At 44.5% G+C, this 132,676-nt stretch overlaps 4 protein-coding genes across 8 annotated transcripts; 3 read left to right on the forward strand and 1 right to left on the reverse strand.

Annotated features, from left to right (window-relative positions):
* Positions 1 to 5,492: 5,492 nt before the first annotated feature.
* On the forward strand, positions 5,493 to 29,111 carry LMAN1 (lectin, mannose binding 1). 3 transcript variants are annotated; one of them, XM_083402989.1, is made up of 14 exons: positions 5,493 to 5,901; positions 10,555 to 10,709; positions 10,792 to 10,899; positions 12,923 to 12,984; positions 13,699 to 13,798; positions 14,706 to 14,829; positions 15,478 to 15,536; positions 16,861 to 16,993; positions 17,693 to 17,886; positions 17,987 to 18,057; positions 22,401 to 22,554; positions 23,885 to 24,006; positions 26,300 to 26,357; positions 28,798 to 29,111. In XM_083402989.1, exons 1-13 carry the CDS (start codon positions 5,673 to 5,675, stop codon positions 26,334 to 26,336), a joined length of 1,548 nt encoding a protein of 515 aa, XP_083259115.1. In that variant the 5' UTR covers positions 5,493 to 5,672; the 3' UTR covers positions 26,337 to 26,357; positions 28,798 to 29,111. The 3 variants fall into 3 exon arrangements, with proteins under 3 accessions (XP_083259115.1, XP_083259114.1, XP_083259116.1); XM_083402988.1 differs by having other exon boundaries at positions 26,300 to 29,111; XM_083402990.1 differs by having other exon boundaries at positions 5,648 to 7,327; positions 7,704 to 10,709; positions 26,300 to 29,111.
* Positions 29,112 to 35,264: 6,153 nt separating this feature from the next.
* On the forward strand, positions 35,265 to 65,267 carry CPLX4 (complexin 4). Its single transcript, XM_083403247.1, has 3 exons — positions 35,265 to 36,037; positions 43,647 to 43,734; positions 64,781 to 65,267. The coding sequence occupies exons 1-3, from the start codon at positions 35,871 to 35,873 to the stop codon at positions 65,006 to 65,008; spliced, it is 483 nt and encodes a 160-aa protein (XP_083259373.1). The 5' UTR covers positions 35,265 to 35,870; the 3' UTR covers positions 65,009 to 65,267.
* Positions 65,268 to 80,463: 15,196 nt separating this feature from the next.
* RAX (retina and anterior neural fold homeobox) lies at positions 80,464 to 92,656 on the forward strand. Of its 3 annotated transcripts, none has more exons than XM_083403160.1 (3): positions 80,464 to 81,286; positions 84,354 to 84,595; positions 91,762 to 92,656. In XM_083403160.1, exons 1-3 carry the CDS (start codon positions 80,995 to 80,997, stop codon positions 92,212 to 92,214), a joined length of 987 nt encoding a protein of 328 aa, XP_083259286.1. In that variant the 5' UTR covers positions 80,464 to 80,994; the 3' UTR covers positions 92,215 to 92,656. The 3 variants fall into 3 exon arrangements, with proteins under 3 accessions (XP_083259286.1, XP_083259287.1, XP_083259288.1); XM_083403161.1 differs by having other exon boundaries at positions 80,813 to 81,286; positions 84,354 to 84,583; XM_083403162.1 differs by having other exon boundaries at positions 80,813 to 81,286; positions 84,378 to 84,595.
* Positions 92,657 to 109,782: 17,126 nt separating this feature from the next.
* GRP (gastrin releasing peptide) lies at positions 109,783 to 118,734 on the reverse strand. The gene is made up of 3 exons (XM_083403246.1): positions 118,363 to 118,734; positions 114,187 to 114,437; positions 109,783 to 110,304 (listed from the first exon to the last, which is right to left on the reverse strand). Exons 1-3 carry the CDS (start codon positions 118,538 to 118,540, stop codon positions 110,251 to 110,253), a joined length of 483 nt encoding a protein of 160 aa, XP_083259372.1. The 5' UTR covers positions 118,541 to 118,734; the 3' UTR covers positions 109,783 to 110,250.
* Positions 118,735 to 132,676: the final 13,942 nt, after the last annotated feature.

The following is a 132,676-nucleotide window of genomic DNA, read 5'->3' on the forward strand; positions in this document are numbered from 1 at the left end:
ATTCTTCTTCTTCAACTTCTTCTGCAAATGTTTTGTATTATGAGCCAGCAGAAATCACACAGGCTTCAAGAGAAACGTGCCTTGGACCATTTTATTTCTATCCCCTGTTTTGTTAAATGTTATTTTTGGAAATATATCAGGGGCTGTCCATTCAAAAGTAAGCAGGCTAATCCTACAATTAAATGTTAAGAGCTAAGGATCGCCAACTTTGAATGTGGAAAGCTAATTTGCCTTGGAATTTCAAAAAGCCTACTAGTGATCTAACAACAGAAGTGAAAATATTTCTAGCCACTAGGTCTTAAAAGTGAAGTGGCCAACTACCCTTTTAATGAGCAGAGGCTCCGTGAATAAATGCTGCACAAGGTTCAAAAAAGATGTGCTAAGGCAAGGATGGAGGACCTCTGTCCCTCCAGATGTTCTTGGACTGCAGCTTCCTTCATTCCTGACCACTGACCATGCTGGCTGGGGCTGATGGAGTCCCAACAACCTCAGTGCATCAGGTTCTGCAACCCTGACCTAGAGTTTCTAGGGACAAACTGAATGACTCCCATTCCTTTAGGTGGTGCAGAAATGGGACAGTTCCTAGCCAGATCTTCCCCTGCGCCACTAGTGATGGCAAAGGGTACTCCTTCCCCCATCCCTGAAACATGAGAGCTTCACCTACTGAAATTCCTTCTTCAGGGGAATTATTCACCCATTTTAAAATCAGCCCCACAGGACTTCCGGGTTGGCGCCATCGCCGAATGGCGGACTCCCTCCGAGCTCCGGAGGGAGTCTGCTCGGCAGGGGCTGGGTCCTACCGCAACGGCGATGCGGGGACCCTTAGAAACCACGGCCACGGAGGCCGTGGACATGGAGACTCGGCTTGCACCGTTAGCGCCCTCCCGACTCGTGAAGGAGCCTTTTTAAAGGCTACGGATCGGGTGCCGGGGAGAAGCGTGGTGCCTTGAGTCCTCTGCTTCCCCTGCTGAGCGCAGCCGCATGCCATCCGGCGGAGAGCGCTGACTTCTTCCATTGAAAATTCGGACTTTTCAACAATAACCCGTGAGTAAATCTGGAAATCGGGTTCAAAAGGAGGAAAAAAGAAATTTTTTTTTCGAATTGGATACGAGCGGGGGGGATTCAAAAAGGAAGTCAGTCCCCTCCCTACTGTAAATTGTCTAAAACAAAGACGGGGAAACCAAGACCCAAAAAGGCTTGCATTGCTGATAAAAATTACAATTCCACGATGGGGAACTACAAGAACTGTGCTGGAGGAGGAACTGGAGAAGGGAAACACAACCCCCCCCCCTGGGAACCGGGGCGATTGAAGAGAGAGCCTGGTGAAAGGAGTCGGAGAGTTCGACAGTTTTCAAAATAGCTGTCAAAGTCGGAAAGTGGAGTGGATTTTATTATGAGAACTTGGCTGGTTAAATTTGCTTCAATTTGCTACAATTTGTTAAAATCTGGATACAAAATGGCGAATATGGATAACAACTTGACTTTTGGACTAGAGGAAACAAAGTTATAACAATCCCCCTCGAGGAGCTTCGGGACATTACAAGGACTGGGAAAGTGGAAAAACACCAATGGAATTTTACAGAACTGGTTACCTTCTGGGAAAGCTGCAAAACGGAAACAACATCTCGTCTGCAGGGTGTTTTCTGTAGACAATAGACTTTTCTATTGAAGAAAGGAAGGGACTGAACGTAAGGTTTTGCCCCTGAACAACAACCATCCCTGCAGACTTACCAAACTTGCGAATTACAACGTTTAAGCAGCGGAACAAAAGGAAATTAGACTACAAACCGGAAAGAACAACGGAGGGAGTTTTACTACAGTTTTCTTAAAGACTGAAGTTAAAGCTTTGGAGAATAATAATAATAATAATAATTTTGATTATCAAAAAATTTATTTCTAATTTTAAAAAAAAAAAAGGGAAAGCCAGCTGGAGTTGGGGAAAAGTTGTGATTTATGGCCTTAAGAATTCCAGGCAGATACTAGGGGTTGATGGTCAGGGGGAAATTAAACCGGGGACAGGGGGGGGAGAACTAAAACTCCAAAGGCTTGCCAACTTTGTTCTTTTTTGTTGAATTGGTCTTTCTTTTTTATTATTCATTATATCTCTTATTTTTTACCTTTTCTATTGTTATTATCTGGGGTGCTTTTTTTTATCAAAAATGGAAATTGTGGAATGAAAGGGGGTGGGTCCTGGGGAAAGAACATCGGGTTGTTTATTATTATTAAGGGTAAAACAAATTAAGCTTTAATTTGAAAGGGGAATTTGTGTGGCCAACAATGTGAAATGGGAATATGGTGGGGGTGGGGGAAGGGGGGAGTCCCATAAGTGATTATGTATTTTTTGAAAAATTTTAATAAATATTATTTAAAAAAAAAAAAAAAAAAAATAAAATCAGCCCCACATTTACAAGCCCACAGTACCCTTCCAGTGCCAGCTACTTTCTCTTTATTGTTTGCTCTGACATTGGGCCATGGCTGGCTCGCCTTTGTTGCTTTCCATCACTCTTGATCCTTGTACCTTCAAGGGGTTTGTCTGTCTCTTTCTCTTTCTCTCTCTCTCTCTCTCTCTCTCTCTCTCTCTCTCTCTCTCTCTGTGTGTGTGTGTAGGCTGACTTCCAGCCTTAATTTGATTAGTCAGCTGCAGAATTAGAAACAAGGTAAATTTCTCTTTCTTTCTTTCTTTCTTTCTTTCTTTCTTTCTTTCTTTCTTTCTTTCTTGTCTTAGGGTTGCCATGTGTCCTCTTTTTCCAGGACACATGCTCTTTTTCAGGGGTAAAATTTGAGACAAATTGCACTTAGTGTGTCATTGTGGCAAAACCTGCACTTTGGAACTCCTTGCCTATTGAGATCAAGCAGGTGTCTTCCCTGTACTCTTTTTGGTGCCTGCTAAAAAGCATTCTTGTTTAGGCAAGTTTACCCAGTTGCTTAGAAACTTGAGGTAATTTTAATCTGTTTTAGTATTTTAACTTGTGTCAGTGTTTTAAGGTATGGTTATGATTTTTTCTGGATTTATCTTTTTGTAAAGCGTTTTGAGGTTTTGTATATTCAAGCGGTATATAAATTTAAAGAAATAAGTGACATAAGTATAAATGTAGTTACATAGCCACACACACACACAAATAACACTGAACTGTATGGACCATTGGACGCGGGTGGCGCTGTGGGTTAAACCACAGAGCCTAGGACTTGCCGGTCAGAAGGTTGGCGGTTCAAATCCCTATGACGGGGTGAGCTCCTGTTGCTCGGTCCCTGCTCCTGCCAACCTAGCAGTTCGAAAGCACGTCAAAGTGCAAGTAGATAAATAGGTACCGCTCCGGCAGTAAGGTATACGCCGTTTCCGTGCACTGCTCTGGTTCACCAGAAGCAGCTTAGTCATGCTGGCCACATGACCTGGAAGCTGTACGCCGGCTCCCTCGGCCAATAAAGCGAGATGAGCGCCACAACCCCAGAGTCGACTGGACCTAATGGTCAGGGGTCCCTTTACCTTTACCTATATGGACTATTGATCTGAGCTTTTCTTATATATAGACACATAAACCTGACACAACATTTATTTATTTATTTTGTCTCATGCCTTCTTGAGGAAACTCAAGGTCCCTCTAATAATATTTTCACAACAAATCTGTGGGGTAGGCTGGGCTGAGGAATAGGTAACTGAACTGTTATTACCCAGTGAGCTTCATGTAGCCTGACAATAGATAATATCAGCTCTTAACATGCAAGGTAATGACAGCACAGAAAACACATTCCATGACAACAATGTTTGGAGAGAAAAAACACACCCAAATAAAGTGCTACAAATATTAATGGAAATCGCGCAAGATATCTTTCAACTAGATTATTGCTTGTCTGGGAAACATGGTGGTTCAAAGATATCTTGCATTGTGTGTCATGTTCAATTGAAGGATCACAATTTATCTGCTTTGCTTTCTCTGGACCTCAATATGCCCAGAGGCTACTAATGAATTTCCCCTGGGAATAGTATCAAAAGCGTTTGGTGTGTAATAAACACAGCATCGCAGCGGGAGGCTGCCATCCCTCCCACCCACCACCCACATGTCAGATTGCATTTTGGGATCTTCCCTTTTGTTGTCTGACAGAAGGCAGCCCTTGATTAAAACCTACTTGATCAGGATTAAAACAATTCCTAAAAGAAAGTCTGGGATTTATTTTCTAGAATTGGAGCCAGCAGCTACAGAGATGACCTTCAGGTTCAGAACAGGAAGTTTTTATTTCTGCGAATATGTCCCATTTTTCAAGAAATCTTAATTCTATAACAGATTGTGGGAGGGCGGAGAACGAGAACATTGTGGTAGACAATAGCACTTCAATGATGAGCTTAATGTTGCAATCCTATACCCACTTAACTGGGAATAAATAATAATAATAATAATAATAATAATAATAATAATAAAAAATAACCCATGTTTCACCCTGATAGGACTCCAGGCAGCTTACTACTAAGTAGACAGGTATAGGATTGCCCTGTTAGATACTTTTCTCTCCTTGCCCTTATACCTGGGTGAATTTAGATTTCATGTTGCCAACGACCCTTTCAACCAATGTTTCTTCAAACATTTCCTAAAATGATATGCTAATATCACTCATTTTCTGAGTGCTGATCCTTGTGTAGCCAAAATGGCAAGATCCATGCACAAGAAGGAGGTATTTCCAGGTTTGGGGAAACTCCCAAGGTTTGCAGAAGTATAAAAAAGATATTGAGATGAAAACATCCTTAAAAGGAGTGGTGGGTTAGGGCTGGCTGGAACTCTGACAAGGAATACTGCCCTCCATGCTGCAACGTTTTGCTGCAGATCACGCTTGTTACAGTATTCCTAATGTGCAGGGAAACGTTCAATCCTTTGGTGTTGAAACCTTTTTCTTTCTTTCTTTTGCAAAGGTGAGCCATAGCAGGACGAGACATGGAATTGGGTGGCTGAGCTCCTGAGATAGTTGAAAGAATTGACTTCAGGCCTTGGCGAGAATTTTGGAGATAACTTTCCTTCGGGTTGGGGGGAAGCAAAATATTAACCACATAGATTTTGCAGACAAGCGATGTGTCATTTTACAATCAATTTATACGCGCTTCACTATGAACTCCTCACGTCATCAATTCGGATAGCAAAACGCTATGTTGCTTGCGTTAACTGCTCACCCCTTAATTTCTTTTTATTTAGGATCGATTCTAAGGCATCGTGAAAAAGTGAAAGGCAATGGACTGCCATGTACTGTATATAATAGAGTGATTATGTTATGTTAGGATCAGGGTTAGACCCTTCCTTAAGTTGCTTCTGCCACAAATAGGAGATGTCACAAATACTGTAGGGCGGGGGAGACAGAGAACAAGACCTGCGTAAGCGAAAAGCGCGCGCCACAAAATAATGAGGCGTTGATGGTTGCTGGACTTTTAAAGCGAGGGTAGCGAGTGGGCGGGGACTCTGCTCAAACCACGTGGGCCCACAACGCCCTCGCACCCCCCTCCTCGTCTTGTGGGCGGGGCTGGCTGGGTTACTACGCAGGAGGGGCGGGGCGATAAAACGAGGCGCCGCCCACCCGGCCGCGGCGCTCTTCGCCTCGCTGGCCGCGCTTTGGCCCCGCCCACCCCCGGGAGCCTCGGCCAATCAGGTAGCGCCCTGTTGGCCGAGCCGGGTCTGCGCGCAGCTGGGGCCAAGATGGCGGCGGTATGGGTGCAGAAGGGGAGCCTGGCTGAGAGGTTTCTTGTAGCAGTCCTGCTCTGCCTCGTCGGCAGCCTCCTCCCCGCCACAGACGCCACCGGCCAGATAGACGCCGGAGCTGCCGGCCCCGCGCCGCCTCACCGGCGCTTCGAGTACAAATACAGTTTCAAGGGGCCGCACTTGGTGCAGGGGGACGGGTCGGTGCCTTTCTGGGTGCACACGGGCAGTAAGTACCGGCGGGCAGGGCTCCGCGGGTGGAGGGGAGGGAGCGCCAGGGGTCCCACGGCTTCACGTCAGGCCCGGGGCTTCGGCTCCGTGAAGCGCCGCAAGCAAACACCAAAGTGGAGGGTGCCCCTGAGCCTGTGCAGAGCGCGGCTGCCTCGCTCTCCGAGCATGCGCGGTTTGTCTACGCGCGCCTGGGGTTCGCATGTCCAGCAGATTCTCCGCCCTCACGAAAAATAAAAATTGTACTTGGGGGAGCTGCAAACCTACAGAGGCCTCCCAGGCATTGAGGTCTGCTTCCTGACCTCCTTATCTGTAAGGTCTGCCACGTGGACCTTCTGGACTTTCTCCCCTCGCCCTTAATAGTACAGGTAGGAGAAGCTTCCACATGCGCACGATGGGGAAAGCGAGGCATATGGCTGGAGGTTGTGTGTTGTTCTCCCTTCATCCCAGGTATTTTGGGGTTTTCCCCTGTGTTGCTGCTGCTTCCTTATCAGCAGTAGGTAAAGTGGGCCAAAGGTTGACGGTGGTCTCCTACCTTTGGTGCTGAGATAGTTGCACAAAATGCTGAAAGGTAGATGAAAACGTAGTCTGTGGCCAAGGCACTACTTAGCAGGAGCGCATATTTGGGAGAAAATTGGGGGGGGGGGGATACAGATCACTTGTAAAGCCTTAGCTGAGTGCTCCTAAGTGCTTGGTTAAGTCTTGCTGTACGCACACGCACTCTTTCTGTAGAGCTTATAACGAAAGCAATGCTTGCTGCTCAGAGCGATTATGATATTTATTGGCCTTCTGTGTGGGTCTTGTAATTATGCCCATCCAAATTTACTAACATATATAAATATATAGTAGCATGTTAAGTGCTGACAGAAGTGGGACTCCAGAAACAATGATGCCTCTAAACACCAGTTGCTCTGGAGTCAGAGCATACCCACCATGGCTCTAGCCATTGATAGCCTTATCCTCTGTGAGTTTGTCCAGTTGTCCTTTGCAGCTAGCTAAGTTGGTGCCCATTGCTGTCTCCTGTAGGAAAAAGTTCCATAGTTCCAACTATGCATCGCGTAAAGAAGTACATTTTTTTAACCTGTCCTTTCCAACATTCACCTTCAGTGGGTTTCTAAAAGTTCTTGTGCCATTTGAGAATGAGGGGGGAAAACGTCTGTCAAGCTTTCCCCATGCCATGGCTAATTTCATAAACTTTTGCCATGCATCAGGTCTTCTATGATGTGAATGCAATGAGGATAAAAGGTCTGGCGCCACTGTTTTCAAACCTGTTGCATATTGGAGTGGATGCAGGGAACCTGTGGCCCTCCAGACGTTGTTGGACTACAACTCTTTCCATCTTCAGGCAGCATGGCCAATGGTCAGGAAAATTAGTTGAGATCCAGCAACATCTGGCTGCAGCTTCCTCGCTCCTGCCTTACATAGTAGTATTCATAGAATCATAGAGTTGGAAGAGACCACAAGGGCCATCGAGTCCAACCCCCTGCCAAGCAGGAAACACCATCAGAGCACTCCTGACATATGGTTGTCAAGCCTCTGCTTAAAGACCTCCAAAGAAGGAGACTCCACCACACTCCTTGGCAGCAAATTCCACTGTCGAACAGCTCTTACTGTCAGGAAGTTCTTCCTAATGTTTAGGTGGAATCTTCTTTCTTGTAGTTTGGATCCATTGCTCCGTGTCCGCTTCTCTGGAGCAGCAGAAAACAACCTTTCTCCCTCCTCTATGTGACATCCTTTTATATATTTGAACATGGCTATCATATCACCCCTTAACCTCCTCTTCTCCAGGCTAAACATGCCCAGCTCCACTCTAGATGCGTGCCTTTTCTCCTTCCTGCACCATGCACACACTTCTGCCTGTTGCTACTGCTATTGCTCATTTATATAGCAACACTACCGTGCTACACAGAAGTGATTTGGCTTCTCTTTAAAGGAATTGCAGGGAGTCGTGGCTTTATTAGCACAGACACACCGTTGCCACCTCATCTTTCAGTTGGTGAATACCTGTCACCTACGGTGCTCCTTTTGTTTTATATTATTGGCTTATTGGTACAGGCCTTTCCTCACCCCTTCTCCCAGTCCTTTGTAACCAAGAGTAAAGACTTGTTGAATGTGACTTGAGCAGAAACTCCATTCTAACTTTCCTCAAGAAAACCACAAGCCTTTATTTCCTGCACTCCTTCATACTGTGACATTATTTTATTAACCTCTGTCCCAATTTTATAGCATGTAGGCACAGGCTGTAATACTTTATTGTCTCTGAATGCTATTACTGTATGTGCTCATTCTACTTAAAAAACTTCAGCGTATATAGCTTGCTGATGGAGCAGCGTATTTCTTTTACAGAAGTGTTTACACTGTCATGCTGTTTTTCCACGGTAGGTGATTAGTAGCATCTTTCAGTCCCATGAGGTAAACCACACCATATGGTGCTTAGGTAAGCCATGAAGATGTCTCTGTAATAGGTTTCTTTAAATGTGTTCTGACAAGCCAAGTGCTCTTTCTGTTGCTTGTTTGTTCAGGTCATTACCCCCTGTGCCACTTGATTGCAGTGAGATACCTACAGTTTAAATGATTTTCCTCATATAAGTTTGGACAGAAATAATTTTTATTCATGCTGGTAATAGTGACTACTGATTGGAAGGCGGCAGCTATTCCTTACTAGGTCCTAATTAACATATTAGGATCTTGCAGCCTGCTTTAGCAACTTGATCCCACTCAGGGACTTTCCGTAGCTAACGTGTTTGGTCTTGAGGTTGTAAATTCAGATTTCAATATGTGACTTGTCATTAGTTTGCTAACTCAGTACATGATGCAGGTGCCAAAAGGATGGTCTAAATATACTTTTTAGGAATGAATATGTTATTTTTATTGAATATGTGAAATTACTTTAAACTGAAATTTCGCATGCGGTTACCTGCTTTCTTTGTTTTAGTCAAAGCATTTATAGAAATGCCATATGGGAAACCATTGTGTAGTTATGGTGATGTGTCACAAGTGACAGAAATGAGAGACCTGCTTATAACTTTTTCTGTGTCCAGCAGCATCTGTTTCTCTGACCCCCCTCTGACAATTATTTCATTTTAATAAAATAAAAAATTTAGTCTGATAAGATTTTTGATTAATTTGGTCTTAATCCATGTATTATGCTGCGACTTCTTTTTGTCTTTATTTCTAATGTACCAGCCTCACTGCCTGCAATTTGTTCTAATGTTGACTGCTCTGTCATTGATTAAACCAGCACTTGAAACACGAAGCAAATAACTTCTGATACTGCAACCATTTGATTGAATAAGCAATAAAGAAACACTCACACTTAACACAATAGCCTTGTTACTAATGAATTGGGGAAAACAAACAAAATATCTGCACACTGTTTCCTTGAAACCTTCTTGGGCGGAACGGGACATGGTTCTACAGCTAATACGAGCTGCTTAGTGTATTGCAATATATTTTGCAAAGTACTTATTTCTATAGTGGAATATAATATTGGAAGGGATGTTTGAGCATGTTGTATTTTTACAGAGCACGACTGTGATCATGTGTGCTGTGATTTTGTTTTATTTTTCAATACTCAGTGCCCCAAATGCCCTCATTTAGGATCTTCACAGCACTTTTCTGAGTCACCACATGCTGAAACCTTTCTAGTTTGCTTTGCATTGGGGGTCTAGATTCCCTTGGCTTATGTGACTTTGGGCCACAAGCATTGAAACAAAATGATGGGTCTCCACAGTGGAAGTAAACTGGCCATGTTTCTTTTGTCTGCCAGATGTTGCCTCAGTGACAGATAAGAAATGAATCTGCTGTTTCTAAAGTTCTGTAGAGATCATTTGCTCTGACACAGTGTTAAGCTGTTTCATGAGGTTTTCTAAATGTTCTTAGTCAATGGTGTAGCATAGAGGTTGAAGGGTTATTAGGGCGAACAAATATGTGACTCCTATTCCCTTCTCCCTAAAAAAAAATCTCACTTTTCTATATACATGTGGATGTGCATGGTTTATGCACAGAGTTATCATCATCAACCAACCTAACTTGTAATTCCACTTCATTCCCACTTCATAATTCTAAAACTTGCCCAATATCCTAGATTTTCACATATGGCCCAGATTCTGGATATTGAGGCCAGAGTCTTGCAGTATGTGTGCCTGACTTCAAACTAGGTGTTCTCAGATTTTCTGTAAAAACCTTCCACGTCTTAAATTTGCAACATGTGAAGACAGCATCCATGAGAATCACAGTTCTTTAGTTTATTCACTACTACAAGCATCAGCTGAGTTTACACTTTGATATTGGCATTGTGTTGAGGGAGCACAATGTTTAAGTATTCATTTTCTTGTTCCACTGCAACACTGTGGTGTTGACTTGATCATTCACCATTAAATATTATCAGTGTCATAGTTCTCCATTTCAATCTTGGCTTGGTCATAGTTATCTCAGTCTAACCAGGTGGTTGTGAGGATAAACTATGGGCAGTGGTGGTGCACCATGTAGGCTGCCCTTCGCTCTTTGGAATATGAGTGGGGTAGAACACATGTAATTTTCAGTTGTCAAAAATAAATTCTGCAAATTGAGCCAATGGTGTGTGTTTTTCTGCAGCAGTTCTTCTTTGAAACACTTGATGATTTTAAAAATCTGTTTCTTTCTTTCCGTTCAGATGCTATACCCAGCGCTGATCAGATAAGAATAACTCCATCATTAAAAAGTCAGAGGGGATCAGTATGGACAAAAAGCAAATCTATATTTGAATACTGGGAAATTGAAGTGACTTTCCGAGTAACAGGGAGAGGACGAGTAGGAGCTGATGGACTGGTAGGTAGAATGGTTGCATTTGCAGACAAATCGGTTGTATGAACCCGAGGCCTAAAATTTAGATTTGAATTTCTCTAAATAGGCAGTCTGGTTTACAGAAGAACAAGGCTTAGACGGTCCTGTTTTTGGAGCAGCAGATAACTGGAATGGAGTTGGCATCTTCTTTGACTCATTTGACAATGACGCAAAGGTTAGTGGAAAGCCATACAAAATATGCACAGCAAATAAAGTTCTCTAATAGTGTGTGTAGTAGCCCTGTTTTGTATGAGGTTCAGTAGACTCTTGATGCCCATTTCTTAAGATAGTTGATGCAGAACATGTGAATGTACAGCCAGTTCGCACTTAGAAGCAAGTCTACTGAATTTAATGACTTGCCATAGAATTGCCACCTAAAATATATTTTGCAGAGCAGGTGCATAAACTGTCTCTTGTTGCCAGTAGTAGAATCTTAGCACAGGATCCTATGAACATCTGTATCAGTACAGTTGTTCAAAGGATTGGGAGGTAATAAATGCTTGGGTTCCTTGAAGATCATTTAACTACCGGTATTTACATGGTATCCCATCATATATTGTTAGAGTGGGTAGCATTATGGGGCAAACATAAAATGATTTATTCATTTATTTTGTAATTGCATTGTTGTGTTTTTAAAACAAAACCTGCATTAGGCAGAAGGGTTCTTCTCATCTCTCTTTGCTTTCTACATTGGTCACCAGATAGTTCTGATAAGCCCATAGATGGGGGAAAGGCAGTAGCTTTCTTTCACTGTTGCTTTTCAGGCACTGATACTCAGAGGTATGCTGCCTTTGAAATACAGAGGTTCCATATAGCCCTCATGACAAGCTAGATCATGTTGCTTAGACCTGTTCACAAGTTTGACTTCTTCCCTTCCATGTCTTATGTGAAAATGCAGTAACACTGAAGTGGTTGGTAAAAATCAAAATCAAACATAACTGTAAATAATGAAGTGGTGGGGGTAGAGAAGGAAGATCCGCTTCTCTTAATCTCTGAATTAGCACCCCTTTTGCATGAAGTCTAGAGACTTTTGTGTAAAAATCAGTTGCTTTTTCTTAAAAGTTTAAGGGCCTCATTCAGCCACCCAAAGTTCTTCATGTTGGCAAGTCTTGCTGAACAGGTGTGGCCCAATATAAAGAGCTATTTCATTGGTAGGTTTGGTTGGGTTTTTTTGACTGCTTCTCTAACATTTCAGTTATTTTGTTAGAGATAGTGGTATCGCACCAAGTCTTAAAAGTCCTTGGCTTTGATTTTTCCTGTGGTGTGTTAAGCTGTCCAGCTTTACTTAGCTCTTTGCATACTTCTGAACAATGCCTTTTACTGTTAATCTTCTTACTCGTGAATACTAATGCTTCAAGCTGGCATTGTTTATTTTCTGATAAGATATGAATAGCCTGTATCAAGTGTTATTATTTAATAAATTTCTGTATTATAGGAAGAGCATGGGGCAGTTTACAGTATAAAACACAAAAATACATACAATAATAACAAACAAAATCAATACCCCCCTCCATACAGTTGAAAAGTTGTGTCAGCTGGCTCTCTGAACACTTCATAGGTCCCTCACTGGCGCTGCTTCACACCCCAAGTGCTTTTTGCCTGGCTGCAATGTGTTCTTGAACTCTGATACAGTGGTGCCTCGCAAGACAAAAAGAATCCATTCCGCGAGTCTCTTCGTCTTGCGGTTTTTTTCGTCTTGCGAAGCAAGCCCATTAGCGGATTAGCGCTATTAGCGGTTTAGCGGCTATTAGCGGCTATTAAAGGCTTAAGGGATTAGTGGATTAGCTGCTAAAAGGCTATTAGCAGCTTAGATCAGCTGATAAGCGGCTTAGATCAGCTGTTAAGCGGCTTAGGGGCTTGGGGAAAAGGGGGGGGGAACCCCAGGAATCGCAAGACATGCGAAGACATGCGAAACAAGCCCATAGCAAATTCGTTTTGCGAAGCACCTCCAAAACGGAAAACCCTTTCGTCTGGCGGGTTTTCCGTCTTGCGAGGCATTCGTCTTGCGGGGCACCACTGTAATGCCTCAGATTACTACTAGTGCATGATCCAGGACCACAAACCACAAAACATTGTACTAGGTTTTTTTTATTATACATTGCTAAGCAGCATCACCTTTCAAATTAGATGAGTTCCAGATTAGACTTAAAAACCACTTTTGAGAGAGACTTTTATCTTGATATGTGTTTCCCCCTCAGAAAAATAACCCATCGGTGATCGTTGTTGGCAACAATGGCAAGCTCCATTATGACCATCAAAAGTAAGTTCTTTGTGGAAAGATATTTGGAAGGCTTATAAACCAGGGTGAAAATTCTTTAAATTATGTTTGTTTGCTTTCATTTTGATTTCATCCTGTGCAATGACAGCATGTTCTAAAATGAGCGAAAGCTGGGTGTATATTTGGGATTCCCCAAATATAGTTGTTTCTTTTTAAGCGTGTTACATGTGCGCTGATGCAGATATCAACATTTTTTATTATTACTATTAATGAGTAGGAAAAATGAACTCAAAGCAACTGAGAAACATTAAAAACAGATATGAAAGCAAGGGTAAAAACAACCTAAAAGACAATGATAATAATAAAGGAGCAAATCGAATTCAACTCCACCCCACTAAAAATATGCAGAGTTGAGCTCCAAAGGCATTGGTGAATAGAACTATTTTTTTCACTTCATGCCTAAAAACAGATCAAGATGATGCCAGGTTTCATATCATGGCTAACAGTAGTTAGGCTTCCCTGAGTCTTTGCCAGGAACTGGCAAGTGGTTTTTTTAAACCACTTGCAGTTCCTGGCAAAGGGGATTTTTGCTGCATGTGGTTTTTTCTTAGAGTTTACGTTAATGGAAATTATGATAAGTATTTCATTTCTTGATTAGATCGCTTGAACTTTATTCCAGTCATGGTGTCAACTCTGCACACCTGTGTGTATTCTACCATATTTCTGGTTTTAAGGTTTGTCTGTTTCCTCTTAAAGTGATGGATCCACACAAGCACTGGCGTCGTGTCAAAGAGACTTTCGTAACAAACCTTACCCTGTTCGAGCAAAGATCACATACTACCAAAAGACGCTGACTGTATGTACTCTTAATTCTCATTATATTCCTCTCACTATACTTTTCTGTGTGTGCATATTTTAATGTTGCCGTCTCTGAGCAGGCATACTTCCTTAGGGATTTAAAAGCTGGGAAAGATTATTAATGAAAGCAAGATATGTGTGTCTTTGTTAGGAGAGCCCAGGTAGTTTGTACAATCAGAGTTTGTATTCCATTTGTTTATAGTTTAGCCTCTTGCATCTTGCAGAACAACATTTCCCCCCTCAAAGCTAAACCGAACTTGGGTGGAGCATGGAAAAACGTGGCATTTTATTGATTGCATTCATAGTAAGGACTGCAGGGTAACTAGGGATTATTATCATTCATTGTGCCTTTAGGTATAAAGAACGGAATTCTCAATAAATAGGCTGCACTACAGGCTTGAAGTAACACATTAGATGGTGCCCCTAAATAATGGAAAGTTAAATAGTGTTTTAAATTACAATTTTATTGCATAATTTACACAGATTAAGGCTGCATTTTAATGTTTTGATGTTGTATTTTAATCTTGTTTTTAAGTTGTATTCATTCAACTTGTTTTTATTATTGGTTGTTAGCCGGCCTGAGCCCGGCCTTGGCTGGGGAAGGCGGGGTATAAATAATTTTTATTATTATTATTATTATTTACACAGATTAAGATGTAGGAGCAAGCTAGTTGGCCTTGGGCATCACAATGAATTCCTCACCATATGTTTGAGGGTGGGTACAGAGGACTTCCACTGTAATTGACATACATTTAGCATCTCTACTAAATCTCAGGTGGCAGAATGGCAGGAAACCCTCAGAATGTTTCTGCCAGTTGAAATAGACCTATATGGGCTAGACAGGGAATTCGCCAAACACTGTATGAGGCAACTTCCTATCTTTACATCTCTTCTCTCTTTAAAAGATATTGATCAACAATGGATTTACTCCAGACAAAGAAGACTATGAGTTTTGTGCCAAAGTGGAAAACATGGTGCTTCCTTCAAATGGATACTTTGGGATCTCTGCAGCAACTGGTGGCCTTGCAGGTGATTTTTAGTACTCAAAACATACCTTCTCTCCTTCCTTTTTAGCAAAGACTTCCCCTCTCCCTTGGGTAAAGGAATTAGACAAGGATGTAGAAGTTCAAGGCGTTTTCCTAGATGTGTTCCTTTTTGTTAAATCGCTTCTGGTTCGTGGCACTTGTACATAACAGTGCTATTGGTGGGTGGGGTTGGGCAGAGACTCCTTTGTGAGTTTCTCTTCCGATGGAGAGAAACAGAATCAAGAGCAATGGCTCCAGTAAGAACGCTTCTGTATAGCACTGTTCCCAGTCTAGGAGAGTGCTGGTTTTAACTTCATGGAGGCTCACACTGATGTCCTTTAAGATCTTCGCCACCAAGAGCTTCAGGAGCAGGGAGATTGTTGTTTGAGGAAATACAGGCCCAAAGTTCTCTTAGAAAGTGCCATGATGCTGGAGTCTGCCACAGTCATCTCTCTGGGGCCCCAGATGCTGACGGTCAGCTTTGCTATGCATATCTGTTGATGCATCTCAGCAATCTTAATGTGTGGTACTGCTGGTCACGCAGTGGACCAGGTGCAGAGACGAACTTTCTTTTATACTGATGTCATTCTACTGTGTTGGAACAATCAGCTAATCACTTGCTGTGTTTGGGATTTTTTTTTTTTTAACCTAGATGACCATGATGTCTTGTCCTTCCTGACTTTCCAGTTGACGGAGCCTAGCAAAGTCGCGGTAGGCATCCTTGGGCAATAAAAATTACTTCCCTCGATATATTTGTGTGACAGGGGCTTTGTGAGAAAAGAGATTTTCCCCGTTCATGTCAGCACTGGAGAATACAGTGGTGCCCCGCAAGACGAATGCCTCGCAAGACGGAAAACCCGCTAGACGAAAGGGTTTTCTGTTTTTCAATGCGCTTCGCAGGATGAATTTCTCTATGGGCTTGCTTCGCAAGACGAAAATGTCTTGCGATTCTTGCAATTTTTTTTCGCTCCCCACCCCCTTTTTCTAAGGCACTAAGCTGCTAATAGCCTTTTAGCAGCTAATCCGCTAATCCCTTAAGCCTTTAATAGCCGCTAAACCGCTAATAGCGCTAATCCGCTAATAGGGTTGCTTTGCAAGACGAAAAAAACCGCTAGACAAAGAGACTCGCGGAACGGATTCTTTTCGTCTTGCGAGGCACCACTGTACTTCACTCTCACAGTTTGAAGAGTGTTTAAATGAAACAAAAGATGAATGTTTGGCTTGCAACTGGGGGAACTTCCTTCTTTTTATATATAATGGTGTTTTGGCAGCCATCACTCTTCTGCAAACTACCTGCCAATTTGTGCTTCAGTTCTAATGTATTACCTTAAATTCTACTTTCAGTCAATGATACCTAGCCTTTGGATAAGGAGAAAAGAATTGCTGTAGAGTTATTTAGCTGAACGTCGCTTCCACATAGGTTCTTTAAGGTGAACGCCCTGAAGCCTTAATGATTGAGGAGCTGTCATGGACATCAATATTTGAATATTGCGTTCATGAATTTGATGGGCTCCAGGTAGTAGGTGATGGCACGCTGGTTATGAAGTCCTTTCCTTAAACTTTGCAGTGTCTTGATTTGGCCTAGCCAAAAACACACATTGGGATGCCAGAAAACCACGATTGCTTGAATTCAGCAGCTGTAATGCATGTACAAGGTCCTGTGTGGTTGGGATGAAATTGCTTGCCCAGAGCAATGTGGGTGAGAATGCAATGCAGAACTGGATGCGGCTGTTGCTTTGAACTGATTGGATGCAGGTTAGAGGGGCGTGGTCTTCTTATTGTACCATCTGTCAACATGGTCAACATGATCTAAAAAATATTGGTCCATGCTTGATTGTTAGTGTGTGAGAACAGGCCAGAGGGAAGTGGTATATTAGCGTTTTATTAGTTCATTAGGAGAAAGTCATGTGAACAAATGCTAACTTTTCTGGCTGCTAATGGTAGGGGTAGGTCTGGATGCAGAATACCAAAGATATTTGCTGGAGACATTCAGAATAGCCTCCTAAACACATTTCTCTTAAAATTGGTTTTATAGCCTCCCCCTGATACAGAAATTCCTGAAAAGGACAAAGAGAAATATCAAGAAGAGTTTCAGCATTTCCAGCAAGAGCTGGACAAAAAGAAGGAGGAATTTCAGAAGGAGCACCCTGACATGCAAGGGCAGCCTAGTAAGTGGCCAGGTGACTGGGAAGAGGGATGACTCGGTTTCAAATTTTTGCCTTCTTGTGATGCATTCATCTTGATTTGCTGTTAGACATCTGCTATGGTAACATCTCCTTAAACAATAATAAAAATAAGCTATGATTTTTAATGATTGAGTGGTATGGTTGCTTCACTAATGGTTGCTACACTAATGGTTGCTTCATTTGCACAGTGCTTCTGCCAGGAAGCAAGCAAGTGTAGCTTCAGTCATTCAAACCTGGGTTCATGACTTCCTTCTCTCCAAGCCAAAAACGAGTGGAAACCAAGAACAAACTGCGTTCTGCTGATGGTTTGGAGGGAAGCAAACCATGAGCCGGGTTTGGACAAATCAAGCTAAATGAGGCTCATTTCCTGGCATCATTTCATTGACATTCATTTCATTGACATTATTTACATATAAACACACACGGAGCACTGCAACATGGCTCCCTCTCTCTCTAGCATCAGACAGCAAAGAGAAAAGGAACAAAGGACAATAGTCCCCCTTCACGGAACACAGTAACACAAACATCCTGTCTCCATCACTTCCGACTTTGTGGAGTCAAAACATACACCTTCATGTGAAAGCCAACAATCCCATGACTGCAACCACGGAGCAGGAATTCTAACATTGATAACGTATACCTAGAAGGTCCTTTCAGTTTGTTTCTTATTTGTTTTTTAAGCGGATGATCTCTACGAGACTGTGAGTGATCGTGAGCTTAGGCAAATCTTTGAAGGCCAGAATCGAATTCATCTTGAAATAAAGCAGCTCAACAGGCAGTTGGACATGATTCTGGATGAGCAGAGGAGATACGTCTCTACAGTGGCAGAAGAGATTTCCAAAAGAGGAAGTGGTGGCCCAGCACAGCCAGGCCAGGCAAGCAAAACACGCAGTTCATGCATGTCTCTCAGGTCCCCTTCTTTGCTGTTCTTCACTAACTGTATTGGGTTTGTGTCTCTTCCTGTGTTTCCTTAAGGTCCCCCAACAGGAGCTTGATAATGTTGTAAGAACTCAAGAGGAGGTCCTGAGACAAGTCATCGAAATGAAGTAAGAGTGCATGCACAAAAGAGGATGTAACCCACCCCCACTTTGTTTCTGAGTTGTGTTTCATGTTGCCTGGTGCATATACAGAAGTGTTGGGAGTTGGGATTTCCTTGCTCTTTATAATGCGCTTGAGAAAAGTGTTATCTTTGCTCACTTAGCCTTTATCATTGCAACCATGAATGGTAGCGGAACAAAGAAAATCAGCAATTACAACAAAACAAAATATGCACAATCATAGTTTAACTTACTTATCACACTACCAAGAAGGTAGAAAATTGGCTCTAACTTTAGAAGCCGCCAAGGCAAACCCTACCTCCACCGATCCATTATTGCAATATTATTTTGCAATAATATTGCAATACACATTATTGCAATATTATTTTGCAATATAATGCTTTTGCCACATTATTGCAAGAAGCCAACAGAAAAAAGAATTTCTGCCATTCAGACCTGCTTGTCGTCCCCCCCCCCCCAGCTGAATTGAGAAATTTTGAACCAATTGCAGAAAAGCAAGGCAATATAAACATCTTCTATATAACCATTGCATTCTCTTAGAGGGTTTAGAATGCTTTTCTAGGCTTCCTTTTTTTTATTTAAAGGAGTAGCAGCCAACCTGATGCCCTCCAGATGTTTTGTGGGCTACAGCTCCCATCACCCCTGGCCATTGGCCATGCTGACGGGGGCTGATGGGAGTTGTAGTTTAACATCATTTGGAGGGCACTATACTGGGCAAGCTGCCTAATAGGAAGCCTCGTTACCTTCTGTTTATTTGTGTAGGGTTCCTTTCTATTCATATTTCCCTCTGTTCACTGCTTAAGCATTTTACACTGTGCAGCACCCAATGTATTTACAGACTTCTAGGGAGCTCTGAAATGTGAGCAAATATGTTTCAGTAAGGTTGTAGAGTTTCCCTCTAAAATAGCATGTGTTTGGGTAAACTGAGGTCGCTTTGTGATGATAAAATGGGAGAGGGTTCCAGGTGGCAGGCCTGGCAGTGCAGTTTTGAGTAGCTGTGTGGCAAGGTTCGTTGGCGAGAGAGGAGAGCGAGAGAGGGCTGATAGTTGAGAGGATCGTGTGAATGAGTGCAGGACAAAGTGTGGCCTTTGTGCCCTCTATGAAGTCCCACCTATGGAGCACTCTAAAGCAGCGGTAGCATGGCTAATGGTCAAGGATGATGGGAGTTAGTAGTTTAGAACAGTGTTCCCCAACCTTGGGTCTCCAGCTGTTTTCGGACTACAATTCCCATCATCCCTGACCACTGGTCTTGGTAGTGAGGGATGATGGGAGTTGTAGTCCAAAAACAGCTGAAGACCCAAGGTTGGGGAACACTGGTTTAGAACACCCTAGAGGACTCCCCATTGGCTACCCATCTTCTAAAGCTTTTGCCAGGAAGCTGGCACTTGCCTCTCACTCCCAGAGGGAGATGTACCAAGCGTCAACACATGTTCTTGTACACAGAGTAAGCACCCGCCCAAACAGTTGTTTCCTGACAAATGCATTGCTGGGCTCTGCCCATCAGAATGCCTGTGAGCTTGTGTCGCCCCTGTGTTCAGTTTGAAAACAAGAGAGGGATATACCTTGTAGGAAATGTTCTCGCAATCTTCGCACAGCGGCTTTGAACCGTTAACGTTGATCACTGTTAATGGTTCAAGGACTGCTCCTTCAGTGTGCCTAAGTAGGTCAGCTTTTATAGAATAAAGATTATAGAATGTACTTCCATTTTCACCCTTGTTTCTTGGGGACGGCTTTTATTTTAATATTCTTGGCAAATCTTTATGCCGGACAAGTAAATTAGATTTCCTTGTTAACATCAGAAGCCTGCCCTTTTAGTGACTACTTATTAAGAAAGCTTTTGCGTAACATCATCTTAATATTTTCAGCTTGAGATTAAAGAATGTCTTGCGGATACAAAACACAAACAAATCAGTATCCCCAACCCCCAGCTTCCTGGCCTTTGTGGCCATCGCCAGAGGGGGAAAGACTTACTGTCCTTGTAATTTTCATGTCAAGATTTGTATGTTTCCTAATCGCTTCATTAGAAAAGACTTCTAGCTTACGTAGAAGAAATTGGTCCGCTTCCCTTTTTGACCAGAGCATTGTTGAAATAAAGTGCTCTGTGTCGAGTGTTTACTGGGATTTTTGATCCATAACATTTGCATTTCTGGTAACTTGACAAGTAGATGAGTTACTTGATTATAATCTTTTTTTAAAAAAAACCAACCAACCTTACTTAAGCCTGGGAATTCCCTGCTAAACATGTAACGGTCTATATTTTTCTGGAACAATATACACATGTGGCACGTAAACAGTTCTCTTTTAAACAATTGTTGGGGGTAAATGAGGCCAAGAGATACGTTTCATCCAGTGATTTTGATGGCTTTGAGCCTTGGTTTCCCAAAACAGTATTCTAATCCTGAACTAATGTTGAGGAACCTTTGGCCCTTGACTATGTCGTCTGGGGCTAATAGGAATTGTGATTCCGGCAACACCTGATGGGTGAGTTCCCAACTCCTGTCTTAAACAAGGTTCTGGGATCCAGGAGGCAGTTCAGTTCCATGTTTTGCAAATTTAAATCATATGCAACTGGTAACCAATGAATCATTCATATCTGTGAATGTTGCATCTTAACAATGCCTGCTTAAAACACGAAGCGTTTATGCTTAACTTCAGCGCATAGCAACACTTAAATGAAGATGAGCTTTCCAGTGTGTTTGAATGTTTACGAAGCAGTGATTTGAATCGGTTCTTTTAAGTAAAGTTGCAATCACTGTTATTATATGGCTGAATAAAGAGCTTTACTAAAGGCTACAGGGTAAGTCTCTGAACAAAGAGTTGCTATGAAATCATCTTTTGTCCAAGCAAATGTGAAGTTTCAAGTAAATTAATGGAAGCAAATTTGGGGCATAGACCTTGATTATTCTGTTAACAATGAAAGGGATTATCATTCATATGATGATATGTCGCTGTAGATGCTAATCCTCTTTGCAACTGGAAAGAGGCATCACAACAAGAAACTTATATGAACATATTGATTAAGAAACAGGCCTGCCTCCCTTATCCAATCAGTTTAGATGTCTAATATCACCAGTTACAGCATCTGCACTTTTTGTGGCTTTAATTTTCTTTTCTGTAAGAGCAGGAAATGAATTTATTCCAAGATAATTCTGTGTATTGCATTGATGCATGCGGGAAATGAAATTTGTCGCATAAAAGGTAATCATGGGCCATGTCTTTAAATCTTTGCTTATCCCTAAAGCATATTCTGCTGCTTGAAACAGATTTTAGCTTCCTTAGAGTTTTGACATCATTTAAAGCTTTGGGAGACTTGGATTCAGATCAGTCTTTGGAACAAAGTTGTAAGCTTTGCGACAGCCACAAAGTATTTTATTGCACACAGCTAGGTTGCCGAAGTCTGACACTGAAACACTGCGTAGCTGCATCATCATCTGCAGAGTAGAATAATATAATTTTTTTAAAGAATGGTGGGTTTTCTTACTTTATTTTTCCTTTAAAAAAAAATTATTTCACTTTACTTCTACTTTACTTGGGCACTTTTATACCATCCAGTCAACTGTGCTGCTGATCAAGGCTGTAGTCTACTTACCTAGGAGTAAGTGCCATTTAACTCAGTGGGACTTAATTCTGGGCAGATGTGTATAGGACTACACCTGAGGAGAGCAGATATAATTTTGGGGTGCAGGGAGCTGGACTCTAAACAACATCTGGATACGTACAGGATCTCCACCCCTTATAAAATGCATATAACTGTTGGGCTAGTGTAAGGGCTTTCCTGGTGCCTATTCTAAAATGCCTTGATTTGGGGCACGTGTCCGATTGGCTCTCCACACCCAGACAACGCACAAGGCTAGCTAGGTGTGCAGCCCTGGACAGCAGCAAACACTCAAACTGCAGCTTGACTTGGGCAATCTTGAGCAGCCAGTGAGGTGTGCTGTCTTATGTGAAACACAGCCCAAGCAAAAGGGACCTTTAACCCCGCCTTCCTTGGACTGGGCAGCAGCAATGGTCGTGGTAGAATCTCACCCTTGGCTGCTCACTCCCATCTGCTGCATCTTGGCTCCATACTTGGGAATAAGCAGTTGAGGTACACAAAGGGACTGTTTGAATAGAGTGCTTGCTCTTAGCTTGTCTCTCTTTTCCTTGGCCCTCACAAGTAGTGGACCAAACAAACTGTGCTAAGAGAGTTGTTTGCCTCTGTTAGCTTTGCAGCTGTAGGGAGGCTAGAGAAGCTTTTGATCCTCTCTTACGGCTGCTTGCTTTGGGAAGGAGGGCGAACCTCTGTTTGGGAGGGAAAATATCACTATTGGTTTTTTTTTGTCTCTTTCCAGGAACTCTGTGGGAGAAACACTGAGGCTAGTCAGTGGTAGTCAACATGCTGCCTCTGCTGGTGGAATCTATGAAACAACCCAGCACTTCAACGACATCAAGGAGCATCTCCATGTAGTAAAGAGGGACATCGAACATCTAGTCCAGAGGAACATGGTACTGCAGCCTCTTGTCAAATGCGGAAGCGGTTTGCTGCACTGTGTCTGCTTGCATGCTACCAAGGGAGTGTTTTAAGGCCTGGCAAGGTGCAGGGTTGGGCATTTGACTTGGGCAAGGATCACTACCTCATAGGTGCTTGGATCCTAGATTGTCTGTGACAATGCTGATTGGCCCCAAAGCTTCAGAGCCGCTCAGAAGCCCCCCAAGGCTCCAGAGGAGGCTGTCAGACCAGGGTTGTGCATGTAAAATTCTGCACACACTTCCTTCCCATTGACATTCAGTTAGGTTTCCAAGTAAGCATGTTTGGGATGGTGATGCAGATTTGCTTTTTTTCACCTGGTGCCTGTCCAGTCATTTTTGCATGCTTCTTGGGTGGATCTGTGTGTGTGTGTGTGTGTGTGTGTGTGAGAGAGAGAGAGAGAGAGAGAGAGAGAATGAATATGCATAGCATGAGAGACTTGAGGCGTCACTGGTTTCATTGCTAAACTTTTATTCTGAAGTAATTTTGAGGTATTTATTGTTTTCTGGTAGTAGGGCTGTCTTGAGTCATTTTGAGATTAAAGACTAAAATCCAAATGTCAACATTTGCCTGTAAAAACCTATACAGTGGTACCTCAGGTTACAGATGCTTCAGGTTACAGACTCCACTAACCCAGAAATAGTACCTTGGGTTAAGAACTTTGCTTCAGGATGAGAACAGAAATCGCGCAGCGGCGGCAACGGGAGGGCCCATTAGCTAAAGTGGTGCTTCAGATTAAGAACAGTTTCAGGTTAAGATTGGACCTCCAGAATGAATTAAGTACTTAACCCGAGGTACCACTGTATTGCCACTCTTTTGGATGGAGTTGGCATGATAAAGCATCTACCAAGGCTCACCCGTCTTCAGGAGACCCACTGCCAAGAAGCCCTAGCCCCTGTTGCTGCTGCTCGTGGTTGCCTCTCTGCCTGCTTTTTTGCCCTTTCCCCCGGCCCAGAGGGAAGTGACAGCAGCAATGAGCAGGAGGATTATCAATCACCCACCTGCTCACTTGACTATTGGGTCTCTTTCATGACCAGCAAGGACGTAACAGTGATGAAGGGAAAGCAGCAACACTGAAGAGGTGGTGAGAAAATTGTCTTGCCAAAGGGCCCTCCGGAACCTGAAGTTCTGGAGTGATGCCCAAAATCTCTGCCTGTCGGTAGGCTTGGTTACCTCCTCTGAATATACCAACACGCTGGTACATTCACAAGTATGCCTTGCACTCTCTTACACGGAAGCATAAGGGAACCCTTCCCTACTGCATATTGCATTTGCTGAGAAATTGTTCTCTTCCCTCTTGCTTTCTAGCCATCAAACGAAAAACCTAAATGTCCAGAGTTGCCACAGTTCCCATCGTGTTTATCAACAACACACTTCTTTATATTTGTAGCAGTCCAGACTTTACTGTTCATTGGTTACATCATGTATAGGTAAGTTGGAATGCGTTTTGCCTGCATCGTGCAGGAATAGAATTGATTCAATGGCTCGAAAGTGCAAAACAGTCCCTCCTAAGCAGGCATGAGTAACTGCAGAGAGGGAGGTGTAAACACCTTCTCTTGTCTGAACAAAATGAAATAAATGGTAGGCTTTGCCCTGTCATTGGTGCCAGGGTGACTTGGTAGCTAGCCAAAACTTCCAAGGTCTTCCATGCAGTGTCAGAGTTTCAGAGGTGCTTGGAATTTCTCAGGTCCCCTGCCCAACCGCAGGGAGCCACCCTCTCTTGTCCTCCCAGTTCTGAGCTCAGTAAGAACCACCCTGAAGCTGTGTTGAGTCTCAGTGAAACTCTGAAAGTGAAGAACCTCTGGCTGCTTTTCAGATCTCTGAAGCTCACTCTGAAGTACCCAGTTCTTCTCCAGAGTTTGAGTTTAAAGGCACACTCTGGTGGATTTCTGACTTAAAACAGTTTTTCTTAACCAGTTCCAGTTCTCAGAATCGCACACAAATCTGCAGAGATGAAATCTGAGTGGGACTCCTGAGAAGGAGTCTCTTCTTTGTTCGTTCATAGATCCTCCCTCTCTTTTGTGACCATCATTTCCAGGATCTTAACCACTTCATTATTTCTTCCATATTTCAGGAGTCTGGGCTATTTTTCCTCAGCCAGTCTGTATCCTAAAGCATGATGATGGTGATGATAACATATTATTTATACCCCGCAATACAATAATCTATTAAACATTAAAAGCTTCCCTAATCAGGGCTGTCCTCAGCTGTCTTCTAAGAGTCTGGTAATTGTTTAGCATAAGATAATTGTGCCACCCCACCTTAAATTCCGCAGTAGGAAAGCTATGCACCCATTGAGTCCAGTATTGAGTCTGTTAGGTTAAACATCTCATTAGCAACAGAAGCCTGGCAACTCCCAATAACGTACCTCTCTAATCAAGGGTTCCCAAAAGTTCAGAGTACACTTCCGCAGGACAAAAAAGCAATTGCATCGCCCTTTCTCTCATGTCAGCTTTTAAGATTAGCACGGCCTACACCTTTTCATTGCCCTAGGGCAGGGCTGGCTTCCCCCGCCCACCAGCCTGAGTGTTGCATTCACCATAATGCATGGCAGCAGTGATGCAGGGCCACGTAGCCACAGAACCTGTAGTTCCTTCCTGTGCACACCACACTCAGCCACACATAGTCACCATGCATACCTGTGTGGAGGTGGAAGAAGGCTGCAGCCCCCAAATCAATGGGGTGGGGTGGGATGGAGAAGCCCACACCCCATCAAGAACCCTAATGGGATTCTTGCTGGGGAAGGGCAGGATTTCCTTCTCACCTGCTGTTTCTGAGGTGGGCGTGTCCTCCTTCCCATCTGCTCCCCATGCAAGTTAATGGCAAGTGTGATCTCTCTGCTAATTTGGATATGGAGGAAAAATGAGACACTCCTCCTGGCTGGCGGCAGCAATGGGGAGGAGGCTGGCAAGCCACTTCAAATGGCTTTGCGGGCCTGATTCTGGGGGCAAGTGACAGATAGAGATTATGTTTGCTAGAAGTGCCAAGTTCTGTAGAACACAAGTGGACAAGATTTTGCAGGCTAGACGACACACTGCACAGCAGCTGTGTTAACAATAGTCTTGTTGTCTCCTCTATTTGTGCAGCATGCCCTTGGGGAATAGTTGCTTTGCAATGCATAAGAGCAACTTTTGGGAGCCATTTCTCCAGCCACCCACAGTTCCAAACTGGTGGAGGACGGAGAGTTTCAGGAGGGAAATGACTTGCACAGGAAGAGTTAAATGCCATTCTCCTCCCTCACCCACCCACCCATACCTTCTTTGCTTCAAGTTCCTACTTTCAAGGGTGTTCTCCAACAGAATCACTACATACAGGTGTAGCTAGATTGTCCCTAAAAGGGCCAAAAAGTTAGTGCAAAATAAAGTAGGTTAAAATGGCCACACTTCCACAAAGCTTTTTTTATTATTATTTGAGAGAACCTGAAACAGTTTTGAAAACTCAGCTTGGCCCTACCCACACTTGGGCCTGCATGTCTGAAGAGTTGACTCAGTTGGTTCAGGTTCATCTGCAGGGGTGGTTCACACCTGTTCTGCTTCTAGTCTTACCCCATAAAAGAAGGAGCCCAGACTAGTGCTGTACCACTCTGGCTGATGTTTGCACCCTTGCTCTGAATTCTAGATCTGACGTTCCTAGATCTGAAAGAGGTACTGCCTTGCTGAAATGAGCTAAAGGCTTCCTGTGTTTGGTTTTGCTAATTGCTCTCCCCCTTTTGTTTGTGTGCAGGACTCAACAAGAAGCTGCAGCCAAGAAGTTCTTTTGATGGCCAGTCTGTGTGCATCTGGTGTGTGCATGCAGAGCGTTACAGGAGTTGCAGATGAGGGAAACTTTAGTCTTTAAAATGCTTCAATATTTTAAATTATTGAGTGTTTACTGAATACGCTGAATTCCAGATAAAATGTAAAATTGACAATGACGCTGAGGAAGCAAATGAGACCAGTTCTGTCCTTGCGTTTCCAGGAGATGTTGGAATATGCCCCTTAATTCTACTGTCAAGATACTTCCCAGGCACAGAACTGGGACTGTGGTCCTGCTCGCGCTGATTATTACATTATCTGATTTTGGGTGGGCAGAGGGCGGGAAGAGCTGCTGTAAAACATTTGTTACATATCAGAATTATTTGGGGTTGGGAAACCTTAAAATTGCATTCCCCTTCTGTTTTATGGAAAGAGGTTGCAAAACTAGCGTTCATACCTTGGGCAAGATCAGTCTGGTATGTTGCAAGCCCACCTTCAAAAATATGCACAAAAACAGTGATCAGCAGAGACGTTTAATCAAAAGGTCTTTAGAGCAACGATTCAGTGGACCAACACAAGGTGGAATTTTCTTGTGTGGCGACAACGGAAGAAAACAAGTCTGCCAATACTGTAGTCCTTTCAAGCATGTTTTGGTATAGTTCTTCTGAAACTGACCATACTTTTGTAAAAGTGTTCTTTAACCTCTCTTCAAGGAAGAGACCTTAGCTTGCATGACTTTTTAAAATTAATCTGAGTTCAGAGTATATGATATAGTGGTGGTCCTCTTTAAAAAAAAGTCACTGAGCAGCGTTGAAAACCATGCCGATCCTGCAGTGAACTCTTTAGAATGTCCTCCAAAACGTTGAATACCTTCACCTGGGAACATTGTAAGTGCACATTAACCGTTTTCTTACAAACTGGCCCATTGTTGATCATCCCTGCTTTTGCTGTACAGGTGTTGTTTATAATCCGTTTAAAGTTTTTGGTGCCTCTCCGCCTTATCATGTAAACACATTATATGGGAATTCCCACGCCCCAACTGAAAATACAGATTTACTCTTGCCTCGTTTACATCTTGCAATTCGCTCTTGTTGCCTTCCAAGTTGTATTCAAATGGCTGTGGAAATTGTAGGCCTTTAATAGAATTTAAATCAGGATTTCTAACAACGTTTGACTTTTAAGAATTGTATCCAGTGCTGTTCTTTTGCTTGTGGAAAGGTTTTTGACCCTGTGAACGGAGGAGTGAGGGGAGTGAGTTTTGCCAAATGCCCCTTTCCATTTGTCCTGTGACCCATCACACCATCTCTGACTTTGCTGGAGGATTTGACAACCATCTGGGGCGGGGCGGGGGGAGGAGGCAAAGGGGATTGGAGAGGAAATACACAATCAGCAAAAACTCACTTCTGTTCACAGGAGTTCTGAAAACGGAAGGACAGTATTGGAATCCACCCTGAACATTTTTCAAAAGGCAGCAACATTCTACCACGTTCAGTATTACGTACATTGAAGGCATATTGCCCTTGTCAGCTTGGGAAAATTGAGCAAATCTATGCAATAGTTTTCTCCTTCTCAAATGTGGTCTCCCCCCTTCCCTCCCTGCCATGACACCAGTAGCATTATGTGCTGAATTGTAGATGTTTCTCATTTACTGTTAGTTGAAGGACCTGCTGCTCAAAACTTCAATTCATAATATGCAAATAAGGACAAATAAAACAGCAGCAGCAGCATTTTTAACTAACCAAAATCATACAAGAGGGCAAATTAGCCTGCTCAGACTCACACCAGCAAGTATTTTTACAGGTGCCTTGGACTAAATGAAATACGTAAAAGCTGCTGTTTTTTTTTTTTTTAAATTAAAAAAAGGAACATCTGCTCAAGTTTTCCTCCCACCAGCACCAAAGAAAGATACAGCTTCTACTGCAGAAAGACTTTTCAGTGCTTTTTATGCTGAACTGATTTCAGTGAGATGTTTCTTTCTGAAATATCGTTGGAGAAACGAGAATCTGCTTGTAGACGACATCTCTTATCTTCTTTCAACAAAATGTGAATCTTCCCAGCTGTGATGCATTCAATTTGAGAATTAAAATATTGAAGCAACCAGTGGTATTGTTATCTTGTGTCCGGGTGGGATAAAACTGGGTCTTGAAGTAACCTGTAGCCTGGGAATTAATACCAGAGCAATGCTTTTCTGAAAACTGCAGCATTTTGACCTATGTCTTGAATGGGAGTAGAAGGCTGCCAAAACACAGCCCTTTCCAAACTGGTGCATCTTGACTTGGTGCTAGCAAAAAGAAGTGATTTGCTATGTGACCCCTGCCAATTCTACACACCTACTTGGCATGTTTGCTTCTAAACCGATCTACTCCCACTTTTTCATAATTCTCAGCTATACTCCTCTTTGTTCTGGCATGTGGTCAAATGTAAGCACATTTTCCCAAAGGCTACTTGTGTTAGCATTTCTAATTGGTGTAAATACTATTCCTTTAGACTGCAAGAGAACAACGTAGGAATCCAGTTTTAGAAGCACTTTGCATCATACCGGTGCTGTGTTATTCACTGTTACACGTGATCGTGCTGATGATGGGTAAAATTCAAACGAACAAGTGCAGAATGTTCTTAACTATGTACAGACCACCTTCTATGGGTGAAATCTACTATTTAATGGAAAAACACTGCTGAAGATAACTTTGTATCGTCAACTCCTGTATGCTTAAAAGAAAAAGCTGTCCTGTTGTCCTCAAAATCCAAGCACTTAAAGGAAATTGGAAATGAATTTGAATAAAAGTACCTATTTTTAGCAACGATTTGTTGACATTTGTAATTTGGCAAAGCTGCGCTGGTAGTGGGAAAGAGGAACAAGATGCTTAAGGTGATTGTTTTAAAGTAGTTCAACCTATAATACGAAGACTTACCTGTATACAAAGTAAAATATCCCAGGTTTCCCCCCAGTATTACTCAGTCCGGGTGAGTGGGGATGGCAATCTTCAGCCTTTGGACTGAATGCAGCCTCCATACCTTATATCTTAGCAACTCTTCCCAGCCCCTGCTTCTCACTGCCTGGCCTTGACTGCTTCTGCATGGCTGGGATGCCTTTGGAATTCTGACCACAACTGTGTCCATGCTCCCATTTAGTCTGCAACCACCACTGGTTTGAGAAGCGATGTGCACACAACATTAGCCCCAATCCATATCCATCCTTTTCATTTCTTATAAATTTTGATGTGTCTTCCCCTTTCCCTCCCTCCAAGGGTTCCATATTTAAGATGAAATTTTCTGCATCTTTTTCCTTAAGCCATAAATAGTTGCCATAAATAATTCCACATTGCAAGTGATTACATCCCTGCCAATGATTTTAACTGTTTACAGTGGTCTTTTAAGAATTTACTCCAGTCTTTTAAAAAATACTTGAACTTCCTGGTTTCTGATCTTCCCCGTCAGTTTCACCATCTCAGTGTCCTCCATCAGTTTTGTCTGCCATTCTTCTCTTGTTGGTACTTCCTTCCATCTCTGGGCTACTAGCATTCTCGCTGCCGACGTTGCTTACATAAAAGGTCTTTTGTCTATTATTATTATTATTATTTTATTTATACTCCGCCCACCTCGGCCATCTCTTCACCTATTGTACCTAACAGAAAAGCTGCTGGGGTTTTTTTGACAAATGTGTTTTTAAACATTTTCTTTAATTCATTATATATCATTTCCCAGAAAGCTTTTACCTGCGCACAAGTCCACCACATGTGGTTAAAAAGTACCCTCCTTCCCTTTGCATTTCCAACACAGATTCGAACTAGTTTTATACATTTTCGCAATTTTACTCGGTGTTAGATACGAACCACACATCATTTCCAACTTCAGTGCATTTCTAAGCCTTTAATGTGTACAAAGCCAATGTCTCTTGACTGCGTGGAGAGACGTTGCGGTGCGTGAGAGGAAATACGATGGCCATCTTCAAATATCTTAAGGGTTGTCACATGGAAGATGGAGCAAGCCTGTTCTGGACCCGTACCAAAGGTTTCAAGTTACAAGAAAGGAGATTTCGACTCTGCATTAGGAAGCACTTTTTGACAGGAAGAGCTTTTCAGCAGTGGAATGGACTCCCTCAGGAAGTTGTGGACTATCCTTCCTTTGAGGGTTTTTTAGCAGAGGTTGGATGGCCGTCTGTCATGGATGCTTTAGTTGAGGTTTTTGCATTGTAGGGCTTGGACTAGACCCTTGGGGTCCCTTCCAATTCCTTGATTGTATGACTGTGAGGGAGAGAGAGAGCACAGAAAACTGTCTTTCTCCTGTCTGGGATGTGGCCTAGTGCTTAAAGATAAACCTATTCATCTGCTCACATCTGCTTCCAGCCCTGCCAGTCATAGTTTTCCAGGGGGTGATATTCCAGTCATTTTCAAAATAATGACTGGCAAATTAACAGTGCCCTTCCTCAGTGGCAGCATTCAGAGCTGCAAAGAGCTATAAACGTGGAAAAAATAATATACATTTAAAATTGCTTTGGGCTAGTGTGTCTAGCTCAGTATTATTTTACATGCCAACCTCTCCAGGCAAAGCTTATTGGGCTAGTGGGTTGTTTTTTTTGAAAGAATATATGAAAGCCATATCAGTCTTCTTTAATTTCCTATAAAGCAAATCAAAATCATATTGGACAACCTTGCCCAAGATGCTATCTTATTTCAAAAGGAAAGTTCATGTCTGCTGATTAACAAGTGATAAGCTTGGCTTACTGAACATCCTGTACTATTTTTAAGGAGTAGGGTGTCCTTTAATTAGAAAGGTACTAAGGTGGATTAAGGGATTAGCCAAGAATGACTCCTCCCATATGTCCAACAAAATGGGTGGCTCTGTTCGGAGGCCCACTCACATGGAAATAACGCAAACAGTTATTAAAGCTATACCCGAAAACGGTTGACATGGTTCTGTACTACTACTCAAAAAGAGCATGTTACAGCAAAACCACACCTCTCCTCCAAGCTATGTGGACTGTGCTGCAAAACCTTTAAGAGAAATCCCTGTTAGACATGCATTAAAATGTGACTCAAATCATGGGTATCCAACCCCTTAAAGATGTACAGATTGAAAGAAGCAGTGTTTTGAGTATAGTAGTACAGTGGTACCTCAGGTTAAGTACTTAATTCGTTCTGGAGGTCCGAACTTAAGCTGAAACTGTTCATAACCTGAAGCACCACTTTAGCTAATGGGGCCTCCTGCTTGCCGCCGCACCACTGGAGCATAATTTCTGTTCTTATCCTGAAGCAAAGTTCTTAACCTGAAGCACTATTTCTGGGTTAGCGGAGTCTGTAACCTGAAGCGTATGTAACCTGAAGCATTTGTAACCCAAGGTACCACTGTAGTATTACCGTGCTGGCCCCCCAAAACCCGCACTCCCCCCCCAAAAAAATTTCTGACTGTGAAAAGTTAAAATGCGGCTTATATTTGCAACCTTACAAAATTCCAGTATTCCAAATTCCAGGACCACCAGAAGCATGACAAAGCAGCACCCATCCCATGCATAGTCCCCTGTCCTGTCCCCCCCAAGGCCGGGAAGGAAGAAAGCGAGGGGCTTATATTCAGGTATTGTCTTTTTTCCTTTACCCCCCTTGACTTTTAAATGTGCGGCTTATATTCTGGCCAATATGGTAATTACTTCCAGTGCTTCCAAATCTTTCTCTTTATTTGGTCGGCTTGTCTCTTTTATATCAGGGATAGGGAACCAGAGGTCATCCAGATGTTGCTTACTACATCTCTCATAATCCCTGATCACTGGCCATCCTGGTTGTGGCTGATGGTAGTTAAGAGTCCCGCAGCCTCCCCCTTTCCCTGTCTTATACAATTTCACTTCTTCCTTGTTTCTTTCATTCTGCATTATCAAAAATGTTTCCTTCCCGGCTTGCCCTTTTCCTTTCGCACCACCAACCTGTTGTCAGTGCACAGATCTGGGTCTTGTGGTGACCAGCAACTGTCATGGCCTCAGGGGAGGGAGAGAGACTGGGTTGATTTGCCAGTTGATTTGTTCTCAACAAAACTCTGCTATTTATTTTTGCCTATTTCCCCCATGCACCTGTTGTAAACAAAATCTGCCCTTTTTCCCTTATGGGGTATCCAAGAGCCCGTATAGAGTCCTTACGTGGGTTCCCTATTGGTAGGAGAAAATAACAGAGGCCAACTAGAGAATATTGAGAAGCAAAGCAGCTAGTAAGCCTGTTCCTTATTGATCTGTTGCAACAGAGTGCTCCCCTCACATGCAGGAAAGTAGGAAGACCCAGAACCAAGGTGTGCCTGCCCTTATATAGACATTTTAAATTCCCTGCCCTGGAGCTGAAGACCACCCCCCAGATACATCATACCTACATCACAGAAAAGGTGGTCTACAACAGAAATTTGAATGTTGTTGTTTTTCCTGTCTGCCAGGTTATCTGATAATGCTTTATCTGATTGCCTTTCCTGGTAGTCTGGCCATTCCTTTGAGATGGTGATTTCCCAATTCCTGAGACAATGGGAAGGTTCCCTCACCCCCTCCCTCCTTGCAGAGAAAACATTTGGTCAGTTTGGGAGTCAAAATGGTTTCAGGTCGGTCTTCCTGCGCTGATCTATGTACATGCTTGGTTGGTACACTTATGAACATTTATTATATATATAAGACCTTAAATTTTATTATTACACACCACACACAAATTTGCTGTGAATTAGACTCCAATGCTCCAAAGCGTTTCCAAACACCATTAAGTTACTGTCATTTGCTTGATTCAGAAGTCCTCCATCAAAGACATTGGGGCCTAAAAATAGGACAGTCTATTGAGCCCTCCTTGTGACACTAATCCAAGTAAATGCTAAACTATTTGCAGCTTCTGCGTGACTTTGGCTCTCCAGCTACTTATGTATATTTGAGTATAAATTTGAGAGAGGTTTAGTTCTGGCTGAAGGGATAAAGTTGTGTCTGGACTATACCACTTCAGACTACCTTTTCACATTTATTTTTTTTACTTCAGACTATAAAGGGGGAGTCCTTGAATGAAAGACTGAATACTCCAATAAATAACATTTGCTCCTCCGTGACATCCCGTTTTTTGTGTTCTGGGCAGGATTTTGTGATTTTAAAAATTAGGGCCCAATCACATGAGCTGCAAACCATAGTCTTAAATTAGTGGAGCTCAGAGGTTTACCACCTCAGTGATATACACTTGCTAATCTCTACATATTGTTTTATTTTATTATTTATTGTCAACATTTATATATCACCATCCCTGCCTTGCAGGCCATTTCCACCAGGCCTGAGAGGGCGGAGCCCTGACTGACTCCAGCTACAAAAGTTGTTGGGGGAGTTGTTGCTGTTGTTCTTTTGTGTGTCTTCATTTTAGATCTTCTGATTAGAAATTGTTAGGTTTGGTTGTGTATTTTATGATGTTTATAACTACTTTTGTTAGATTGCGGTTATGTGTTTTTTCATGTTGTAAGCTGCCTTGAGCATGGTTTGAACTGTGGAAAGGTGGCGTAGAAATAAAATTATATATGTGTTAAGTTGTGGGTGAACATATCAGACGACACAGCAATTCTTCAAACAGCTCTTGTTTATTCACAGGCCAGAACAGAACTGAACTGAAGGGTTCAGTCAGCCTGCTTATATAGAGCTCCAGTACAATGTAACTGTAACAATTTTCTAAAACTATCCAATCACTGAACGTCACTTTCGATCCCTTATTTGCATTACTATCTACAGTATCCCCCTGCTGGCCCAGGGTGAGAACTTCAGTACATAACAATATGCATGTACCACCCTTCGTCCAAAGATCACTGGGCAATTTACAACATAGAACTTAATAAATATAATATACAGTATTTCAAGGCATAACCCAATAGCCAGGCAATACGAAAAAGTAAAACAGTTGTTGTTCTCTCATTCTTTACATTTTTTTGGTAAAAAAAACCATGAAGTGTTGGTACTGGTATCTTGATAAAAATACTGTGAGTGTTAGGACAAAATGGCTGCCACAGGCAGCAAAAAAAGAGGTAGCATGACCATACTAGTGAGTATTATAAAAAAAAACAAAACCCACTGGTTATATAACTACAATTCATAACAATAAGCAATAAATAATACACACTAGTACATAATGCATAATGAAAACATCAGGAAGAACTTTCTGACATTAAGAGCTTTTTGACAGTGGAGTGGTCTCCCTCTGGAGGTTGTGAACTCTCCATCCTTGGAGGTTTTTAAGCAGAGGTTGGGTGGCCATCTGTCATGGATGCTTTAGCTGAGATTCCTCCATTGCACGGGGTTGGACTAGATGACCCTCGGGATCCCTTCCAGCTCTGAAATTCTATGATTCTATGGTTCTATACTAAGCAACAATGTCAAAGTATACACAATACCAGCATCCCAGCAATAAATTCCCTTGCCCCTGCTAAATATACTAGTAAGATACTCCCACTTATCTCAGATGCAACTATAAAACATAATAGACATAATAGAGCCAGTGTGGTGTAGTGGTTAAGAGCAGTGGACTCGTAATCTGGTGAACCGGGTTTGATTCCCCGCTCCTCCACATGCAGCTGCTGGATGACCTTGGGCCAGTCAGACTTCTCTGAAGTCTCTCAGCCCCACTCACCTCACAGAGTGTTTGTTGTGGGGGAGGAAGGGGAAAGGAGAATGTTAGCCGCTTTGAGACTCCTTAAGGCGAGTGAAAGGCAGGATATCAAATCCAAACTACTACTCCTCCTCCTCCTCCTCCTCCTCTTCTTCTTCTTCTTCTTCTTCTTCTTCTTCTTCTTCTTCTTCTTCTTCTTCTTCTTCTAATATAATGCACATCTAATTATATGTGTCATTAATTTCCCTCATAAACTTGATTCTACATAAACTTGATGCCGGAGTATGAATGACTGGCAGGCAGAGAAAGGTTTGGCACAATGTTCCAATGGCGGACCACAAACCAGTCAGGAATCTGAAAGAGCAGACCAGGCTGAAATCCAGTGCCCAATGGGATAAAACAATATTAATGGATAAAAGGATTGATTCTCGTTTAATGACGAATCCTATTCCCCCCTCCCTCCCTCTCTGCAAATCTCTCTGGTCCATGGTTTGCTGACCCGTATCGCAGGATGCTCATGCAATCAACCAGGTTCCGCCATTTAAACTAAGCATCTCCCATTAATCACAGGCATCCCTTGCGCTCAAAGGTCTTGAAACAACGGGCATCTTCCCATTGTCTCAATGTCGGCAAATTTTTGGGTGTTTTTTCTTTTTTAAAATGACAATTGGCTTAAGGTATTAATATAAAAAGTAGGTGGCTGCATCTAATGATTTTTTCCTCCGAGTAATCTGAACCATCTGCCTCTAGATACTAAGGAGTTCACTGCGCTAATCCAGATTATGGCTGACAAACTGTTTTCGGCATAGAGTTTCCTCTTGCTCCGTGCCCTTCAAGATCTGTGTGCAAGGCTGTAGAAATTCCATTTGCCGAATAGTTTATTCTTTTTTTCTTTCGAGGTCGCGTCTCTCTGCTCTTGGCTGGTTTTTCAAATTTCGGAAGGGAGCTGTTTTTGGGGCGAAAGAAAAGAAGAACATGGCTTTCCTAATGAAAAGCATGTTGAGCAACCAAGTGAAAAATTTGGGACTTGGTGGAGGGGGTGACGAAGCCAAGGAAGAGGCAGCACCCGCTGACCCGGCAGCGGCCGCAGGGATGACCCGGGAAGAATATGAGGAATATCAAAAGCAAGTGATAGAAGAAAAGTGAGTATAGATTCCTGTATTATCAGCTTGTAACTGATCCACTCTGTCTCAGTCTGCGCACAAGATAATAAAACCACAGGGGACGTATATGGGTAAAGTCTTTGTGCTACTTACTCTCAAGAAGTTCCTGTTGATTTTTCATGCCACTATCTCCTTGAGAATTACACCAGGGCATTTTAATTCCCTTCCTCCAGATTACTAAGAGAGGGGGGAAGAGAAACATCTTGAGACGTCCCATATGTTTTCTCCAGAATGATAGCTGTATGAACAGAACCATATTTTTTTGTGGTTAGTGCGTCACAATGTCCCTCAATCCGCTGAAACATTTTGACCAGTTCAACAGAATGCCTCATTCGGTTGGTTAGTTTTGATTTTATTTCTGTAGAGTAAATGAATGGGAGGGGAAGTTGTATTCCCCCCCCCCGACCTAAAAATAAATGAATACATGGGGAATTAATGCTCAGTGTTATGTGAGCCTTCCTTTGAAAGTGCTATATAATGTGCTTAAAATAATCCCTGGCTTTTTTTCCTGCGATGAGTCATTACAATTATGAAAAAAAAAAAAAGTATAGTCTGTTGTAATTTAATTCTCTTTACCTAGAGGAGAATCTACTGATTTTAAAATCATAAGCCTTTTTATTTGCCCTTCCTCTGCCCAAACTTTCAAATATACAGTACACACGAGTAACTGTTCTCACTTGTTAAAATGAAGCTGGGTATTTTTAAAGTTGTAGAAAAGCTCTGTGAAATGTTAACACTGGCAAATATACCAGTGATATCAATAATCTGCCTGTACGCTCATGTGAAGGAAAATGAAAGGGGTTCAGTAATAGAAGCATTAAAGCCAAGCACAATTGCAACTCCAAAAACAATTGAATTTCAAATCCCTAGTGCATCATTTCGCTAATGATCAATTACATAATGGTTGTCTAAATCCCAGATCTAAGATGATTAAAGGTGAAAGGTTAATGATCTATGGAATTTAAGGCAGACCAGGTTATATTTAGAAGTTGCCATTTCTGTGAGGTGGACTTCTAAACGTATGGAATCTTAAATGCAACTTCTTTATGCTAACAAAAAAAGAAGTGTACAGGAGGGAGCGGTCAACCTCCTTCCCTCCTTTAACACCTGGAACAAATAGAAGCTTTGCATAGGTGAAAGACACCTTTCAATACTGCTCTTTAAGCCAAATTGCATCAAATGCTAAAAGGTGTTTCTTGGTCAAGAATAGAATTTGCATGTATTTCAAGACTGGAATGAAACTTTTTACACAGAGAAGGAGGAAAAGCTGTGTGATTAAGGTCACTTCTGGATTGTCACCATTCCCAGGTGGGATTCAATAACATACCTGCAAATTCAGGTAGTGCCATGGAAGTTGTTTTGGAGCTCTTGCGCAACAAACCCGTCCACCATCCCCGCCAATCAGACTTTTGGGGGTAAGCAAAGTGATGGGGATACGCCCAGCAAAGTGTGGGATGACGCTTGCTTGATCCAACATGGTATAACCTCCCCGCAAACAAATCGGAATGAATGCTGAATAAGCAGCTGGCATCATCGCCCGCAAACCTTGTGCAAGCAAATCAGGATGAGTGCTCAATAACCAGGTCATCTGGAAGAGGCCCTACTCATCAAGAGAACTTGGTAATGGGCGCAACGTTCCCCCCCTTGTAATATCTCGGTTTTACAGCTGAATAGGCCGAAGTTCACAGAGGTTAAATGACTTGCCAAAGGTCACACACTGAATCAGTGGATCAGGCTGGATTAAATGCCTTGTGACCCTACGGTTTTCCCTCTCCAGTTTTCCCTCTTTCCCTTTATTTGCGACTTCATCAGCAGTGCTGCCAAACTGTAAATTCTAGAAGTCTGCAAAGGACAAATGTGAGATAAAGCCCACAACCAAATAACCATGAACGTTATTCAGCCATGAAAGTGACAGCACTGGGGACAGGGAATCAAACTGATGATGATCTACAGCAGGCTTCCTCAACCTCGGCCCTCCAGATGTTTTTGGCCTACAACTCCCATGATCCCTAGCTAGCAGGACCAGTGGTCAAGGATGCTGGGAATTGTAATCTCAAAACATCTGGAGGGCCGAGGTTGAGGAAGCCTGATGTACACCATACCTTGAAAACACACAGCTCCAGCCCACCCCCCAAGAATCGTGGGAATTATGGTTTAGCCCCATACAGAGCTATAATTCCCAGCATCCTCAAAAAAACTACAGTTCCCAGAATTCTTTGAGGGAATCATAGAGTTGTAGAGTTTGAAGGGACCCTGAGGGTCATCAAGTACAACCCCCTGCAATGCAGGAATCTCAACTAAAGCGTCCATGACAGATGGCCATCCAATCTCCGCTTAAAAACCTCCAAGAAAAGAGAGTCCACCAGCTTCCGAGGGAGTCTGTTTCACTGTTGAGCAGCTCCTACTGTCAGAAAGTAATTCCTTATGTTTAGTCGGAATCTCCTTTCTTGTAACTTGTAAGCCATTGGTTTGGATCCTACCCTTTGAATTAGGAAAAAACAAGCTTGCTCCATGGGATAGCCCTTTAGATATTTGAAAATCGCCTTCATATCTCCTCTCAGTCTTCTCTTATCAATGCTAAACATACCCAACTCCCTCAACCGTTCCTCACATGTCTTGTTTCCTGGACCCTTGATCATCTTTGTTGGCCTCCTCCGCACAGGTTCCAGCTTGTCAGTAAGCTTCTGAGCTTTGGTCTGCCTGACCTTCTCCCTGCAGCTGTTGACCACACTTGTATACTCTTCCTTTGCCATTTCCCCTTTCTTCCATTTCTTATACATGCCCTTCTTAAATCTCCGTTCATCTGTAAGCTCTTTATGCAGCCACACTGGTTTCTTAGAGGCTTCCCACTTTTCTTCCTTGTGGGAATGGTCTGCATTTGTGCTTTCTTTCTCATATATATATATAATTAGTTTTTTAACATATCATTTTCAACAATTATTAAACATACTTTTTTATCTTATAAAATTTTTTTGACTTCCATCAATCACATCTGAAAATTTTCCAATCTTTTCACTTAATTTACATTTCCTACTTTCACTGTTACATTTAAATATCATAACTAATGTCTCCCTTCTTTCTCTTTGCAATATTTCATATATTTCTCCTTACAAAACTTACTGTAGTCCTACTAGCGTAATTTGTTGATTGCAGTTGCTCTTCAAATAGTTCGTATATTTCTTCCAATCTTCTGTAAATCTCTGGTCCCACAGGTTTCAAATCCTTCCTGTCATTTTATCCACTTCTGCGTAGTCCATTAATTTTGTCTGCCATTCTTCTTTTGTCGGTATTTCCTCTTGCTTCCATTTCTGGGCCAACAGTACTCTTGCCGCTGTTGTTGCATATAAAAACAGGTCTGCATTTGTGCTTTCAGTACTTCACCTTTAAGAAACTTCCATCTATCTCGGACTCTCTTCTCTTTGAGTATTTCTGACTATGGGATGTTGTTGTTGTTGTTTAGTCGTTCACACTGGAATTATCACCTGTCAGTCGCCTTGAAATGCAGGCAGACCTTTGCAGGGGACACCTGCCCACACAGAAGACCAGCAGGGAAGAGGAATGGAAAGGAGGAACTCTAACCAGCCTTGAACAGCAGCACTCCATGCAGCAACATTTTGTTGCAGGCCTACCCTCGGAACAAATTCCAGCTTTTAAATCCATCATTCAGTCTGACTCCTATGGGGAAGAACTGTCACTCAGCAGCAGAGCATCTGCTTTGCATGCAGAAGGTCCCAGGTTAAATCCCTGGCATCTCCAGGTAGGACTGGGAGAGATACTTTGGGATCTTTTCAGGAGAAAAAAGGCTAAGGAGTGAACCCTACGCAAATCCAGAGGGGAGTCTCAAACAGGTTTGGCTGGCGCCTTGTGTGTTTCCTGTCATGAAATTCTACTCCATATTGATCCAGAGCAGATTCCAATGTATAGTTTGTTGTTGTTGTTGTTTAGTCGTGTCCGACTCTTTGTGACCCCATGGACCAGAGCACGCCAGGCACTCCTGTCTTCCACTGCCTCCCACAGTTTGGTCAAACTCATGCTGGTAGCTTCGAGAACACTGTCCAACCATCTCATCCTCAGTTGTCCCCTTCTCCTTGTGCCCTCCATCTTTCACAACATCAGGGTCTGTTCCAGGGAGTCTTCTCTTCTCATGAGGTGGCCAAAGTATTGGAGCCTCAGCTTCACGATCTGTCCTTCCAGTGAGCACTCAGGGCTGATTTCCTTCAGAATGGATGCATTTGATCTTCTTGCAGTCCATGGGACTCTCAAGAGTCTCCTCCAGCACCATAATTCAAAAGCGTCAATTCTTCGGCGATCAGCCTTCATTCAGTAATGTTTTAAGCATTTTGAAACCGGCCTTCTTAAAGTTCAGAGTGCATGTTGAACTGCACTTAACCTTCCTTCACCTCTGTATAACGAAACCCAAGAGAACAAGATCACTTCCTACCAAGGTTCCTTCTACTTCTACTTCATCGATCACCTCCTTCCTGTTGGTGAGGACCAGGTCTAAGATAGATCCCCTTGTTGCTCCTCCCACTTTCTGAGAAATGAAATAGTCAGCGAGGCAATAGAGGAATTTGTTGGACCTTGTATTCTTGGCAGAGATACCCCAACAAATATTGGGGTAGTTGAAGTCTCCCATGACTACTATATCTCTCCTTTTTTGAATGTTTGGCAATCTGCTGTAGGAAAGCATCTTCCAAATATCCAGTTCAGCTTAGAGGTTTATAGCAGACACCCTGAAAGGTCGCAGCTGTTTCTCTCTCTTACAGTTTTTACCCATGTACTCTCCATTTGACTTCCATGCTTCCATGGTTCTCTTCACATGTATACACACCCTTTACATATAATGCTACTACTCCTCCCTTTCTATTCCTTTGTAATAGGTTATGCCCCTCGATTTCTACATTCCAGTTATGAGTCTCTCCCACCAGGTTTCAGTAATGCCTATTAGGCCATACAGTGGTGCCCCGAAAGACGAATGCCTCGGAAGACGAAAAACTCGCAAGACGAAAGAGTTTTCCATTTTCTGAGGTGCTTCACAAGACGGATTTCCCTATGGGCTTGCTTCACAAGACGAAACGTCTTGCGCCTTTTTAAAAAAAAACCGCCAGTGCATTCCTATGGGAAACCGTCAATACACATTGGTGCTTCGCAAGACGAAAAAACTCGTAGAACGAAAAAACTCTCAGAACGAATTAATTTCGTCTTGCGGGGTACCACTGTATTTGCAAAGTAGCAGCTTCCTTCTGAACTCTCATCTTTACATATCTCTCCAGGACATAGCTGTCAACTTACAAATTTGAAAATAAGGGACCAGCAGCCTCGAAAATAAGGGATCAGCAGCCAAAATAAGGGATCAACAATTACTTTGATAAAATACATATTTTGTTGCATGCAAATGGCTTTAGATACCTATTAGGTCCATAAATTACCATATAGCATATATTCAACAAACACAAAAACAGCAACAATTTGTTGTTGACAAAGCACAGCTGGACTATTACCTTCAGTAGCTTATTTAAGGGACATCATCAATAAGGGACAGCAGCGGGACATGGCACTGGGATAAGGGACTGTCCCGCCAAATAAGGGACACTTGCCAGCTATGCTCCAGGATGATCATGCAGTATGGAGGTGCCCACTGCTACATATCCAGTAGAGGTCTTCTGCTAAGAGTCATCCCATGTGTCTTGAATGGCGATTAAGGAAGGCACCATTCCAACCTCCTCTTGAACTTTGCCTTCCTTCCACAACCACCCAAAGGCCTTCGCTTCCCAGTTTCAGAAGCATGGCTTTAAGCTAAGTGCTTCCTAGAGGCCCTAAGCAATGCACATGTCCCTCTGAACTTCCATGTTCAGAGACAGTAGGTGCTAAGGATACCGTTCTTCATCTTGTCTATCTTAGGGGCTTCCTTAAGGCCAGTGTTGGAAGCAGGATGCTGCAGTAGATGGAACTAATGTCTGGTCCAGCACAGTTCTTTAGATGCTGCCCAGCTGCTAGTATAGCTGCTGTGTGTTAATTTCACTGAACACTAGTTGCTGGAGGGGGCTATCGCCATCACGCTCTGCTGCTGGACTTCCCAGAGGCATCTGGTTGGTCACTGTGAGAACAGGATGCCCCTGGTGTGACCTGGAAGGGCTCCGCTTATGTTCTTGCTTATTTATTTATACAATTTATATGCAATTGTATAATTGACGGGGTGAGCTCCTGTTGCTCGGTTCCTGCTCCTGCCAACCTAGCAGTTTGAAAGCACATCAAAGTGCAAGTAGATAAATAGGTACCACTTCGGCAGGAAGGTAAACAGCGTTTCCGTGCACTGCTCTGGTTCACCAGAAGCGGCTTAGTCATGCTGGCCACATGACCCAGGGAAGCTGTACGCCGGCTCCCTCGGCCAGTAAAGCGAGATGAGCACCGCAACCCCAGAGTCGGCCACGACTGGACCTAATGGTCAGGGGTCCCTTTACCTTTACCTATATGCAATAGTCTCAAAATCGCAATACAGTTGTACCTCGGGTTAAGAACTTAATTCATTCAGGAGGTGCGTTCTTAACCTGAAACTGTTCTTAACCTGAGGCACCACTTTAGCTAATGGGGCTCCAGCTGCCGCTGTTGCGCAATTTCTGTTCTCATCCTGAAGCAAGGTTCTTAACCCGAGGTACTATTTCTGGGTTAGCAGAGTCTGTAACCTGAAGCGTCTGTAACCTGAGGTACCACTGTACAAAAAAGAATGAAAATCAGTTAAAACTATGAAATCAAACTTCAGTTAAAATGCCTGCTGGGAGAGATAGATAGATGATGATAGATAGATAGATAGATAGATAGATAGATAGATAGATAGATAGATAGATGATAGATAGATAGATAGATAGATAGATAGATAGATAGATAGATGATATAGATAGATAGATAGATGATAGATAGATAGATAGATAGAGAGATAGATGATAGATATAGATAGATATAGGTGTTTTGGAATGTCAGTAGGGAGGGTGGCGGTCTGTCGGACCTCCTCTGGATGGGAGTTCTACAAAACTGGGCTCCCAGTACAAAACACATGACTTCTGGTGGATCCTAGCTATGTGAGACCAGCAACAGTGTCTCCTCCAAAGACCAGGTCTGAGATAGCTCAGTTGGCATGAGACTCATTATCTCAGGGTTGTGGGTTCGAGCCCCAAGTCGGGCAAAAGATTCCTGCATGTCAGGGGGGTTGGACTAGATGACCCTCATGTTTCCAACTCTATGATTCTATGATCTCAGTAACTGGGCCGGGATATATGGGATTAGGCAGTCCTTGAGGTACCCTGGGCCAAAATGGTTAGGGCTAGAAATGGATTAGCCCGAGACTAAGGAGGAGGACTCATTGTTGAGAGCTGGTTGCTGGGTGTAAAGTACAGTTCGCAATATTCTTTGGGATTTTGGGGGGAATGTGCTTTAAGTGCATGGCGTGTATGTAATCATTTCCTTCATTATGTTATTAGAATATTTATCTTGCGCTTGTGTGGTTTTCCACAATGTCTTCTTCTGTGGTGTAGCCTTCCTTGCCATTTTTTTAGCCATCCATGATGACGAAACCTCCCATTTCTGTTCCCAGGATGGAAAGAGATGCAGCCTTTGCAACAAAAAAGGCCGAGAGAGCCGTCCTGAGGGTCCATTTGCGAGAGAAGTACAGACTCCCAAAGGTAAGATCAGATGTGTTTGGGGTTTGCTTTTTTTAAAGCAAACTTTTGCTTTGATGTTTTCCCTCTGCCCTCTGTCTCAGTAGCCCAGGGGCTGGCAAACTAAGGCTCTTTGTGGAAAAGTACGGTAGAATTGTTGTCCTCTCCAACCTGATTTACCAGAGACCCCCTGACCTTTTTCAGCAACAGTTTGAAGATTTCTTTTCCGGTGTCCCTGCTCCTGTGCATTAAACAGCACCCTGGGATATATAAACCAAGCGAGTGACACCTTTTAGGGAGAGGGCTAGTTTTCAGAGAGCAGTCCTCTGTTCAAAGACGGAGGGCTGCTCAGTCCAGGTCTGGTTTAAAGATAAAGAACCATTTTTTAGGGAGAGCAGGTGAGGCCCCTAAGTTGCCCATTAGCAGTGAGCACCCTGGCAGCATGTTGGACAGGCACACAGTTCACACACTCACTGTATTTCCCAGTAGTCTTTTCCACTATAGTGCTATTTAAATTATTTCTCAATTTGCATGTGTATACATTTAAAGATGCCTATGCGAATTGAATGCGAATTCCCTGCCCCACTTTTGTCCTCTTTCTTGGCAATGTATATAAAGTGAGATCTTCAGGGCTGCTGATGCCTTGGGGGTGAAGGGAGGGGAGAGCAACTGCAAATAGCCTTCCACTTGCCTTTGCCTCCCCCTTTCCCTCCCCCCAAATGCAGAGTATATCCAATCTTTCGTTAAAATGCAACATCTCAAAGAAAACAGACCAAACCCATAAAACCACATCTGAAAAACAGCAACAATTCGGCAGCAGAAACACCAGATCCATACATCAGCTGCCTCCAGAGGCCCGAGAGAAAGAATATGTATTAACCTGACACTGAAAGGCTGTTATTGGAGCCGGGGGGGGCGGGGGACATGACACAACTGTCTGCAGTGGAAGGGAGTTCCGCAGCCAGGGTGCCATAACACCCTGAACCAAGTCTAATGCAGACTTAACGTTCTGCCACCCACTAACATACAAACGGGAATGTCTTAAAAGGTGTGTATCTGAACATTAGTGGAAGCAGGTAAGGTGAATGGCAAAGCTACCTGCGGAGCCTAATGCCTTTTCAACGGGAAGTTTAAAGCTTTATATAAGTCTGAAGTGTTTTTCATCACCAGGCCAGAACATTGCGTGACTACAGTCTGCAATCGAATGACATGATGGCTAAATCTTGGTTATTAGGTTTTAACAGCTGGACTTAGTTTCTAAGTATAGAGAGAGAGGCTGTGTGACTTTCTGTCTGTATTTTGTTTACTGTTCAGCAGTATAAAGCTACAAGGAAAATCCTGTGTTAGTAGTTCAGCTCACATTCTCAGAATATTGTTACACATGCTCCAATTCAAGCAGTGAGATTTGGTAGGTACCAGTTCTTACTCTAAGGTTTCTCTTGCCACATAAGGAGCCTACAAGCTTGAAATTTGAATCCTAGAGTTGGAAGGGACCACAAGGATCATCTAGTCCAACCCCCTGCAATGCGGGAATCTTTCACCCGGTTTGGGACACGAACCCATTACCCTAAGATTACGAGTCTCATGCTTGACTTATGCACAAAGCATAAATGGATTGCAATAAAAGCCATGCACTAATCAATAAAACACGCCCTATAAAACAGCAGCAAAACTTCAGCAGCTAAAACTTACCACCAATAGACAGAAAAATAACCACAATCCATCAAATGCCTGGGGAGAAGAGAGTTTTTCATGTGTTGTGAAAAGGATGTTAATGATGGTGCCAGGCAGACCTTGCTGGGAAAAGCATTCCACAAGTGGGGAGCCACAACCGAAAAGGCTCTCACCTTGTCACCATCCTTCAAACTTGCTGGCGGGGAGGGCACCTGGAGGATAACCTGAGAGGAAGAGCAAAGGGTCTGGATGGGTTCATATTGGGAAAAGAGGCGTGAGAAAAACGGTAGCTTGGTATTGAAACATTGTTTATTGCCTGTGTTAGTCGAAAGCTCACTTTTGCTGTGCCGTCTTAGAAGGGGCATGGTTAAGGAGGTGCGTCTATGGGAGCGGTCATGAAGGGCACCTGCACTTCAGCATGTATCACTTTGCCACTGGTTGGCACAGGATATGCCTGGTCAGGATCGGACCAAACCATCAATTGTGTGTATGTGTGTGGTGGGGTCCAGCCCAGCCACAATCTCATAACGATGTTGTTCCAGGTGGGCATGTTCTTTAGGACTAACTCCAAAAGCTGCAGATCCACAGGGGTGGCAGCCTTGTGCGGTCAACATGGAGAGCCCAGGCGCATAGAATTGTACGCACACAAGTAGGAATTCAATGCTGTGCTAAGGCCATCATTCCGTCAGGTCAAGCATTTCAGTTTGCCAGACAAAACGATGGTCCTTTCCTCCCTCTGTGTACTGTTCCAAACATTCTCTGACTCACCCCAAGACAATTTCCGTGGGGCATAGAGGAAGAGATGGGGGTAAAGGGCTTCTGCTGATGGCACTCACTACTTGAACCCCACCCATAACCTCTCCTGCTGAAGGCTTGAAAGCCAGTGGGGCTGGTTCAATGGCCATAGTGCTACAGTCCCCTATCCTTTTGTTTACAGACCAAAAAGAGCAAAGAGGCCTATATCGTTGTGAGTTTGTTGTCTGGTTACACTGCAAATGGGCCTATCGCCACTGTTTTGAGTCCAGATGTTTGCAGATACCAGCCCCTCAATGTGTCCCTATTTTCCAGGGACGTCCCTGATTTAGAGAATCTGCCCCGGTTTCTGATCAATCCCAGAATGTCCCCCTTTTCCTTAGGATGTCTCTATTTTCACTGGAGAAATGTTGGAGGGTATGGAGTTATCTGCATAGCTGTCAACGCTTCCCATTTTTAAAGGGAAATTCCCTTGTAGGATTCCTCACAAGAAAAGGGAAAAGTTGACAGCGATGGTTATCTGACCCCCAAGCCATCTGAAAACAATCCTGTATAGGGAAGTTCTTTAATGTTTAATGTTTTATTATGGGTTTTTTTATATCTGTTGAAAGCTGCCCAGAGTGACTGGGGCAATCCAGTAAGATGTGTGGGGTGTAAATAGTAGAATTATCATTATGGAATGGAAGGTCCCTATTTTCACCAGAGGAATGTTGGAGGGTATTAAATACTCAAAGCTTTCCTAAGAGCTGTCGGGTGGTCCCCAGAATGGGCACTTCACTTGAAGTGGTGAGTCTTCAATGAGTGCACTTGGCAGGTCTGTGTGAGAAACAACCGTTACAAAAAGAGGGGTTGAGAAAGCGCAAGAGCCATGAATTAAGTCAAGAATTGCACAGTGGCATATCATTGTGGTGTAACGGTTAGTGTTGGACCAGGACTTGGGAGACCTGGGTTTGAATCTGCACCCAGCCATAAAGATCACTGGGCAGCCTTGGGCCAGCCACTGTCTCTCAGAACAGCCTACCTCACAGGGTTGTTGCATGAGGATAATGGGGTGGGTGAGAACCAAGTACACCACCCTAGGTTCCTTGGAGGAAATGGTGGGACATAAATGTAATAATAAAATAAAATAAATAGAGCCAGATTGTCAAGAGTTGTGTGCAACAGGGAGGCACTGGCAGATCCAGGGTAACCCCAAGGTTTGCAGAAGCACATTTTGTTGTTGTTGTTTAGTTGTTTAGTCGTTTCCAACCCTTCATGACCCCATGGACCAGAGCACGCCAGGCACTCCTGTCTTCCCCTGCCTCCTGCAGCTTGGTCAAACTCATGCTGGTAGCTTCGAGAACACTGTCCAACCATCTCATCCTCTGTCGTCCCCTTCTCCTTGTGCCCTCCATCTTTCCCAACATCAGGGTTTTTTCCAGGGAATCTTCTCTTCTCATGAGGTGGCCACAGTATTGGAGCCTCAGCTTCAGGTTCTGTCCTTCCAGTGAGCGCTCAGGGCTGATTTCCTTAAGAATGGAGAGGTTTGATCTTCTTGCAGTCCATGGGACTCTCAAGAGTCTCCTCCAGCACCATAATTCAAAAGCATCAATTCTTCGGCGATCAGCCTTCTTTATGGTCCAGCTCTCACTTCCATATACGGTGTGTGTGTGTGTGTGTGTGTGTGTAGTGGGGGGAATCTGAGTGGGAAACTTCCAAATACATCCCAGAGAGGACTAAGCAGGCAGACTGTTGAGAGGGAGTGGGAAATAACTGAAAACCAAGTGTGCACACAACTGGGGCTGATGGACGTTGTAGGCCAAAACATCTGGAGAGATTCTAGCTTGGCAAACGTAGATTTAGCCTCATGTGTATTTTGGACTTGAGCAAATGGAACATCATAATTCTGTCCTTATGATCAGTTTACTAACTGATCTGAATAGCGGCAGGAACGCTTGGGCATCCTGAACATTTTAAGGCAGGGATGGGGAACCCCTGGCTCCCCAGATGCTGGACTCCAATTGCCATCAGCCTTGCATGGCCAATGATGAGAGATGTAGCAGTCCATCAACATCTGGAAAGCCGCATGTTCCCTACCTCTGCTTAAGGCATTGCCAAAAGAGGGAATTGATTTACCTGGGGCAAGAAAGCTGGGGCTGTCCTTAGGTGAAGGAAGTGGAAAAGTAAACGCTTCATATATAAAACATGGCATTCTTCAAATGTTTAAAATGCTCCGTTCCTCAAACCACTCAGCCAAATGAGTGTGGTGCACTTTGAAATTCCCTTTCCCATTGTAATGCTCCCGTTTAATCCAGTGGTAATGCAAGCAAAATTCAGAGCCATTTGAATCAGGGAGATGGATACATTAGTTTAATTGGGGATTAAACCAAATTCATCTTCCTACTTCTGACCGCAGTGAACGTGCATATCCACACTGCAGGCTCAAACTGGCTTAGGGAACTCTGGGAATTATACTTCTCTGAGGGGCAAGAGGAATCTGGATCAGAAATTGCTCAGCACTTCACGGGGCTACAGTTCCCTGACTTTAGTCTACATTGCTTTGGGGGGGGAATGGGTCTAGTAGATCCAATTTGAGTCTCACAACTCAAATTGATTATTTTTGTTGTTGTATATATTTCAGCATCCCTAAATTTTGAGAGTCAGTAGCACAGATGCTGTAAACAATCCCATTAAAGAAGGTAACAGTGGTTACTCAGAGCTCGTCAGTGGTTGCGGAGGGTCCCCATAACAATTCAAGCTTCAGGGCCCCCAAAATGGATGTCCACCACTGCTAAGACCCCATGATGATTTTGTTCATCACTTGTATCTCTCTGCGCAGCTCGATGTCCTATACCTGATAGGCATCAAAAGGGGTTAGTCTTCCAGATATGCAGACCAGAAAGAGCAGATCCCCATTTGCCATGCGTTTGTGGCATTGCTAGAGTTACAATGAAGTCCAAGAAACGAACACAGATAATGATAATAATAAATTTTTATTTATATCCCGCCCTCCCCAGCCGAAGCCAGGCTCAGAGCAGCTAACAACAGTAAAATGAGACAACATTCTAAAATCAGTTCATTATAAAATCAGTTCGAATCAGATTAATGGCAACCGTTGGGCTAGAGTTCCGTGAGGATTGCCAAAGGAGGGAGTCAGGCTGTGCCCTGGCCAAAGGCCTGGTCTTGCAGGCCCTGCGGAAAGATGTCAAGTCCCGCAGGGCCCTAGTCTCTTGTGACAGAGCGTTCCACCAGATCGGAGCCACAGCTGAAAAAGCCCTGGCTCTGGTTGAGGCCAGCCTAATCTCTCTGTGGCCCTGGACCTCCAAGATAAGCCCAACCATCGCTGCCACCAAAACTAAAAGAAGCCTCTCCAGACATCTTGTTTATTGTGCATTCATGACAGCTTGTGCTCATGATGGTATTGGGGCAGTTACATGCGATCCCACTTCTTTTCTTTTCTTTTGTATATAATTTTTATTAGTTTTCTTTTCTAACAACAAATATCAAAATCATTTCCAAACATACCTTCTACGTCCCCCCCCCCTTCCCGTTAACTTCCTTCAGTTACCCCTCTGGTTTGTTACATTAGATGATAAAATCTGCTATTCCTTATAAATGTCAAAATGTTATCACAATGTTATTCTTCATGCATTTTGTTAAATAAAGTTGTGAATGTTTATTCAAATCCTGCAACCGAGTCCATTTCTTTCAGTTGTTTCTGCAGATAGTTGATGAAAGGTTCCCATTCTTTTTAAAAATCACTATTGTCTTTTTCATGTAGCTTATCCGCTAGCTAATTCTGCATAGTTCTTCGATTTTTCCTGCCATTGTGCTTTCGAAGGTATTTCTCCAGTCTTCCAGTTTCGTGCTATTAGGATTCTTGCTGCTGTTGTTGCGTACATGAATATTTTCCATTTCTCTTTCAGCATCCTTGATCAGAAATACCTATTAAAAATGCTTCTGTTTTTTTTTAACAAACGTCATTTTAAACATTTTTTTCAGTTCGTTATATATCATCTCCCAATTTTTTTTGATGATACTACATTCCCACCACATATGATAAAAGGTACCCTCCTTATTTTTACATCTCCAACAGTTATTTGATTCTGTTCTATACATTTTGGCCAGCTTAATCGGTGTTATATGCCATCTATACATCATTTTCATGTAATTCTCTTTCAATAAAATACAGTCTGTGAATTTCATATTTACTTTCCAAAGTTTTTCCCACTCTTCAATTTGTATATTATGCCCACATCTTGTGCCCACTTAATCATTACTGACTTAACTTCTTCCTCCTTCATTTCCCATTCCAATAACAAACTTTGAGCTTTCTTAAAAAACATTACGTAATTTGAAATGTCATCTATTATCTCTTTTTGGAATCTAGAAATTGTATAACTAAATCCTTTCTTATTATCTTCCTTAAAGATTTGATTTATCTGTCTATGTTGTAGCCAGCTTTGAAGGTATTCCTTCAACTCCTCATAATCCTTCAATTTTAGCTTTCCTTCCTGTTCAATTCTCTATATTTTGGCCATATTTCTTTCTTTGTTGTCATTTTAAATGATAGTACTTCAATAGGTGATAACCACCATGGAATTTTTTCTTCTAATAACTCTTAATATTTTTCCCAAACTTTTATTAAAGATTTTCTTATTATATGATTGTGAAATTCTTTAAGTACTTTGGTTTTTCCATACCACAAATATGCATGCCTGCCAAATCTGTTATCATGTCCCTCCAGTTCTATTGCCGCCTCTTTCTCCAATTTGATCCAATCCCGAATCCAAGTAAGGCATGCTGCTTCATAATAAATTCTGAAATCTGGAAGGGAAAAAAGCCCCCTCTTTATTTTATATCTGTAAGTATTTTATGTTTTATTCTTGGTTTTTCCCCCTCCAGATAAATTTTGAAATATCTTTTTGCCATTTTTTGAAGCAGATGCTATTACTTTTTATCGGTGTCGTTTGAAAGAGGAACAACATTTTTTGCAATGCATTCATTTTAATTGCTGCAATTCTTCCGAAAAAGGAAAAGTCATCCTCTCTTTATAGATACAGTGGTGCCCCACAAGACGAATGCCTCGCAAGACGGAAAACCCGCAAGACGAAAGGGTTTTCCGTTTGCAGAGGCGCTTCACAAGATGAATTTCCCTATGGGCTTGCTTCGCAAGACGAAAATTGACGAAAATTCTTGCGATTTTTTTTCGCTCCAAAACCCCTTTTTCTGAAGCGCTAAGCTGCTAAAAGCACTTTAGCAGCAAAACCACTAATCCCTTAAGTCTTAAAAAGCCATTTTTAGCCCTTAAACTGTCAATAGCGCTAATCCGCTAATGGGCTTGCTTCGCAAGACGAAAAAACCGCAAGACGAAAAGACTCGCGGAACGGATTCTTTTCATCTTGCGAGGCACCACTGTATTGAGATTCCTGTTTGTTAACCATATTCCTAAATACTTTACTTTTTTGTGGCTTTCTATATCCAAACTCTGGGAGAGTTCCATCTTTTCTGATTCTCTAAGATTTTTGACAAATAATTTACTTTTGTTTTTATTCAATTTAAACCCTGCCACTTGTCCATACTGTTGGATTTTTTTCTATCACTTTAGGGAGAGGGTGGCGTTGTGGGTTAAACCACAGAGCCTAGGACTTGCCAATCAGAAGGTCGCGGTTTGAATCCCCGCCAGCTACCTCAGCCAGTAAAGCGAGATGAGCACCGCAACCCCAGAGTCGGTCACGACTAGACCTAATGATCAGGGGTCTCTATACCTTTACAGTGGTACCTCGGGTTACATACGATTCAGGTTACATACGCTTCAGGTTACAGACTCCGCTAACCCAGAAATAGTACCTCGGGTTAAGAACTTTGCTTCAGGATGAGAACAGAGATTGTGCTCCGGTGGCGCGGCGGCAGCAGGAGGCCCCATTAGCTAAAGTGATGCTTCAGGTTAAGAACAGTTTCAGGTTAAGAACGGACGTCCAGAACAAATTAAGTACTTAACCCGAGGTACCACTGTACTGTAATTACCAAATCATCAGCAGATGATTTGGCAATCCCACTGTTAATACTATTAGTGCCTGAAAACTTTCAGGGCAGTCATACTGCTTAGCTTCCAATCAGTACATGTCCTGCAACTTTTTGCTGAAACCCTGTAACATGTCATAGCACCAATGTTCTGGTTCCAGATTATAACGCTGAACCCTTGTCAGTCTACTCCTCCCCCCCTTGTTTCCTGCCTTAGTGACCAACAGCATCAAGCCAAAATCCAGTTCAAGATGCACTTGTCCAAATAATCAATGAAACAAGCTTTTACAATGTCAGGATAGCAGTGTTAAGTGTTGGTACTGATATTTTTCCTGCACCATGTTTTGGTTTTTAAAAATAATAATAACTGAATTAAGTATTTATCTGAAGCGATGGCCCAATTAAGTGCTCGGAAGTTTTCTCTGCAGCCTTTTGGTTTCTGTATAAATTAAGCTTTGGTAATGACATTAACAATCCACAGGGAATCTGACACATTCAGAAATGTCCTCAGGTAACCAATTATTGAATCCTCGGGGTCCTTCATTCATAATTGCTTAGGGTTACAATCACCGAGGCTATGGAACAGCAGGGGGAAAGTGTTAAACTTGGGCCCATGCGCAGGCACCTTGTTAAGGCGCAACTTAAAGAAAAGTTAAGAAAAAAATCTTCGCAGGAGCTGTCAGGTCTCGTAATGTTCACTTTGCCAGACCTTGGGGGTTGGGAACCATTTTTCTCAGGGCACATGGAGGCGGAGAAGTCTTTTGGCATCCGACTTCCACCGCAAATCATGCTCTATAGGCTAAAATAAAGTAACGGACAAGTAGGATGCAAAACATGACCGGTGCACATTTCTTCAAACCCACCGACACAATGAATTCTGCTTTTACCCAAATGTGGGTGTGCTTGATGAGGACAAAGGACAAGCTTACAGATTGTGTGGTGATGTGCCCCCCATTTTTCGATACATCCCCCTGTCTGTAAGTAGGGATGGACACATTTGCCAACGTTGGTTTCTCTCGGTTCCTCGTTTTTTCCAATCTCAAGCTCAAGTTTGCATCCGTTTCCCTTAATAGAATGCATTACTGCATATTATTGTTTGCACTGTAATGCACACTTCCCCTTGCGTACGTGCATTTGTACAAACAAACAGAATTTGAAGGTCAGATTTTGAACTATGGCTGCATTTTGGCTGCGTATTGTTTGAAGAAGTGCAAATTACATTAAAAGGTGAAATGAACTGAATCTCCCCAGGATTGCCACCTGTAATCTTGATTTGTTCAACACAACCACCCAGAGCCTGCTGCTTTTTAAAAGCATCTTCTCCCACTTTCCCTTGTTGCCTCTGATCCCATGAGAGCACCTATAGTTTGCTCCCTCTCTTTTCCTTCAAATTTTTCACGTGGCCTCTTCTGGGTCAGCATCATTAGGATACAGCTTAGCAGGACTGCAGATTTACTGTACAGCAGGGCAAGGTGGCGTAGGCTGGATTCAAACTGGTTTATTTCCCATCATAGAGTCCCATCAGGAGAAAATGGTTGCAGCAATTGGTATTAAGGCGAAAATATATGTATTGGCGTGCATACTGATATACCTATGGCATAGAATAGACCCCAAGGAGCATCTAGTCAAAGTCCTGCAATGCAAGAGTCTCTAACCTCTCCTGGTATGTCCCACGGAGGACCTTACAGTCTTCAAATAAAAACATCTTGGAGATCCCGGGCCACAGGAGGTTAAGCTGGCCTCAACCAGAGCCAGGGCTTTTTCGGCCATGGCCCCGATCTGGTGGAATGCTCTGTCACAAGAGACTAGGGCGCTGCGGGACTTGACATCTTTCCGCAGGGCCTGCAAGACAGAGCTGTTCCACCAGGCCTTTGGACAACAGTGGTACCTCGGGTTACAGACGCTTCAGGTTACAGACTCCGCTAAACCAGAAATAGTACCTCGGGTTAAGAACTTTGCTTCAGGATGAGAACAGAAATCACGCAGCGGCAGCGGGAGGCCCCATTAGCTAAAGTGGTACCTCAGGTTAAGAACAGTTTAAGGTTAAGAACGGACCTCCAGAACGAATTAAGTTCTTAACCTGAGGTACCACTGTATCTGAGAATACAAGATTGGTCTTTTCTTGTTGCCTAAACCAGGCTTCCCCGGCCTGCAGGCTTTTAATGGAAGCTGTAGTCAAAAACATATGGAGGGTACTAGCTTGGAGAGAAGGGGTGTCAACTCCTGGGGGCTGAGGCTGCCCCCGAATATTTTTGGGGTGGGGGACAGCAGCGGCGGAGCAAGCTGATTGGGCGCCTAGGGTGGTGTGTGTGCCCTGTGCCCAGGGGTAGGGCCAGCCAGGGCAGGACACTCTGCAGGGCCTCCAAGGATTCTATCTGCCTCCTCCCACTCAGCCGCCCTACAGCTGAGGGGGAGGCGGCAGGTGGACCGTTTGGGGCAGTGCGTCCAAGCCACCGCGTCACTCCCAGGAGAGATGTGTGGCTCGGTCGTGCTGCAGGCCCCACGGCGAGTGCCGCCTGGCATTTTGTCACCCCCCTCAGTGGTGACACCCGGGCCGGCCCACCCCCACCGCGCCCCCCTCCCTGGGGGCCAGGCCCCCCAATGTCCAAAAAGCGTGGAGGTGAACTGGCTCCTCCCAAGATCATGACATCATGTGCACCCCATCATCCTTACAAGATGGCGCCTCTTGGCTTGGCCTAAACAAACACAGCCCCAAACACCACTTGCAGATTTGAGCTCCTGACAACATGTGTGTTAACTATGTACAAAAACAGAACTATGGTGAAGAAATAGTGCGATTGCTTCACTGCGTGCCAGACTTTGCGACTCAGGGCCAAATTAGAAGTGACATAAGTTCTGTGAATGTAGTGAATGTGCACTTTAAATAAAATATGTAGAAAAATATGGAGGAAATCTGGTTCACCTCAACTTGCTTGCTTCATCCAAGCAGAATCAGAAATCCTCTACTCATTTGCCATGCCTCAGCTTGCAAGAGAGACGAATACCAACTATTACCTAAACTGGCAAACATTCAGCTCAAGGGTAATGGCCTTTCTGCCACTGATTCTGCAGCAAATCGAACAGAACTGGGCTACAGAAGAATCTGGCACCAGAATCCATTTGATTCCAGGGAAACCTGGGTTCAAGTTTCGGTTTTGCTGTGAAACTCTCTCAGCCTAACCTACCTCTCAGAGTTTTTTGGGGGGATAAAATGGAATAGCCCCCATTACACTTCCTTGAATTTCTTTGAAGACGGGCAGGAATGTAAATGTAAAATATATATTTTGATGGGCAGTCTGGTATAAATCTGATATAGTACTCTCTGGTTAAAGTGATGTCTGGTGTTTTTTTAAAATGTAGGTAGCTCTCAGAAGATGTACTTTAGATTTTAGTCTGTAAGAGGCCCCAGGTTCCGATGCAAGACTTAAACCTCCAGGGTATTTGGGGCAGACTTATATGACAAAACATGTCCTTAATGAACCTTAATCCTATTAATAGGATTGTCAGGGTAGATTTGTCATTGAAAAGATGTTTTCATCCATGAGTCCTATGGCTTGCTCATAAGTGGAACTCTGTTGCTGGAATGCTAAAGGGGCACAGAAAGTCACTTAGTGCAGGTTTTGATATATATAGGGACTCTCCCCACTAAATGTCCTCCCGGGTTTACATGGGTATTTTGCAAGCAAATGTGTGTACATCAGGTGTATGCCCAACCTCTGCTGTCCATGAACAGTGTCTGTAATGACTAGCAGCTATCAATCTCTGTATCCCCTACGAATTTATCTAATCCTATTTTAAAGTCATCCAAGACGGTGGCAATCACTACCTCTTGCTGGAGAAAATTCCATAGTCTATGCACTGTGCGAAGAAGTACTTACTATTGCCAGACTTGAATGAGTCAACATTCAGCTTCATTATAAAACAGGGAGGAAAAATCATCTATCTGCTCAGTTTGCCCATAGCTATGCCCAAGAAGGTTAGCGGTTCGAATCCCCGCGATGGGGTGAGCTCCCGTTGCTCGGTCCCTGCTCCTGTCAACCTAGCAGTTCAAAAGCATGTCAAAGTGCAAGTAGATAAATAGGTACCACTCCGGCGGGAAGGTAAACGGCGTTTCCGTGTGCTGCTCTGGTTCGCCAGAAGCAGCTTAGTCATGCTGGCCACATGACAAATGCCAGCTCCCTCCGCCAGTAAAGCGAGATGAGCAGCGCAACCCCAGAGTTGTCCGTGACTGGACTTAATGGTCAGGGGTCCCTTTACCTTTTTATGCCCAAGACTGCCTCTGCTGCTGCATCAGAAGGTGGGCTGGGGCTGGGTAACTTGAATACCTTGGTTCAAGTCCGACCCTCCAGAGCAGAAGAAGAGAAGAAGAAGAGTTTGGTTTTGATATCCCGCTTTATCACTACCCTAAGGAGTCTCAAAGCAGCTAACAATCTCCTTCCCCAGTGTGGGAGCCAGTGTGGTGTAGCGGTTAAGAGCGGTGGACTCGTAATCTGGTGAACCGGGTTCACTTCCCCATTCCTCCACATGCAGCTGCTAGGTGACCTTGGGCCAGTCACACTTCTCTGAAGTCTCTCAGCCGCACTCACCTCACAGAGTGTTTGTTGTGGGGGAGGAAGGGAAAGGAGAATGTTAGCGGCTTTGAGACTCCTTCGGGTAGTGATAAAGCGGGATATCAAATCCAAACTCTTCTTCTTCTTCCCTTCCTCCCCCACAACAAACACTCTGTGAGGTGAGTGCGGCTGAGAGACTTCAAAGAAGTGTGACTGGCCCAAGGTCACCCAGCAGCTGCATGTGGAGGAGCGGGGAAGTGAACCCGGTTCCCCAGATTACGAGTCCACCGCTCTTAACCACTACACCACACTGGCAGGAGAAAACAAGCTTGTTCCCTCTTCTGTGTGACAGCCCTTGAGCTATTTGATGATATCTCCTCTCAGTCTCCTCTTTCCCAGGCTAATCATACCCAGCTTCTTCAAACGTTCTTCGTAAGGCTAGGATTCCAGAAGAGGTCACCCTCTTCTGCCAGCATCCCAACTTGTCAATATCCTTCTTAAATTGTGGAGCCCAAGTCAGAATAGAGTTGGACTATTACTCAGGGCCATCTTAAGCATATCCGGCGCCGTGGTTCAGAGATTCCTGCATTGCAAGGGGTTGGCTCTCCCAACTCTACAGTTCTATGTGGTGAGGAAGGCCCCTGGCAACCTGAAAAACATGAGGGCAATGTTCCTTGAACAGAGGGCCAGGACTCATCTGTGGGCCTTGGGCCATTTTCAGATGGGTCTTAGTACCACATTCTGACCAGTGACCCCTCGCCTGCTTGACCAAGCCCTAGGCCTTGTTATAGGCATTGGTTAGACCAATGTGGTTGGGAGGCACCAATGTCCCAAGGCTGAGGGAGGAAGGAAGTTCTCCCTCCTCTGAGGGGAAAGGGGCAAAGGAGGTGCTGAAGGAAATGCGATAGAAGGAGGGGGAAGTGTTATAAGACAAAGAAGTGAATGTAAAAGAAAAGGGCAGTGGTTGTGGTATTGGTGTTGGGAGTAGTGTACAACCCGAGTGAGAATGGGATAAGAAAATCCAGGTGATGGGTATTAGTACTTTGAAAGGCATGTAGGTGTAAGGAAGGAGAAAGTCTTCTTCACTTAGAGCAGGCACAGACAAACTCGGCCATCCAGATGTTTTGGGACTACAACTCCAATCATCCCTAGCTAACAGGACCAGTGGTCAGGGATGATGGGAATTGTAGTCTCAAAACATCTGGAGGGCCAAGTTTGCCTATGCTTGACTCAGAGCATCAGGGTCAGTAAAAAAAAATTGGCAGCATCAAATAAAATGGGGAGGCGGAATCACAATACCTCTTTAGCACAAGGAAAACGGAGCTATGGGACTCCTTGCCACATGCAAAATCCTCTGGCAAAGAACTTAGCAATTTCCACAGGTGGGTTAGGTATTGGTAGAGATAGAGAAGGATGTAACTGTCAGCTGATTATGCCAGACTCTGCCTCCTTCTGTCACCATTTTGTGACTGGTGAACCCAAGTAATTTCCAGTCATCTCGTGGGCTCTGGGGATAGGAGGTTTCAGAACCCCTGACTGAGGGGATCACAGATTTCCCTTTTGGTGAAGGCCAGGGGTGAAATAACTGGATGTGGGTCTACTTAGGGCTCTTCGGAAAAGAGATATGAGACTTTATACAGGCCCAAGAGGATTTTATTTCTTACTGAATCTGTTTAATTGACCTATATGTGTTAGCCAGGCCAGCATAATGAATGGTTAGGCAAGGTACTTCAGTTCAGTACCTGCAGTGCCACCTGGTGGTGGAGGATAGTTTATTTTCCACCCATAATCGTGTAGAAAACTCTTGCTGAAAAGGTCTGAACGACAGCCATTTACATTTGTTTGGATGCATGAATTGCTACTTGTTAGTTTGTATTATTTATGGATCACCTTCCAATGGAAACTTGCTCAAGGAAGGGGAACTGACATTCTTTTACGCTGCATTCTTTTATCCTCATCTGTTTTGGTTTGTTTAGTTATATTGATAAGCCCCATAAAGTAACACAATTTATTAGAAACACGTAACAAACCACTAAAGAATAATTACTGACAGCAGCAGCAGCAACAACCACAACAGTAATCAGGTCCTTCCTCCTCTAACTGCCTGCTGAAAAAGATACATCTTTAACTGAAGGCCCAAACCCCATTCCTTGTGCTGAGAAGGCAGCACAGGCTGGTCAATATGGTTCTAACAACTGTTCTTTTAAAAAACGTATTGTGGTCGAGATGCATGACAAAAAGAGCTAAGGGCTACAGAAAGAGGACGGGTAATAGTGATGTTCAGTCACTGAAAGACATTCAAAATAGGATGCCAGGTAGCTAGGGGAGTGGGGTGGGGAGAAATTTGATTCAGTTCCTATTTAAAGGCGAATCTACCTGATTTCCAATTTATGGAAACTGAAGCACAGCCATCCCTTAAATTCTTACGTTTCCAAATTTTGCAGTGCCAAATGATGTGTACAAAAATGCATAAACAAGAGCAAATTGTGCATTGAAATGCATATGTTAGTGAAAATGACATATAAGGACGCATTTTTCAGGGGGAAGCGCTTTACTTGGACAAAATTGTATCTTGGACAAAATTGCATGCAAAAATGTTCATATTAGGAGAAATTCGCAGTCAAATGCTGATGAATTTTCATAATAACTCTTTTTAAAAAAAGGAAAAACGGAAATTGATGTGGAAATGTAAAAAACTGAACTCAAGAGTGGAAAAATGACAGACTGGGAGAAACTGAAATTGACAGATCTGCCCATCCCTAGATGCAACCCATTCCTATGCAGGCTAATTCAGAAGTTTGTCTCAATGGGCTAACTCCAAAGTAAGTTTGCATAGGACTTGCTGTGTTTCCTATGGCATTGTTTCCTATATATCTACTGTAATGCCTTCTTGATGGGACCAGTCCTTTCTTCAGACAATGGCCATTTTGTTTAGATTGTTGCTGCGATGGACCCAGGCTTTCTATGTACAGGATTTGTGTGTTTTTTAAAAAAAACAAAACAAAAAACACACAGTTCACCCATCAAAGATAAGCATTAATGCTTCATTAAATCTCCAGAACGAACGCTGACAGCAGCTAAAGGCCAACAGGAATAAGCATCAATGCTGTCAGCAGGAGGTGTTTCAGAATGTAAGATGGGATCGTGCATCTGAATAAAAGTAGGAGCAAATGAATGAATGAATGAATGAATGAATGAGTGTGCACACAGTGCATGAATAGGCACAACCCTTCAGGAGCAGAATGGGTTGGCCAGCTACTTAACCAGTTATTTACTCACATATTTATTCTTGGTAGACAGAAGTCCAGCGCATTGTTCTGCTTTAGCATTTGCGAACCACAATATTCAGGAACGAGCGTGTCACCTGATACTATGGTGTTTGCACTGAAATAAATGAGGAAAGTGTATATGAATAGGCAACGGCATAGCTAATTGCTTCATACAATAGATGGATCAGAGAATTGTAACAAGGTATACATCTGAATCCACATCTGGGTCTAGGAAGGAGAAGGAGAAGGAGAAGGAGAAGGAGAAGGAGAAGGAGAAGAAGAAGAAGAAGAAGAAGAAGAAGAAGAAGAAGAAGAAGAAGAAGACTATGTATATCCTGCTCATCCTGCCACAGCTACTCTGGGCAGCTTCCAACATAATGAAAACATAATTAAGCATTAAAAATTAACAAAATCCCCATACAGCATTGCCTTCAGATGTCTTCTAAAGGTTGTATAGTTACTTATCTCCTTGGTTAGGAGGTCACATAACTCCATACCCTCCAATATTTCTCCAATGAAAAGAAGGGCATCCTAAGGAAAAGTGGGACATTCCAGGATCAAATCAGAAACCGGGATGGCGTCTGTAAGTCCAGGACTGTCCCTGGAAAATAGGGACACTTGGAGGGCCTGTATTGCTATTAATGATTTGTTTTATATCACTGGGGACTGGCTTGATTAAAATTGGTAAAGGTAAAGGGACCCTGATCATTAGGTCCAGTCGTGGCCGACTCTGGGGTTGCGGTGCTCATCTCGCTTTATTGGTACAGCTTCCAGGTCATGTGGCCAGCATGACTAAGCCGCTTCTGCCGAACCAGAGGAGCACATGGAAATGCCTTTTACCTTCCCACTGGAGCGGTACCTATTTATCTACTTGCACTTTGACATGCTTTCAAACTGCTAGGTTGGCAGGAGCAGGGACTGAGCAACGGGAGCTCACCCCGTCACGGGGATTCAAACCACCGACCTTCTGATCGGCAAGTCCTAGGCTCTGTGGTTTAACCCACAGCGCCACCCGCGTCCCGTTATAAAACAAGCAAACCAACCAACCCATGAGAGTAGATGGAGTTTCCTGCTCAGCAACTGACGCTTTTCCAAGTTTGGTGCGATTAGGGTGGAAGGATTCACAATACCAACTGTGCTCTGTTTGTGACTTTCTTGGGGCGTTTGGCTAGTAGCTACTGCTGACAGGCGAACGCTAGACCAGAGGTATTGTTGTCCAAACCCAACAGGTCAGTCCTTGCATTCTTGTAGTCTGGAGTAACTGCCATGATTAACTGTGTCTTATGAGAATATAACCTCGTTTATATAGTGTGAAAGTATGTTCCTATCGAGCAGGTGGTGAAACAACGAATCTGTCAAATGAAAAGGGAGGTGACCCATGCCTGTTAGCTTTCTTAAGAGAGAACAGGTTCACTTTTGGCACACACAATAAAAGGCAATTGAGTAGGCCAGATTTTACATTTCTGGGTAATTTTATTGTTCATTATTTCACCCTTCTGACTGTAACAAAAAAGCATGTAGTCTGGCATGAATATGATGTAGTGGAAAAAAATATGTATGAATGGATAGTAAAGGCTGACTTGGAATGAAAGAGTTGGTCAGAAAAAGTGACTCATGGTGCTTCTAATTTAGCACTGTGGAGTAGGCGGCTTGGTAGGACTTAAAAGCGGCTGAGTTCAGAACGAGCCACTGCCATCTTACCACCATTCGTTAGACCTGGAGCTCAAGGGGGGAAGACATTTCAGTGGCAATTAAACTATATCTCCCCCCACTTTCAGCTTTCACTTGGCAGAAAAGAGCAACTCCATGTCTCAAGGTCCTTATGGCTAATCGGTGTTCCTGTAACAGTCAGGACACAAGGCTTTGCTGCCAGGAAATCCTGGCTCAGTTCATGCCACATGTGACGGATTTCTCCCTTCACCCATTTCTGCCAGTGGTTGACTCACTACAAATCCTTATCCTGAAGGTCTTGTTTATATCTGTAAGTTAAATGTAGCAGTGTGCAGCGGCTCTGCATGCAGTCCAAGGCACAAGTCAAATCAGGGTGCCTTGAGGTGTCATTGTTTGCGTGCCAATGTTGAATCAGGATGTTAGCAAGGTGTCTCAGGTCAAGAGGAGCAACATCCTCTTGTCCTCCAAAGCCTCGTTTGTCGCCCACACACACAAAATGCTGCAGAGGTGTTTCCTATCATCTACCTACCTACCTACCTACCTACCTACCGGTATCTATCTATCTATCTCTATCTATCTATCTATCTATATCTATCTATCTATCTATCTATCTATCTATCATCTATCTATCTATCTATCATCTATCTATCTATCTATCTATCTATCTATCATTTATCTATCATCTGTCATCTATCTATCTATCATCTATCTATCTCTGTCTATCTATCTATCTCTATCTAATCTATCATCTACAGTGGTACCTCGGTTCTTGAATGTAATCCGTTCTAGAAGACTATTCGAGTTCCAAAACATTCGAAAACCAAGACGCAAAGGGGTACCTGAAAATTCAATTGAGAAAATTGAAAAACACGCAGAGGAAGCCAACTGACTTCTGAGGTCCGTTCAAAAACGGAAGCATTTACTTCTGGGTTTTCAGGATTCGGGTTCCAAAATGTTTGTCAACGGAGACGTTCAAGAACCGAGGTACCAGTGTATCTATCTATCTAAAAGCAAAACCAAGCTGACCATAAGGGGAATGCCCTGTTGCTGTTTAAGTGAGGAGCAGGAGAGAGAGAGAGAGAGAGAGAGAGAGAGAGAGAGAGAGAGAGAGAGCACAGAGGAGGAAGATGGATAGCTCTTAGCTTTTAATCAGAGGGAATTATTTTGCCAAGGCTCTCCAATCACTGTGCATTAGGGGAGGGACCTTGATGGAAAAACATTTTGCTTCGTGTCTGCTTGTTGCTCTCTAGTAAGCTCTGTCTCTCTGGAGCATGGCTGCTTGGAAACTTATGGTGAACCAGGCGGTGTCCCTTTTCTCACAGTCTCCCATCACTTTCCATTTTAATTACCAACAAATCAGTTTTCTTTTCATACCATTTTTTCTTATTGCTCTTTTTCATTCCGTTTGTTTGTGCCATTTTTGTGTGTGTGTTGAAGAGTGTTTGTAGTACGGTGTTTACCAGTGCTATTTTTTTCATAGAAAAAGAGGTGCCGGAACTCACCATCAACGCCTCCCTTGTTCTCTTAGAATGGCAATGGCAGCCACGGGAGAGGTGCCGGAACTAGGAGAGAGAGAAGAGGGGTTTTCTTCCACCTCTTTCCCTTTGCCATAGCTTGAGCAAGGATTTTACAGACTTAAGCCTTCTAATGCATGGAGTGCTTTGGGATGGGAAGGAAAGAGGCAATTGACCGAAGATGCATTGCCCAGGGCTGCAGCTGAAATTTTTTAGATTCTAGATCCCCTTCCTTAGATGGTGATGTCTGTTATTTTTATTACTTGAAAATGTGGTAAGCTAACATGGCTACACCAGAGGGTGCTCTCAGTCATTATGATCAGGGATGCCAACTTGAATAAAATATGGGGGGAGCCCCACCCTGTATTATGATCACAATACATGGGGCACGCATGTCGTTTGAATGGTAATCCCCATAAAATATTTTATGGGGGGGCTGAAGGGACCTCAGCCCCTAGAAGTTGGCTCCTATGATTATAATGACAGGGGCACTGGACTTCTGCCCCCAAACCCTACCCTGCCCCGACAGCAGAATTAGCAAATTTGTTGTGCAGAAAAAAGAGTTGCACGACATGGCAGGGGAACATAGCTGTCAACCTTCCCTTTTTTGGTGGGAAATTCCCTTATTCCAGCACCGTTTCCCGATGCTTCCCGCTGCTATCCCAGATATCCTGTTAGATATCCAGTAGACTGTCCCTGGGACAGGTGAGGCTGCTGATCCCTTATTTTTGAGGCTGCTGATCCCTTATTTTCAAATCTGAAAGTTGACAGGTATGCAGGAGAAGTCCTGCTCACCCTGAAGGGGCTGAATACCATATTTTTTGCTCTATAAGACTCACTTTTTCCCTCCTAAAAAGTAAGGGGAAATGTGTGTGTGTCTTATGGAGTGAATGCAGGCTGTGCAGCTATCCCAGAAGCCAGAACAGCAAGAGGGACTGCTGCTTTCACTGTGCAGCGATCCCTCTTGCTGTTCTGGCTTCTGAGATTCAGATTTTTTTCCCCTTGTTTTCCTCCTCCAAAAATTAGGTGCGTCTTGTGGTCTGGTGCGTCTTATAGAGCGAAAAATACGGTATTTGTTTTTGCAACTGCAGCAATGGCTGCATTGCTAACTGGGCATAGAAATATTACAATGTTTTTGTGAAATATAAGAATCCAAAAATCCTTGTCCTTCTTCCTTGATGGCATCTGTCTGTCTCAAGACACAATGGAAAGGTCTCTCCACTGGTCCAACCACTGGAGAGCTACAGTGCCTGCCGCGGCTGTGGAAACCAGTGTAAGAGAGACATGTTTTATTGCAGCTGGGGCAGATGAAGGAGTCCAGGTTTGCTGTCATTCCTCCTCTGGTCCCTGTTGTAGATACGCAGCCCGACTATTTGTCTCCAGGCACTGTGGTCATCTACAAGGGATTTGAACACAGAACCAGACACAATGAGAAGACAGGAGATAAAAGAGTTATAGCAATTGCTATTTTTTCCCCCGTCTGAACTTACAAGCATTACAGGAAGTTTTTATTGGCGCACGATTTAGATTTGACTCGATGGGATAATTTAAATTTAAGTTCTCCCTGCAGAACATGCTCATCACCTCTTTTATTTACTGTATATTCCTTTTCTGTTCCCTTTCCCTTCTTGCTCAGAGCGAATTAGATGAGAATCAGATCCAGATGGCTGGGGACGACGTGGGCTTGCCGGAAGACCTCCAGAAAATGGTGGCAGAAGATCAAGTAGAGGAAGAAGACAAGGATTCTATACTCGGGCAACTTCAGAACATCCAGAACATGGACATGGATCAAATCAAAGAAAAGGCCCAAGCCACCCTCACTGATATTAAACAGGCAGCTGGGGAGAAATGTTCTGTAATGTAAATAGAGACATTTGCAAGATCTGTATACAAATACCCCATAGAAATGGAAGGCTGTGGCTGCTACTCACTCTCTACCCCTCCACGAGGAAAGATGTGTGTGTGTGTGTCCCCAAAAAGAAAAAATCTGGTAAATAATAAGGGTATGTGTGCTGACATATGATGGTGGAGGCAGAAGGACCCCAACATCGCAGGTAAATATCCAAACCTAAAGCAGCAATTGCAAATGTTGTTGTTCAGTCGTTTAGTCGTGTCCGACTCTTCGTGACCCCCTGGACCAGAGCACGCCAGGCACTCCTGCCTTCCACTGCCTCTCCTCTAGCACCATAATTCAAAAGCAATTCTCTGGGCAATTCTCTGCACTCCTAGCAAAGCACATCTCCCAGGAGTCTTTGTTGTTGTTTAGTCGTGTCCGACTCTTCATGACCCCATGGACCAGAGCACGCCAGGCACTCCTGCCTTCCACTGCCTCCCGCAGTTTGGCCAAACTCATGCTGGTAGCTTCGAGAACACTGTCCAACCATCTTGCCCTCTATCATCCCCTTCTCCTTGTGCCCTCCATCTTTCCCAGCATCAGGGTCTTTTCCAGGGAGTCTTCTCTTCTCATGAGGTGGCCAAAGTATTGGAGCCTCAGCTTCAGGATCTGTCCTTCCAGTGAGCACTCAGGGCTGATTTCCTTCAGAATGGAGAGGTTTGATCTTCTTGCAGTCCATGGGACTCTCAAGAGTCTCCTCTCTTTAGATTTTAGTATTTGCAATTGCAAATACACCTGCTCATATAGGTCCCTGCCAACGCCCATCATGGTGTCAGGTTCTGAATTACATGGCAAGAGTCACTTGTGAATGGAAGTATTCTCAACTGCTTAAAATTATTTTGCTTTGCAGGATTGAAGAGAAGTGCGGTAGTTCACACCTTGGGTTATTAGAGCAGACTTTCCTAGATAAAAAAATATTAGAGTCGGGGTGTTTGTATTCTACACGAGGACTTTGCTGAGCAGAAGATATTCCTATTGTATTCCAGTGGGGGCAGTGATGTCATAGAGTAGGGTTGCTGTTCCATCTGCCCCATCCCAGCATGCACCATGTGGGTACACCATAGAGACAGGAAAAGGTAAAGAGTGATCCTCGCATGCACACTCCTTGGCTCTGCTTGCAAAGCAAGTCTTTGTACAGAGAGCAGGTGTGTCCATAGAGATCGGGAAAAGTAAAGCGTGATACTCGCACACACACTTCCTGGTTCTGTTTGCAAAAACCCAGACATTTTGCCGATTTTTAAAAAAAGTCTCCCCGGATGGTGATTTCACCCTTGGAATCCCGGACATGTCTGTAAAAGTAGAGTAAAAGCAGAATATGTTTAAGATAAAACCTACTTACACCTTCCAAACCTCCTCTCACCCTATTTATAATGTAGATTTTATATTTGCTTGAAAGCAGAGAACCTTTCTTTAAAAAAGAAAAGAAAAAAGTCTCCAGTGTTGTTGTTTTTTCAGAACATTAACTGTTTTATCACAGCCACTTTAATACAGGACATACTATTTAACCAACTCAGAATGCATCAAATCGCAGAACTACTAAAGGTTTTTCTGACACCTACAACTTTCAGCCAAATGACTATAACTTCACTAAGGCTTATTATGTGGCTGCTATCTTTTTCTTTTCACCCCCTGCGCTTTTAAAAGCAGCCCAGTGCAAAGGTTTTCTCTTCTATTACTCTTAATAATAAAAAAGTTAAAACCCTAACGCAGCTGCTGTATTGCTGAATGAGCTCTCCAACTTTGGAGTTCCCCCAGATATTGAAGTTTCCACTTCTTGCATGAATGTTTGCACTTACTCAGAAGGCTTAATAGAATTATGTCAAGTGTTAGCATACAAAATGAAATATTAAGGCCGCATCCAAATTTCCAGGAGCGCTTTCTGAATAGTGATTGGCCCAAGACCTTACAGGGAAATTTGCAGCTGAGTGGAGATTTGAACTTGGGTCTCTGCCACCGCCATAATCCAGCACTCTAACCTAGCCTTCCACAATCTACTTTGTTTTGAACTACAACTCCCATCAGCACCAGCAAGCATTGCCATTGCAGTCCAAAGCAACAAGATGGCACTAAGCTGGGGAAAGGCTGATCTAACCACTAGATTCACACTGCCTCTCAACAAATGGCATGGCCAGACTCATACGCATTTTTGTGCGCATTACCTGCACTGGAAAATTCAGGGAAGTTCAAATTCCAAAGAATGCCTTGATTTGGTTGTGCATATCATTTTGGAAAATGCAAATTAGGAATGTCACATTGAAATGTGAACTGAGCCGAATCTCTCCCCCATTCCTAGCCACCTCTTCCTTCTAATACGTTTCCTCAGATTTTTGACTTAGTTTTGCTGGCTGCACCAGTATTAAGAGTGTGGGGGCAGGGTAACTCCCACCTGAAAGCAGCCTCTGTATGGGCAAAAAGCTCTGTGGCTCTTTTTCACATTGCAACTCCAGGCACAGAGATGACTTGTTTCTAAGTACAGGGAAAACATACTTCTATGTTCGACCCATGTGCAGATTTTCCATACTGTATCTCTTATGCCAGAATAATATTTCTGATATTCCTTATACTGGGTATGGGAGGGGGAAATGTAGTTATTAAACTTTTTCCTCCTACCAATTGCTTTGGGGCATTTTGTTGTTATGATTGATTAAATGTACACTGTTTCCCTAATGCAATTTTGGTATTGCATGCCACCTCAGTCTCCAACTGGTGTGAGATCCAGGCGCTTACCCAGGATTCGAGTTTCCTTTTGGAAATGAGGCACAGCAGAGACTGTGGTGTCTTTATGATATATGGTTTATTTGCACATATCTACAACCTGAGTTTGCAATGGAGGGGTTCACAACATCAACACCCCAAAAGGATCTTGTTTCTCCCTTAGCTGCAGCCTTGGGGTTGATCAGAGGTCTGACATAGCACCCCTCCCTCTTCCTGAACCTTCCCAAGAAGAGGAGAACAGTGGTTTGCAGAAGGTCATAGTTCAGAGGCTGCAGAGGGGAGAAGCTGGGAAATATTGGGAGAGCAGCAGGGAGAAGCAGGGCAGAGACAACTGACGGACTCAGTGTCTTTATAAAGAATTCCTGACCACCACCTCAGGGCCAGGCGTGCGGTGAGAGTAGTAGAACAGAAAGCTCAGAGGCAGAAAGCACAGATCAGCTGACACAGGGATGGTGTATAATAGGAGAGACAGAGCGAGACTTTAATCGGAGCACCACCATTATCTAAGAGGCGGCATCCTCTGTCTCTGTGAATATTGAATAAAATACCATGGTAAGAACGTCTTGTTTTCCCAATTCCCATTTCTGGCTGCCAGCTGTGAGGAGGATCAGATGCTCTCTCTCCCCGCTTGGCGCTTTTCTTCTAGGTCATATCAAGCCCACTTTCAGCTCTAAACTCTGGCTATTGTCCTTCTCACTATCTGCAAGTTGTGTGAGGGGCCCCACCCATTTGCCATCTCACACAGAGCCCCCTTTCCTTTGTTCTCTTTATGGCCCAACACCCAGGCGATTACCTCATCATGAAACTAGCCTGGCTTATATTTTAACACTTGCAGGATCCAGGGATCAGAAGGCTTGATTAGGTTTTAACACCTGTTGGACCCAGGGATTAGAGGGGCCTAGCACCCACAAAGACATAACAATATACTCTGTATTCTCAAGTCACTAGGGAAAGTTTGGGCTAACAGTGCATGTCTATTCAGAAGCTCAAGTCCCACTAACTTCAGCTGTAGGCAACTGAATCCCTCCTGCAAAATAGTGACAAGTCCAGTTCCTTCCCAATGCTGCTACTCAGCTTTTCAGGAAAACAACTTGCAAAAGTTGAAAATGGCTGCTCCTCCTAAATCAGGTGTAGGCTGCAGGGACAAGTGTGGGAAGGAGGGGGTAAGTTTATTTCACAAATCCAGCACGGTTCAGACATAAGCCTCTTTCAGAAGACCTTCAAGCCTTCCTAGTCTGGTGGAAGGAAGGACAAGTGACCTCCTTCAGAGCATAAAAACCCTCCTAGATCAGACTCAGGAGACATCCAGTACAGTGGTACCTCGGGTTAAGTACTTAATTCATTCCGGTGGGCCGTACTTAACCTGAAGCACCACTTTAGCTAATGGGGCCTCCTGCTGCTGCTGCCGTGCCGCCGGAGCCCGATTTCCATTCTTATCCTGAAGCAAAGTTCTTAACCTGAAGCACTATTTCTGGCTTAGTGGAGTGTGTAATCTGAAGCGTATGTAACCTGAAGCATATGCAATTCGAGGCACCACTGTACAGAATCCTATCTGCCATAGTGGCCAACTCAGAATCGCTGTACTTGAGTGGTGAATTATAGAATTGTAGAGTTTGAAAGCACCTTGGGGGTCATCTGGTCCAACCCGCTGAAATGCAGGAATCTCAACTAAACCATCCAAGACAGATGCTAAAAAACATCCAAAGAAAGGAATCCCCAACCTCGAAAAGGAGTCCATTCCACTGTCGGACAGCTCTTACTGTCAGAAAGTTTTTGCTGATGTTGAGTCATAATCTCCAGGGACACGGGTGGCGCTGTGGGTAAAAGCCTCAGTGCCTAAGGCTTGCCGATCGAAAGGTCGGCGGTTCGAATCCCCGCGGCGGGGTGCGCTCCCATTGCTCGGTCCTAGCGCCTGCCAACCTAGCAGTTCGAAAGCACGTCAAAGTGCAAGTAGATAAATAGGTACCGCTCCAGCGGGAAGGTAAACAGCGTTTCCGTGTGCTGCGCTGGCTCGCCAGATGCAGCTCTGTCACGCTGGCCACGTGACCCGGAAGTGTCTGCGGACAGCGCTGGCCCCCGGCCTCTTGAGTGAGATGGGCGCACAACCCTAGAGTCTGTCAAGACTGGCCCATATGGGCAGGGGTACCTTAGAGTCATAATCTCCATTCTTGTAACTTGAAGTCATCAGTTTGGGTCCTAGAGAAGACAAGCTTGCTCCATCTTCCATGCAGTTTAACCCTTAGCAGTTTAACTCTTTCTTTGTTGAGCTTATCTGGTGAGTTTCTCTTCGATAAAAAGCTTATTTGTTTGGCGTGCAAGAGGGTCGGCAAATAGCACCCCCTGGAGATGATGATGTCATCCCTTCTGTGAGCAGAGTGGTGGCACTTCATCCCTGCTCAACTACGCCTTTGGGTACATGTCTGAAAGACACATGAGAAACCGACGCCACTTGATTCCTGTCTGCATTGGGCAGCGGTTTCCCCCCCGTTGTGCACACAGCCAAGTAGATTTATTATAATAGGTAGCATCATGCTATAATTATCCCTGAAACTCTTTTATTAAAGAAGCAGGACCTGCTAATCTACTAGGTGCCTGGAAGAGTTTCTGATTATCGACTAATCCTTACTAATCCCTTACAAATCTTATCATTCACCTCATGGCAGCACCGGGCAATATTTTCCCATGAAAATGAAGTTGTGGGTATGGACCTTTTGCAGAGAGAGGGAAACAGAGAAAGCACACGGGGGGGGGGGGGACTTCTTTTTCAACAATAGCATAACAGGGCAGTTGGAGAAGCTTTTTCCAGAGGGCCACATTCCTTGCAAGGCAATCTTCTAGGGGCCAGCATGCCAATGCTGGGTGGGTCTGTCGAGAATTGTCTCCTAGAACATTTGGAGGGCACTAGCAGAAGTGCCAACTTGAATGAAATATTGCAGGTGAGCCCAGGTTAGCCCTGATGTGCATAATCGATCACATGACACAGTGCATGCACACCATTGGAATGGCAAGGCCCATCAACTATGCAGGGACCCAGCCCCCTCAAATATTTTATTGTGGGGGCCAAAGCCTCCATGGGCCCAAGGAGTCGGCTCCCAGGGGCATCAGGTTGGCAAAGGCTGCCCTATTGTCTTAGGTCATCTTGAACATAAGAGAGTGCATTATGCCCAGTGAAGGGTGGTCTATGTGCACTTCCTGTTTCACAGGATGTTTCTGTTGTGTCTTTGCTTTCGTTTCTCTCTCTGCCGGAGACATTGAAGCAGGCAGTCATGTTTCTCTTTGTTCTGACCAACGCTGAATAAAGTTGTAAATATGCTCTCCTGAGTGCATCTTTCGCTGTGTGCATTATCTGCTGATAGAGCGTGCACGGCTCTGGAATGTGGCAAGCTATTTCTGGAGCTCGTGTCACTAATTGCTGATACTGCGTGTCTACGGGAGATCAATGGACGTCCGGAGACGATGTGGAGTCATGATGGACTTTGTCTCCCTGGCAGTATCCCAACAGTCTATTGGGGCCAATAGCAATGCCAACCTTAATCTGCCCTCAGGTAGACCCCACCTGCCTGCAACCAGCCGAGGGGCTGCCACAGCCTGCAACCTTCCTCCTCCTTAGTCCCAGGAAAATTGAACTGGATACCTTCTACATGCAAAACAGGCACACCTCCGTAGAGTGGGAGACTCTTAATCTCAGGGTCAAGGGTTTGAATCCCGCATAGGTGAAAGATTCCCACACTACAGGGGTTGAGCTGAATGAGCCATGTGACCCCCTTCCAACTGTACAATTCTATTATTCCTATGACATCAGGGATGGGCAATTTGTAATATTATAAGATTCCATGTTCCATCGCCATTGGCTATCGACCACAGGCTCCACAGCCTTACCCCAAATAACCAGGGGTGGCCCAGTCCATTTTGCCACCTGCTGCCTAAGTCTTGCTTGCCAGGGTTGTGCAGCTGCTGCGGTGGCACGGTTGTGGGGGCACCTGCAGGAGTGCCACCTTGTGAGATTGCTAGCAGGTACTCCCATCAATTGCATCGGCATGTAATGAGATGTACAATAATCCACTCTACACGGTTTCTCTTTTTTTATCATCCTTTCTTCCTTGTACTCTTATTGCACTGGTTTGCTGATGTCCTACAAAATACCAACAAGTACCTTGCAAAATAAAACAAACAAGAATCTGGAGGATACTTGGGTTGGGCGTTGTTCTAAACACTTCAGAGCTGTTCTAAACTCTGCAAACTAGATTTAAAAGCACACATGGTTCCTACACCTTTAAGGAAGTGGATAATTCGACAAGCATCATTTGTGTAACTCACCAGCAAGCTACCATGGCTAATACTCCCTCCTCTATACAACTACTAAAGGGCAGAACCCTGTCTTCTTTTTCACCCTGCTATAAACCCTTAATTACTTTTCCTTTATTAAGAAATATTGAAGTTCTGTTTATGAGAAGGAGAGAATCAATATGCCAAAGCAGACTCAGAATGATTCTTTACAGACACAGAATTATTCTTAGCTCTGGTCTGAGACGATCGCTCTATATTCCTTTAAACACACACACACACACACACACACAGACTTCGACTGCAAGCTGGCCATTGGTGATGGATCTCCAACCTTTTGCATTACGGTACTTTACTGAGCAAAGTACCTTATCTAAAAACACGGCACTAAACAAGCCTAAAGCTCTTGACCTTTGAATTAAAATGTGACAAGAACATCTTGAAAATCTTATTGAAAGCATCTGGTGGTTTAGAGGAGCTAATTAAATTCGTCAGCACATATAGGATCAGCATTTTCCTGGTTTAAGGGGTCAAAGGAGAAAGTACAATCAGAATTACCAAACAAGTGGTTAATGAGATTCCATCAAATTTAAGGCTGATAGGAGTTAACAGGTTTGAAATATAATTATAGGGACAATTGCGAGAGGAGAGGAGAGGAGAGGAAGGGAGGGAGCGCTGTTGTCCAGTGTCTCATCATCAATATATCCACAGGGTCACTGCAACTCCCATCATCCCTGACCACTGGTCATGCTGGCTAAGAATGATGGGAGTTGTAGTCCAACAACATCTGGGGACCCACAGGTTGAGAAACACTAAACCATGTTGCTCCATCATAATGAAACTCACCAAGTCATATTTTATCTATATAGCCCCACTCCTTACTGATGAAGATGTGCTAAACAGGACATCATCGTTTTTATGGAAGGCAGTCTTCCTCTGAATACTATGTAATCGGCTGAAATTCAACCGGTACAACTCCCACGCACACACACACATTAGGGAGAATGTGCTAATGGAGACAAGGACCTCAGATTCCTATCTCTGCTCAGACAAGGAACTCAGTGAGTGACACGCCCACGACCCAAGAAGGGATTGGTCATCAGCATGCATTGGGGGCCACGTCATAAAAGTCACTGCGAAACAGTCAAGCGCCAGCTTAGTAGAAATCAAACAGGAGCTGCTTCTGTGCCTTTAACAGCTGACTTTACCCAGAATTCCAGAAAACCCAGTAAAGTGTTTCTTGACATGGATTTGAAGCTATGGCAGGCATAGGCAAACTTGACCCTCCAGATGTTTTGAGACTACAATTCCCATCATCCCTGACCACTGGTCCTGTTAACTGGGAATAATGGGAGTTGTAGTCCCAAAACATCTGGAGGGCCAAGTTTGCCTGTGCCTGAGCTATGGGAAAACCTTTCCCTACTCATGCATGTCAAGCTGCTTTTTAAGGGACCTGTGGAATAAACACAACCGACCGCTGACATCTGCACCTCAAGCAGCTATTCAGCTACAATGGCCAGCTGTAAAATTGGCAAGCCCACTTTTGTTTCTCTCAGACTCTCCCTTATTTATTTTGGAGGGTTTTTTAAAAAAAAAGTTTACAAAGTACAATACACTTAGAACACTGCCTTCAAATGCAAAAGACTAAAGCCAAGGTTTCAATGCATTGTTATAAAGGTTTGGTATTCGTAGTGTATGAGAGAAGGGTTATAGACGTACATTTTGAAATGTTGGATCCCCCATATCCACTCCCTTAGATAGGGTCCAACATTTTAGGTAGATATTTTGTTCCTCTACAAACACACCTACACACACGCACAAAAGCTGAAGAGCAGCAGTGCATAGCATCCAGAAGAGTCTGTGCTGGCCTAGCCCCCACTTGCCCCTCTGAAAAATGCCATGGCTTTTATTGCACACATTGATATGTAATATGTGCACACGGGTGTATCTCTGCCAGGGATGGCTGCTATATCAAAGGAAGCAAGCAGAGCTCAGAAGAAGAAGAAGAAGAAGAAGAAGAAGAAGAAGAAGAAGAAGAAGAAGGTGGTCTTACTGGTGTTCCATCACATGGGAGCTGCCGGCTGCCGCCGCCAAAGGAACAACAACACAACCCCGGATTTTCATTCTTCTTACCGCTAATAGGATCGCTGGAGCTCAGAGCCGTCATCCCATCAAGATAAACGTCTCGGGTGCCCACTTTTAAGCAATCTGAATTCAATTAGGCTAATTGGAAAACAAGTAAAGAAGGATTGCATTAATGTAGCTTTACTGTGTGAAACTCAAAAACCCCACCCTCATGGGAGAAATGAAGGGGGTGGGGAGATTTGACAAATAAGTTGTGGTGGCTCTTTCACGAAAGACAGAGGTTGACTTGGCAGACTCACACTCTTCCTCCTTTCTGGGCTCCTGTGCATTCATTAACACTGGTTGACCTCTCACAGTGGTTGCTGGTAAGATGGGGTTTGGTGGAGGAGCCAAGAAGGTATCTTTCTTCTGGTCAATTTCTTCTGGTCTTCTTCCAATCCTCATCCCTTGCATAGATGCCGTGAACACCTAAGTAAAAGCATGGAAAAGGGTCTGCCCCACTTTGCCCTGGATACTAGCCCTCCCAGCCCCCTCCCCATCTCTTTTGAGCTTCATCCCTGGTCCTGAATGGGGCACCTGTGCCTCTGAAGGACCAGGTGCACAGCCTGGGAGTCATTTTTGACTCACAACTGTCCATGGAGGCGCAGGTCAGTTTTGTGTCCAGGGCTCCATCTGGTACATTGGCTGAGCCCCTTCCTGCCTGCACACTGCCTCACCAGAGTGGTACATGCTCTGGTTATCGCCCACTTGGACTACTGCAATGCGCTCTATGTGGGACTGCCCTTGAGGGTGACTCAGAAACTACAACTAATCCAGAATGTGGCATCTGGACTGGTGATTGGGAAATGCCATTGAGACCATATAACACTGGTCATAAGAGATCTACATTGGCTTCCAGTACATTTCCAAACTCAGTTCAAAGTGTTGGTGCTGACCTTTGAAGCTCTAATGGCTTTGACCCTTTATACCTGAAGGAGCATCTCCACTCCATCATTCTGGCAGTTACCTCATTGTGAGAAGTGAGGTTACAGGGAACCAGGCAGAGGGCTTTCTTGGTACTGGCACCAGCTCTGTGGAACAGCCTCCCTTCAGATGTCAAGGAAATAAACAGTGATATGACTTCTAGAAGACTTCTGAAGGCAGCCCTGTATCGAGAAGTTTTTAATGTTTGATGTTTTATTGTGGTTTTAGATTTTGCTGGAAGCTCCTCGGAGTGGCAGGGGCAATCCAATCAGAGGGGCGGCATATAAATATTATTATTATTCATCCCAAAGTGCCTTCAGGCTCTAGTTTGGGTTTTATTTTTTAATGGTTATTTATATTTTATTGGTTTTGGTACAAAATCACACAAACAGAAAATGATAACCATAGAGATACAGTTCATTAAACTCACTTTCAACCCTGCTTTCTGCATATAGTGGTACCTCGGATTACATACGCTTCATGTTACAGACTCTGCTAACCTAGAAATAGTACCTTGGGTTAAGAACTTTGCTTCTGGATGAGAACAGAAATTGTGCTCCGGTGGTGCGGTGGCAGCAGGAGGCCCCATTAGCTAAAGTGGTGCTTCAGGTTAAGAACAGTTTCAGGTTAAGAATGGACTCCAGAACGAATTAAGTTCTTAACCCGAGGCACAGCAAAGGAAGGTGATGTGTGTGTCTCCTCCATCCTCTTTTGCTCCCCGTCCTCCATTTTATATTTAAGCAGGGCAGGCAGGTTCACAGCCTCTCCATCAGCATTAGTGTGGCCCTCAATCTACCAGAATGACTGTTAGCCATTCTTGCCCATGGAACTGCTCTGTCCAGAAGTAGTATATCTGGGACAAAGAACAAGGAAAGGCTCCTGCATTCAAAATAAGCTCTCCACTGGCATCTGCCTGGCCAAACAGAATAATGGACAATTAGATGGACCTAGATGGTGTGATGCAACACAGCTCCTTTGGCTGTTGCTGGTGGCAGGCAGCTAGGCAGACCAACCTGCAGCCCAGACCAGAGAGGCAGGGCAAACCACGATTGGCTGTGTTTCCTCTAAGCTTTTGCCTGCATGCTGCTAAGGGGCTTATAGTCTTTTGTTTTCCCAGAGTTAATTCTTTTTACCCGTTGTCCTGCACTCCCTAATGCTGCCAGGCAAGGTTACCTTTTATCGAGCCCATTTTGTGTGTGTGTGTGTTTATGGGATGGCAAAACAGAAGGGAACGGGGTGAAAGAGGAAGGAGACAAGTTAGCAGCATCGTGGAGGCAGCAGAGAAAACGCTCAAAGCAGTCAGCAGGGGAGTCATTGCGCCACTTAAAATTGCTCTGTTAGAGACAGTGGTGCAATGTTCCTAATGCCTTGTCATTTGGACTGGGGCGTTTTAATAGGCATTCCACCTGTGCTACTCCCTGAGCATACCAAGATAACACCAACTCCCAAAGCCCTAGGCTTCTCCTGACTGGAGTCAAGGTGCCACAATTAAAAAGGCCCTGTCTCACTTAGGTGGCAGGTGGTGAGAAATACCTGCTCCTGGTCAGTGTAGACATGGCTTGTTGAACAAATAGTCAGTACAGTGGATGCTCGGGTTGTGAACGTGATCCGTGCGGGGGGCACGTTCGCAACCAGCAGTGTTCGCAACCTACAGCGCCGCGTCTGCGCATGTGTCACGATTTGGCACTTCTGTGCATGTGCAAAGCACAATTTAGTGCTTCTGCGCATGTGCGAGCATCAAAACCCGGAATTAACCCGTTCTGGTACTTCTGGGTTCGGCACAGTGCGCAACCCAAAAACGCGCAACCTGAAGCATCTGTAACCCGAGGTATGACTGTATAATGTATGATGTTTTAAAACTTATACCTTGTTATAAAATTGTATGTTGTATAATGGCTCTTCATTTGTTCATCCTTTGAAAAAAACACCTTTGACGGCAAATGACCCATTGCACACACACTTTTCAAAATGTGTGTTTAATGTAACATGTAGTAGCCATCTGATCTGTGATGGCTTCTTCACATGTAGGATCCATTAAGGGATGAGCCCAGAGTGAAATAGGTGTTTAGTTGAGTCCAGATCTTCTTGTGTTGTTCTCAAAGGAGAACATAGGAAGCTGCCTTAAACCAAATCAGAGCTGCCATTATTTTCTCAGCAGCTTCAGAACTCAGCAACTCAAAGAACCTGGTGCTGGCTCCTGCCTGCAGCTATTTGCTCTGGGTGCTGCAAGCTCAATCCAGGCTGCTATGTTTCCTTAAGACACTGTGCAAGATGATAAAATGATACAGTGGCTGTCGGTCCAGTATAGCTGAAGGAGCATCTCCACCCCCATCGTTCTGCCCAGACACTGAGGTCCAGCACCAATGGCCTTCTGGTGGTTCCCGCACCACAAGAAACCAAGTTACAGGGAACCAGGCAGAGGGCCTTCTTGGTAGTGGCACCCGCCCTGTGGAACGTCCTCCAACCAGATGTCAAAGAGAAAAACAACTACCAGACTTTTAGAAAACATCTGAAGGCAGCCCTGTTTAGGGAAGCTTTTAATGTTTAATAGATTATTGTATTTTAATATTATGATGGAAGCCGCCCAGAGTGGCAGGGGAAACCCAGCCAGATGGGCGGGGTATAAATAAATTTATTATTATTATTATTATTATTATTATTATTATTATTATTATTATTATTATTATTATCAGTGAGGTACCAGCAACTTCTGGGCATTGCAGTTTCACAGGAAGACACTGCCCAAATAACACAGAGAGAAAGAGAAAGAGACCCTGAATCTTACCACTCCAAGTACCTCCACTGCTTATCTTCAAAATACTTTTCCTCCTTAGAAGCCCACTTTCCCCTAAAGCCTATTTAAAGATCCCAGTCTCCGGTCTCAAAACGGAGTGGAAACGGAAGTATGTGTTTGCCTACGTCTGTCCCTTAATCCCTATGCTTCACCCACTCTCAACTTCATTTTTAAGTAGCCAAGTGGGACAGGGGGCAGCTGCCCCCCCCCCCATTTCCAGAAATGTTGTCGAAAAGCATTGAAAGTACTCAGTTATCGGAGTTTCTGCCTCACCCCCCCCCCCCCGCAGAATGTCCTATTTACGGGGTATTTTTTTACCCGTGATTTCCCAAGAAAAACTCAACAATTTTGATTTCCTGAAAAAAGCTGCCACCTTCGTAACAAAAACCCTGGCTATGCCCATGTTTTTAAGGTCTTCAATCCCCACCTCAGAGGCAAAATTTAGACTGTAGACTCCTCAGGGCAGAGAGCTGTTTGAGCTTTTAACATTTGTTTACAAATTGAGCTGCAGTATTGCAGGGTGGTACTAAGACTATTAGTAGCAATGGTGGTAGCAGTAGTAGTAGCAGTAATAGCAGAAAGTGGCTTAAAAGCAAATATTGGCCAGATTCTAAAGTTTAAGTGTCTCTTTCTTTAAGATTTGCTCTTCCCCTTGTTCCACACATGGATTCTCCCCCCAAAAAGTAAAATCTAATTTCATCCCCATATGTTGATATTCAAACACATACCTTCGCACAATTTAACATCTTTCTGAAGCTGCTGCATATCTTTGTTTTCGTGAACAGATCCTTCGAAACATAGCAGTTTGCATTTGTTATATTAATGTGTGATAAATAAATTGTGCGTTTATCTGCTTATTTATTCCAGTTGTGCGATTTTATGTTATTACTTTATCCCATATATATATAGAGAGAGAGAGAGAGAGAGAGTCTTATTGTCCTTGTTATTTGTTCTCTGTTTTCTACCTGCAATGCAGTTTCTGCGGCCAGATGCTTGATTTGCAACGGTTTTGTATTTTGGAAGTAAAGAGAATAAAGGGAATAACGACGACAACAAAAGGTCAGGAAATGGGCCATCAGTAATAAAGGCGTGCGTGATTCTGAGCATGTGCAGAGTGCCTTTCCCCTCCCAGCTGATAAATCCCAGGAGAGTCAGCGGCTGTGGCTGCCTTCTTGATTCCACACTTGTTGTAAGAGCGGATTGACTCCGATCAAATGGTATTTTTGAGTCTGGAATAATGCCATTCAGACTCACCGACGGCAGCGCCCACCGCAGAAACAGCTCCGTTTGCAGAACTTTTTTTTTAAGCACATCGGATCAGCGCTAGAAATGTAGGGCCAGAAACGGGGCAGAACAACAGACACAAAATCCAGCTGGTTGGGCAGTCGCAAGAAAATAAGTTTATTTCATTTATTTAAAGCCGGGAAGGAAAAACAAGGAGTGGTTAATAGGCGCGGCAAATCGATTAATGCCTTAACTGCGGATTAAGCGGTTAGATTTTAAATAGGATTTTAAGCGGAGTTTTCCCCCCGGAACGATATCATATCCCTGAGTCCTCTCTGCATAACATCTTTCAGTCCCGCGCTGGAAACGAGGTCCTTGCGAAAAAGAAAGAACAAGCGGTTCCTCGTCCTTTAGACGAGGAGCCAAAAACACGCCGTCGAAGCCAACGGGGTGAAATCGAATTAAAACCCCACAGTCCTGACCTGGACGGCTCCTTAAATCGCTGTCTTCGTCCGATAGCCCTTCCTGTGACTTGCCCAATTTATTTCAATTAACTAATTTTGATTGCCTTTAATTAATTAACAGTCTGCGAGGGGAGGGAGAGAGAAACCAGTGAAACCATCAGGCGCCTTTCTCGCAAAACGACCTCCATCCTTTCGTTAAACTCCCCGGATTTCAAGGGTGGGCTTCTTAGAAAGTCTTTCAAGATTAGGAAGAAGCTGCGCCCCTTCCACGATTCCTCCTCCCCCCGCCGCACATTCAGATCCTAATCTGACAAGACTCCCAGACTAGATCCCTAGGCCCCTAGATAGCTCCTCCTTTGACAAAGAAATCCTCTTGTTCCCGTTCGCAGGAGGAGATTTCCTAAAAGTGTGTTTGTGGAACAGGGCATATTCACCGTGGCTAGTAGCCTTCGCTGCTCCTCTCCGTGAATTTGTCTCTCTTTTAAAACCCACTTGTTTTTAAGACGTGCGTGTGTGAGCTCCAAAATGCCTCCTGGAAACTTTGCTCTGCTCCTTCCTACCTCTGCAACCGCCTGGTCCCTCTAAAACAAGTTTTCTGCCCTTTTTAAAAGCAAAAATAAAACCCCTTTCCCTCTTCAACCGGAGTTAGCCCGTCGGAAGTTGAGACCTCCCTGAAACCCTAGCAGAAACAAAACAAAACCGCGTCCACTTCTCAGCCTCCCTCGACGGCGACCGTTTCTCTCTGGCTGCTTCCTCCCCGCTGGTCAGTTTCCTCGAAGGGCCGCCCTTCCCGTCGAGGGGAGGAGCCTGAGGCGAAGGAGAGCCCCCACCCCCGTTAACTCAGGTGCCTCCGGCCCCCAAGTCGCACAAAGCCCCCGGGAGACGGAGCGCACGGGAGCACCCAAGCAGCAGCGCCCGCGGGACTCCGACGGGACGCACCTCTGCCGCGCCTCTCCCAGGCAGCGCTGGTGGCGTCGCTGCGCGGGCGAGCTCCTTGCTCTGCACGGAGAAAGGTCACTCCAATCCTGGCCGCTGATCCTCGGCTGTCCGAGGACGACCGGGCCCCGTCAGCTTGGAAGGAGACGGGAAGGGCGGCTGGGGCCGAGAGCCGCTTAGGCTCAGCGAGGACTCGCAAGCCGCCTTCGCCCGCTGCTGCCCTCTGACACAAGCAGATCCCGACGGGAGCTGGTCGCCTGAGGAGCCTCGCAAATCCTGCCAGCCGTCGGAAGGAGGAGGAGGAGGAAAGGAAGAAGAAGACGAAGAAGCAGGGTCCCTCCGTCGTGCTCTTGTTGGACGGCTGAGCAAGGAAGGAGCGCGCATGGCATAGGGGAGCCTCCGGGGGTCCTTGGAAGGGGAGGATCGAGGGCTGTCCTCCTCGCCCTCCCCCTCCCCACACCAGCCCCCTGCCCTGCCACCAGGAGAGCTCCATGCACCTGCAGCAAGGCTCCCTTCTGAACATGACCGACGGCGGCTTCTCCCTGACTGGGCACTTGGTGAGGAGCCCCAGCGGAGGAGGGAACCCGTCTAGGCTCCACAGCATCGAAGCGATCCTGGGATTTACCAAAGAGGACCCCCTTTTGGGTGCCTTCCAAGCCCACGATGCCAGTGGCGGAGGCAGGCCCATGAAGGAGGGAGAGAAGCGCAGCCCCAGGGACTGCTTCTCCAAAATGCCAGCTGAGCAGCCTGGCCAGGAAGGGCCTGCGGAAGAACACTTCGGAGGTAAGGCAGGGGGCGAGGGGTGTTTTTTTGGGGGGGGGGTTGAATGTCAGATCATAGTCTTCCACTTAGTGGAGGACCCCAGTCCTCCTGTAGCTTCTGGGACCAGTGAACGTGTGTGGTTTCTTTGCTTCAGTTTGAAGGAGACCCCCATTAACCCCCCCCCCCTTTGGAAGCAAGTTCGAATAACATTATTATTATTATTATTATTATTATTATTATTATTATTATTTTGGGAAGTATTTAATGATTGCTGTCTTATTATGTTTGATGCATTATGTGCTGGGAGCCGCCCAGAGTGGCTGAGCAAACCCAGTCAGATGGGTGGGGTATAAATGATAAAATTATTATTAAGAGAGGGGTGCGTTTTTTTAAATGGGCACCTTTAAAATCAGTTAAGTGCTGGAGGGGATAACGGAGGAAGAAGAGGAGGAAAGCGTTTTAAAGATCAGGCATCTTTGTGAGACGCCTCAGACACAATAATTAAGACCAGCCAAGTTCCCTCTAAAAACCCCACTCTTTAAAAATCCCAAACACAGGGAGCTGCCTTGCACAGAGTCAGACCATGGGTCCCATCTAGCTCAGTCTGTCTACACTGACTGGCAGCCACTCTCCAGTGCTTCCGAGGGTGTCTCTTCCAGCTCTCCCAGCTCTGCCGGCAGATGCCAAGTGATGGTGATGCTTTTCAAAGGAGCAACCTATTGAGTGTGTCTTTGGCTGCTTGAGCAAACAGTGCCCCGGGCGTTCTGTAAATTGTACAACTTTAGAAAAGGCACTCTGGCATGCAAGGAAGGAAAGAGAACGTTTCCCAGAGCACAGCATGGCAAATTAAGGCAAGGGCACTGAAACTGGACACAGTCGCATGTCCCACTGAACCTAGTGAGGCTCCCTGCATGGGCTGTTAATGCGGCTGAGGCGCCATCCATTACAATGGTATTTTATACTGAAGTACGTATGTTGCTACGAACATGAGTTTGACCAAGCTGCGGGACGCAGTGGAAGACAGGAGTGCCTGGCGTGCTCTGGTCCATGGGGTTAGAAACGACAACGTATGTTGGGGACCAGATTTCCCAGGGAGGGATTCTCACCCTAAACTCATCTTCTTGAAGGCAAGTGCTCAGATTATTTCAGTGGGACTTGCTTCTGCACTAAGGGTGCTGTTTCCATTTGGGGGGGAATAGCATTGGAACGCAGGAGACAGAGAAACATGGTCTTGTCTGGTTCTTCAAGCTCATTTTCATATCCCGTCTGGGGTTGCCACACTTGTGCGGCTTATTCCCAAATGAATCCATCAAGTGGCACAGAACCGATGGACCAATACGCCTATGAGCTGTCCATTTTATCCAGGAGTTCCTCTCTCTGAGGACTGCCACCTCTGCTCATGTTAGGAAGAGCTTAGCCGGTGTGACCACCCTTAAGAATACTGTGTCCCGTCCTGATCACCACACCTGAAGAAGAGTTTCATAGAGCTGGGAAAGAGTCAGACATGGGGCAAAGCAAAATGATCACAGGGGCTGGAGCAACTCCCTTTATGGCGAAGAGTTGGGGCATGATGAACATGTGCAAAATTGTGCAGCTTATGAAGAAAGTGGATGCAGAGATGTTTTCCTGCTTAGAACTTGGGGACATCCAATGAAGCTAAATCTTGGAACATTAAAAGTTCTTCACTCAGTGCCTAGTTAAGGTTGCACTTCCAGAAGATGCAGCGAAGTCCATCAACTTGCATGACTTTAAAGGGGATTGGACAAATTTAGGGAGGACAAGGCTACTTGCCTTGTTGGCTATGTTTTTCCTCCACAGTCAGAGATTATATACCTTTGAATTGCCTGGGAATCACAAGTAGGGAGACTGCTGTTGCACTCCTGCCTTACTTGCAAGCTTCTCGTGGGCATCTGGTTGGCTGCTGTGAGAACAGGGCGCTAGAGTGGATGAACTGTAGGTCTCGTCGTTTTCTAGTCTCACCAGCACATCAAATTCAAATTGCTTCCCCCAGGCTACATTGCACTTGTGTCATGTGGATCACTCCCCACTTGTGAGCATCTGGCTCAACACCATGGGAAGCAGTGGGAAAGCTGGCTTAGGCAGACTTTGCTCTAAGCCAGCAAGATGCAATCTCAAACCTTTCCAAAGCAGATGAGTGATGGTCCAAAAACAGCCATTGGAGAATGGTTCGGAATGGCCTCTGTTTTACCAGGGGAATAGTACAATGCTGGGACAAAAGGGGAGGGAAGCATCAAGTTGTGCAGAGCAGTTGAGTGGATCAGCTTCCATTCATTTAGATTTTCATGGAATATTATTAACTCATAATAATATATAAATGACCAAGACCATGTATCCTTGGCTGGCCACAGAGCTGCTGAGTTCAGCATAATTCTGAGCAGGCATGCACAGGATTGCTCCAATCCAGATTAGAGCTAACGGACTTCAAAGCAACGAAATCAATGGCATTTGCATATACGTACCGTAATAGGTTTTAGGATCCAGGGTAAGGCTGCAAAAGGCAGAAACAGTAGCAATATCAATGTTGCTTTTAACACTGGATTTTAGTTTGAAATAGAGTCAAAATTGAAGGCAACAGAAAGGAGGAACACATAGAAGGATACAGCAATTAAGTAATGTGATTATATGGTGCTGATTAACAGAAATACATATTTTCTTTCTTGTAAAACACTTGAAGTCTTTTAAAAGATAAAGGAGATGTATCTATCCATCATCTATCTATCTATATCTATCTATCTATCTATCATCTATCTATCATCTATCTCTGTTAGTTCTCTGTGAAACCAGCTCAAAATGTTAAAAGAAATCAAGACAAGAAGTCTGGATTTATTAAATCTGGAAACAAATTATGTTGAAATCAGTGGTATACTTACGTTGACTCAAATGTGCTTAGCATCAGGTAGACATGCTGGTGTGAATCAGCTTGGCTGCTCAATCCTATGCATGCCTACTCAGAAGTAAGTTCTACTGATTTCAATGGGACTTACAAGGTTACAGCCTTAAATCCATGAACTCTGGCTCCATTTGTTGGTGGGTTGCCTCACCTCTCCTTCTTCTCCCCCCCTCCCAGACCCCTACTGCTCCAAACGCTCAGAGGAGTGCTTGAGTCCAGAGCTGGCCACTTGCAACAACAGCGACGGCAAACTGTCCGATGAAGACCAGCCCAAGAAGAAACACCGGAGGAACCGGACAACCTTCACCACCTACCAGCTGCACGAACTTGAGCGAGCCTTCGAGAAATCCCACTATCCCGATGTCTATAGCCGAGAGGAGCTGGCTATGAAGGTCAACCTACCTGAAGTGAGAGTCCAGGTAAAATGGCAGGTGGTCTTCTCTTCCTCCTCCTCCTTCTCCATCTAGCCACATGGTGAAATCTTGGACAGTTAATCCTCAGGTTCTCATCTTCATTAGAAGACCTCAGTCAAAAGCAGCCTTTCCCTGCTAATCCAGTAAAAGGCTCCCCCACCCCGGATATAATTTCAGACTTTGCATACGTAGTAAAGGATTTTCCTTAATCTGCCTTTTTTTAACACTCCAGACCGCAATCTCTCTCTAATTATGAGTGTTTAGTTTCAGATACTCTGGCTAAGAATTCTCCTAATCATGCAATGTCCAGCACAGGAGAAAGGTGTTGGTTGGTTTGTCGTCGTTTTGGTAGATCGTGCAATTTGAAATATCATTTACATTGATGTATGTGTTTTTAAACTTATTGGAAGTTCCCTATTTATTGATTTATAGGGTACCATAGATTTTGGGATAAGAGAGGGGGAGACAGAAAAGGAAAGGAGAAACTATAGTTAGTTAGTTAGTTAGTTAGTTAGTTAGTTAGTTAGTAAGTAAGTAAATAAACAAACAAACAAACAAACAAACAAACAAACAAGCAAGCAAGCAAGCAAGCAAGCAAGCACCTTAGGTTAATTTTAGTTTTCCAAGTATGTTACAATTAGGCTTAATTTTCAAATTCTTTGAATGCTCCAGAAATAGCATGTGCAATTGGCACCTCTTTCCATGTTCTTCCTGCTACAACCTTCTGCATGAAAGTTAGGGATTCGTTAAACAAGAACCGGCTTTCCTGCAATGTTTGAGTGAATCCCAAAGTCAATAGTGGTGATCTGTCATGGAACAACCCCACTGAAGAAGATAATGATGGTTATCCAGACCTTGTTGCTGGTTCCAAAGGGGTCCCCATAACAGTTCAAGCGGACTCCCAAAAATGTAGGTCCACCACTGGCCTGGGATATGGAATAATATTATGTCCTTTGAAATACAGCCTATGTAATCGGCACCTTAGCATCTAGCAATGCCCACAGAGAGGCAGGCTTTTCAAGCTCTTTTTGTTCATTTTCTTGCTTCTGAATTTGAATTTTTTGCTCCATCTAGCCTCTAGCAGCACTGCAAAACTGAGAGCAGGGTTTCTTTTATTACCTGCTTCCCCTTTTCGGTGATAAGCTGTGGATGGGAGTGCAGAATTGCCTCCCATTTAAAGTGACACAACCCTTTAAATTTCCCAATGCAGCTGTAGATGTCAGCTCACTTGGTCCCCAGTCCTGGTGTGTGTCTGTGTCTGTTTGTCCCACTACTTCACCTGCTGAACGGCACACCTGGACAGTGCTGGATTACCAAAGAGGCAGAGTAGCTACCGGCCCATCAGCCCCGCAACTTTTAAGGGCCCCGTGGCAAACGGATCAAAACAACATTGATTTGATCTTCAAAGAAAATTAGAACCAAGCTTTCTTACTTGAATGTTATCCCACTAGAGCAGGAGACCCCGAGATTTTGACTGCCTAGGGGGTCTCCTCAGGGTTTAATCGGGCACTGCACCTGGAGACCTGCTTGCCACAGCAGCTAAGGAAGGGGGAAGGCAACAGAACTGGGAAGCTAGCGAGTGAGAAGGTCCACAGCTGCCTCCTTTTCCATTTCATGATAGACTTAAAGGCAGGTGCCCAGCGTCTGGGGTAAGAGGTGGCAGTGCTTCATCAGGGCTTTGGTGTAAACTGAAGCCCATTCGGCCACCCCATTGGCTGAAGTGGAGGTAGAACTGATGTGCACCCATCCTTTTGTGCACATGGAGCTACTCACTCTGTCCTGGCTCAAACACAAAGGGCAGTACTCCCCTTCCTGACATGTCTAGAAGCCAACTGGACCAGCGGTTGAATTTTCCTGCAACACTGTAGACAAGAGAATGTCCTTCACAGCACATTTCTAAGCAGGAGCCCCATGTTGTAATCACCCTGAGCTCTACGGATAAGAGGTGGTCTACAAATAATAATAATAATAATAATAATAATAATAATAATAATAATAATAATAGGGCACACTTCCAGCAACTCCTGCAGCCAAGCTGGTCCCCAACATATTGCTCTGCTTTCCTTCGGACCCCATCAGCAAGGCTGAGTCCTGACTTCTGGGCAGTCCATACACGCTGCCCAAGCTTGCACCCTTCAGTGCTGCTAACGCAGCAGTTTGACTTCACCCCTGGAAGCGCACTCCATTGTCTCCTGAGACAGATGAATGTCAACAACACTGGGCATCACACACAGCTCTGCCTTCCAACATCTCATGGTCCCTCTCCACCTCTTAGCATTTGTCATCCAAAAAAAGTCACTTCAGTCTACCTAATAGTTGGTTCGGCCCCATCTATGTGCAGTAACACCATGTGTGCGTTGTGGTGCCTATAGGATTCTTGTGTATTCTTCCTTCTTGCCCCTCCTTTATTCAACATAGTGCTAAGCAGGGTATGTGTGCATGGAACAAGCTCTGCTTCAGCACTGAGACTTCTAGCCCCACATGCTGTTCCGGGTTCCCCCCATCCCAACCCTCTGGAGCAGATTTAGGGAGCATGCAAGAGGACACATAACAGCAGAAGAGCCGGATGTCCACTTGTGCAAGCAAGCAGACCTTATTCCATGCATGCAACCATTGAGTTGAAACCTGTCTCATGGGTCCAACTTTGCAGCCTTTTCTCTGAAGTTCTGTTCAGTCCAAGCTCAGTTTGAAAATCTTTCAGAAGGGAGACCAAGAAAGGCCTTGAAGTTGCCCATCGATAGTTAGACAGCTCAGACAGCAGGCTGAGCAGGCACAGGTCACTTCCGCACTGCGGTGAGAGGCATTGTATACTTCTATTGAAATTCCAGCAATTATTTCTAAATGTGTATCTATGCATATAGAACAGCACGTGCACCTTTTATGCAGATCTTTTCCCCTCTCTTGTGGTGATGCATAAGGAGCTGCTCTGTGGGGCGGGGGGAGAAGGGAGGAGCCCCTTGTCTGCTCCCCCATGTTCTCATTGGCACAGCCTCCCACATGGGGGCTGAAGTTCTGGAGAAGGGGAGTTGTACTTGAGCAGACATCCCCCCCCCCCGGTGAGATTTAGAACCCTGATCTCCCGGAGTTCTAAATTTGGCAGGGTCCTGTGCAAGTTAATGCGGAGCAGAAGCATATATATTTGCAGTGCGGCAACCAGCTAAGCTCTTTACGGTACCCGTGTTTTTCGCTAAATGAATTGCATTGTGAGAGCCTAATTTGTTTAGAGGAGGTTATGAATGATTGCTGAAGAACGTTGCGGAAGAAAGCAAGAGCGCCTCAATACACACACTTCACAGAAATTGAGGGGAAGTGTCAAGTAGCCATATTTACCTCCTTATCGCATCGAGATCCTATTGTGGGTGGATACATATGGAGATATGTTTTTTCCACCAAGGACTTAAAAGTACGGCACTTAACCTTCGCTGGATCCCACCAGTTGTAGAGTGTGTTGCAAAGAGGTGCGTTCTCATGCGTGTGTGAGCCGCCACCTTCGTGGCTTCTCAGAAACGTCAGTTCCCACCGAAAAGAAGAAAGTTGGGGATTTCTCTCCCACCCCACCTGCTTAATTGTAAGTGGGAGGTTTTTTTCGCAGGCTTAATTAAAGCTGAATGATCTGTAATCCCTGGATCACGAAAATGTTTGAGAAGCCTGAAATATTTACTAGTCATCTGTAAAAAGAAGAAGGAAAAAATCTGGGAGGGATTCCAAAAGCGTGTGTGTTTGGAAAAAGCAGCCTCCAAAAACCAGCACTAATTTTATCCCTTCTAGTGGGTAATGAGAGCAGATTTGGGTTTATGGACTAAGGGGAATGATTTGATGGGGAGCATGAGACAAAATTGCCTGCAGGGGGTTTCTTTTTTAACCCCTCAAGTTTGAATTAACTAAGGGAGCTCAGGGCTTGGTATGGGTTTTAAAGGATTTTGGCCGGCATCTAAACTCAGAAAGTATATGAGAGAGAAGCTCATTTTCTTTGAGCAATCAAATAGTGTTGGTTGACTTTCAGTGAAAGGCAGATGGAAGGCAAAATTCTACTATTAAAGTACCCTTGGGATCTCATTTGCTTAAATGAAAACAGGGTACTGCAGCACCTTGTGATTATTTAGGCTTCAAGGCAAATTACTGTGATTTGGCTGTTTACTTATGAGCTAGTTTCACAAGTCTCATGTAATATACAGTGGTACCTCTAGTTAAGAACTTAATTCGTTCTGGAGGTCCGTTCTTAACCTGAAACCCTTCTTAACCTGAGGTACCACTTTAGCTAATGGGGCCTCCTGCTGCTGCTGTGCCGCTGGAGCACGATTTCTGTTCTCATCCTGAAGCAAAGTTCTTAACCCGAGGTACTATTTCTGGGTTAGCGGAGTCTGTAACCTGAAGCGTCTGTAACCTGAGATACCACTGTACAAGAGATATATTTTCACATATCCAAAAACTCATGATTGAAAATTGCATGGAATGTGCATTTTGGTCTACACCTGACTCTGGGGTGGCCAAGTTTATATATACTTTTCAATTTTTAAAAATTAATTTTCCAGATTATTACAAATCGAACCAATTTATATTAATTTAATACAATTTCTTAAAATCAGGTTTCCCACTGCTGTTCCAAACATATGATCATCATCATTATTTCCTCACATAGCCGCATCATTTCTTATTTAGAGTCCAGTTGACATCCTTCACTTGCCGTTAAAACATTCTTCCAGTTGGCCACTTTTTTCACCTTACAAATAGCACCTCCGTTACATCTTATAAATAAACAATCCATTTCACAATATACATTGTTGTTCCGGACCTGGTGTGCTGGGAGAGTTCATTACTATCTTCCATTGCTCAGTTCTTTGCAATGTTTATCTGGATGGTACAAGGTCTCATTCCATTCCTTCTGCTGTTTACAGACTAGCATATGAGCCGCAGCCATAAATAACTCACAGAATGCATACCCAAACTCTGCCATTAAAATTCCGCTCTGGAGTTCTTCCTCGGCACACAGTTAAAAGCAATATCTTTTCTCAAATTCAGCCTCTTTACCACAGCTGTTCGTCAGCAGTTCATTCCCCCCCCCCCCCCGCATTCCTCCAACAACAGTCCAAGAATAATTCTAAATAAAGTCTATTCAGCCTTGGTTGAGGGGGGAGGGCAAAGTAAAACCTTGTTGAGCATAAATCAAAAGCCTCCCCTCCCCTTTTTCCGAAGTAACAAACAGAATAACAGAGCATCAGCTACACCAGGCATAGGCAAACTCGGCCCTCCAGATGTTTTGGGACTACAACTCCCATCATCCCTAGCTAACAGGACCAGTGGTCAGGGATGATGGGAAATGTAGCCCCAAAACATCTGGAGGGCCGAGTTTCCCTGTGCCTGAGCTACACATATCCTTTTCATTATATAGGGGAGGACAGGAAAAAGGAGACCATTTGAAAACTATAAGAAAGCATAAGAAAGCACAAATCACCACCTTCTTTTCCCGGCCGTTGTAAGGATTCTCAAGCTTCAAAGAAAACATTCAGATACCTTCAAAGAATCAAGCCCTGTCCGTTTGGCAGCTGACTGATTGCAGCCTATTAGCATATGTCGGTCCAGGAGCACCTCTTGATTAATGCCAATTGTCCGAATTATGGAGGAACCAACCACAAATCATGCTGGAGACAGAGGCTCGTCCATGGCAGGGACACACTCCCCTCTGCCTTTCAGGTTGGCAGACACGGGCTTGAGTGGCACAGCAGGATGCAGTGAGCTCCCCAGACCCCACTGGGGAACATAGCCAAGATTTTTGCCTCATAAATTCTGGTTTCCTCTGCCTGAACCTCCTCGCTGCTCACTGAAGGACCCCTCTGTTGCAAGGGCTGCCTGGTCCAAGTCCAGGTTAACGAAGCTGCAGGAGGGAGAGCAGGAGGGGCTCATCAACAGTTTAGCACCTGCATGGTTGACTGAATAGTCTCACAGCTCACCACGTCGCAGCCTTTCCTGAGCCGTATCCCTGAGCTGCATTATAGGTAAAGGTAAAGGGGACCCCTTTAGGTCCAGTCATGGCTGACTCTGGGGTTGCGGCGCTCATCTCGCTTTAATGGCTGAGGGAACTGGCGTACAGCTTCCGGGTCATGTGGCCAGCATGACTAAGCCACTTCTGGCAAACCACAGCAGCGCACGGAAACGCGGTTTACCTTCCCACCAGAGTGGTACCTATTTATCTACTTGCACTTTGAGGTGCTTTCAAACTGCTAGGTTGGCAGGAGCAGCGACAGAGCAATGGGAGCTCACTCCGTCGTGGGGATTCGAACCGCTGACCTTCTGATTGGCAAGTCCTAGGCTCTGTGGTTTAACCCACAGCGCCACCCGTGTCCCTGAGCTGCATTATATTTCTACTTAAATTACAGGGGTTGTAATTTGTTATGGTGAAAATCCTATGAGCATTGCAGCTTGCCAGATGAAATGAACCCCTCCTGTCCTCACCCCATGTCCTATTCTGGGGTTCTCCCCATTCCCCCCAGAGACAAATTCAGGGGGTGAGAGGGAGGAGAGAGAGAAAGGCCCATTGCACAAGCAGAGGTTCTTGCACTGACGGGACTCCTTGGATGATTCCTGCTTATTGTTTCCAAATCTGCATCTGTGCCTATAAATTAGCACATGTGGATTTTACGCAAAACCGTGTTTTCCTTTGCATTCTCATTTTTTGAATGCATTGTCACTGGCTCAAAGTGGCCAATGTTGATGTGTGTATGATGTCTTTGTGTGAGGGAGATCAAAAGCAGGAGAAACTTCCTTATGTAGAATGTTGTTGTTTAGTCGTGTCCGACCCTTCATGACCCCATGGACCAGAGCACGCCAGGCACTCCTGTCTTCCACCGCCTTCCGCAGTTTGGTCAGACTCATGCTGGTAGCTTCAAGAACACTGTCCAACCATCTCATCCTCTGCCGTCCCCTTCTCCTTGTGCCCTCCATCTTTCCCAGCATCAGGGTCTTTTCCAGGGAGTCTTCTCTTCTCATGAGGTGGCCAAAGTATTGGAGCCTCAGCTTCAGGATCTGTCCTTCCAGTGAGCACTCGGCTGATTTCCATAATGATGGATAGGTTTGATCTTCTTTTATGTAGAATAGGATGTCTTTATTTTCATCTGAGAAATGTTGGAGGGTATGTGTCTGCTTTGTGTTTATGTGGTTTCCCCTTTTCCCTTTAGGTTTGGTTTCAGAACCGGAGAGCCAAGTGGCGTCGTCAAGAGAAGCTGGAAGTGACATCCATGAAGTTGCAGGATTCCCCCATCCTCTCCTTCAACCGCTCACCTCAGCCCTCTGCCATCGGGACCATTGGCAGCAACTTGCCCCTGGACTCGTGGCTGAACCCGCCCATGCCCAACACCAGCCCCCTGCAGACGTTGCCAGGATTCGTGGCTTCCCCACAGAGCCTCCCCAGCAGCTACACCCCTCCCCCTTTCCTAAACTCTCCCCCCATGGGACACACCTTGCAACCCCTAGGAGCCATGGGGCCTCCACCGCCTTACCAGTGCGGGACAAACTTTGTGGACAAATTCCCGCTGGAAGAGGTGGACCCCCGTAACACCAGTATTGCTGCGTTGAGGATGAAGGCAAAGGAGCACATCCAATCCATTGGGAAACCGTGGCAGACAATATGAGGAGGGAGATCTCTGGCCCATGTGGTTTGTGAGAAAGGCTCCCCTTGCTCCACCTTTGGAAAGTGGTCTCATCCCTTAGATCTTATGTTCTGGACAGATAAGCAAAGACTATTGCTGTTAAGAGTGCCCCCTCATTTTGTGTTGTAGAAGGGACCTGAGCATTAAACCGAAATCGTTCTGCACCTACCTACCGACCAACCAACCCCTTAATCCTCCAATTTAGCCACTGCAATCTTTATGTTCTTCCCTACCTTTGGCACAAGACTTAGGGCTTGGTTCTAGCTTTGTTTTGATTGTTGTATTTCTTCTTTTTTTAATGATCTAATCATCCAATATCCCTGACTCATTGGCTGGATTACAGTAGAGGTGACGAAGAAGCAGGAAAATGTTGTCTCCTTCCTAGGCACGTTTTGTAACATTAAAGCACACATATTTTCAGACAGGACGCTGGGGTTGTTAATTCTGTATCTATTACTTATGGTTTGTTAATTCTAAATCTTTTGACTGTGGTTTGCAGCAGCCCTCTGGACCATCAAGGTTTGGTTTTAGTAACCTAAAGCAGTAAGCAGATCATCACATATTATTATTATTCATTCCATTTCTATACTGTTTTATATTTGGGGGGGGGGACTCAAAGTGGTTTACAACACACTAAAACATCAAATAAAACCACGTAGGAGAAAACGTGACTGAATAAAGTCAAGTATAAAGTATACACCCAAAGCAACATTAGCAGGAAACTAAAATGTTATATTAAAGATTTCAAAATAAACCATTGCGAAGGAGGTCCGCTACAGAGTGCACATTTAATGCAGCGAAGTTAACAAAAAAAATCTTAAATCAATTCAAAAGAAGATACTACCAAAGGAAGTCAAATATAAAATGCACATTTAAAGCAGAATAATTAACAAGAGAGTATGTTATCACAAGCATAGAGCGTATCTGCTGCAGTCCTGCCAATGGTGGCTCATTTCACCTGTTCCTGGGTACAAGGAAATACCTGTGAACATTTGTTCTGATCAACCTCACTTTAAAATGTCAACAATAACAATAATAATACGCCACCCATCTGACTGGGTTGCCCCAGCAACTCTGGGCGGCTTCCAACATATATAAAAATATAATTAAACATTTTTTTAAAAAATCCCTATACAGTGGTACCTCGGGTTACAGACGCTTCAGGTTACAGACTCCGCTAACCCAGAAATAGTACCTTGGGTTAAGAACTTTGCTTCAGGATAAGAACAGAAATCGCACCGTGGTGGCAGCAGGAGGCCCCATTAGCTAAAATGGTACCTCAGCTTAAGAACAGTTTCAGGTTAAGAACAGACCTCCAGAACAAATTAAGTTCTTAACCCAAGGTACCACTGTACAGGGCTGCTTTCACATGTCTTCCAAAGTTTGTATAGTTACTTTTCCTTGGCTTGGTGGTCGATACATTTGTACTATAGCAGGCTTAACTAACCCTGCGCCCTGCCAAAGCTGCTGGGCTCTAAATCCCATTTGCCCCCGTCTGCCAATGGTCAAGGATGATGGGAGCTGTAGTCCAATAGTCTATGGAAGGCACTTTGTTTCCCATCCTTGAGCTAAAGGGCCAAAGGCATGTTCTCTTTGAGAAACTGGATGAATGAGAGTGCACCTTGAAGATGATCAGATAATTACTACTTGAGGTCTGGATGGATTTTGTCCCTCTCCCACAGGGCAAAGTTGGCTTGCATATGGGAGAAGGGGACATTGGCTTCTGCCTTGATCAGAAGGTTTGGCTCATGTGCTTAGACCACCTCAGAGGTTCTGCTAGAGTACTGATTCTCTGTTAGCTTGTTCCTGGTCTATGTTTATAGCATAAGATACCATGACATGGACTTGGATCCATAGTTTTCATGCTCCTTGCATTCAGGAAACACTTCCCAAGTTGACACCTGTCATGGCAGGATTCTGGGGCACTGCAAAGTATTCTGGGGCACACGCTAGGCCACACAGCCAGTATGCAAAGAACACTACCTGGCCTCAACCAAGGAGCATGTTCTGGGAATTGCGCTGTCAAGTAACTCACCAATGAACTCCTCCAAGACTCAGCTGGTAAAGCCGGGGCCCTAGGCAGCACATGCCACCAGTCATTCTTGAATAAATAGGTGGTCCTTCCTAGCTGCCATGGGAGACATGATGCAAAGGATTTATTCTGAGCTTTAACGAAGGTAATATTTTACCAGGCATTTGTTGTCTGAAGAATCATCTTGATTTCATTGACAGGATCAAGAGACATCTGCAGATGGATACCGTATATTTCCGTGTATAGCAAACCCCCGTGTATAAGACAACCCCTTTTTGGGGACTCCCAGGTTAAGCAGTTTTCTGCCTAGCCCAGCACTATGTGCTCTGACTGGCTCTTCAAGATCTCAGGCAGAAGTTCTTCCCATCAGCTGCTCCTGTCAACTGGAGTCATCCAGGACTGTACTGGAGACCCCTTGCAAGTGAAGCATGTGCCGGATTATTGGGGAGTAGTTAGGGATGAACGAAGCAGTTCGTTTTTGTCCATGTTAGCGCCACATATGTTCCCTCAAAAGCATGGGCGTTGACAGCCCTGTGCATGTGCTTCTGCTTGTGCAAAGAGCTTTTCCTTTCTCTCCTCCACCTCAGTGCCCCCTGTGCCTCCCCCAAATTGCTAAGAGAATACCCAGAACATGTGGAGGAGAGGAGAATAATTCTGTCTAGCAAGCTGATATGCTTGAGCAGATGGCATATTTCTAATAGTGTGACATTAAATTCCACCCACTGCGTACAATCGTGTGTGTGTGTGTGTGTGTGAGAGAGAGAGAGAGAGAGAGAGAGAAATTAACCAGTTGCCCACTTTCAGTATTTTACTCCTGCCCTAGAAAAATTCCTGCATCCTCCCATGTTCAAAAGTCCATTCTGCCTCGTTTCCGCACTAATCTGCCATTTTGTTCACCAGCTAGCAGCGGTTCTCAACCTGTGGGTCCCCAGATGTTGTTGGACTACAACTCCCATCATCCCTGACCACTGGTCATGCTGGCTGGGCATGATGGGAGTTGTAGTCCAACAACATCTGGGGACCCACAGGTTTAGAAACACTGAGCTAGGGGCTGTGCCCCTGCTCACCTGCTCCCACCTCTAACGAACCTCCAAGATCTTGTCCTTCACACCCCATGCAATTAATAAAGTCACTTTTCACCTTCCCAACCCCATTTCTGAAGCCTCTTCTTTCTTCTATATCTCTGCAGCTCCACCTTGAACCCCTGTTTTCGCCTTCACCTCCACTCCCTCCTTTTGTGCAACCTCCTCCCACTTTGCACACAAACCACCCCATGAAAACCTCCTGTATCCTCCTCTTTGCACACATTGCAACTGCTAAGCACCCTTTCCCACTTCTGTCCAGTTATGAAGCCACCCCCTGCTCCTATTTTTCAGGCCCTTTCATGCTGCTGCTTTCATCTTCAAGCCCATTCCCATACCCCCTACTGCATCCTCTTTCTTGCACCTCATGGTGCACCCATTTCCACTCTCCTTTTTTCTCCACGCTCATTACTTTTCTCAACTCCCCCTTGCACACAGATTTGTTTTCATGCCTCCTCCTCCTGTTCTTCAGCTTCCTTGCTGATATATGTTACTGTATCTTTAAGATGAACAGAACCTTAAAAGCAAGACTGTCCATTAGCTTGTTCAATTAAAGAAGGCTCCGTTCAGCTGATGGACAGTGTGTGTGTGTGTGTGTGTGTGTGTGTGTGTGTACAGGCGTCTGCATGTTAATAAAATATCTCTTCTATATTACTACAACGCAGCTGGAACTTCGTGTTGAAGACAATTGAGGCAGCAGTAAAACTGCTAGCACATTTGCAGAGCTAAGCAGGGTCCAGGGTGGTTTCAAATTGGATGGGAAACTAGCCTGGATAGTAGCTTAGTTGGTTAGAGCATGGTGGTGATAACACCAAGGTTGCAGGTGCGCTCCCAGTAAGGGACAGCTGCATATTCCTGCATAGCTGAGGGTTGGATTAGGTCAGGCATGGCCAAACTTGGCCCTCCAGATGTTTTGGGACTACAACTCCCATGATCCCTAGCTAGCAAGACCAGTGGTCAGGGGTGACATACAGGTTTGCCCCCCGAGAAGAGGGAATGGTGAGTGGTCTCATGATGAATGGCCAGGGCGGTTGTAAGGATGCCCCTCATAATTGGCCACATTTAAAGGGCATTTGACAAATTCATGGAGGATAGATATGGGCAAATCTCTGTTTCTCTCAGTTTCTCATTCTTTCAATCTTACGTCCAGTCCTCCAAATTTCTACATAAGTTTCTGGTGTGTCTGTGCGTGTATGAATGATTTGACCTATTTTTTGTATGTAAAAATTGTATTTTTGTAGGATTGATTATATAATTTCTATATTGCTTAATGTATTAAGGATACCACCAAGCGGTGTGCAAAAAACTGAAGCAACAACTTATGTGGTCCTGCCTAATATACACATTTTTGCAATGTACACATTTTCCCCTGGTGTAATGTGACTCTGGGTATTACTTTCATGAACATGTCCATTTTTATGCACACTTTAACCAAACATGTACATTCTGGGCACTTATTATCTGCCTTGCAAAATTCGTAGAAGTGTGAATTTCACTGAGTTTTAGTTCATGAACAGTTCTAAAAAGTGTGAGTCGGGTAGGTCACCTTTAAATGTGAACTGAATAAAAATCCCCCATGGCTAGTAACCAAGATGTCTGCATCCCGCCTCCAGAATTGCTCATGCCCTGTGTTTGGGCTTCTAGTTGGTCTGAACCAAGAGAGTTCTCTTCTTACGCTGTACAGGGAGGGGGGTGGAAATCAGTGTTCGATGTTTACATTTGGTCTGTGAGGATTCTTTAAAAATTACCACAAAATTAAAACAAACCACATTCCCACTTTTTTTCATTTGGGAAGTCCATCTTGCAAGCAATCGCAGAGCCACAGTGAAGAAATGTGAGGCACCTCCCAGGGCGACTTGCTCTGAGGATGAGAATCGGCCGACAATCGCACATCTGCAGCTAACTCTTTCCTATTGTCGGAGCTGCAGAATTTGAAAACACAGCGATTTTATTTTCCATTATCTCTGTTACCACATTTAATGGGGCTGAGAAGCTTTTAAATAAAACACCCCCTCCCGGGGCCCTCCCTCCTCTCGACTCTCCCCTGCCCCCCCCAACCCGCTTCCTTGGGCACAGGGTGCTTTACACACTCTGGAAATTGTGGCAATTAACGTTTCTCATTAGGAGAAGGAGCAGGCTCACAAGCCCCCTCATTGTCTCCTGCGGGGGGATGGTTCAATAAAGAGTGAGGAGGCCGCTTCTTTCAACATTTCCCACTCATTGTGGGCAGACAAAGACAGGCCTCTAATTATATTTTCACAATCTGTGCGTATCTTTAAGGGGCCTGTCAGAAACAAGCTCGTCATCTTTTGTTCAGCCTCGTTTCAGGGAGCTTTTTAACCTCAACTATTTCTCAACATCCCTCGCTGATGGGGAGGGCGGGGGTCCCAACAATGGCGCTCCCATTTGCCGACTTGAGAGCCTTCTTTCTCAGGGAAGAATGGGAATCACTGTATTTTGAAAACAGCCTCTCTCCTCCTCCTCCTTCCTCCTCCTCCTCCTCCTTCCGAGCCCTTCGGCCTTCTCCATTCTCTTGTAACCAAGTGGAGAAGCCCGGAGCAGCCGGCAAACAACGAACGTGCGTGTTTTGGATGGCTTGCGGCATAACCAAGAAGCACTCAGGGGAGCCACTCCTGAACGCAGGATCTGGTCTTTAAGGGACGATGGGTTTCAGCATAAACATTGTCCCTCCCTCGGCCTAATATATAAATAAACCAATGTATGGAGATACGGGAGAGATGAGATTTATGCTACAACCCACCACCCCAGCTTGCCCTCAAATGTTGGTCATATATAGGTAAAGGGTAAAGAGACCCCTAGCTGTTAGATCCAGTCGCGGACAACTCTGGGGTTGCGGCGCTCATCTCACTTTATTGGATGAGGGAGCCGGCATACAGCTTCCGAGTCATGTGGCCAGCATGACTAAGCCGCTTCTGGCGAACCAGAGCAGCACACAGAAACGCCGTTTACCTTCCTGCTGGAGTGGTACCTATTTATCTACTTGCACTTTGAGGTGCTTTCGAACTGCTAAGTTGGCAGGAGCTGGGACTGAACAACGGGAGCTCACCCTGTTGTGGGGATTCGAACTGCCGACCTTCTGATCGGCAAGCCCTAGGCTCTGGGATTCCCAGTGCTGCTTGGTTATTTATCAGGAGTTGAGCTTGTCATTGGTACTCAACAATATTGCAACCCACATACAAAGGACTGCAGGACCTCCTAGGCATGCAAGAGGTTCTCCCCATCTCTGAATGGGATTGTGCAATACAGGGGTGAACTTTGGTTGTTTAAATTCCAGGGGCCAAAATTCAACACCCCTTGGCCCTTCCATTCTGTGCATCCCTGCTACTGGACCACCTAACACTTCTCTCCCATCTTTCACGTGAGAAGAGACCACTTTTATATGAGAGCAAGTCCTTGGCCTTGGATTGTGTGTGTATAAAACTACGTAGTTTTGCCCACTCGCTCCCAACTACAGAATCATAACATGCTTGTTACTGCACAGCCTCAATGCCTGTCAGTGCTGGCATCAGATATAAGCCTCAACCTCACACCCTGATGGTCACCACAGACTGAAATTGTTGCCGCCAACCAACAACAATGCTACACAATTTTTTATTTGCGGTTCCCCCTAATTTGCATATTTATTTACACATTATTTGGCTGGGAAACTACGTCACAAAACCCAGAGAAGTGCAAATTTTGAAGGATAGTCGTGTTTTGGTTTGCCCAACTGTTTCCAAAGGTGCAAATTAAGTAGATCCGCATTATAATTTCAAGGCATATCGGATTTCTCCTAGTCAGCTTATGAAGCCAGTTTACAGAAACAACAGCATACAGAATACATACAGCATACAGAATACAGAATACATACGGCTAAGGGAGCTGGGCATGTTTAGCCTGGAGAAGAGCAGGTTAAGGGGTGATATGATAGCCATGTTCAAATATATAAAAGGATGTCATATAGAGGAGGGAGAAAGGTTGTTTTCTGGTGCTCTAGAGAAGCGGACACGGAGCAATGGATCCAAACTACAAGAAAGAAGATTCCACCTAAACATTAGGAAGAACTTCCTGACAGTAAGAGCCGTTCGACAGTGGAATTTGCTGCCAAGGAGTGTGGTGGAGTCTCCTTCTTTGGAGGTCTTTAAGCAGAGGCTTGACAACCATATGTCAGGAGTGCTCTGATGGTGTTTCCTGCTTGGCAGGGGGTTGGACTCGATGGCCCTTGTGGTCTCTTCCAACTCTATGATTCTATGATTCTATGAATAAAAAACTATACTGAAATAACACAATGTATTGATAACAGTCACAAACGGCTACAGTAACGGAAGCTGCCTGCGTTTTTGGACTCGCCTTTTGGGCTGTTGGCAACTGGGGCCTCCATGATGAGCTCCCGCACTTCAAAATTTACCACAGCCTCGCTGAGCAGGACATGCAAGCTTGTCCCTCGCTATTGATCTTCCTTTGCAAAATCCAATCCCAATCTGAGATGTGATGATGTAGCCCGACATGTTTGTCTAGAACCCTGAATAAACTGAGTGCAATCCAGAGCCCTCTGCAAGAGGCAAGAACCACAGGCAGGCCGAGGCTGCAATCCTGGACAGCCTTACCTGGGAGTAAGCCCTGTGGAAGTCAGCAGAACTTACTTCTGACTAAACAGGTGTAGGATTGCACTGAGTGCAAAAGGTCTTCTGAAGGTAGGACTCGTGGAACAGTTGTCTGTGAGTAGAACGGGACTTCATCCCCACAGCTTTCTGCGTGCCCCCCAGTCTGATCCGGAGGGTTGGCTCTGTTGGGCATCCCTCCAGAGCTGATTTTAGGATACACATCAAGGGCTACCATGAGCGAGGAGATAGGCTAGGAGAGGTGCCATTGTGCAAGCAGAGTTTTACTAGAGAGACATTGGACATCACCAAGAGAACAGTCATTTACGATATATCTTTATTATCATTGTCCCATGCAGAACAATGAAATTGAAAAACTACATAAAACTACATTAAAACTACATAAAACTACATTAAAACTACATAAAACATTCAAAAACCCCTAAAAACTCTAAAACCCCATTTTAAAATACACTATACTATAGAAACCCCTTATGCTGCGTTTAGAACCAGAATTGCATTTGCATAGAAACTGTTTCCCAGGCCTGGCCTTTTTAATCCTATACCTTCTTCCAGAAGGCAGAAGGTGAAAGAGATCATTTCCGGGGTGCGTACTGTATTACATAAAGAATAATAATAAAAAACCCAACAGGTGCTTTCCTCCCTGCACACACACACACACACACACACACCACTTGCACTGAGCTGACAGATGTATAAATACAGAATAAATTCATTTCAATATATGGAGGCTGAGGAGGAACATCAATGTCCAGTTCTCCGCCTTTCCTTGATTTTACGTGCATTTTTATCCAGTACATCCGTGTGGATTCTTGCACATTGTCCTGTTGCGTTTTAAGATCCTATTTGTTGGGGATTTATTTTCTTTATTTTCTTTTTTTCTTTCCCCCTTTTTTTGTAAATATCTTCTCCTTAATTGGGTGCTGAGTCTAATAATCCTGCCTCAGCTTGTTAACTGTACAATGGCAGTCAAAGTTAATGACCCATTAGTGATTAATTCCTTAACCAGCATCTAATTGCTCACTGTAAAACCTTTTCTTAAAACGGGATTAAATCATCTGGATCCTTAACCACTTCTTTGCTCTAAATTCGCTAAGGCTCTTAACCTGGGCCTCCTTCCTTGAGTCTCCTATTTCCTCTTTCACTTAAAACTCTCTTCCAGCAACGAGGGCAAGATTTTAAACATTAGCTGCTAACAGCAGAACAGAACGTTTGAAAGCCAAAGAAGACTGTAAAGAAACAAAGGGAAATAATCAGAAACGAAACTTGCTGAAAATGTAGGCTTTCTTTCTTTCAATCTTCCCTAAATCCTAATTCAAACTGGCCATCCGGCAAAAAGGCTGTTTAATTTCTCTACCCGGGTGACCCATCAGTAAAACGTTTTAAATATTATTGAATGCTCACTGTTATGATGTCTGAGTGGTGGGGTATTCAAGTGTTGAGCATGAACAGGGATTGATTCTGTGACAGCACCAGAAAAGGAAAAAATTGGGTTACGGGGGGACAGAAGGGGCAATGTATATTTCTAGGTGTGTGAGAATGAAAAATGACAGCATATGCTAATGACTGGAGTTAAGAAATGGGGTGGCAAGTGGGATGGATGAGGCCCTTGTTTGGGGGGGTGCTCCCCCCTCTATTGCCACCTATGGATTGATTTGAATCACTTCTGGCTACGAAGAGCTATTGAATTAGAAAAGTCCTGCAAGGTTTCTGGAGCCATAAAATTTTCCATATAGATAGATTTGTCCTGGCTAATCCCTCGCAAATGTGACAGGGTGCTTCTGCTGTTGCTTGGGTTCATGTGGTAACGCTGTACATTTGGCAGCAGAGGAGGTAGACAGGAACATTTCTGGTAAGACGTCCAAACAAAACTGTATTTGGGTGGGGAAAGAATAACAAAAACTATGCGGCTAAAATTTTGAGCACGTTCATCTCTTCTGTTGAGATCAATGGGAATTAAAAATTCTTAACCTTTGGGTGGGTCACATCCAAGGTTTTTCAAAGGGTAGCTGCAGGGGCAGTTTATTATTTCCCAATTATGGGATGTGCTACTCATTGTACGAATTTAGGAGACCAGAGGCATGGGGCAACTGAAGCGGAAACACATCTCAATCTGCGAAGACGCACCACGAATTTAAAGCACATTCCAACCACCCAAATAATGCTGGGAACTCTAGTTTCCTTCTCACAGAGCTACTCCCAGCACTCTTACTGAACTACAATTCCCAGGATACCTCGGGTGTGTGTGCTTTGAATGCACTTTGAATGGTGTGTACCCATTAATTCCTACAGGAAAAGTTATGTGCAGGCTGGGCTCACTTTCCACAGAAATCAATAGGTCTTAAAAGCACTGAATTTTGACCGGATTGTATCCCCCCCCCCAAAAAAAAGTTTGTTTATTCTTTCTTCTGTGTCTGTTGCTTGGGGTTCTTTAGCACATTCTTTTGCTGGCACACTTGAAAGCCCTCTGCGGCTTTTAAAGCCTGGGTCACGTCTCTCCATTTTAAGGCTTTCCAATTTGGGGGGAGCAACAGTTGTGGTTCCTGCTCACAAGCAACCCTTCTGAAGGCCGCAGGAATCAATGGAATTGGCAACATGCTCTGTTGCTGTGTGACCGACTGTGTCTCTGCCTGCCTCTTTGACAAGGCAACCCGGGAGGAACATAGGCAGTCAAAAGTCTTCGTGATCTGCTTAACTCTGGATCAACATTCAAGGACACTTTTGCAAAAGCAAACATTCGCCGGGGAGGGAAATTTATGCCCGCAATCCTGCACACACAAACACATGTACGCACCTGATCTTCCCACACAGGAAAGATATATCCCGAGCATGGAAAAAAGACAAAGATGATGAACTCTTAAGAACCATAAGTAAGAGAAAAGACTCAGAGGAGGAAAGTAGCTTTAAGGAATTAATCTGAGCTGAACTTCCCAAGGTCAACAAGACGACAGTCTGTTTGATAAAGGTACTTTCCAAACGTAGTCTTTTGAAGATGGAGCGAGACACAGATCATCATGCTTTAAAACAAAACCATAGTCCGTGGGGCCTCTTTGTGCTTCAGCGCCATCTAAATAAGAGAGCTAAATCCATATTAAGAACACAAGAAGACCCCTAACACCTAGTTCAGTGTCCTGTTCCCCATGATGGACTGCAAAGCAGATGGTCCCAGGTCCAACCCTGGCCTGAAAAATATCTCATGTAGCAGAAGTTTTAGACTTGTGATTATGAGATCATTATTCTTACTATTCTTACTGCTGTGCTGCTGTGATTCGTATTGTGCCATCAAAATCATCGCTAATGATTCGGACAAAACGACTTTTCCTAAATGTATATTCCAGCAAGGATACGTTGGCCAAGATCGCCACCTGGTGGAATATAAGAGACGTTCATAAGAACTAATAAATGGTGTTTGATCCAAGTTGCCAAATTTTTAATCGAGGAGGGAAGAAGGAATTTAAAGCAAAGACAAAAACCAGAGGAGATGCATTCCCTTCTGAAACTGAGGTGGGTGAAACTAACCCTTTCCTTACCTTGTCCTGTCTACTTTGCAGGTAGAAGTAAGGGCAATCTGTGAAGTAGTGAAAAGATAGATAGATAGATAGATGGATAGATAGATGATAGATAGATAGATAGATAGATAGATAGATAGATAGATAGATAGATGATAGATAGATATAGATAGATAGATAGATATAGATGATAGATAGATGATAGATAGATAGATAGATAGATAGATAGATAGATGATAGATAGATAGATAGATGATAGATAGATAGATAGATAGATAGATAGATAGATAGATAGATGATAGATAGATGATAGATAGATAGATGATAGATAGATAGATGATAGATAGATAGATAGATAGATAGATGATAGATAGATAGATAGATAGATAGATAGATAGATAGATGATAGATAGATAGATAGATGGATAGATGATAGATAGATAGATAGATAGATAGATGATAGATAGATAGATAGATAGATGATAGATAGATAGATAGATAGATAGATGATAGATAGATAGATAGATAGATGATAGATAGATAGATGATAGATAGATAGATAGATAGATAGATAGATAGATAGATAGATAGATAGATGATAGATATATAGATAGATAGATGATAGATGATAGATAGATAGATAGATAGATAGATAGATAGATAGATAGATGATAGATAGATAGATTTAGTCTGGAATCATCTCAGCTCTCTCCCTCAATAAGCATTCAGGAAAAAACCAAACTATTTCTCTCTAAACATTTTGTGCACTTTTTTTTTTTAAAAAAAAGAAATTAATTCAGACATGGGAAGCTACTGACTCATACGCTCCAACATTTCTCTCATGAAAACAGGGACGGATTGTTGTTGTTGTTGTTGTTGTTGTTGTTGTATTCCCCACCCCTCTGACAGGGTTGCCTCAGCCACTCTGGGAGGCTTCCAATATATATATTAAAACATAATAAAAATCAAACATTTAAAAACCTCCCTATACAGGACAGCCTTCAGATGCCTTCTAAAAGTTGTATAGTTATCTCTTATCTCTTTGGCTCGGAGGTCATATAACTCCATAGCCTCAAACATGTCTCCAATGAAAACAGGGACATCCTAAGGAAAAGTGGGACATTCCAGGATCAAAACAGAAACCGGGATGGCTTCTGTAATCCTGGACTCTCCCTGGACAATATGGACACTTGGAAGATCTGCAGGCCGGGCAAATTCAGAGGCTTCCTAAGGCCTGCCTGGGACGGAGGTTGCATAATCCTCTTTCTGTCTACACCTGTTTTGGCCCTGGCACACAGGGGTTTAACAGGATAGGCCCCAGCCACCTAACTTTGGAAGTGCCCAGTTGAATCTCCTTGAGTTCCTGATGTGCGGCCCTTGGTGTCATTCTGTGTGGCCCTTAGAATTCTCCCCAGGCCACACTTTGCACTGCTCCTGCTTTAACAGCCCAAGTGTCTCCGCTTGGCTGGCATAAGTGAAAAAAATAAAATGTGGCCATTAAGGCCAGCTCCCACATCTCACTTAGTAGGTTAGGCCCAAGCAGGAGTGCAAGGCTAGAGCAGGGTGAGAGAGTAACTAAAGGAGAAAAGACCTGTTGAATATAGTCCTTTAATAAAAACCATTTCTTGTTTAACTATTCCAGCCTGCTCATTATTAAACAGCAAAATGCTGTAAGTTGTCCTAGAAGTAGGCTCTGAGCTGAAAAAGGTGTCCCTAACCGCTTTGCCAACAAAGGTCCATATAGTAAAAGTTATGGTTTTCCCAGTAGTGATGTATGGAAGTGAGAGCTGGACCATAAAGAAGGCTGATCGCCGAAGAATTGATGCTTTTGAATTATGGTGCTGGAGGAGACTCTTGAGAGTCCCATGGACTGCAAGAAGATCAAACCTCTTCATTCTGAAGGAAATCAGCCCTGAGTGCTCACTGGAAGGACAGATCCTGAAGCTGAAGCTCCAATATTTGGGCACCTCATGAGAAGAGAAGACTCCCTGGAAAAGACCCTGATGCTGGGAAAGATGGAGGGCACAAGGAGAAGGGGATGACAGAGGACGAGATGGTTGGACAGTGTTCTCGAAGCTACCAGCATGAGTTTGACCGAAGTGCGGGAGGCAGTGGAAGACAGGAGTGCCTGGCGTGCTCTGGTCCATGGGGTCACGAAGAGTCAGACACGACTAAACGACTAAACAACAACAACCCCCAAAGTATAGTGCGATTATATGCCCTGATTTACAGAACACCGTCTTCCGTTTGAATTGCTACCTAGTCCCGGTCTGTTTTAAAGAGAGAGAATCCTAAAACAGGAGAGCAAGGAACTTGCCCATCAACAGTTGGCAGCAGACAGAGCAGGTACACAGGTCAGCCCGTCGCAGTCTTCTCCACTATGGTGTGGTGTCTTATATTTCGATTTAGAAGAAGAAGAAGAAGAGTTTGGATTTGATATCCCGCCTTTCACTCCCTTTAAGGAGTCTCAAAGCAGCTAACATTCTCCTTTCCCTTCCTCCCCCACAACAAACACTCTGTGAGGTGAGTGGGGCTGAGAGACTTCAAGGAAGTGTGACTGGCCCAAGGTCACCCAGCAGCTGCATGTGGAGGAGCGGAGACGCGAACCCGGTTCCCCAGATTACGAGACTACCGCTCTTAACCACTACACTACACTGGCTCTCCTTAAAACAATCGTTTCTAAATTTGCACCTATATATGTGCATTAGCAGATGCAGATCTGTGTCCTTGTTTGTCTTATGAGTGTGTGTGTTGGGTAAGTGGCCACCCTGAACAACTTCAACATGACACTCTCCTGCACTGAGCATGTTCTCAAGAGAAGCACTCTAGACTCAACAGTGTTTACAGTGTTGCTTCTAGAAGTTTCCCTTAGGCTCTGGGATTGTGACTCACATTTGCTTATCTTGGCGGATTAGTCCTGATCTGATTACAGTGTTTACTGTTAGCGCTGCTAAAGCAAGAGGCCTCTCAACAAATCTTCCTCCCCACTTCTGTGTGTTTGAAGAGTTGTTGGCGGGGCGCAATTTCTCTCAAAGAGAAAAAAAGCACACACCTTTGCAATATCAAATTGACCCAGGGCCTCTCCAGACATCCTTTTCTATCGCACGTGCACGGTTATTTGTGTTCCTTATGTTATTGGGGATCGATCCCACTGGCAATACCGTTTGCACCCGCAAACATTTTGGGTGGGCATACGGCTTTGCTTCCAGCCTGCCGAAACCCTGTAACGCTTTGTGCCACAAATGCTTGTGTCTGCCTGCATGCGTTGCACAACAATCTCTCCAGGCAAGAAGTTATGTGGTAGCAGCATTGGGGACACCTTGCAGAGCAAACAAGTTGCAGTATATATAGCAGGAAACTTCATTCTCCATTCCCCCCTCCCCACAGTGTCTGTTTCTTTAACCTGCTGATACCAGAAATTCTGCGGCTTGTAGGTATACTCGGTCTTCACTGGCCTTTCCCCCATTTTTTTAAGAAAAATATTTTCTGACTTCTGTAAACCTGAGGGTTCCCTCAAGTGTGCTAATCCATCTTTTCCATTTCTCGGGGGCTCCGTTTTGACTGCATCGCTGTCGGCGCTCGCCACCTGAGCTCGCTGCTAGGAGGAGTGATTTGAGAACGGAAGGGCTCCCTTGCCGAATCAAATCAATGGCACCGTTGAGTTCAGCTTTCAGGGTTTGTTTTGTTTTGTTTTTATTAAAGATTTTCTTGGTTTACAGAAGTATGTGCAATCTCTCTCTCTTTTCAAGTAACATTTTTTATAGATCAGTTTCACTTGTTGAGACATTAGGAAGAAAAGGGGGAAAGAGGTGGAGGGGGGAAAGGTGAGTGGGGGTGGGGTGGGGTCGGGTGGCGATGTTTCTATTTTACTTAATATATGTGGGGTATTGTGTCAGCGTTGCTTGTGCAGGTTCTCTGCTATTCACTTGTGTTTCTTTGGTGGTGAGAGAGGTTGGGGTTGGCCTAGGGTGTGGTTGTTTGTTTGCGGTTGGCTGTGGTGAACTTTATTTTCATGTGTGAGTGGGTGGGTGTTTTAGATCAGGTTAGCCATATTGATTTGTATGTTGTTGGTGGACTTTTGTCATTGCCTTGTTGGGCCATGTATGTGATAAAGGGGAACCATACCGGGATAAAGGCATCTTCTTCTATTTGTCCCCGTTTCAGTTTATTGGTTAATTTTTCTAGTACAGTGGTACCTCGGGTTAAGTACTTAATTCGTTCTGGAGGTCCATTCTTAACCTGAAAATGTTCTTAACCTGAAGCACCACTTTAGCTAATGGGGCCTCCTGCTGCCACTGTGCCGCCGGAGCACGATTTCTGTTCTTATACTGAAGCAAAGTTCTTAACCTGGAGCACTATTTATGGGTTAGCGAAGTCAGTAACCTGAAGCATATGTAACCCGAGATACCACTGTAAGGCTGTTTCCTATACTATTTGGTACCATTGGTCCATGCTTACTCCTGACAGGTCTCTCCAGTGTCTGGCTATGATGTTTCTGGCTGCTGAAAGTAGGTGGGTTATGAGCAGCTTTCAGTTTTCAAGACTGAACCGTTCTGGAAATTCACAAGCCCCAGAGTATCGCACGCAGTTTTCACTGGGTGATTGTTTTATTACGTTTCATCACTGTTGCTGTGCTTTATGAAATGTGTTGTATAAATCAGGTGTTAAATAAAAGGTGGGGGGGGGGTCTGTGCTTCTCTGCGTTCCTTCTTTGGGAGAAGCACGTTCTCCATGTGCAAAGGCGGGCGGGGGGACCTCCTTTGTGTGGGCTCTAGGACTAAGAACAAAAGCCCTGCTAGATCAACTCTGTGGCGTCCCACCGTGGCCAGCCAGATACCTATGAGAAGTCTGCAAGCGGAACCTGAGACATCAGCACTATTTGGTGACTCCCATCAACTCGTATTCAGAAGCATCTTGCCTCTTACGGTGAAGGTGGAACGTAGTCATTGAGCTTAATAGTCAGTGATAGACTACTGCTTCAGGATTTTGTCTAACCCGCCTTTGAAGCCATCCCTGTTTGTAACGCATCACTTCCTCACTTATGTGAGGAAGTACAGTGATACCCGAGGTTACATATGCTTCAGGTTACGTACGCTTCAGGTTACAGACTCCGCTAACCCAGAAATATTACCTCAGGTTAAGAACTTTGCTTCAGGATGAGAACAGAAATCATGCTCCGGCAGCAGCAGGAGGAGGCCCCATTAGCTAAAGTGGTGCTTCAGGTTAAGAACAGTTTCAGGTTAAGAACGGACCTCTGGAACGAATTAAGTACTTAACCCAAGGTACCACTGTACTTCCTTTCTAGTCCAACCCCCTGCAATGCAGAAATATACAGCTGTCCTGTGCAGGGATTGAACCTGCAACCATGACAATATCACGCTCTAGCCGACTGAGCTCTCCAGGCAGACATTTCAGCTGTTCTTTTCTGAACCTTTTCCCATTCCACAATTTCCTCTTTGAGTGGACCCAGTGACCCAGAACAATGCACAGTATTCCAGAAGCAGTTGCATCATAGATTGTATAACAGTGTTGGTTTTCAATGCCTTTCCTGATTATCCCTAGCATGGAATTTACCTTTTTCACAGCTGCCGTTCACTGGGCTGGCATCTTTGCCAAGCTATCCCCCAACAAGGTTTCATTCCTCACCAGTCGCTGCCCTGTGGACATATACAGTGGTACCTCGGGTTAAGTTCTTAATTCGTTCCGGAGGTCCGTTCTTAACCTGAAACTGTTCTTAACCTGAAGCACCACTTTAGCTAATGGGGCCTCCTGCTGCTGCTGCGCCGCCGGAGCACGATTTCTGTTCTCATCCTGAAGCAAAGTTCTTAACCTGAGGTAATATGTCTGGGTTAACGGAGTCTGTAACCTGAAGCGTATGTAACCTGAAGCGTATGTAACCTGAGGTACCACTGTATGTGAAATTGAAAATGCCCTTCAGAGAGAGGTATGCTTTTTAACTTTCTTGTTTTAAAAACCTATCTGCCGTTTTCTAAATCTAGTCGTCATTTGTTTTGTAATCTATTTGTCCCTTTAAAATTTCATTTCAAACTTCTCTGTACCATTTCATAGGACAGTTTATGCCTTTTAAAGATAAATGCATCAACACACACACGCAAATAGGTGTGCATTTATTATCGTACATATGTTTCCTTTGTTTTTGTATGGCACCTTTCCTCCATCATGGAGCTCTGGGCAGCTTACAAAAATGGCCCCCAGAAATTCAAGCCCGTACCGATCTACTTCGCTTCAGCTGGACTGCAGCATCACCTGCGTTTCAGACAGATGAAAGCACTAACCTCGGAATCTTTCCTTTTTTAAACATATTTGTTTATTGTGAATGTTGAAAAACATCGAATGATTGTTAACACAAAAGACGATGCGATTGGAGGGAGAGGAAATGGCAAATTACCGTCAGAGAATTGGAAGACCCTTCATCAACAATAATGCAGAACAGCTTTTGCCAACCTAGCACCCTCCAGGTGTTTTGGAGGGTACCAAGGGTGGCAAAAGCTGTCGTACAAACAAATGCATTCGAAAGAGGGAAAAGGCCACTCAGATGGAAACAAACACCTCCAAAGAGTGTCGTCATGATTAGGAATACAAGTGAGCAGGTTATTTTTACGCCAAAGGGAGAGGGGAAAAATCTTGCTTAACACAAAAGATAATATTATTATTTTTAAATCAGTTATCATATACAATAAAATGCTTGTGAAACCAATAGTCTCTTTCGCAAGGATATTATTCTATGCCTTCGGTGCTGGGAGACAGTTGCTTCAACTGGGAGAGGCCTCTTTTCTATCCATCGCTTGCAGCAGATAATCCATCATCTAATGAAGACACAGAGAGAGGAAGAATAACAACAGTGAGAGGGCAATCTTGACAAAAGCCGCTGCAGTGATGGGTGCAGAGGTCATACGTCCCTCAACCAGCTCCAGATGTTTCACTGCTGGAGGTGCAGGGCTTCCACAAACAGGAGCCGACTGGGTGGCTCCCCACATTTCAGTGGGGCAGACTAGGACTGGTAGGGGTGAGGAAGGCAGAAAACCAAGAACAGGTAGCGCCAGAGCCACCCACTGACTACTTGTAAGCAGGGCCGGATTTAGGTTTGATGAGGCCCTCAGCTACTGAAGGTAATGGGGCCCTTTATATGTCCAGCTGTCCTTTGTCAACAACAAATTGTCACTGTTTTTTGTGTTGAATATATGCTATATGGTAATTTATGGACCTAATAGGTATCTAAAGCCACTTGCACATAACAAAATAATAATAATAATAATAATAATAATAATAATAATAATAATAATAATAATTTATTTATACCCCACCCATCTGGCTGGGCTTCCCCAGCCACTCTGGGTGGCTTCCAACCAAATATTAAAATACAGTAATGCCTCAAACATTAAAAGCTTCCCAAAACAAAATAGGTATTTTATCAAAGTAATTGTTGAACTGAAATACAATGAAATACAAAGAAGTATATTAATAGTGAAATACAATTAAGAAGAAGTATATTAATAGTGAAATAATTATTAAGCTCTAACTTAAAATGATTTTTTATTCATAACAAACTTAACAATGCAAGCACATTGGCATTTGGCAATAACAAAAGTTCCTTTATTTATTTTTTATATTTTGGAAATGTACATGCAGTTTTTTTCCTTTAAATTTTTTTGGGGCCCCAAGAGAGTGGGGCCGTAAGCTATAGCTTGTTTAGCTTATATGTAAATCCAGCCTGCTTGTAAGTAAGGCTGACATTGGACAGGAGTTGGTCAAAGGCAGACTGGCAGCGTATTGGCCCATTTGCCCTATATAGACCAGCCTCCACTAACGTCAGCGCTGGTGTGACAGGAGAGCATTCTCCACCAGACCCGAGGCAGCAGAACAGAGTAGGAGGACCAAGAGTGACCATGTGGCAGCAGATATCACTGTGGTTGGCATCCACCTGTCTCAAGAGACAACAGTGTGGCCCCCTGTGGGTGAAGTCGAACCACCGTGTTAACAGCACTGAAGTGACCTCCTCAGAGATCAAGCTTGGTCAGTGTGTATGGAGTCTTTTAATGAACTGAACAGTGGAAGATTATGAGTCACGGGGCTGGGACAAGTCAACGAATATATCAGTGCTTTCGGTTGCTATTTTGTCAAGGTTGTTAACATTGTTTTATAGATTACGACCACTGTAGTACTTTAAGTAATCCTATAATATGACTTTTGTTGCGCTGTTTAGCTTATCTTTTCCAAGTTGTGACTGTAATTGTTTTACAATTGTGAATTGTAATTGTTTTGACTGATGGTTTGTTAACTACTCTGTGTAGTTTATGTTGCATTTGCGGTGTTCTATTATGTTATTGTTACAGTGGTACCTCGGTTTTCGAACGTCTCCGTTGACAAACATTTTGCTTTTTGAATGCTGTAAACCTGGAAGTAAATGCTTCGGTTTTCGAACACACCTCAGAAGTCAAACATGCCATGTGGCTTCCGTATTGAGTTTTCCGTATTGAGGCTTCCGTATTGAGGTTTCAGTTTTTGAACATTTCGGAACTCGAACGGTCGTCCAGAACGGATTACGTTCGAAACCCGAGGTCCAACTGTATTAATTGTTTGTAAGCCACTTTGCGATTCAGTTGAATGAAAGCAGCGTATCAATATAATCAATCATTCAATGGGTGGGGATAGCTAAGCAACTCGGGAGGAACAGCCAGGGGCTGCTACTGCTGCCTCACAGCTCTCATCTGCTGCCTGACACAGCTGCTTCACTATAATAATAACAATAACACACACACCCCACTTCCACAACATATTTAAAAGGGCACTGGATGTCAATCAGCCAAAGGCCTGGTTACAGAGGAACGTTTTCGCCGGGCACCCTTAAGGTGTATAATGAAGGCGCTGGCCGAACCATGTCAGAATAAAGTCATTACTTGGGGCTGTAGTTCATTTACTGCCGCCCCAAGCACAAATCAATCAGTTTTTCTAGAAAATTTAATCAAAATAATCGGAAAGGGAGAGCTGTTTCCCCTTCGGTATAGCAAGCTTCCCAGTACCTCATGACAGTAAGTTATTTATGTTTCAACAAGCTAAAAAGTGCTTTGTGTAAATTGGGAGGTTAAGAATATGCTCCACAGGTAAGAGTTCCAAGATCCAGTCTATTGCCATTTCTAGGGCACTTCCAGATTGTCACTAAATTCCAGGGTGGGATTCAATTAGTAACGGTAAACGGACCCCTGACCATTAGGTCCAGTCGTGGCCGACTCTGGGGTTGCGGCGCTCATCTCACTTTACTGGCCAAGGCAGCCGGCGTACAGCTTCCGGGTCATGTGGCCAGCATGACTAAGCCGCTTCTGGCGAACCAAAACAGCGCACAGAAACGCCATTTACCTTCCCACTGGAGCGGTACCTATTTATCTACTTGCACTTTGACATGCTTTCAAACTGCTGGGTAGGCAGGAGCAGGGACCGAGCAACGGGAGCTCACCCCGTCGCGGGGATTCAAACTGCCAACCTTCCGATTGGTAAATCCTAGGCTCTGTGGTTTAACCCATAGCGCCACCTGCGTCCCTTATGGATTCAATTACATACCATCAAATTCAGGTTGTGCAATTATAGTTGACTGGGAGGTCCTCACAGCCCCATTTAGGATTCTAGGTAATGCTTGAAAAGCTGCTGATTTTTTACTGGGGAGCAGTTGTAGCTCAGTGGTGGAGCATCTGTTTTGCACAAGCTCCCAGGTTCAGTCCACAGCACCTCTGGGTTGGTAAATCCCTGCTTGAAATCTTAGAGACCCAATGCTGGTCAGCAGAGACAGTGCTGAGCTGGATGGACCAATGGTCTGATTTAGCATAAGTTACCTCCACAGAGTTAACTGTTAAACCACAGAGCCTAGGACTTGCCAATCAGAAGGTCGGCGGTTCAAATCCCCGCGATGGGGTGAGCTCCCGTTGCTCGGCCCCAGCTCCTGCCAACCTAGCAGTTCGAAAGAACGTCAAAGTGCAAGTAGATAAATAGGTACCACTCTGGCGGGAAGGTAAACGGCGTTTCCGTGCGCTGCTCTGGTTCGCTGGCCACATGACCCGGAAGCTGTATGCCGGCTCCCTCGGCCAATAAAGCGAGATGAGCACCGCAACCCCAGAGTCGGCCACGACTGGACCTAATGGTCAGGGGTCCCTTTACTTTTTTTACCTCACTACATGTTCCTATTTTGAGGCTCAACTTGCTGACCTTCTCAGATGTATTTTCACCTCTGTTGTACCATGTTTGGCATGTTTGTTTGAAGGAAACAAACCAAAACAAAATGAAATGTGACAGGAAGCTTCCCATGTTCAAATTGTCAGAAGCGCTGCAGCAAGAATCATTCAGTTTGCAACTGAAAGGTTAACTCTGTTATCAGTAATTCAGCTAACCAATAGGGGGTGGAAGTGTTGCTTAGCAACCAGACAGAGCGGCTTGACATTTACTGAGGCAGCAAATGCTCTGATTGGCTGTGCAGTTCTCAGGGAACTTTCCCTCTGTGTCTTTGGCTAAATGTTTCCCTGCTGCTTACAAGGCCTGAAGTAAGAAAGGCAAAATCTCTCTACTTGTTCCTCCTCAAATTATACACTTTGTTCAGTTTGCTCACTAAAGTGTTATCAGGATTTCTTTCCTCTCTGGACCCCGTCTACATTATTGAAGTGACTTTTGTCAACACAGAGATGAAGGCAAGCGTTTACACTTACGTCTTTGAGGCTGCTGTTGTCCTCTGCCTCCCAAGTGCTCTTAACAGGAAATGGAGATTCTTCCCTAAGAACCTGAGCACTTTGGTTTTCGTTCCCCTCAAGAAGCCGGAGGAACTGCTTGAACGTTTCCTCCCAGTGCAGATAGTCTCCCAGTTGCTTGGCATTATCGGGTAGCAAAGAGAAAGGTGACTCATTTCTTTCTTCATATATGTTAGGGAAATCTCCGCTGCTCTTTTTGCCCATGAAGTGCCCTGAAAGAGGAACCGAAATGCTATGAAAGTAGTGCCAAAAGTCATAGAACTGTAGATTGTCCAACCCCTGCAATGCAGAAATCTTTTTGCCCAATGTGGAGCTCGAACCCACTGTTATGTACTGAAGTTCTCACCCTGGGCCAGCAGGGGGATACTGTAGATAGTTTTCACTCAGGTCCACATATGCAAATAAGGGATTGAAAGTGACGTTCAGTGATTGGATAGTTACAGAAAATGGTTACTGTTGCGTTCTAGTGGAGCTCTATATAAGCAGGCTGGCTGAACCCTTCAGTTCAGTTCTGTTCTGGCCTGTGAATAAACAAAAGCTGTTTGAAGAATCGCTGTGTCGTCTGATATGTTCACCCACAACTTAACACCCACGACCCTGAGATTAAGAGTCTCATGCTCTACAGACTGAGCTATCTGCTTTATGCTGTGATTCTATCGTCCGGCAAGGAATGCCTGAATCAGACAGAAGTGCATCAAAGTTGGTACCCTCATAAGAGTACCAGGCTAGCAGAGTGGTGAAATTATTTAAGGTGCTTCTGGGCACAGGTCTAGGAAGACATTATTTGTAGCTTTTGAAGCCCTACAGAAACATGCAAAAATTATGGGCTAAAATAGACATGAAAGACCTTTTCCTGACTTTAACCCTATTCCTGCCGGCCACCTTGCCACCTTTGGGCTCATCTACACTTTCGGTTGCCGCGTATTTTGATCATATTGTGCACCAATTAATTTTTCCCAGGTGCGAGGGCTATCCTCATTGTTCCTCGGCTGTGCCGTATGAAAATCCGATCTTACCTGCTGACTCGTATCTTACCCGAATGCACAGAAAACCAAGAGGCAGATTTTGCTCAATTGAGCTTCAGTTCAGTGGGTAAGGTCAAATTTTCAAAAGGCACAGCTGCAGAACAAGAAAAATTCTCGGACCCTGGGCAACTAATCAGAACACAATACAATCAAACACAGGACGAGCAAAAGTGTGGATGAGCCCAATGATGACCTCCCCCAAGCTGCTTTCCCCCACCACAATGTCCCTGAAAAAGGCACATATATCTAGAGAGCAGGAGGAGAAAAGCAGTGGGGGGGAGGGTGATTTTGATGGCTGGTGGGGAAAGGGTGAAGAGCTTCCATTTCTCCAGCAACTTGTCTGCTCAAAAGCAAAGCCTCTCTTGGAGCTTGTTCTAGTTAAATCAATGTTACTTGCAACTACATATGTAAAGTTCTGTTGGGATGAGCCGTGTTCCCATCATATCATTTCTACTCTCCGGAATAAACTGTCACCTGTCTCCAGGCAGGCAGTCTCATCTCCTGCAACTGCAATAGGTGCTGGTGGCGTCGGGAGGTTAATACCACCATGTTAAGGGGTTTGCAGCCAACTATACTTATAGGTAGTCTCTCTTTGCCGGAGCCTATCCTTGAAGTTGCATGACAGGGGCGTCATGACAGACACCACACCAAATTATACCAGGTGGCAAGCAGGGCCACCACAACTGCAGAGATACCTGCAGGCAGTCTTCATGGGCTGTTCAGCACTCTTAGATATTTTGTTATGCAATCATGGGCGTGAGAGGAATTACCGTATTTTTTGCTCTATAAGACTCACTTTTTCCCTCCTAAAAAGTAAGGGGAAATGTGTGTGCGTCTTATGGAGTGAATGCAGGCTGTGCAGCTATCCCAGAAGCCAGAACAGCAAGAGGGATCGCTGCTTTCACTGCACAGCGATCCCTCTTGCTGTTCTGGCTTCTGAGATTCAGAATATTTTTTTCCTTGTTTTCCTCCTCCAAAAACTAGGTGCGTCTTGTGGTCTGGTGCGTCCTATAGAGTGAAAAATACGGTACTCTCAAACAGAGAAAAGCCACAGATTCACAGATGTGAACCAGTCCTGTGATTTCCTGGTTCTCTCTCTCTCTCTCTCTCTCTCACACACACACACACACACACACACAACCCTCTTCTGTAAATCCATGCACTCCGTTATGGAAGGCTGGAACTGTCTGCATGGAAGAAATATGTAATAGCATGAATGAACCATCTCAAGGAGAAAAGCAAAGAGGCGGCAGATACTTGTGCTCAGTACAGATGTGTGGAGGAAGCAGAAGAAGAAGAGGAGGAGGAGTTTGGATTTGATATCCCGCTTTATCACTACCCGAAGGAGTCTCAAAGCGGCTAACATTCTCCTTTCCCTTCCTCCCCCTCAGCAAACACTCTGTGAGGTGAGTGGGGCTAAGAGACTTCAGAGAAGTGTGACTAGCCCAAGGTCACCCAGCAACTGCACGTGGAGGAATGGGGAAGCGAACCCGGTTCACCAGATTACGAGTCCACCGCTCTTAACCTCTACACCACACTTGCTCTCACTGGATGCTACAGTTAAAGGGGGAGGTGGCTTAGAGAGATCAAGGCAGTATTCTGCAAGCTATTACTAGTGGGGAAGGGCTTTGGCAGAGCAGAACATTCCAGGTTCAATCCACAGCATTTCCAGGTAGAGCTCAGAGGACCCATCTCTGAAAACATGAAAAGCAGCTACCAATCAGTGTAGGCAGCACTAGGTTAAGTGGACCAGGGTTCCGACTGGGCTTAAGTCAGATTCCTATCTTCGTAATGGCAAGAGAGACAAGACATCAATTTTATAAGAAGATGTAGAGACCAACTTGTCAGGGATCCTATTGTTCATCTAGTACAACCTTTGCTCCTTACAATAGGATATCCTGAAACTAAAGTAGCTCTAGCAGATACCAGTGCAATGACAGCCTAAGAAAAACCCTGATAGTTTAGACCAGGGGATCTATCTAGTCCCGCATCCTGTTTCCAACAGCGGCTGGCTGGCCAGATACATGAATGAAGGGCAACAGTGCTCCCTGATTGGTTTGTCCTCAGCACCTGGTATTCAGAGCTATACTCTCTCTGTCAATGGAGATTTCATTTAGTTCTCTTATATCTTAACAGAAAACTCAGTTCTCTTGAGTTTAGAACCCCATGTAGCTCAAATGGCAACACCATCCACGGTTCATCAGCACGTTTTAGCAAGCTTGGGGCCACCCCAAGTACCTCCCTCCCACTCAAAAAAAAGCTTGAGGGGGGAAACCCAAGTGAGGGGTGTCTAATAGCAGCCACTGAGGACCAAAGATGCGCATTTGGCACAGAATGCAGTGGAGGAACAGGAAATGAAGGGAGTGGGGAGGAATGGAGTATCCCCACAAAAGGCATGGCAAGCTGATTGGCTGGGACATTGAACAGGTGCACTCCACACTGCAATGTTTTGCTGACCCACTTGTCAGGACTGAAAAGACCCAAGGGATGGAATTCTTCTCCATCGAACCTAGTGGCGGTTATGACTACAGGGTAGCAAAGCCCCCCCCCCCCAAAAAAAATAATATTTAATGACCTGCTGTGTGAAGTCGCAATTTCTTTTCCAAAACATGAAAATAAAAATAAGCAGCAACGCATCTGCCTGCACACGGAATAGATTGACACGGACAGGATGGAGGGGATAACGTGATGCGGCGCGGGAGCGAGGCAAGCTAGAGGGGATGCTCTCTGGAAACAGGAGGCATTGCGTCGCCAGGATGGGTACCGAGCTTAGCTGGGAGGAAAATGATAACGGACGGATGGATGCTCTCCAAGCCAGCTTTTCAAAGTTGGGGAAAAGTACGAGATCCCTCCCTCCGTCCCTCTAAACCTCACTCTCCTTCCCTCCGCTCACCCTCACTCCCTGAATGCTACTCGCTCCCCCTGCAGAAACGGCGATTGTAAGCTCCTCGCGGCAAAGACCTCGCTCTCTTTTCACTTTCCCTCGGGGCTGATGCTCCACTGTCAAGCGCCAACCACGGCGTCGGGGTGGGGAGAGAAAGCGCGCGCACCACACACACACACACACACACATTTGGCAACCGTGGGCGCACAGCAATTCGTGCGTACTCACCCACTGCCCAGTGGCTGCCCCGGGGGTAGATCTTGGCCATCGGGGACGCCCCCTCGCTGCTTTGCAAGGGCGCGGCGCGGACGCCACGTCCCTCCAGCAGCAGCGCTAAGGCGAAGAGACCCAGGAGCGAGAAGAGCCCGCGGGGCTTCGGCAGCAGCTGAAACTCGGGGCGCGCCATGGTGCGTTCCGGGCTTGGCCTCGACGGGGCGGCTCGGCGCTCTGCTTGATCAAGTCGCGGCGGAGACTGAGCGCGGCGCTGCTTCCTCGGCCGGGACCTGCCTTTATATGCAGGCTGGGCGAGGTGGCAGGAAAGGTCAAGCCCTTAACGCCTCCCCTCGAGGGCGCTGCTGGAGCAGCGCCTCTCCGCCCGCCTGACTGGCTGGCTGGCTGGCTCGACGGCGAAAGCGCAGCCCAGCGCTCCTCCTTCCTCTGACGCCCACCCGTCCAGCCATCACTGCTTCAGTGCTACCCTCTGGGGGAAGGTTCCCCCACCCCACTCTCCCCCGCCCCGTCTGTGGCTTCAGCAGCTGCACGGCAGGCTGACACCACCAGACTCACAGGTAAAGCTTCCCCCCACCGCTCAGATTCAAGGATGGATAAAACGACACCTGGAGAACTTCTGCCTGTTGGAAAAAAGCGTCCGTCAGAAACATGAGAGCCCCATGGCAGGCGAGGGGCGGAATAGCAATTCTGAATAATGCCAGGAGGAGTGGGGTCAGCCCCCGAGGCTCAGCCTTGTGAAGTCCTCCTAAAGAAGAGGGTGCCTCTGAGACAGTGCAGAGTGTCGTGCCCCACTCACACAAGCAAGCTCTTACCTCTAGAAAGGGGGGCTGGGCTGTCAGAGAGAGCCTGAGGAGGGAGGAGACCCCTGGTATAGGGTGGTATAGAAATAATAATGATGATGATGATGATAATTCCAGCTGAGGTATATCAAGGCTTTGCCCCAGACTAGATTTCACTCCTGAGATGCTTAAACTCCTAATAAATTGGAAGTGTTCCTCTGAACATGTGCCAGGTGCATTTCTCTGACTTCTGAGGGGAAATCGCCCACAGGAGGCAAGGGTGTGTTGAAAGCTAAGGGCTTCTGTCCACTCTCATTTTAGCAAGAAGTGCTGGGAGGAGACCAGTGGCGTAGCGTGGGGTGTGGGGGCCCGTGGCCCTGGGCACATTGTTTTGAGGGGGTGCAACCCGGTGCCCCACGAAAGACTCCCTCATCGAGGTTGGAGCTGCAGAAAGGGACTCCGGGGCTCAGCTGGGCCTTCGGGGCCTGGCTCCGGGTGCAAGAGAGCTGCGGAGGCCACTTCCTCCCACGACAGCCCAATTAATATTTAATGGGAGGGAACTGAAAAGGGCAGGTGCCATGACACTAGAAGCCTGATTTCTGTATTGCGTGAGATGGGCATCCTGATAAGGTGGCATTGCCGGGAAGCCCTCACCTGCAGAGTGCAGTGGTGGATTGGGTATTTAAGGGGGGGGGATATTTCAGGCATCCTGATCCCAAGCTGTATTGGGCTTTATGCAGTAAAACCAGCACTTCGAACTTAGCCCGGTAGCTAGTTGACAGCAATTTAAAATATATATATTACGGAGGCACCCCCACCTCCCAAAAAAACAGTCCAATGAGGGCTGAGTATTCTCAGTTGTCCTGGAATGTTTCATGTCAGTTAGAAAAGGGAAACTGGAAATTGTGGCAGGGGTGAGAGTTTGGGATGTCGTGTTTGGAGGGAACAGTTCACTGAACAGGAGTTTTCCTATTTGGAGGGAGTTTACACTGCAACAGTTTGTTGCAGATTACACTTGCCTTTCTTGCTGGGAAAGCATGTCGGTTTTCCCATTTACCAAGCCCACCGCCAGCTGCTCAATATTGTCCCCTCTGCTGAATGGTAGGAAAGATGCCCGTAGCTCAACACAGCACATTCCTTGCATGCTACATAAAGTCCCAGATGCAGCCCAAAGTGGAGATTTCGGGGCCAGAATGAGGAAATGCTGTCTGAGAAACTGGGGAGAAGAGTTTGGATTTGATATCCCGCTTTATCACTACCCTAAGGAGTCTCAAAGCGGCTAACATTCTCCTTTCCCTTCCTCCCCCACAACAAACACTCTGTGAGGTGAGTGGGGCTGAGAGACTTCAGAGAAGTGTGACCGGCCCAAGGTCACCCAAGTGCTGAGCTTTACAGACCAGAGGTTCAATTCCGTATAAGTCCATTTTATACGGCCATGCAGTGGTAGAGCCAGACTACAGGGCAGAAGTCCAGGGTGACCAGGGTGCAATTTTGTTTCATCAAGTTCCTGCCCATTCCAACAGTTCCTCTCTTGGTTAATTTCATGCTTAATTTTTGCGCTTCAATTCTCCAAGATTGTGTCTTCTCGGTGGTGATGTTTTTATAATTTATTACAGGCTTGGCACCAGTTCTAAGGGGAAGCCAGATTTCACGGCAGCCTCTTCTCCTTCTTCCTTTTGCACATCAAACGCACCCTGTTGCAAGCTCCTGATATTTTCTGATTAATGCGCAAGCCCTCCCTCTCACTGCTCTGCCCTGTGCCATTCATTCATATCTCCCCTATTCACGAAACAAACAAACAAACAAAAGCTCTCAATGGGAATGAAACATGCAAAGCAAACTCCATCTCCCCCTCCCCATTTCAGGACCCTCCTCGTCCATAAATGAAGTTGGGATCTTTGTTTCCCCCTCTGGTTGGTGAGACTTGATAAGGCCTCCGACTGCCGTTCCCTTATCAAAGTAAGGGGAAGGGGCTCTTTATTTGGAGAATTACTGGTGCTGATAACTCCAGGGATATTCACACGTGAACACTCTCGCCTCTGATTGATGAAGCCTCGTGCACTCTGTTATTGTATCCTGCGTGCATTTATTACGCCTGGAGCCTTTGAGAGATACCGGGGAACACCTCTATGGACACCCACCACATGCCCCTGTCTGTTGATCTTATCCAGTTTTCCAAACCCATCTTTCATTGTGTGGTCCCCATCCGCCTCTCCCCAACACATTTCTTCTGCATAGAAACACGGGCAACTTTGCTCCAGGGGATCCTGGCAGTATCTTCGCCAGCACGTTGCTTCCCTTATTAAATCTGCACCAGATTCTTCTCTGCGTCACGGATGCAGTTCTTTGTAGTTCTGCAAAGTAGGGACACTGCTCTGTCGGTGCCCTTGGCCCGTGGAATGCCCTCCCCAGTGGCGAAGCGTGGGTTGTCAGCACCCGGGGCAAGGCAAGTAATTTGCGCCCCCTAACCCGTGGATTTGCGCCCCCTAAACCGCGGATTTGTGCCCCCTAACCCTAACCCCCAGATGTTGCGCCCAGTGCGGCCGGCCCCCCCTGCACCCCCCACGCTACGCCACTGGGCCTCCCATCAGATGTCAAGGGGATAAATAACTATGCAACTTTTAGAAGACATCGGAAGGCACAGTACAGGGAAGTTTTCAATGTTTGATGTTTTGTTATGCTTTTACAAGAACACAAATACATTTACAAATACAAGAACGCCATTGATGGGGCAATTCAAGTGTCCTTTCCCCAACCTACGATCACTCTATTAATTTTATTTTTTTCAGAAAGCAAGTGGTGTTGGGGAAATGAATAGGCTTTCCTTAACCTGAATCAGACCCTATTTTATATGTTTGATATCTTCAGGTATCTTAAGGGCTGTCACCTGGAAGAGGTAGGTAGCCGTGTTGGTCTGCCGTAGTCGACCAACTTAGTTGGTCTCTAAGGTGCTACTGGAAGGAATTTTTAAATTTTGTTTTGACCTGGAAGAGGGAACATGCTTGTTTTCTCCTGCTCTGGAGAACCGATGGCTTCAAGATACAAAAAAAGGAGATTCCGACTAAACATTCAGAAAAACCTTTCTGACAGTAAGAGCTGTTCGGCAGTGGAACGAACTCCTTAAGGACATTGTGGACTCTCCTTCCTTGGAAGTTTTTAAGCAGAGGTTGGGTGGCCATCTGTCATGGATGCTTTAGCTGAGATTCCTCCATTGCAGAGGGTTGGACCAGATGACCCAACTCTAAGATTCTGTGATAATATGCTTTTATACCACTGCTTTATTTGTTTTAGGCTGCATTTTTAAAATGATGATGTGTGGGTGTGGGTGTACACCACTTAGGAAATTATAATAAAATTAAGCAGTTTACAAATGGTCTTCAATAAATAAATTAATAGATGGATGGATGGATGGATGATCAGATGACTGAAATCGACAAATATTGCAATTGTTGGGCAGGGTGGGGAGGACCCTCCTTCACTTAGGTCTATAACCAACATTTTGCTTGGGTACTTCTAAGCTGATGGGTCAAGAAGAAGAAATGTTGCATGGAATCCCTTAACCACATCAAAGATTGTGGCAGCTCCTGGAAGGCTTCTAAAATGGCAACATTAACAGAGATCTTGTGAACAGGAGCACATAGGCCAGGGGTCAGCAGGGGGCCAGTCCACCATCCCTCAGACTATATTTTGGGGGGAGAAATGAACGAATTCCTATGCCCCACAAATAACCCAGAGCTGCATTTTAAATAAAAGCACACATTCCAAAACACCAGAACAGGCCCCACAAATAACCCAGAGACGCATTTGAAATAAAAGGACACATGCTACTCATGTAAAAACATGCTGATTCCTGGACTGTCCATGGGCCAGATTGAGAAGGCGATTGGGCCGGATCCGGCCCCCGGGCCTTAGTTTACCTACCCATGACATAGGCAGTACAGTGGTACCTCTGGTTAAGAAATTAATTCATTCTGGAGGTCCGTTCTTAACCTGACACTGTTCTTAACCGGAGGTACCACTTTAGGTAATGGGGCCTCCTGCTGCTGCCGCACAATTTCTGTTCTCATCCTGAAGCAAAGTTCTTAACCCGAGGTACTATTTCTGAGTTAGCGGAGTCTGTAACCTGAAGCGTCTGTAACCCAAGGTACCACTTTACTCAAAGGCTTTCTTCCCAATGGGGCTGTGTAAATGGATCCTGATGAAACAAATGCCTGTCATGCTGATTAGCGGTTGAGCAGGCAAGACTAACTCCTGTTCCCCAGAGCCTCATTCTGAACAGCTGTCTGGCACTATCGCCAATTTTGTAGCACTCCCAAAAACAAGACTAGGAGAGGAACTGGGCTCGCAACATTTGCTTGCGTACAGAGGTTTGTTTCTTCTGTGCACACAAGCCTCTGAGCTGAAACCAGGGCAGAAGCATCCTGAACATACAGCGTCTCCCTGTATTTTGTAGTTTGGAAATCAGAGTATAACCTGAATATAAATGCATGCATACAGCTTCTTTTCTATGCTTTAATTATACACTGCAAAATCAGTTTGTATAGATACACCACCATAATTCTGTATTTTCCATCATAGTAATTTATTCTGCATTACTAAGCATCTAGAAGGGAATTCAGGTGCAACAAACACACTAATTCACTTTAAATGACTCGGCTGTTTTCCTTTGAGACAACTTCTCCTTCTTGCGAATAAATTGCAGTCACATCTGTGTACAACTAACTGACGGTTAGTTCTAATTTCCAAACCTTTTCCTGCTTAGCTTTAGGCAGAATGCTACACAACCAAGCTTCCCGCATCAGGAAGACATTTATGGATATTAATTTCTATAATCAAATTGTCGTTATTTGTGCTCTTATTTCCTTCCTTTACGTTTCTGCCACATAATAGTGTCTTCTCTATGAGGGGTTTATTAAAATCAGATGAATATGAAACTGAAACTGCTTTCTTTCACCATGTTGATTTGCAGTAAGAGTTTGAAAATATTGGGGTCGCCATGACACAGAACCAGTATGTGAGGATAACATCTTATGCACATGGCGGAGGTCTTGTGTACCCAGAACATACACTTTACTTCTTCAAGGGATTTGGCTAAAAGTCGGATCTAGCAGAATTAATGTGAGCCTCGAAAAGCACAAAGAATTGAAAGAGGAAGTAGAAAAGAGTATTCCCTCAACTTCCAACTCTTACGTACTTTTCAAGGGAGAAAAAGGAACCACTCTTAACATCACATGACCAAGGGGTAAACGTGGGGCCATAGCTGTCAACTTACAGATTTGAAAATAAGGGACCAGCAGCCTCAAAAATAAGGAATCAGCAGCCAAAATAAGGGATTTTCTGGGCACAGGTATGTTCAACTTATGAGCCCCTCTGAGCCAAAGGCAGAAAGCCCAGCCAGCAGCCAAACCAAGCCTCAAGGAAAACCACCGTCACCTCTCCACTGGGAAACGCTGAGCAAAGGCGAGTCCCCAGGCAATGCAGCCAATTTGATCAGCACAAGGCATGCAAGCTCCACCACCCCAGTCATTCTTTTAGACTTCTTATTGGGTGAGCAATGTAGCCAAGCAACACAGTTGTTGCCTCCCTCCTCCCTGGCCGGCAGGGAGGGAGGGAGAGGAGCTGCTTCCTTTGAAACCCGGGAAATTTAAGGGACATGGTCAATAAGGGACAGCAGTGGGACATGGCGTTGGAATAAGGGACTGTCCCGCCAAATAAGGGACGCTTGACAGCTATGCTTGGGGCATGCTGAGGCTTCATAGGGATGCTATTGGCAACCCTCCTGAGCATCTCTGGATTGAAGAATAGTTAGAAAATCTAGAAAGCTGTTGTCAAGAGTTGCACCATAAAGCTAAAGAAAGAAGGCTTCTGAAAAAGATTGGGAACCATTCATATTATATTGGCAGAAACAAAGAAAGTCAATAGACTTGATGGCAGGATTTAAATAAACATCCACATTAGCACCATCAGAAAATGTTTAGAAGATAGCGAAATGTTGTATTTACTTCTATTTTTATGTTTTTAGGTTTGATGTTATGTTATTAATTACTTTTTCTGTTGAGAGATAGCAAAGTGGGTGAAAATAGAGACAAACCAGAAGCACAAGTTGGGGGAAGTCTTGGAGGAGAGGGAGGGAGGGAGGAAGGAATATATAGTAAATGTTAAGAATTTGAGATGTATGTAATGAATGAAAAAGAAAAATGAATTAAAAAAATATTTTATTTATTTTAAAAGAAAGCTTCTAGTAATCAGTCTGGAACGAGCCCACTGTCCAGGCTTCAGGGAATCCTATCCCTCTCGCAGTGGGATGTCAAGAAGCAGAAAAACAAGAAGAGTTCTTACCATGTTGTGTATTCAATATACACAGAGAAGGAATGTTGTCTCTCTTAGATAATGGCGTTGCTACTAGTAAAGTCCAACCCCCTCAGTCCCACCTATTCTACATCATCCCTGCGCCAGCTGATCTGTGCTTTCTGCTTCTGAGTTTTCTGTTCTATTTCTCTCAAAACACACCTTGGGTTTTTTTTTGGGGGGGTGGGTCTGTTAGCTGTCTCCCTCCTGGTGCTTCTTCTTCCTGCTGCTCTCCCAATATTTTCCAGCTTCTCCCCTCTGCAGCCTCTGAACAATGACCTTCTGCAAACCACTGTTCTAAATCTATACTGTCCTCCTCTTCTTTACCTTCCCACCGGAGTAGTACCTATTTATCTACTTGCACTTTGACATGCTTTCGAACTGCTAGGTTGGCAGGAGCAGGGACCGAACAACAGGAGCTCACCCCGTCGCAGGGATTTGAACCACCGACTTTCTGATCGGCAAGTCCTAGGCTCTGTGGTTTAACCCACATTCCCTTTGCACCATTACATCTGCCAAAAAGACTGATACTGATTCATCGGAAGATAATATTATGGCCCCGTTTGATCAACGGGTGGAAGATACGACAACTCTTGCAACAAATGGATTGCTTTTAGACACAGGTTGTGTATGGATCAACACAATGATGCTTGGAATGCATTTATAAAAATCACAACAAGTTGTTAATAATTGTATACTCGCCGGAATAATAGCATTACTTATGTACTACAGTTTCAAGTTTTGTTTTGTTCGTTTGTTTTCATTTCTTTCACTTTATTTGTCCATAGGATACAAATAAATAAACGAAAACAAGCTATCGTATTTTCTTTCCTATCACAACTCTATCGCAAATCACAGAACTTTGCTGAGAGTTTGGACAGAGAGTCTTTTTTGCTGTCCCGCTGGGATGTATGAGTGCACAGAAGCCATATTGGAAGTTCTGAACCTAATTAAGGCCTCAGGGAATGAATGGAATATTAATAGTGGACCTGATGTTTTCTGTTAAGGGCCTGCCTTATGCAAGGTTAAGCGCCAGATGGTATCTCTTAAGATGTACTTGGTAGAGATTTGCTCCAAGTTTGGCAAGCAACGCCTTAAGACAGATGACACCTGTGGCAGCCTCTCTTGCCTAACTCTCTGCCAAAAACAAAGCAGGCGTTTACTCAGAAGTCAGGCATGCTCAAGAAACTCAATGTGGGAAGCTTTAACATTTTCCTACAGATAAAGATTATATAAAGCAGTCCTTTTAAAAATCCAAAAAGTTTCTGGCCTGATGCTTTCTTACAAAGAGGAAAAGAACATGTGTTTCATCTCTGGAAGATAGTTGGTGGGTACAGTGGTGCCTTGGTTCTCAAACTTAATCCGTTTGGAATGGACTTCCATAAGTCCATTCCAAAACCAAAGCGTTCCAAAACCAAGGCATGCTTTCCCATAGAAAGTAATGCGAAATGGATTAATCGGTTCCAGACTTTTAAAAACAACCTCTAAAACAGCAATTTAACGTGGATTTTACTATCTAATGAAACCATTGATCCATAAAATGAAAGCAATAAATAATGTACTGCAGTCACACAAGCCGTCAATCAGTAGCTGAACCGGGTTCCACACAGTCACAAAAATAAAACAAAAAAGAGCCATAAAAACAAAACCAGAAAATAAATAGCAAAAACAGACAGTCATCAGTGTAACACTCAAAATGGAAGTGTGGCACTTAAATCGGAAGCATAACACTCAAAACGAAGCACGTTCGGCTTCCAAAAAAAGTTCGCAAAGCAGAACACTTCCAGATTTGCAGTGTTTGGATTCCAAGTTGTTTGAGTTCCAAGGCGTTTGAGAACCAAGATACCAGTGTATTTTGAAAATGCAGGAGTGAATGGTAATCACATATTGAAAGATCAGGTGAAGTGTTTACTTAGTCAATTAACATCTTTCTTTCTTTCTTTCTTTCTTTCTTTCTTTCTTTCTTTCTTTTCATTTTAACTTTAGACATATTATTCTATAACATCACATATTTAGATCCTAGGCCAATCTGGTACTTGCAAGTATTTCTATTTAGGTAATCTTATCATATTTGGCTAAATAGTCTTTAAATTTCTTCCATTCTTCCTGGTATTCCTCCTCTTTCTGGTCGCGGACTCTTCCGGTCAGGTCAGCTAGCTCCTAACAGTCCACCATCTTCATCTGCCACTCCTCCACTGTTGGCACTTCTTGTGTTTTCCAATTTTTAGCCAGCAAAATTCTAGCAGCAGTTGTGGCATACAAAAACAATCTAGAAAGATGCCAATGAGCATTCTGGTCACTGAACATGTTTAGTTGTCATTGGAGTGTTTCAGGGGTTCCCTATAGGTTTTTTGTTTTTTTTAAGTACCAGCTTTTTAAAAATAGTTCTGCAAACCTTGTTCCCCACAAGGAAACCTCTCCCTTATCAATGGCCATTGCAATTTTGTTACATAAGCAACAGTTGTCCCAGTCTGAATGTCAGAAACAGTGAGGATGATTTGGGGAGGGGGGTGCGTGCGTGCGTGTAGAACTGTGTACCTGAACCAGCTTCAATCAATCCTGCCTTCAGTTTCAAAAATATTTGTCTGAGGGCAAGGGGCACTTCTGAAGGAAACAGAGATCAACCAATCTTTTTGGAAAGAAACAGCCTAAGGGAACTTTGCTTTGTGAGAGATGTATTGGATTTTGTTTGCAGTTGCCCACTATAAAAACTACTGTATTTTTTGGTCTATAAAACTCACTTTTTCCCTCCTAAAAAGTAAGGGGAAATGTGTGTGCGTCTTATGGAGCGAATGCTGGCTGCGCAGCTATCCCAGAAGCCAGAACAGCAAGAGGGATCGCTGCTTTCACTGCGCAGCGATCCCTCTTGCTGTTCTGGTTTCTGAGATTCAGAATATTTTTTTCCTTGTTTTCCTCCTCCCAAAACTAAGTGCGTCTTGTGGTCTGGTGCGTCCTATAGAGCGAAAAATATGGTAAAACTGATTATCAAGGAAAGGAGCTAGAATGACCATTATGTATTGGTGATCCATTTACCAACACTGCACTTAGTAATTAAAACAATATGACCCATTGTTGTTTCGTTGCTGTAATGTCCTCTCTGATATCATTGTCATTGTCATCGTCATTTTATTATTTATATGTCTGGATTGGCCCAGCCACCCTCGGCAGCTCCCAACAAAATATTAAAAACACAATAAAACGCCAACCATTAAAAACATCCCTGAACATCTCAAAGATGGAAGGACCAGACAAAGCAGGACTGGTTAGATTTTAAAGCATTCTCCCAAATTGGTTATATGTTATTATTTGATCTGAGAAGTGCAAAAAAGAGATAAAGGTTGTGATTACTGATTACATGACACCTGAGACAAGGGCAGGCGAGTGATGACTAGGGTGAAGTGCTGATAGTTGAGGAATTCAGTTCGTTTCATGTTTCAAGGGGAGCCCACCAGATCCACAGTTTCTGAAAAAAATGCTGGCATCTGTCTCGAGAGACAATGGAGTGTGCCTCTGTGGGATGAAGTCAAACCATGGCTTTAGAAGCAACGGAGAGGCCTCCCCAGGACGCAAGTCTGGGCAGTGCCCTGGGCTTCCCAGACAACAAGACTCCCCTCTCTGCCTTGTTATAGTTCAAAGGAAAGCAGAGGAATACATCTGGCACCAGCATGGCTGCAGGAGTTGTCAGAAAGGGTGTCAATTTGCATTTCTTAGTGCAGAAAGAATTGATCTGATGTGTAGAGATCTTTCCTATTCTAATTAATTCAAGAGGGATCTGGAAGCTTCTCTGTGTGAAAGAAAAAAGCAGAAGAGGTCCGTGGTGTTTGGGTTATTCCTTCCGAGAAGCTGAGTGCAGCTGGCTTAAACTGGTTCAATTATCTCTTCTGTCAAGGTCATGCTGACTATAAAAGTAGGGTCAGAAGGAGCCTGGGCTTCACTTTCTCTTTCTATCTCCTTTCCTTCTGGTGTGGTGTTCTGTATATAGTGTTTAGACTTACGTATTATAAGTTATTGTAAGTTTAAGTTAAGTCTACTGCAACTGGATTTCTTATGGACATGGCCAATCCTGAACGTATTGAATTTGTGACCATGATGCTCATTTGCCTTCAGAAGCAGTAATGCTCTGCTGGATGAAATATTAATTGCCTTTGGTCTATTTTGGGGGGGAATCCCACAATGTGTCTAAGTTTTTACTCTGCTAACTATACGTTGAAAGTGAGAGCTGGAACGCTGATCGCTGAAGAATTGATGCTTTTGAATTATGGTGCTGGAGGAGACTCTTGAGAGTCCCATGGACTGCAAGAAGAACAAACCTATCCATTCTGAAGGAAATCAGCCCTGAGTGCTCACTGGAAGGACAGATCCTGAAGCTGAGGCTCCAATACTTTGGCCACCTCATGAGAAGAGAAGACTTCCTGGAAAAGACCCTGATGTTGGGAAAGATTGAGGGCACAAGGAGAAGGGGACGACAGAGAACGAGATAGTTGGACAGTGTTCTTGAAGCTACCAGCATGAGTTTGACCAAACTGTGGGAGGCAGTGGAAGACAGGAGTTCCTGGCGTGCTCTGGTCCATGGGGTCACGAAGAGTCGGACACGACTAAACAACTAAACAACAACAAACTATACGTTGGAATCTACTCTGGATCAATATGGAGTAGAATTCCATGACAGGAGGCACACAAGGCGCCATCCAAACCTGTTTGAGATTCCACTCTGGATTTACATAGGGTTCACTCCTTAGCCTTTTTTCTCCCGAAAATATCCCAAAGTATCTCTCCCAGTCCTACCTGGAGATGCCAGGGATTTAACTTGGGACCTTCTGCATGCATAGCAAATGCTCTGCTGCTGAGTGGCAGCTCTTCCCCATAGGAGTCAGACTGAATGATGGATTTAAAAGCTGGAATTTGTTCCGAGGGTAGGCCTGCAACAAAATGTTGCCGCATGGAGTGCTGCTGTTCAAGGCTGGTTAGAGTTCTTCCATTCCATTCCTCTTCCCTGCTGGTCTTCTGTGTGGGCAGGTGTCCCCTGCAAAAGTCTGCCTGCATTTCAAGGCGACTGACAGGTGATAATTCCAGTGTGCGTGGTGCCATTTTGGCTCCATGAGCAAAAGCACTAGGAGAAAGGAGATCACCACTGGTATATATGCACTACGTTTTATAGTGAATACTGAGAAGAGCAGAATGAGCAAATTGGTTGAAAGCGACAGGAAGAAGGAGAATAAACCCAGGGGGTATACACTTCTAGAAAACGAAAGGGTCATTGGTGAGTTTGAATTCGGAAAACAGGAATAAAATGAAATAAAAGGAGCAGAGAAAAATGAGTTTTGCAAAAGCCTTCAGGAAAATTAAGAGTTGATGGAAGCCAACACTATTCCCTAATCAGCGCTTTTTTTGAAGAGTGGTTTTCCATCAAGGAGAGTACCTGCGCCCATCATCCCTTCCATTTGTCTGATTATGACTTGAAACTCGGAAAATAAAACACTTTCCCACTGCTAGCGATCACGAGAAGTGTGTGGCCTTGCAGAAGAAGATCTGGTCAAGCCCATAATTAGAGATTTTGCCTTGGGTGGGGGCTAAGCAGGCAGCAAATCATTGCCAAACAGCCTGGATATAGAACTACTGGTAGCACAATAGAGTTTATGCTTGCTGTTCAAGAGCAGTAGAGTAGAATACATTATCGCTTACATAAAGGTAAAGGTACCCCTGCCCATACGGGCCAGTCTTGACAGACTCTAGGGTTGTGCGCCCATCTCACTTAAGAGGCCGGGGGCCAGCGCTGTCCGAAGACACTTCCGGGTCACGTGGCCAGCGTGACAAGCTGCATCTGGCGAGCCAGAGCCGCACACAGAAACGCTGTTTACCTTCCTGCTGGTAAGCGGTCCCTATTTATCTACATGCACTTAGGGGTGCTTTCGAACTGCTAGGTTGGCAGGCGCTGGGACCGAACGACGGGAGCGCACCCCGCCGTGGGGATTCGAACCACCAACCTTTCAATCAGCAAGCCCTAGGCACTGAGGCTTTAACCCACAGCGCCACCCGCGTCCCTATCGCTTACATATCCAACAGTAAAAGGGCCAGAAGGTGTCTCGCTCTTTCTCTCTCTCTCCGTATGAGGATTGGTGTCTTTGGTGATGCATGTGATTGGCAGCGTTGGTCAGGTGGGTGAGCATTTCAATCTGCCCCCAGAAAGCTCAACAACTCTGGGCAATCTCCCCCCCCCCAAAAAAAAAAAGCTTAACAACTCTTGGCAATCTCCCCCCATTCTCTTAATGTGGAGTCCCAAAAATAGGGGGCGTCTTATACACGGGGGTGTCTTATACATGGAAAAATATGGTATATTTATATATACAGTCATACCTCGGGTTGAATGTGCTTCAGGTTCAGCGCTTTCAGGTTGCGCTCCGCGGCAACCCGGAAGTAATGGAGTGTGTTACTTCCGGGTTTCGCTGCTCACGCATGCGCAGATACTCAAAATGATGTCACGCGCATGCGCGGAAGTGGCAAAATGTGACCTGCACATGCGCAGATGCACCATCGCATCTTACGTTCTATTCAGGATGCGAACGGGGCTCCAGAACGGATCTCGTTCGCATCCCGAGGTACCACTGTATATATAATTAAGTGCCATTACAATCTCTGAGCAGTGAATGATTCCAGGGGTTTCAATGTGGTTACCCAGAGTTTGGTTTTCTTGGAACGAGGGACAGCAGAGACTGTGCTGTCTTCAGGATAGATGGCTCATTTACACATATATACAACCTGAGCCTAAGATGGAGGATTTCATAGCATCCCCCAGTTTGCTCTGCTTGCCAACCTCACCTACCCCACACACCTGACCAAGCCCTCCTCCCTTTACACTTCACCCCTGCCTATCCCCCCCAAATAGCCCCCCAGCTCTCCCCAAGCCCTTCCCCTCTCATCCCAAGCCACAGTCCCTTTTAAAGATGGGGAAGATGCTTGGCATGGGGGAGTGGCTTTCTAAAGCACTGTGTGAAGGACCTCCCCTCCTTAGATTCAGACCTCGCTGCAGGCATGCCAAAGATAGAGTGTGATAACACCTCGTTGCAAGCGGGGCTTGAAGACTTGGTAGTGTCATTCTTGATAGTGTATTTCAAATGGGCTTTGGGATTGGGGTCGCAGGAATCATCGGTCCCATTCAAGCAGGCTTCTTAGAAGCAAGATCTACA

This window comes from Podarcis tiliguerta (genome assembly GCF_965153285.1).
Source record: "Podarcis tiliguerta genome assembly, chromosome: 11".
Taxonomy (NCBI): Eukaryota; Metazoa; Chordata; class Lepidosauria; order Squamata; family Lacertidae; genus Podarcis; species Podarcis tiliguerta.

What these genes read in the sequence shown, in the direction of transcription:
- LMAN1 (XM_083402988.1), top strand. Translation starts at nt 5,673, where the DNA reads ATGGCGGCGGTATGGGTGCAGAAGGGGAGCCTGGCTGAGAGGTTTCTT. An exon ending in CTCCATTATGACCATCAAAA is followed by an intron (nt 12,985 to 13,698) that starts GTAAGTTCTTTG and finishes TTCCTCTTAAAG; the next exon opens with TGATGGATCCACACAAGCAC. An exon ending in CGGAGCCTAGCAAAGTCGCG is followed by an intron (nt 15,537 to 16,860) that starts GTAGGCATCCTT and finishes TTGGTTTTATAG; the next exon opens with CCTCCCCCTGATACAGAAAT.
- CPLX4 (XM_083403247.1), top strand. Translation starts at nt 35,871, where the DNA reads ATGGCTTTCCTAATGAAAAGCATGTTGAGCAACCAAGTGAAAAATTTG. An exon ending in AAGCAAGTGATAGAAGAAAA is followed by an intron (nt 36,038 to 43,646) that starts GTGAGTATAGAT and finishes TTCTGTTCCCAG; the next exon opens with GATGGAAAGAGATGCAGCCT. An exon ending in AGAAGTACAGACTCCCAAAG is followed by an intron (nt 43,735 to 64,780) that starts GTAAGATCAGAT and finishes CTTCTTGCTCAG; the next exon opens with AGCGAATTAGATGAGAATCA.
- RAX (XM_083403160.1), top strand. Translation starts at nt 80,995, where the DNA reads ATGCACCTGCAGCAAGGCTCCCTTCTGAACATGACCGACGGCGGCTTC. An exon ending in TGCGGAAGAACACTTCGGAG is followed by an intron (nt 81,287 to 84,353) that starts GTAAGGCAGGGG and finishes CCCCCCTCCCAG; the next exon opens with ACCCCTACTGCTCCAAACGC. An exon ending in TACCTGAAGTGAGAGTCCAG is followed by an intron (nt 84,596 to 91,761) that starts GTAAAATGGCAG and finishes TTTTCCCTTTAG; the next exon opens with GTTTGGTTTCAGAACCGGAG.
- GRP (XM_083403246.1), bottom strand. Translation starts at nt 118,540, where the DNA reads ATGGCGCGCCCCGAGTTTCAGCTGCTGCCGAAGCCCCGCGGGCTCTTC. An exon ending in GGGCAGCCACTGGGCAGTGG is followed by an intron (nt 114,438 to 118,362) that starts GTGAGTACGCAC and finishes TTCCTCTTTCAG; the next exon opens with GGCACTTCATGGGCAAAAAG. An exon ending in ACAACAGCAGCCTCAAAGAC is followed by an intron (nt 110,305 to 114,186) that starts GTAAGTGTAAAC and finishes TGTCTTCATTAG; the next exon opens with ATGATGGATTATCTGCTGCA.